General features: G+C 37.7%; 1 protein-coding gene across 1 annotated transcript; it reads right to left on the bottom strand.

Annotated features, from left to right (window-relative positions):
* Positions 1 to 37884: 37884 nt before the first annotated feature.
* LOC111259726 (uncharacterized) lies at positions 37885 to 93470 on the bottom strand. The gene is made up of 4 exons (XM_022831926.1): positions 92165 to 93470; positions 72969 to 73148; positions 66156 to 66373; positions 37885 to 40467 (listed from the first exon to the last, which is right to left on the bottom strand). Exons 1-4 carry the CDS (start codon positions 92520 to 92522, stop codon positions 39991 to 39993), a joined length of 1233 nt encoding a protein of 410 aa, XP_022687661.1. The 5' UTR covers positions 92523 to 93470; the 3' UTR covers positions 37885 to 39990.
* Positions 93471 to 136801: the final 43331 nt, after the last annotated feature.

Genomic DNA, 136801 nt, shown 5'->3' with positions numbered 1-136801 from the left:
TATATATATATATATATACACTCTTGAAATTGTGTAGAAGAACACGAAGCAAGTAGAACAACGAAACATTCTACCATATGGTTTGTAAAGTTCACTAAATTAACTGGCAGATACGATATATAGCCACAGTTTGAAAAGTCTGGAAGGCTTTTTCAGGTGGTACATTAAGAGTAGTTTGATAAATACGTTAATATCTGCAATGCTTCCAACTACGCTCTTTTGTAAGGTCGGTCTTTATGTGAGTGTTGTTGACTTTAAGCTTATGTTCCGCCAAAAGCACCTTTTATTACTGTGATATTTCGTCTCGATGCCTTTCTTCGCTGCGCCATTATTTTGTTGTAACATCTATCAGATCATTACGTTAGCTTTACGTTGTACCTCGACGGGGCTTTCAAGTGATTCAATTTGCAAGTAAGGATTAACACTTAGTTAATCCTGACTTGCAATACGTTAGCCTTTGAAACAAGCTAATTTTACACCTCAGTCACCGTAAGCTTTCTGAGAAGGGTGCCAGATAAATGGACAGGCTTTTGCTGTCTTTGTTTATTGCGTCTCTCTTAGAATTTTTTAGTTGCTTATAACCCCAAAGGTTATGTAGCATAAGATTTCTCTAAACAACAAAGCTAACATTGGTTGTTGTCCTGGAATAGATGTACTCGTTTTCAGAATGCGAAGATTTTAACAACGTATTAAATAAAAACTAAACTCCGGTAATTTAAGCTTTACTAGATCAAATACTCGCTTATGTGTAGCTTGAAGGTACTTTAAAATCGCATAACATTAAATGCATTTGCTGGTCATTAATTGCAGCATCACTATTCGCTACAATGGCCAAGCCGCTCTCCACGCATAAACGTCATTCATATGAGCGAGCAACTTCAAGTTCGACCACTGCGTATATTACTATTGCTAGAGACTGGGCATTGATTTACCCTTATGTTCCTATTACGTAAATTATTATGAATTCGTATCCTAATACTAGCAATTGGCAGTCTCGAGAAGCAAATGTACGGGCATCAACATAACAGAACCCATATCTCTCACTGGTTATAATTATATGTTTTGCTTTCTGTCAAGTGTTATACCCAAGAGGTGTATGTGTATGAGAATAAGAGGGCTGGCTATTACAAAGTATAACCCAGAAATCCGCCTATCTGTAAATAAATTAGGTGTTGTTTTGATAATCCAGTAGTGTGCAAAGCCTATCTCGTCAGATAACATTTAAATCTTAAATATAGTGAGCTGCGATTCAGTTAACACAATCGTGCCTTTATTTAGTTGCGCTCATAACATTTCGTAAGCAGGTCGATTGAAAATCGCGCAAATTCTTTGTCGTCAATAATGCTCTAAGTAATATACAGCTTCAAATAATCGGCATGAAATTTTTTTTAATGAGTCAATTTCATGCCGATTATATGCAAGCAAGCCTTCAGGGAACATATCTTTGAGACTAGATCCTTGAAATCCCTTTGATAGATAATCACCCACTCAACTCAGCTACGACTTCATCCTAATATTAAGCCGCTGCTCAGTCAAATAGTTACCCAGCCAGGCAATGTCTCGATATTATCAACTCGTAGATAGCACAAATTTTATATTGGCCGCAGAGGGCGAAATTTAAATACATCCAATCGAGATGGTTTTGTTTGCGATTATTGTGTATTGTGCGGTCGTATATCGTACTAACTCAGCAAAAGTGAATTGATCCTTAGCAAAGCCACGGAGTTTACTATACAAAAATTCTTCCAAAATGAAATTAGCCTGTCGTTCACCTTAGGCCTATGGGGCCTATAGTTCACAGCCTGACGCTAACAACTATATTTATAATTCTTCTTCTGTAAGAGTATGAATAATGGTAAGCAAAAAACAGTGAGGCGCTGCCGCAAAGGATAATGCAAGAGGGCCTAATCAAGGCGGAAACAAGCTTTTCGTAAAACGTTAAGAACATACCGACAGAGTGGGATAAAATTTCAGAAATAATCTGACGTGTATTAAGCTCAGCAGTTATTTCAGTCGATGTTTTTCTGATATAAATTTAGAACTTGTTGTTAAAAATAGGTTTTAATTCAGTTTTTTATTACTTTTTTCTATTTTCGATCAGTTTCGGTTTGCTGTCTTAAATTGCCACGGTTACGTTTATCTAAAACACGGTTTTTATATTATCAGTGGACCAAAATCATTTACTCACCTTCGTCAGGTAGCATTCCAACCACTTGAATCACATATTTAATCCACTATGGAGCCTTCATTGGGTGTATAAATCTCATAGTAATATGTGATATAGATTTATCATTTATCGTTTCCGGGCGAGGTGGTGATTGTAATCGAGCGACGGCTGCAAATCTTTGAGTAGGCTAGACAAATCGAAGGTTACAGGGCGTCGATGAGACGACGTGAACGTACTCCACCATCAGTCGACTTTGACATTCAAAGAATTTTGTGAGCCCGCTCCAGGAGTTTTTCCGAGTGCACTTTGTGCAGTAAAAATATGTTTATCTGAACGAGCAGAGGTCCTAAGAAAACCTTGAGGTTTAATCCGAGAGGTATATGTGATTGAAGCTGTTCCCCTCCGCAAAATTAATGATTTTCTTCAATGTATTAGATTTTATTTCTACCGGTCATTCGCTGCAAAGATATCTGGCAAAGCTTCCTGCAGAATCGACAAACGTTGGTACTAAGACTGACTATGCAGCAATAGTGCTGCATTGATTTATCTTGAAGGGCTGAAATTCGGCTTGAGGTAAACTGGTCCAGGTGCGCATTAAAGTCTCCTACCACGATGATGAGAATGCTGGAAGTAGAGCCCGCTGCGACCTGTAATCCACCGACAAACTTCTTCGCAGGGCCGCAGTATGCTCCTCGTCGTTTAGTTGCACATAGGCCGCCCCAAGCCGCATTCTAGAGCCCCACAGGGCCATAACGTTGTCGTTCTCATGACACGGTATGAAACCTTTACCTCTAAGATTGTAGAACACTACAGCTATGCACTACACTATGCGAAAAAGTGGACGGGGTAAATTTTAGTAAATCAAATGGGGGTCCTCGTGAGTCAAAGGATATTGACTGAATCTCAAATTTCCGGTGTTTTTTTTATAATATAAACATAAAAAATGTCATATTTTAATAAAAATTATTGATTTCAGCGCTCAAATTTAAGATAAAATTCTGCGGTTGAGATGAGCGATGAGTAGTGTGGAGAGAAAAAAAAAAGTGGTCAAATAAAATGTTTAACAAGAGAAACAATAAACAACAGCTTATGTGTTGACCTAATAGTTATGTTCAGCAGATTATTTACTTAGCTTAATTCTCTCATAGCTCTTACGTCTTTTCAATAAGTTCGTAACGCTTGAATATTTTAAATTCGGCGAAAAAAATTTACATAAAAAATAAAATGAATAAATAAAATAAAAGAGTCAAATATTTATCATATACGAAAACAACTTTTTAACATGAGACCAATTTGACCGGCTTCTAGGCACTGTTTTTACAAAGCGCTCGTCTACAGCTAGGACTCTACTCGGAACAAACTTTCTGTGAAAACCTAACTTCGCTAAACACGAGCATGAACGTTTATTTTTTTATTATATACGTTTGGTATTTAATAAAAATGAGAGTTTATAACCTTCGTTAGGCGACGCTTGTTGATTGCAGAGGATGGCCGAAGCACCTCGATACGTGCATTTCCAATGCATTGAAGGACTACTTTCGTGTGCACCATACAGGTGGATCCCTTAGAGAACCGAAAACGCAAATAAGTAGCTGGCTAAGCCATTGTTTTTATTTTGTTAAGTGCTTCCAAATTTGATCTATCCAAAAAATCTTTATCCGAGGTTCATTTCAGCTCACACATTTCAGTTGGGTTATTTTTGGAATATCACTAAGACACCGTTAATACGATGAAAAACTTCTCGACGCCAATCGAACCTCACGTTCCGCGCATGCAGTAATTCTACAATTTAATTAAAGCTGAGAATTTAAATTGATTACTTGTCCTGTCATTCTCAAGAAGTAACATTCCTTACTTTTCCAACTTAAAGCATATATCCTCTCATAAGCGCTACATGTAATTACCAACAAAGTCGATTAAAACAACCTGAATGAAAACCCCAAAAACAGTTTTGTGGCTCAAATAATTAACTAGGTTATTTAAACTACTGCTTGGAAATGTTACCACAGCTGTTGTTAAAACGGTATAGGGCCCTTAATAAATACATATATCTGAATTTTGCCACGATCCATCGGTAATTAAATATAATTTATCTCGAAGCTCTTAAATTGCGTTTGACATTGTGATGAATAAATGTCGATCGAATTTTGCAGGCATAATTCTAGAGCTGTATTGAACTTATCCATAAGGCCATTCAAAAACTACAAAATATTTTTATCTTATTATTGATGGCTATTAGGATATACCCTCGTAAAGCATAACGCTAGAACTTGAAATATCTAAGTATTGTTCGCTAGGAAGTGGCACATCTCTGATATTTCGCCATGTTCGTACATTGGGCATAAGACATATGTCGCAATTGCAACACTTTATTGAACTTGAACTGAATTACTGGATAGCTCCACATAATTGCCTCCGTCCATACAGTTCCCGGGAACCTGTTAGGACATTTTTTGTGATATTTCTCAGCGAATCCTACCATCACAAATTTACCTTACTTAACCCTTTCTAGAGACGCAGACAAATGCGTAAATTATGCTGATCATTATTAAAACTGTTGCGAGTGTCAAAACTACCTTTTTCTTTTATCACTAAGCGTAATTCTTCTTTGTTCAGTAGTCTACATCAATTTGTAGTTTATAAAGTAAGTTTCCACGAACCCTTCCGCCTTTGCAGCCACGTATCTTCTCTAGAGGATACGATACATAAAACTCCGCAGAAGCCTTAGTAACAGCACCAGCAGCAGATTAATAGCACCCAAAACAAAAAAGAAGCTAGAAACCAACCATAACATGCGTCTCTTATAGTGTCGAAATCCAGGACGACCAGAATGCTGTATTTTGTTATGTAAATTTTTGTATGGTACCAACAGCTTAAGGTCTAGGATGCCTTTTTTTTCAAAGTGCTTCTTCTTTGTTTAATCACATGGGTTATTCCAAGGTAGATCGACAGACTGGATGCAAAACTTGCAGATGTCTTTTTATTGCCTTATTGTAAAGATCTCGTCACCTTACATCTGGCAAGGCCTTCTTTGCCATAGTTTCATCTGATATATCAATTCGCAGTTGAATGATAGAATATCCGCTTCTCATGTGAATCACCACTAGGTGTGAAAATGGTTTTTATACCAAAAATGGATGACTAGACGCCGTAAAGCCATGTCCGTTGGAATATACTATTGAAAAGCACTCCACGAAAGAGTTCATACAATGCATCCTATTAAACTGACCTTAGAAAAAAAAGGATCTCCGCATCGTTACACAAAGACAATGTTGAAACCTTTTATATTACCCGCAATTTCTCCCTGCGCTCCAAAACGTTTCCGCGGCCATTTGTGTAATCGGCGTGTGTTTACTAATCACCCGTCAATTCATAGAAATCATTGACCAACTCACCTGAGTCTGAAACATTAATCTGCAGTTATAGCAATTCTATAGTGATATATAACTCCTATGTCTTTACAAAATCGCCCAGACAAAAATGCTTTCGGTTAATCTAGTGGTTCAGTTTTTTCAGAGAAATTCACTTACGGGGCCTTCATTGTTTTAATATCATTGTTTCGTTAGAGCGTATAGCAATTCTAGAGTAGTGTATTAGGTTGAAATGCCTAGGAATTTATGTTATTGAAATGTTACCTGGAACATTAAAAAAATCAGAGAAACAAGCTACTAATGTTATTAAATCAATCTATGATAATATAGATATGTTTAATAGCTCTTGTGGCGTTTTTACGTGGTAGTATTGTCTAGTTTCCAGCTTTTCCTTTTGGAAAGAGTATAACAAAAAGTAATTAAGATATTTTTGACATTTGAGATCCAATTGAGTAGCTTTGAAATCGCATCTTACTGTAAGGATCACTTACAGTTGTGCTTGTATGCAGTAGTTTTTTGGATAAAGTGACTAGAATAAAGCCCTTCTAAGATTTCTTACATCGTCCTACAGCTGAGTGGTTGCAGATTTATTTGCGGCCAACTTGTTTAATGGTTTTTACGATTATAGAAGACTACTGGTAGAGAAGTAGTAAATACTTACCAGCCATACAAATACCTGAAAACCGTTTATAGGGCAACATATCAGGAAATTATCACGTATGTTAAGTAAACAAACTTCAAAAGAATGCAGAATTATAATGTGATTTATTCATTCTTATTGTTTAGCAAATGATTTATTTAGTTATCTTGAGATGTTCACTTACTCGTTCAAAAGGAGACTTTTTTTAGATTTTTTTTGTTTGAGATCGCTAAGCTTTTACAAAACAATAGTACTCGTCAAGAACTTTGTCAAGAAGTTACATTTACAAAAATGGCTTATGCAGAGCGTCCATATCACGAACGATACTTTTATAAAGCCCATTTGCACTAGAATGGCTAGATCAAAAACATAATTGTAACGTTTGGGGCTTGAGGATTCGAAGGTCACCCTAGAAAGCCCATCCACATGGAAAGTAATAATTTGGTATGTTAGGTTTCGCATACCAGGTTCATGAATAGACAAAGTAATCGGCCAAACTGAGATGCTAAAATCCGTTATAGAGCGACTGAGTGCAGAAGGAGTTCTTCTGCCATCGATACTACCGCTGCTTAATTCAACGGTTGCAAAAGATGCATACGTCAATAGGCGTAGTTCCAGAAATGCAAGGATGTATATACAAGACGAGCTGTGAAGACCAGTTAACTCCCATAGGTTTTTTTGGTCCCACATACCAGACGAATAGTAAGAGTTGGTTTGAATGTTGCAGTAGTCTATAGTTTCTTAAAAATAGTTTTGAAAAAAACGCAGGGACCAAAAAAAGGCCTTTACAATTTCGCACAAAACCAACCTTCAAGGCTGGTGTCGAGAGCTGTATAACCCTATTAAAAAAATATTAAGTCTTGTTTTACTACATAATTGCGAACTCTACTTGCTTCTTTCGATTTTCTACATACATCGAAAATTTAGCACCGCTCAGTTAGTCGTGATGGCAATTTTACAAGAACGCTTTACATTATAAGACGTGTACGTTGTTTTTTCTTACCTATTCAGTGATCTGTAAGGCTAATAGCTATATCTAATAATTTCTCTGACCACCAGCCTTTCGTTTCGTAGTACAAAAACTCGAAAAGCCTTATTGTGTCGCCACTTCATACAAATGTTCGTTTTCTAAGATTGGTGAATGATTAACCACATAGTCCGGTGTCTTCCGTCTTCACTACGTGCAACAATTCACCCTGGTAATATGGCTTCAATATTAGGTTTTATCAGTTTGCTTTTGAGTCTCTTTCTACTATTTGAGTTTCATAAAGACATTTATCTAACAAATGAAATGCAAATTAAACAAGAGCTGGTCTACGTGATTTCGACCTCTGTATGTATGTATTATAGTCAATAGGTTCCACGGCATCTTCTTTAACGGATAAACACATTACGAATGCTTTAGAAGCACTATTTTTTTTTGCTGTTTCTTTTATTCGTTCAATTTTTTTTTGCTAGCGCCTTATAGTGTTATGATTGCTTATTTTAAAAATATTTTTCTATTAATAATAAATCACTTTGAACTTTACTATTGAGTTGAATCTATCATTAACATGACAGAGCGGTCAAATACTTTTGGAAGATGAAAAATTGCATATACTTTGTATATGAATGTGATATTCCAAGAGTTACTAACATTATTATGTATACGCATTCTTGTGTGCTATTAGTTGTTTGCACACATCTGCGATTCCAGCGTATTTTCTGACTTCCGCATATATTGCTTGATAATACATACTGATAACAGAAGTAAAGAGTGGAAAAAATTACAATTTGTATTTGCAGAGAACATATCGCCAATAACAACCTGTTCTAGCATCAATGAAACATCAAATTGGACTCAGATGCGTACATTTTCCTGCCACTTATTAGTCATAGGTTTATCTGGGAATGATGGAAATTATTATTAAATGCTTTTTTGAGAAAAACGTGAAAATGTTGTTATTTGCCTGCTGTAAAGTTGTTCATTGATGGCTGAAACAATCCACGCGCGTGCACCATGCAGTGTCTCCGGAATAAGATTTCAGTTTCAAAAACATTTGTTTTTTTTGCATTTACTAGGATTACCATAAGACCTCTACAAAACATTAATGCTGGTGGCAGATTACGGTTTCGGTATTTCAACAATAATAGAAATTCGTTTTTGTCGTGCTATCAAAACAATATTTTCTAAATTGAAAACGAATTAAAAGATATTACCATTATGAAACCCATGGTAAAAACAATTAACGGATGTAAATAAAAAAAAAAACGACCCATTAATATTTCAGGGCATTCAGGAATTCTAAAGAGGAACTATCATGGAAAGAAAGTTTTCCTATGGATGAACATTTATGTTACATATATGTCTATATAAACATCATTACCATTTAATAGAACATTAGGGATAGACATTAACTATAGGCGGACAATTGAAGTAACATCTATCTACTGTTACCGATGTTATACGGAAACAGCTTCTCTATTCTAAGTGAAACACGCAGCGTTTAGGCTCTGTACATTGATGAGCTTATTTTACACATATATGTGTCTGTTCATGCGCATGTACGCACGTAACGCATACATTAATATTTCTACCATTGCTTTAGTTATCGCTTCAACTTGGAGTTTGGAGTGCTTACAAGCCATTTTCAATTATTCCTTCTGTAAATTTACGAATATCCTTTTAAGAGTAACCGAAAGTGAAATATATTCATACGTGTATGCTTATTGAAGCTTTCCTGATACACGCCAAATACAAGACGGCCCAGCCGATATAACTTTAGTCTTAAAAATCTAGAACATTCAAGGTTCCAGAAAGCGTATAAACATGCAAAAAGAAGCTAAAAAATAATACGGATTACTTTTTTTTATCGAAAATAGATGCTAAATTCGGCATCTAAGTTCCTAAATCATCAGAATGGCATTTTTTCCCATTTTGATAAGTTTTCGAATTTTTCAGTTTAATCTTTGTTGCTATTTATTTCCATTTTCCACTTTGTTTTATAAAAACCTTTAGATTCTTCAGTAATCACATAGTATGTGGAAACAGTATAATCGAGGGATTTCGAAAATCCAAAAAACGTTTACAATCTCGGTTGAAATTTATTTGCATTACATCGACATCTCTTTATAAGCTTTCCATGGCTGTTATATATGTATATATATGTAAGCCATGGATTGCAAAACAGGTAACAACGTGACTATTTATCTGGTTCGAGTTGTTCCGCTTTTTCTCATCGCTCCATCGTTTCCATGTTAAAAATTCCCCATCTATTTGATCGAACATCTGCTTTGACCAACATATTTCCAGACGACCCAAGTCGTACGTTCTTGTACAAGTTCCGTAATCATGAACTGAATCGCAGGATGCTCCTTTGTTCTGACTTTATAGGTATTCTGGGTTTCTCGGGCAAGGAGACGTATTTTCAAATTAGGATCTGTGCTGACTTTTTCAATTCACATATTGAGAATAATGAATCAGACAATAACTGTAGAATTTTGACAAGATGCTGCGTGTAATATTTCGTGTTAATAGCACGAGATACCAGGGTGACTCCTTGTACTCACTTCAGAGTGCCTTATTATGCAAGCATCGTGACAGGGCTTGGCTGCAGACGACCCGGAAACGTTCCATCAGCACTAACAGACCTGTAGCAATAGATGTGTGCGGTAGTGTGTATCTACTTTCCTCCAACAACTAGAATCTAGCTCGGAAAGTGTTCGTAGCAAAACGCGATAACATTATTTTTAAATAAGTTCACAAGAAGTCACTGTGTTTTATTTTTTTTTTTACGAAATATACAACCCCATTATCCTTTTGAGTTAGACAATTCACAGCGCAGAGGCCGGGTAGATCGAGCGGACTAGTGCTTCGGGTCTATCACAGCATTAGAACGTCGAAGTCAGCTCAAAAAGTCGGAAAAACTTTAGTATTGGAATTCCATTGGGGAATTCCTTCGCATCTTGCTGAGCTTTGTCATTATTGAAGCAAGGCTGCGACGAATCCCGGGCGTGAGCAATATAGCACCGGCGAGGTGTACCATGTCCTAAGAGTATCGCTTGGGCAGACATCGCTGTAAGCACTTCTAAAATCCTCGGTCGTCCGATTCATGGAACACAACGGCAGATGCTCGCGGCATGACAGGCAAGACGATTTTTCGATACTGCCCGAGATTGCTGCTGATCTGCCTTTACGAAGCTAACCTCATTGTTATCGTACCTAGTTATCGATGGTCAACCGTGTTACCAGAAATCGCATCTCGGTGTTTATCAAGCTGCCATCGACTCTGCCATTAACTTGCTACTCTTCTGGGTTCTTGGTGTTTCTAATTTTGGCCGCTTTCCTCGTAAGAATATCGGTCGTAGTCGAGTCCTTGTAGCCCTCATGTGGTAATAAATAATACAGAGACCATAGATCTCGGTCCCAAGCGGACAACTTTCCTACCTAGATTTTTGATTATCGAGGTGTTGATGTCAGAGTTCACACATTTATGGTATCTCGGTTGCACGAATATTGTTACCGCGCCCTTACAGTATATTAACCAAGAGACGGCCATTCCACTTTTAATTTTTGTCTTTCGTGCTGCGTAAACAGCTAAGGACGCCATCTTAGAATATTCAAGAAGGTAGTTACTTGTCCTCCATAAAACTGGATTTTTGTTCCAGTGATGACTGAAGCAGTAATAAAGCTAAAATTACAGTCACTTGTCTTTAATTTACTTTTTCAAATTTAAAAATCTGCACAAAGCATTTTTACAGCGACAACAAAGATTTTTTTAGAGCATGAAGAGAATGGGCTTGAACGACACGTATGTAAGCTGTGTGGTTACGGGGTAGAGTGCTCGTACCTTATAAATATATAAGTATAGAAGTAAATTAAGAAAAAACTAAAGGGTTCTAAAGAACGAGCAAATTAAATAGAGGTCAGAGTAGAATAAATTAGGAATAACAAAGCTAGCACTTGTATGGTGGACCACGAGGAATGGAATTTATTCCTGCTATAGTGGTCCTTATGGCACTGTAAAGAAGTTTGCCTAGTTAATAGGAAACCTAGGTGAGTCAGCAAGGTATTCAAGCGAACAACTACTTACAGCTTTTGGGAATCTAATAGTACAATTAGAATTTACAGATTATATCCATGCCTACATATGTTGTTTTTTTTCGAAGAAACGCGTAGGTCTGGTGAACAAAAAGTTAGTGCTCACTCCACTGATGCTGGGTATAATAACGCTAGACCCTGGCGTTAGTCAGCACAACCACGTAAAACAATTTGCTACCTTACTTTCTCACATTTTCGAAATGAATAAAGCGAGCCGATGAAGAAGTTGAACGAAGTTGTTTTCCTACAGTTTGCTGGCATTTCCCTATGTGAGAAACCTCTTTTCTCGCCTATTATTGTAGTCCAATTATTTTGTATGCAATCAGCAGGTCTATGGATTTATCATAATTTAGCACAATTCATTAATCGTTGATATCCGATTGGAATGTCAGGACAACGAAAGTGTATCTCATTATCTAAAAGTTAATATATTACGCTCTTTGAAACGTTAGGAGCACTCGTTCTTAAGGTACTGTTGTACCGCTAATCCATATTTACATTACTAAGCCTATTTCAATCCCAGTCGTTTCGAAGCTTGTTTAGCTATTAAGTGATTGCGCAGGTACTTGCTTTGAATTTGTACCAAATATGACAATTCAATACAAAAATGAAAAAGGCTGCAGATGTGTAATTATAGATGCTCTGAAAGGCCGCGGGTTATAACGGAAATAATTGTCAAGTTCGGTACCATATATTTATGCGCTTCATCGACTTGTTTTAATTTTGTTACCGTCAATCAGGCCAACTACGCGTAGTTGGATGTGTACTTTGATGGTTAAAACATTTCAGTTAAAAGAACCTAATAACTCGATAAGTCGACAGGCTTGTTGTGAAAAAAAACGTCACCTTTGTTTTAAGCAATGATTCATATAAAGTAACTAAAAAGGGCTAATCAAATATAGAATCACTTGGACTTTTTTTTACAAATCTAAAATGAAATACAAACACCTTTTGCAAACACCATTTACCTAATGTTTTCCATTTGCTTGGACCGATATAGCTTTGTAACAAGTCTATTTGCAATAAGTTTTTTTCAGGTAACACTATGTTTACAAAAACTGATTCCTTTACACAAAAAAAAAACAAAACAAAATAGAGCGCAGTGTATTTTAAAACTAATAGCAGTTTGTTAAAATTACAAAAGAGATCCCCTAAAACTTGCCTGGTTTTAAATATGGCTCTGAGTGAGGGCAGGCGTAAATTACAATTAGTGTATTTACAACAAGTTTTAACCAGAAAATATACAAAATGCCAAAAAAATACTCTAAACTTAGTTTTTCGACAATATATTTTTATTACTAGTTCCTGAAAACAGATTAGTCAGCCTACGAACATAAGTAAACTAGAAATAAATGAGAAAAGTGTTCTACATATTAAACGAATGACAAAGTTGTTCCCTTTTAGCTAAGAAGAACCTGACGAAAATTTTGTCCATATTCGAATATAATCTCTCAGTGATAGTAGCTGTTCCTTTACTTCCAAAATTGATTTAGCTGTATAGCATTTTTTGAGCACTGCTTTAACAAATAACATCCTATGGGGGGAAACAGTTTTAGCCTACATCCTTATAAGTCGCCTGATTGACGGTGAGTGCATACTCTTTTCCGTACACAATCTATCACTGGGAGCGCACTGACAAGCATATTTTAACATCGTTTTTAAAATAATGATACTTCTAATAAGTAAGGTAGCGAAATACTTTTCTTATTTTTCTTTAGCGATGATGGTCATAAATGCGTTGTGCATAGAATAGAGTCGCGTTAGAGCTGTCAAAATAATAATGGGGTAGTGAAAAGGTTCGATTTTTTTGACGAGTTTTTTACTCATCTCAAACGCTGCTTCTTCTCAAAGTAAATTAGTCTTCCAGTGTGCCATTAAATTATTTTACTTTTGATGGTCTTTCACCACCTGCAAGGCAGCAGATAGACGTCGACTATAAGGGCGATTCACTTATCAACTAAGTCTAAAACTCTCCTTTAATTAAAAAGAAATTGACCTTCCAGCTCCTACTGCATGTATATGGTAAATCGACGGGGCAACTACTAAACACAGATTGAATTAATGGTTTCAATCGAGTCCACTTTCACGATTGTACTGCATTTCAGTAACTTTCAAGATCTCAAGACAAAGTTAACTCCAGCTTTAAAGCTCTACTTACGTAAAATCTATCTTCCTGTCTTCTTAGCGAAGAATCTTCCTTGGCGTTGCAAACAATTCACTACTATGATGCAGTGAATATCCAGCTATTCGGGAAGCTCTTAATCTGTTCGAAAAATATGGGCACTATAGGGCGTGTGGCTGGCGTCATCCGCGTTTACTTAGCGTCTTATTTCAAACATAGCTTTAATATGGTGAAATCGGTTTCGGCAAGCTTTCTTAGTTTTTCGTGGTCTCTACTCTACTTCGCCTAGCGCAGATCTGAGAATGAAAGCAGTGTCGGATATGCAATTTTTGTCCTGTTTATTTTCATCATATAGAATACCATTACTAACGAAATCAGTCACAGTGAATACAATGCATTTTAGTAAGGATGGCCTTGATACCTATCTCTGCGTAAATCATATGCTCTTCTCTTTTGCACGTCAGATCTGTCACATCGATGACACATTGATGATGAGCTTAACTACTCAATTTTTTACAAGCTAATCTACTGTAACTATTCTGGAATGATGTGTCCGTATGCGCGCGGGGCTAGACGTGACATTCCATTCTTTCAAATACAAAGCCATTAATTTTAAAAATACTGCTGTCAAAGTTTGAGCCTTCTTGAGACCGTATGAATCAGAACTTCGAAGCAATTTGGATTACTATATTTTTTCTACCGATATTTTGACTGAAGGACCTATTTTGGGCCCTTTTTACACGCTATTGAACGATTGTCGAACTCTAAAGCAAGATAACCATTTGCTGTTGCTGCATTATTGCTGTTGTAGAGTTGCGTTCCTGAACCGACTAAGAGCAAATTGTCTTTTATAAAAGTTAAATATCAGCTTAAGTAACTCGATCACCCTGGGGGCTTACGGGCTAAGATGAGGAAGAACTATTTAAACTATAGTATTTTCAACAAGAATAATTTGGTACAAGATGCCATCGATTGCTAATTCGAGAGAGATCGAAATAATTACTTCCCTCAGAATGTAACTCAGCCTACTAGGTATATATTGTATATTTATGTATTCATGTCAACCTACTTGCCGTATCATATGCCTTTGCTGACAACCACATACCACTTGTGATTGTTTTTGAAGGAAATTGTAACGATCGCATAGCGCGTTGTGACCAAAACAATATCGTCAATACAGGTAAGCAAAATTCTGATCACGATTAGCCATGGATGGTTTTGAATACCAGAACCATGAATAACCAAGACTGTTCAGTGCGGTCTAACTTTTTCTCACCTCTCGAACAAGATCATGCATTCGAAATCTGATTTAGGATCACGCAGCAAAACTTCATGAGTACCTACAGTAGATGAATTATGATCTTTGACGTGCTTCGATTGGCCTAACTTTTTGATATTTAAAGGCACCATATCATTATCGAGTTTCACCTCCTTCAACTAAAATCACAGATTTTCTCAGACATTTTGGAGGCATTTTCCCCCTTCCCTTTGTTGAACAACTGACTCACTTGTACCAGATCATCACTAATTCATATAATCCTAATTTAAATCCATATCATAATTCTTTGTTATGCCATACGTGTCAAGGACATAGATGTTTTCAAATGATATATTCCAAAAAGTTAATTAATCCTTATGAGCTTTTTCTAGGCTACGAGATAAAGCATTTTTGGCGGACACACTCAAGAATAGTCGTTGTCAACGATCATGTTCAGTAAAACTCAGCCTATACAGCTCCACCTTTTTTATTTAGCTCAATTTTTTTCAGATGTCACACAATTTTATCTTTTTATTCAAATTATTACTTATTAGTATTTAAAAAAATGTCCTTCAAGACGATGTATCATTAAATTACCTTTTACTACTTACATTTTATTTAATAAATATCAACAGAAAAGGATACTCTTTTCTACGGGACCTCAATTTCAAACAAGTGAAAATAATATTTAACTTATTTTTTCAGTTATTTAATAAAAATCCTCTACGACTTGCTATGGTAGGTGGCGAAAGCCTCTATTTTAGGGGCAACAAAATATACGTAGACTGGAATTTGTAACACTGACGGATCACTGGGCCGAACCAAATTGTAAAAGAATTCTACGACAGCAATTGGTCATACGCTCAAGTATTATGGAAGCTTGGTATTATGGCGCCTTTACCAGAATGTACTCAATAGTTTCCAGCCAGATAAAGCCACGAGTTACATTGCTTGCGACAACATATTCCTACTCCGCACCCGATTTAGAAGAAAACAGACCTCTCGATCGCTTCTTTTTAGGGTCGTACAAAAGATAAGGTTTCGATAAGCAAGATGGCATTGATTCAACAATTGAAAGCCAATGTTCAAGCAGTGATCGAGCCGATCGATCATGACATGTTATTCAATCTGTGATTGTCAATGTTGAACAAACGAATATTCAACGTGTTCTTCAACCCGCTTGTTCTCCCGATCTTAGTCTGTGTAATTACGAGGATATCCATGCCCTAAAAAGGGCAACCGGTGGGCGAGCATATCCGCTTATCGATCTACATCGAGAAGCCATAGATAGTAAAATTAAAAGGAGAAGTTCGAGTGGTATGTACATAGTTCCCTAAAAGCTGCCAGAGCACTGGATTCGTCCGAAACAACGTAATATTTTTCATATTACCTAACGTTGCAGATAAAATATAGAGGTATAAAACTACTCCAGCTGGAGGTTTACGTGGAACGTTAAGCTTGCCTATCACGTCGAAAACAATTGTATAGCTCACTAAACTGGAAGACACGAAATAACTTGGCTCTTCAATTGCTTTTCTCTCTGAAAGTCAAATGCTACAGCCCATTTAATGTTTAATACCGTTCAGAGGCGCTTCCTCTAATATTCAGGTAAGGTTTTCCGGTCAACCGAAATTCATCTCGAGCTCAAAATGTATATATATGTAAATATAGAAAATATGCTAGGGGCTGCTCAATATTGAGCTGCTAAGTTTAAAGAGAGCACATCTTGGCCAGATGGACATTTTAAGAAAAGTGATTACCAAGAAAGCTAATAAGATTAAATTAAAGACGATAAAAAAAGTATTCACTTTAACGACAAAGCCATTCAAGTGGATGGCTAACACCGCACCGCCTTATATTAAATATATATAAAAAGATAAAAACATATTAGAGATTTTACGTTACACACGGCGTTTCCATTATTCGTTCACGTCATAAATGTATTTCCTACAGTACGAGGTGGATAAAAAAATATTGTATCTTCTAGTGAAATGTTTGAGTTAGTTCAAGCCAAGAATATTGTAAAACCATAATGTTTTGGCACTATCTCCTCATCGCCATTCTACAATGGCCATACTAAATTTTAGACCGAAGCAATTAATGTCTGGGATTATCATCGGCTAAACCCCACTAAGGCAATTCTCGCTGAATGGGAAGTAATAAGTGAAACCAAACAGCGAAAGCATGAAATCAAATGATCACGTATTTCGCCTCCAGATAATGTTACCTAAAAACGTACAAGATCAAGTTGACATGGACTACCTTTTATAGGTGAGCCTAAATTAGGTTTCTATTTACCCATTTGTATGCTATAATATATGGCTGTCTTCTTATAACAGCAAACATAGAGCCCCGTCGCCTATTTTGTCATGAGCATAGTAATTATTATTTCTACATCGATAATCATCACTCTTTAACACTCAGGCAATCTTTTAAATGATCTTGCAAGCAATCCCTGGGTTCTAATTGTATTTCCTTAAATTTCAGAGTTAGGCTAAATTACCCGCCTCATTTACTCCTCTAATATATAGTTCTGAAAAATTCACACGTAAGCAACCGGCAGCGGTAACGGAATCTTCTTGACATATACACATACTTATGGCTAAGAAACATAAAGTAGTACCTAGTATAAATATGCCGTCGTCAAAAGATCCAATACAGTAAAAGCAATTATTTAAGTTGAAAAAGATTATCATTTTATTGATGTCAGTGGTTAGTCCTATTTCCGCACTTTGGCTCCCAGCATTTTCCGGTAATTGTACTCATGAGTTATGGTGATTCGAAGCTTTTCTCAAATGGTTTACATAACCGTTTAATATGTACGTTTGTGCATTAAAAGTTGGAAAAACTTTGGCGGGCCGTTTGTCGTAACGGGCATATGTGCCGTCGCAACGAGCATGCGTTCCGTAGCTACTGCCGGCACAAGGTAAAAGCTAGCCTTCTTAAAACAAAACAAGTAGTAAGCAATAGCAAACTACTGTACAGAACTTGTCTTTGGAATTGGGAAGAAAATCAGTTATTGTCTAACCTTTTCTCACTGATGAAATCTAAACATAATTAAGAAGTTTTTTTGGTCTACGTTACTGCTAGTTTTCATGCGGCTTTTATAAAATCCTAAGAAAACTTTTACGAAGCGAACCGGAAGATTTCAAACAGGGTCTTGACTTAGAGGACTCAAAATTCTAAATGATCCAAAAACCATTTTTGATACATCTAAGTTCTAAACGTAAAATTAAAAACCGTTTTATTTTTTGCACCTTCTAAAATATTAGTTATACCCTTAGCCACGTTTACCTATTCCCACTAATATTTTGCCGTTTGTTTGCTACAAGTACGCTCTTTATTAATTAAAAGTCGCTTCTCTGTATCTATTGAGTCCATGGCTTGTCGATAGAAACACATTGATATTTTATAAATTAAACAAAAAAAATTTTTCCGGTAAAAAGAAATTTATGCCAGGTTGAGATAAATAGTGAAAATAAATTACGTAAAAAAAAGACTGAAAATGGACGACCAAAAACCGGCGAAAATGACAATTTTCAAAAATTATTTAAAGCATACAAGTTAAAAAATGATCAAATTATCACAAAATTTGTTTTAATCCATTTGTGTGTTTACTTTATTTATTTTTATGATTTTCTTTTGGCGCGCCTAGTTCTTGAAACTGAATAAGCAGATTAGCGATCACTCCATGCATTAGAAATATTCTAAATTATGAACACGCATAGCGTTATTTCTTAGTTCTAACAAAACATTTTGCTTTCATTCAAATCGTTGTAGGAAACATTTCCACGAAAGCTCATGATGTCCCCATTAAACAATTTCTAGGATACTATCAGAATGCGTTATAAATAGCCTAAATGTAGAAAACTGCGATCTCTAAGAAAATTCTCTCGAATGATTATAAAGATAAATCTGAGGAAAGTTGTTAACTTTATTAGTAGGGTTGTCTATATGACTTTTAAGGAGACAGCACTCATGATAAAAGTTCGTTGCATTAAGCCACTTACAGTTAATAGCTACTAGTTTCGTAAAGTAGCGTACAATTGGAGACAATGATCACCAAAGATAAAGAAATAATTTAAATAACGGTAAGCATTCACCTGCTTGTATTCAGAGACCACTGTATTCAGAGATAAGGTTCCGCAACACACTTACTTTAGTATGCCAAATGACAGACTTATTCCTTATAGAAGGGCTTAGACTTCAAAATACTTATTGGTATGGTATATGCCCTTCTCACCAGATGTTAAAGCAACCAGCTCCAACAAAAAACGTAAGATGGCCACCTTTAGTTGTCGTCTCTATATCCAAATCGTTCTCAGTTGAAAATATCGACAAGGCCCCTGGGCCGGTTCCGTCTAGTGTCTTTAATAACCTGACGCCAGAGCACCCTAAATGACCATTTCAGGGTTGTTTCTGGGTGCTCTGGCGTCATTTCAGGTTATTATCTTATTCCAGAAAGCTCAAGCTAAACTCAACTGCTCACTTTAACGGCCATTGTACATTATAATTGATTCGTTCCACAATATTGCCTTATATTGAAAAGCTAATACTTGCGGTTCCAAACATTTTAATACAAAACAAATTATTCGATTTAAAACGTAAACAATAGTTTACGAATGACCACTCTTTTTTAAGGTACAGATATCAACACTTCGGTATATATCATTAATACGGATTGGATTTCGAAGGGACACAGTATTTCGTATTTCTTGCGCTGCTAGTAAGTAAAAAAGCAATTATACTCGAAGACTATACCTGCATTATATAACCTACTGTAATAGGATGTATTTGTTGCTGGATGAGGGGGCGCATAATCATATAGCATATTAAGTTTAAGTTTCCAAGATAGTATGTTGTTTAAACTACACGTCAAAAAATCAATTGTGCTTCGCAGTCTTATCCACAATGGAGTTTTAAGTTATCTGTGTAAATTTTATACTTAACGACGATATTAGATAAAGTATCCATTTGAATGAATCCGAGCTAAATACAGCGTATAACAAAATATCTTGACACCCCTCCTGTGAAACACTTACAGACAGCTGATGCAGAAATGGACTGAAAAACCGTAGATGCAATGAATTTTCTATTTGTCATTTCATGCTAATTTGTATTCAAAAGGCCTCGAATAAAAACAGAGCATATACGTTTAGGCAAGAGAACGGTACTTTTCAGGACATGACCGTAAGTTTTTTTGTATGCCAGGTTGTTCATTGATCGACTTCTTTACAGAGACGTATCTAACTAACGAGTTGAGATCTCAGCCAGTAATTTAGCCAAGCACATTTGTAAAGTCTTTCAAAATTATTGAAGGAACTGCATATAGTCAAAGTAGCAAAGACTTATTATATTATTAATTATGTTCAAAAAATTCATTTGAAAAGACGAAAGTGATATTCAAACAGCCTACTCATCCAATCCTTTTGGAATTCCTGGTGTAAGTCCAGCTTTCGTGATCAGTATACTTAGTATATTACTTAGTATGGGAAGAGCCCATTCGCCGTATTCTACTGGATAGATATAGTCGTTAAAATGGATCTGTTGTATGCAACTCGAACATTTATTTAACCGTCGTATCGTTGCTTAAAAACTTTTTATTCAAATACCACGTGATTGATAACTATATCTTGACATAATCTAAGACCGCGCTGAGAGTCTACTCGAAACTTCATACGAAACTATAATGATGGCTTACTTACTGCGTGCCCTTGCCACATGTATACTGTAGAAACTGTATCAATTAGGACTAGCTAATTTTTCTAAGTGCTTGTGTTGAACTTGGATTTAACCAAATTTCGTAAACTTGCCCGTGTCTATCATCGTAAACTACTCTCATTGTCGTATTCCTTTGATAGTCGATTTACTGCAGGATTGTATAATTTTCTGGTAAAATTTGCAATCATTTATGGAGCTGGGGTCTAAATAACGGTAGGCATGCTTGCTAAGGTTGATTTCTCTTTTTTAACTTCTGAACATGGACAGCGTAATTGTGGTAATGGGCACTGTTTTTCTGTATCGACTTTATACATCGAAGGTTTCCCTTGGTGTACTATTTCCACTAACTCGTCTGAGTTGGTAGATCAATTAAGAAATCACACTAGAAGTCCATTCAGCAGATGAATGTCCACGGGTTGTGCGGTTAAGGCTTTATTTATAAAAACCACGCATCGAATTTCTGGCGGCCTTTATCGATTTGTGGGGCTAAAACCTGTTTTCTCAGATATACGTAATAGCTTACATAATTTTACGACTATAAACAGCCATTAACCTTTTTTTAAGATTCTTCGTGTCTACACCTGGCCATCGCATCGCAGTAGCCTCACTTTTCCCCAATGTTGTATCACTTTGACTCTAAAAGTGCATTGGTTCTCTGAGTGCCAAAACTTCGTAGTGTATTTCATCCAAACTTGTTTGACTGTGCTACTTTACGCTAGTTGACGCGCATCAAACTTATTATATTTTAGCAGCTGCCATCGATAGAAATTCACCTGTCTGGCATAGTAGTATACGCTTTTTTTGCGTATCTGATGCTGTCTCTTATAATAGGCGTCGGTACAGCACTGTAGCATTGCTTTAAAGACCAATTAATGGCTTGATCAAATTCGAGAAACCGAGCAGAAATAAGGATTACTTCATTAATAATCCCTTTAATTACTGCACTGATTCTTACTAGAGCATCGAAGGCCTTCATGCTTGGATTATAACTTATATCTTTCCGGCAAACATAATCTCACTGTATCATCATTAATGCCAGGATCCGAGCCATTAGGAACTGCAGGTCACAAATTATTTATTATTTCCTTATATTTCTGGATATTGTTTTGGCCGCCGGCATTTCTTGTTGATTTTAATTTAAGCTCTGAGTAAGATGTTTTCAACATGAACTAAGAAGGCGCTTGTGTCAGCATCAGTTTGATAAGGGTAGGCTCGAAGTCCATAATGGTATAATAGGGTGCCGACGGTTACTATTACTGTCTGTCGTCCTTTTTTTACTAACGTATGCTCGAACGAACATCAGTCACACTTCAAGTATCTCAACAAGGTAGAAACGAGGTATAGAAACGATATCGAAGCTCAATTAGATATTGTCAGTAAACTATCGAATAAAAATTGCCGGATGCATGTTTCATGTTTTTACGTATTTGGTAGCAAACCAACTATTCGCATAGCTTCTTTGCACACCTGAAATAACAGTGAATACATTTATTAAAACAGCAATACAATAAAGCGAACTATAGCATTTAGTTACAATCAGGGCAAGTATGATCCTGATGTATAGGCAGGAAAAAAGTAAAACACAGGTGTACTGTGCACCGACCTAGGTGCTGCGTATTTGCAATGGCTGAAAATCAATAAAATAAGTTAAAACTAAAATAGCTGGAAGTAAGATGTCGCAGTTCTTTCCCCCGGTGATTTCGGCCCAAATTTTAGGTAATGGCTTATGCAGCGATGTTGTTAAACGTGTCGTATAGCACGTAAATCGCTGTCTTAATCTACTAACAAACCAACCGATGCACACGCGACAACTGCTTTGTAAAACCTCGTGATCTCTTAAAAAAACTAGAATAATGTTCTGGATATGGCATATCTATTTTTGACAAAAAGTCATAATCTTACACTAACGATTACATTGTCAGTATTTTATAAGGATTCTTGGCGGAGCACCATAAGGCAAATAAGTGATCCCAATAACTTGCTTCCGTTAGCCTGCATAGTTTTTCCAATTAAGAGATAAGAAAAGAAATTTAGACGAGAATAAAAAGAAAATGTATTGCGTATCTCTTTTCTTTCTCGAAATTTCGGTTCTGTAGATGCTGTGGAAGCACCTTTGAAACTTAATTTTCGGAAATGCGAAAATGTGAGAAAACACAGAAAAAAAAAGAGAAAAAAAGAGAGATAAAAGAGAAACACAGAAAATAAACAAGCGAGAGAATAATCAAAATAAATATATATGCCACTTCGAAAAAAAAAAGTAAACACATCTACGTGTTTTTATGTTTAATTCATGCATTGTATTGTAAACAACTGAAATAATCCGATGACAGTAATAATTGGAAAATATTCTTTTAGGCTTAAAATCCTGCGATTCTCGGAGCCCGCGTACGGCATTTCGTCATAACTGTCGAACGGAACATTCGTCGATAGCATTTATCAGGGGGTAATTATGAAGAGCTACGAAGAGAAGCCGAGAACAAGATGAACAGTTAATAACTCGTTAAATGTGTAAAGAATTTCGTAGTCCGTCCAAAAAAACGGTTTACATCTTCGTGCCTTTCTACGTAAGAAAGTCATACCTATATTACCATGAACAACAATTATACTATGACAATTACATCGTTTTATTACCGCGACCTTTGGCTTAGTTTCAGAACAATCAATTCTTCTTCTGTGTTTCTATGCTAAATACTCATTTTTGCTTGGCTAAAGCAATGTTGCACTAGCCCGTTTGGTGATTTTTTGATTAAGTATGGAAGCAATTAATAATTTCGGCAGTATTCGAACATATATTTAGTTGTTTTTTATGTTTCACGTTCTGAAATAAAGTTCTTAGCACTATTTAGGATGACTGGCTTCCAACTCGGAACGAAGTACGGCTACACACGCATTCAAACTTAGATCATCACACATCCCTAAATTTTATATGCAAACATGTTAATCATTGCGCTATCATAGAAACTGAACATATTTTAAATAGAAATGCAAGTAATGTTCATTTTTTTTGTTTTCTTCCTACTTACCTTTTCACTGTTTGTTTGTGTTTTTATTCCATTAAAATGTACTTTTTTATGTAGGTCCATTATAATTTCATTTTACAGTGAGCATAACCTTATGCCTGATTCATGTTCTAGAGACGAACATAATTTACATAAGAAAATACAATCTTAAAACTTACTGTATTTTACTTCTTGTTCTCTTCCAGCTAGAGAAGCAATGTGGGATATTTGCGCCATGCAAGGTGAGAACTCTATAACTGAGAGCACAAAACAAATTTGTGAAGTTCAAAAATGGCATTTTAGTAAAGGGTGCATCCTTTACCTGTTATCTGAAATCGACTGAAGACATTTCTGAAGGAAGACGGCAAGAAGCAGTTCACGATTTGAACGTGAAAACTAGCTGAAGTCATATAACTATCAACAGGCATCCTACTCAGGATTTCATATGCCCCATGGACCGAGTAAACATCGCAAAGAAACACGATTTCTCATTTACTCTTGAGATTTACTCGAATTTTTTTATTATTTTAATCAACACACACCGAGTAACACGATAATCAGAATGACAAATTTCCACATAAAAATACCACCCGTAACAAGAAATGGTGTTTTCGTCGAAAACACATCGATGTAAAGCAGAGAAAAAAAATGGGTAGCTCCAGATTGGCCCAAGCCGGGAATTAGGCTAAGTCTCCATACTAAAAAGGTAATGATTTGCCGATCACATATAGAAGTCCATGAAGAGCGACGGTGAATACGTAATCAATTCATTTGTTATTAGAATTCTGGTGAAAAAGCTGTATCTTTTGTTAACTGCAAAAACCGAAACGACTCACGTTCTAACTTAATAAGTCGCTTAGTTTTGTCGAATTGTGGACATCTGAATTTGAATCGTACTTGTACGTCAGGATCAGTAGTCAAACCCATAAGGACGGATTTTGCCTTAAAGCTAATTTATAGAACAACCCCATAACTCAAAGGGATAAAAAGGACAACAGAAAAAGGAGAACCAAAGCATTTTATCAATACCATAACGATTACGGCAATATGAGTACGATGAAGCATTTTATACGTTAAATGTACCAGTCAAATACGACGTAAGTTTTTACTGGAATTGATCTCAAAACAACTCGCAATCGAGAAACATTTTGCTTAAAATTTCGGCAGAAACGTTTTTGACGAACTATTTTATTAAATGTAATTACCGATGGCGTCTATGGTTTTTCAGCTCGTACACATACACTCACATACCACATATACGTATTTTTTAAAAAATACCTGCTCTCAACCTGCAAAAAGGCTCTTAATAGCGCTCATAAGTAAAGCAATATTCATGCTTCTACACGTGTCAGCGTACCCCGTAAAGATTTTACGAACAAAACCTGAATTGTAAGCAAATCAAGAATCCGAAATGTTCTAAGTCCTTAACAGGCGAACCTCCTACAATATCCGAAACGCTCAAAAGCGAGCAGTGGCCGAGGCCGATGTGGACGACTCAACAGGCGGTAGATCAGTCCGTTTTCATACCAGTTAATCATTTTTGTAGCAGAATTCTAAAGCATTCAGAAATTATTTTGGTCTCTCTTGATTATTTTATAGGTCTCTCAATCTACTTGCTGTGGTAGACCTTCCCTCCTGGCTCATGGAAGCCTTCTTCGGGTTTTCTGGGACCAGCGTAACAATTGGCAACGGCGCAAATTGCTCATTTCGGGTAACCAAGAGGGTGCGGATGGTGTGGACACCTTGTACAGTAGTTGCTTCAGCGCTGCTGTCTAAAGCAATACCTAGGTGCCGTATCCGGCGCAAAACTCGAAACATTTAGCTATCTGCATTTTTAACGGACCACTTCTCTGTTAATGTGTGAAAATGGACAAAAAATGCAAAAAACAACCTCACTTGGGTCCATATGTTTAAGTACAAAAGAAAAATATTCGACAAAACCTTTACTAGGTACTGAAAAGCAGTGCACGGGGTAAAGTGTATGCACAGCGAAGGAAACTTGACCTGATCATGAATATAGCAGATACAGTAAGTGTCATGGGACCTCAGATGGGTAGCTGTAGCGCTTCTCAGCGGAAGGAAAATCTATGTTATCATTAATATTTGACTCTAATGTGAAGGTTTATTGCTTTCACCGCTTGTGCACAATAAGCTTAACAGACGTCGGAAAGATTCTCATTATAAATCCTATCAGCTTCATAACAATATAATATAATAATTTCATAATAGTTATAATACACTTTGACAGACGACGCGTGAATACGCAGGCAACTATAGTCAGCCAAAAATAATGTTTCGGACTTGGCCAACGATGTTGAGGAAGCAGAAGTAAAGTTTTCTTACTCTTTGAAAAGTTTACAACTTACTAAGCCACTTAGTTTACGCGAAGGGTTCATAAAAATTCCGTAAGTCAATCTCATGTCAATATTCGACAAGTCAGGTATAAACGTGTGATGCTGCCATTAGTGAACCTGATTATCTGGGTGAACAAAAGTGTCTCCGGGACATTTCTCTATCTCGATGTCGTGAAAGTGCAATCTGCTTGAGATGCATACTGCACCAATCCTGCCTGAGACTGTTTGGGATGAAGATGGTAAGTAGGTCGATGCCACAACGCTCTAGGTTCAAAATATTTAAATAATGGAACCCTACGTATAAGGCTAAAAGGTAGAAAGGAACGAAATTACTCCTCTTCAAGTTTAAAAAAAAGCTTCATCAATAACTGGATGATTAGTAAAATAAGGACCGGAAATAGAGTTATGCAAAACAAAACCCATTAGACTCTATCGAGAAAAAAGTCACTCTCTACATCAAATCATAAAAAAATTTGGCGCTTTGTTGCAAGAAGATTAGAACTGGACTGGCACAATTGGAGATTTTGCAGTACGTATCCCAAAACCTATTGAGAAGCATAAAGTAGTTCTTACAACCAAATGCCAACAGGCGATTGTGGCCTGTCGCTAACTAATGAAGCAGCACGTATTACTATAGTAGGTCTTTGCTTAAGTGGGAATCAAAAGAAAAGAACAGACTAACAGCCTAGTCAGAAGAAGAGTTCCAAAGGACTCAGGTGGATAATAACTATTGGCCTACTTAACCACGATTAAGTGAACTGAAAAGATCTATAGTCATATGTAAACAAAGACAAACCAGTGCGTTTAAATCCAAAGAAGCCCCGACTGGAGTAGATGTTTGTAAACAAGGCACCATTCACCATACGATTCCCTTATAAGTATCGTAACCGCTCGCAGGTTACGATGTATAAGCTACTAAGGAGTACTATTTCAAATAAAAACTGGAGCCAGCAGCTTATGCAACGTACATGTATCAAATAAACGTAAGAAATATGGCAGGCAAGGAATACCAGGGGACAGACTTTAAAATTCGCTGTTAATTTTATTATCCGATGCAACCTTGTTTCCTTATGCGGCATCATATCTGTTACGAGAAACGGTAAAAAGATGGATATACAAATAAGCATACATGGTGTAGTATGTCGATATATTGATGTAGAGTAAATTTGGCATGCATCGATTTTTGTGCTCCTTTTAAAATCTCGTCGTATAAAAAACAGTGTTTAGTAAACAAAAATAGAAACAATAATGATTAAAGCTGCACTTCTGGTAGGGTTACTAAATGAGAGTTCAATCTAGAAATTTGATTCGGTCTCAGATTTAGGCAGCAATATTAGATTTCGGTGCACGTCTCATCTTCTGAGAGAAGGGATTTAGACAAGCAAGGAACGAAAACAGAAAAGGTATCAGAAAACAAAAAGTATACGTACAGAAAAGAAGTTTTGTCGAAGGAGTTTTGATCGACAAACAATTATTTAAAGCGACATGTATGCCGACTAACTTCAAACCATCATCTTTACAAAGCTGTATAGATTTATTTGCAGTTTACTGTCTTTTTTATTTAGTAAAATTTAAGAAGCGGCTTCAGAAAGTGAATTTACGTATTTTTAAGCAACGGTATGTCAGTTATTTTTCTATCACGTCTTATGGCGGGGTTGCGGGTAATAGTGTCGTAAGGAAACCTCCATGTGTCGTTAGTGATTTCGCCAAATTAGCCAGTCGATTGTGAATTAAACTCTCGAGCGCAGATCCAGTATAAGGGAGGTCCTAGACAGAATTCAAACTGCTCTTTACGTTAAGTTAAAGGAAAAACTATGATATCTCGAATTATATCAAGGCAATGACGATAACTTCAGTTTGTTTGATTATAAGATTGTCAAGTATTATTTCTGAACATCTAGCAATTGAGCAGAGATACAGGAATATCAACTGAAGACATCTTACAGAACAGCATATAGGCGGTAGTTTTAGTATGTTTAAGCAGCAGAACTTGTTCCTTGACTGTCATTTGGACGGTGTGTGTAACTTAAGTTAGCCCTCTAACAATTTGAATATAAATGAATGCGATTGCCTTTTTGGAGGCCCATTTTGCCTCTGGTAATGCTGAGAGTTATAAGATGGAGACGAAGGCTCAAATGATTACATCTTTGAAAAAATCGATTTTGCTGCCAAAGCTGCCATTTTAAGTCAGGATCATAATGCAGAAACGAGCGGGACCGATGACAGCAATACTCAAAAAGTCGATTCGATTTATGCACTGACTGCCACCACGACAGTGGCATGGTAGTCAAGGGGTGACTAAGGAGGGTGCAAGCACTTTCCAACTGTTGGAAGTTACGCTTTCAGTACCAGGGACAGTATATGTGTAAAGGCCAAAGCTCACTCTGATTGTAGCGTGTGTTCAATAACAATTGTTGCGGACGCACCGCCTTTTCTTTCAAAATTAGGGTAATCTTGTTGAATTTTGAACAATCTGCCGCTACGGACGTCGCATTTGTTGCCTACAAATCTAGACCCGGTTAGCAGCTTGAACTATGCTATTTGCAATAGAGGACAGCGACGACGTCGTCCGTTATAGACGGAACTCTTTTTATCGTCGTTGTTGCTTTAAGCCTTATTATCTTTAGCTATTCAGCCCAGTCCTAAAACGGCTGAGTGTCTGTTGTCAGGTCAGTTTGCTTTAGTCTCTCGCCGATCCGTTGGCAGAACCGGCACTTCTTCATTGTATATTCGACCGAATACGATAGCTATGGTGTGTCTAAAGGAAAATAGCGAACGCAACAAGCACGCGACTAGCCAATAACGGTTGACTAGTAGTAAACAAAATAGTTGCTATGTATCCGCGTAGAATTCAGTGACATATAAGGCAGTATGCTATATCGTTCAGATGCCGAAATAGTGTGGGCGGTAACTCATACTCACCTCACTATGCGCAAGAATATTGAGGACTAAAAGCCTCTTGTACGTTTACCAGACACACTGTGCCGCTTTTCGTGAAGTTGATAGACTTACACAGCGTCATTTAGAAAAATGGTTATATAATACAAAGTCAAATGTTAGGGCACATCTACAAAATGTGTTTGCTTAGCAGGTCCGATCAATGAATAGTTTGCGCTCTTTGAGATTCATATAATAGTTAGAAAACGAATTTTATATCTTATTTTAATAGCTATTTCCGTTTTGCTTTGGAAAGCTTGTAGCAGGTGCAATTATTAGTACACGGGTCGGAGTGACTAGGGACTCATTTTAGCGACACATTCAAGCAAGTGAATAAACATTTTAATAAAATAAACATTACTGTTATTTCGCACAGACATACATTCTTTATCGTATGCCATGATAGAATTCTTAGATGTATGGTGGGCTCTTATATTCTGCCAACCAAGTCGAAGGATCAGGATACTTAACAATACAAGATTTTGATTTAACCATACACATGTGTTTTTAGCGTGCGGAATAGCAAATCATTCAATTAAGCAATTATTTTTAAAACGTGTTTCGTATGTCGTCACCAAAGATATCCAGCAATATTTTCACAAACAACTCTTTATAGGACACTTAGTTCCTTTGTTTTCTACCTCAGTAGCCTTAGAACTTTCCACGGCGTTATGATTTAAGCTTAGATACTAAGAACGGTTTGCGCTAATATTTGGTGATTACAGCAATATTTATTATATATCTATTAAATCTCTAGCAGATTTGTTGAAAATTACATTTTCCGACATGTGTAAAGGATATTTTTTGTAAAAAACTTTCAAACTATTTTTGCTAAGATCGGCAAAGTCGATCCTCGTTCAACCCTCTCAAGAATAAATACTAGCGCTGATTTGTTTCGCTGAAACCAAATTTCGCTGACATATTTTGTTAGATTAATGAAAGCTTTAATGACTGTATGAAGATAGAAGAATTGAATTTGAAAGGACGCTGCAATTCAGCACGCAGAACTCTTCAGCATTTCATCATATTAACTCAACACGCAAGCCTATACTAGTGTCCATTGAATCCTGATTCTTAACATCTTTAACTTCATAAAATTATATCTGAGCTACCATAAGCGCGCTACTCATATAGGATTTAAATACTAATTAGAAGTAATTGTCTCTCGGGGCGCCAGTACTTATAGTGAGCGCTGCTTTTTGCTTTTTATGCTAATTTTATTGCTACTGTCTTTTATTGCAACTTTCATTGACAATTAGCACTGGTTCTTTAACTGTTATCAAATTTACGCTTGTCTAAAAAGGTATTTTGATACCTTATGATATATTGATAAAAGAAGATGTTAATGCTATGACTGTTGGAGTTAAAAAAAAATCGCCAAAATTCGTAGGTGAATGCCGGCTTCATCAGTTGTACTTTATTTAGAAATAAGCAGTTTTGTGAAAACTGCACTAGTCTATATTCAACAGTGAGGAGTTATGTAGTTATTTTCAAATTGCCAATTTTTATTGATTCATTTTTTTAAATATACCTTCGTCAACTCAAAGCGCTTTATATATCAATTACTGTCATGACTGACGTTCTATGTTATATGATCACGACTGAATGTCAAAAAGTTTATGATGTATTGAAACGTGTGTTAATGCCTTCTTAAACCTATTTATTGCAAAATCATAGTCCATGAACATTTTTTGCAACACATAAATTGATCTTAATTTCTGTTAGCTCAGACACACAATCGTTTTTGAGCTTCATTTTCTTACATTTATGCATTCGTCTAAACAATTTACGCCTTAATATAAGGAACTAGACCGACGCCCACCTTTATCGTAATTATTATTAATCGTTTCGTATCACTAGATTTACAGTAAATGGATCTACAGTCGCCCAAAAATCGTATCGTTTCATTGAGTTAAAGGCTCTTCTACTCTTTGATTCAAATATCGGTTAACGGTAAAACAAGTTTGATTAAATTTGTCAATACCAAACTTCTCCTGCTTCGCTATCGCAAGAACACTCCTTTATAGACTTTACAATAAGAGAAAATACGCCAATATAATCATCTTCGATCGCGATTTGTGCAGCGTATTTAAAGAGCTTCAATAGCAGTGAAATGTAACTAAGTATTTTGGATTAAGGGCTTTCGTTAGTTTTGTATGTATTATGCAATTTTTCTATCTCAGATAACATGAGTATTATGTATAAAATGCGAAAAACGTTAATCTCATATTTTGAAATGGTGTTATTTTATAATCGTACGATATTTTGTAATACATTATTTGCTTTTGGAATGCACTCGAGGCAAACTGCGGTAGGTCAGGGAAAGCACACAATTCAAGCGAAAACCATTTAAGAACTAAATTTGGTAAAGGATCTGCTACTCCAAGCATGGCACGTTGTCGTTCTAAAACAATTCAATGCAAATTTTGAACTCGAAAATGTTTTTCATGGAAAGCCCTGTATGAAGCGTATAGATCTGTGCTAAAACTTGGCCCATGTAAAAGTTAGCATTTGTGCTTAGTGTATGTAACAACACCATTGTTCACCTCAGACAAAGAAAAACTTGGATAAATTGGTACTACATAATTTGAGTGGGGATCAAATACGAAGAAGAAACCCTTTGCTTTCATGCCTTTCACGTGCATTCATTGACAAAAAATGATCTTTTATGATAATCGCACATAGTCACATTTGTGAGCAAATGTTCAACTGAACTAGCTTAGTGAAGATATTATTTGTTACTGTGTTATCCTCGCTCGTCCATTATGGTACAACTGTACTCTCAGCAATTAGAGGAGACGATGAGTAAACTATTTACCAAACAGTTCAGAATAGAACTGAAGAACTCCTATCGCACGACAACGCTCGATAGCAACCCGCAGGAACCATGGTCACAAAAATGCAACAGTTCTAATTTAAGACTCTTTGCCATCTACCATACATTACATCTACTGACTACCATTTTTTCATTATCTCGACAGCCTTTTAATAGGGCAGTTGTTCAACTCTCAACATAATGTCGAAATAGCTTTCGTGGTTTCTCGTACCTAGCATATAAACAGATAATCTATAATAATAATTTAGGCAGATAATCACAGGTAGTCATAGTGCATGTTTCAATTAAAATCAAATAATTATGCTTCTCAAAAAGTTCAAAAAGGTAAAGTTTTCTAATTCATATTTCATAATGATACTAGACAGTTTTCAAAATACGAACATTTAATTTTTTATAAAAACATCATTATTTTAGATCAAGTTTGGTGTGTTAGCGTATTCTATCCTGTGCTTTACACAAATATAAGGCCGACCCGATATATATACATCTTTCTCGTACATTTTTGTAAGACGACATACTTAACTTATATCTTTATACAACTCAATTTCTATAAAACGCGGAGGTGTTATTTTGAACGAGAAGCACGATTGTGCTACCTACGGATATGTATGTGCGCTTCTAACAAAACCTTGTTACGTTTGCTTATTACCTCTCACGCAGTTAACAGAATTCACGAAGTATACGCGCAAGTTTTATATGGCTCCTTTAATGATGCGCGTACCAGCGTCCATTGCTAATAAATTCATTTCAGCGACCCAGTCGATTATTGTGTCTTTTAACGTATGCTAGCTTTTTGTCAAAATCATTTAATCAGCAAAACAACTTTCGTATACGTGCCACCCTGCGCTTTCAAAAATCTATAATTCTGCTAATTTTTTCCTTATTTAGTTTCAATTCAAATATAACAGATTAGGATCTTGATGGACGATTATATAAATAAGGTATGATAATAATGTTAACACTTGTTGTTATTGCTAACTTACGACAATAGCGTTTGTTTAAAAAAAAAATCATTATTTTTTTTTCAAAAACGTCTTATATTTTTCAGATCTACTTTTTTCGTGCGAAGTTAACGAGTAGTGAGGGAAGAATATGTATTTGATAATTTCGAATCTCATTCTCTTTATTTCCATTTTTATTATCAATCATTATTTCATTCTATTTTTTTCAACATTATCTCATTCTCGCCAATTACGCAACACAAACTAACTTGGTTTGCCTATAATTTTATCATATAATACACTATTTTCAAGCTATTGTAAACTCAACAGTCAAGTAACCATGTACCTATAAGCACCGTCATTAGCGAAATTTTTCCTCTTCCAAGTGACTTTACCGGATTTAACTCAATCGCTAGTGCCGTATGGTATTTGTCCACAGTGACGGCCAGCATTCGGAATGCTTCAGAGTAAGGGATATGAATACTAATTCTGTGACTGCGATTTTACTTTTTGTTCACTCTATCAATGTGTTTCATCTGGAACTTTACTTCTCTATGGAGTACGCAATGGCATCTTTCTAGTGTATTTGTGTGCATTATACCGCCGTGCTCGCCTCGTTACATAAAAGCAAATTTCGCCATACCCATGACAACGGATCGTTTTGGGATATGTCAATAGTCATGTCTCGTGGAACCTTTAGCTTTCTTTTGTTCGCAACCTCCTTTCGTCCAACCTCTTCTCACACTGAATCCGGCCAGGATTATTCACAGAAATGTATTTAGAAGTTGAACAACAGGCCAATACTCATTATTAAGGATGAGGATCACTAAAATAACATATGCGTTTAAGCATCCAAGGTGTGACATCCGCTTTGGTACGCAGATTGACTGAAACGTTTTTGATTGATGTAATGACAATATTACAGGCAACTTTCAACATACGGAGTGGACCTCCATCTAAAAGAGCTACTAATACGCCCGCCACAAGCCTGCTGGCTAGCCTATTAAACAGATAATAGGATAAATTAACGTCTTGGCTCTCAAACACCCAAGAGAGCTTGAAACTGAAACATTTTCTGTCCTTCTTCCTTCACATGACACGTATAAGCATCCCTTTTCCTCACTCTAATAAAAAAAACTTTGCTGACTCGTAACTGGCAGCGGAACTCGAACTTTTTTGTTATCTGAGGAGTGGCTACTTACACCATACATTCGATAACAGCCAAACGTACCTTCAAGCGGCGTGTTTATTGGTACCAAACGCTCTTTTGTTCAGGTTCGAAAATAAAAAGCATTTTTTGGTAATAAGTTTCCTTCTTGCTTCTTTTTTTTAAAAACAGAAATTTTCAATAATAGCGCAGAATCAAGCGAACCCGTCGATATCGTGCAGTCCGTATAGTATTTACATATAAGATATCTTCGTTTAAACTAATCAGAAACACAACATCTTGCCCGAACTATAACAAGAAATCAATTCTCATTACGTATTTCTCTTCACTCTCTACGATCTCTCCACCTCTCAACAATTTTTTCATTTCGTACTATTAGAAATCGCAAGTGTAGAATCGAAGGATTTGTCAGACGTGTTTTGAAGAGTCGTTGAGATTGACTGGCACGTGTTTAGTAGTCACTGATTAGAAAAAATAGTGATATGTTGGCGCGAGGTCTGGAAAATATTGTGGGTGCAAAAAAGCCTCCCACTGAAGCTCTTTCAGAATGGTTTTAATTATCTTTAAAATGTGCTGCCTGGCATCATCATAAGGAAATATGCATTGGTCTTATCTGTCAGATCTTTTATATACTGTAGTCTCGTTTAATATGTGCAAGTAAGCCATATATAGATCCTTATGGGTGGCCGTGTTTTTCCAAGCATTCCCTGATGTATGAAACCGTTTCAACCCTACGAAACACAGGTCATGTTTTTTGAACTTCGAGCTTAGGTGTATTTACTGGAGCCAGCCATTCTTTTCACTATTTCATATTAACGTCAAGATATCATCCCCTGTTACCCGTAATAATTCTGTACACAGAGATAATCGTTGCGGCTGCATATTGCCCGGGGCCAAACAAAGTGTTAGTCGAGTCTTCGTAGCCCATTTGTTCAGTCAATGCACGAGTTGTTTGAGGACCATCTTTATCCAAAGATATTTTCAGTCGGGCTTCATCAACCTCGGGTGAGGAGTCTGTCCTCCACGTCCAAAACTATTGTTGGATTGAGCGAAATTTAGACAGGTCGTCTCAATTTTGAAGTCCTCACCGTTCACAGCACAAATATCTCACGCCGCTTTAGAAGCTTTTTGATCCTGGCAAACAAAAAAAAGTGTCAAAAATGCACTTTTCCACTTGGACGAGCGTGTTTAAATAGAATATGAAGGTAATTAAGCAGTAAAGAGGAAAAAATGTTTTTCCTATAGTGAACTAAATCGAATAAAGGATTGCTAGAGTGGACTTATTTAAATACCTAAGATATGATCATAACGTATGGTTAAAATGCTGGTTACCGGAAGACTAGAAAAAAATATCGTTAAAATAAGGAAATATTACTCCCTACTGGGTACACGTATGGTTAAAAAGATATGGTTATACTGGTGCACACTAGACATCAACATAAAAGTAGTGCTGTAATACAAAGTAGGTGGCTGTAGAAAAAGACAACTCCCCAGTAAACTAGTTTTAAGAGTTTTGTCTCACCGTTATTTCTTTTGAAGTAACTGTTTTAGATATTATGGTGTGCCTATCTTGAAATTGTTAAGGCGGTGATAGATTTAGAAAGCTCGATTAGAAGCTCGAACGCTTCTGCATTAACTATATCGTTGCCATAATGGGTGAAGGCAAGGCATTCTTGACCTGAAAAATGTCTGAAAAACATTTTTTAATAGCTACAATATTAACTTCCTTTACCCAGCTCGAACGTATAAATATTATCCAGTTCGATTTTATTTAAAAACCCTGTGAATACATTAATTTCCAAAAAATTATCAGGAGGTGCTTACTGGGCACAAAGCCTGTAACTATTATATGGATGACAACCTGGCTTAGTACAATAATTATGAAAGATAATTTCGCAAGCCTTGAAAAGAATAGAGATAAGGGTATATCAGAAAGCACTTTTACAGACGAAAGCCGCTCTTCTAGGCAGTGTCATTGACGGCCACGAGAAAACCGCAAAGGGTAACTTGTTAAAGAGGTCAAGGAAACAGGTTAATTGAACGTCCTACTAATTAAAAAGCATTAAGAAAAATAAAGATAAAATTTTAATGTGAAATTTGATAAATTTCAAAGCTAATATAATATATCTACGCTTCTAAATGTAGAATTCTATCAATTTTTCAAGGCCCTTTGGTTAGAGATAGTTTTAATATCAAAAACTTATAAGCATAATGGGTTTAAGTGAAGAGCTTGTTTGACTTAAAAAAAAAAAAAGGCTTTTTAGGAACCAGCACGAAGGAGTATGTAAAGTGTCTTTCTACGACGCTTCATTTTTCACTCTCTTTCGTCCTCGCGACAGAAAAGCGAGATACTCAAACATAAAATCGAAACGATTAGATTATATTCGATAGTAAGAATCTGCTGCTCGCGAAATATTTAGCGAATTTAGCAATAGATTCTAGGTTCACGTTATAGTCTAGATCCGAATCCCGGCATAGACACACCTTGTTTCATGTTGAGAAACAGCCAGCCGCCTAATGGAATGTCTAACGGCGATGCCAAACGTAAAACTTGAAACACGAAAAATTTAACAATGGAAATTTGGTAGGTATATTTTAGTGTTGCTTTTCACCTTTTTCCGAGGAACATCATAAAAAATGAAAAAAATATGTATTTCTTGTTGCCGCTGGCAGGTGGTTGCCGAGACAATTGAACCTACAAAGTAACGAAATCCGCGCAAACAGGCACACAGAATGCAGTCCTAAGCGTGGGCGAATCGTGGCGGGCAGTTTGTCACGACAGTTATAAGGTTATCTGACGGCCAATTTTTTCTTCTGAATTAAAAACTTATCGAATCGATGGTACTGTTATTAATCATGACACGGCTTTGGAAGAATCTGAAAAACATTTTTATGCGCCAAAGCAGAGTATCCATAGAAGGTCAAGATTCAATTTAATCTGCAATTCGTCCAAAATGTAAATCCGTTATATTTTTTTTTTGTATTACAACAAAATTTCAGTAACGATATTTATATTAAGCTTTACTAACTGTTACAACGAAAAATTATACGTTACTTTGAAGAAGGATTCTCTAAAAATGACTTACGAGTGATCTCAGTTCTGAATTGAATAATCGCAGCAAATGCTATAAATAACCACACGCGTTTCTCTGGGAATGTCCGTGCCAATACATACGAAACACTTTATCTAACTATTTGCTTTTTTTTTGGTTAGGTCGGTTAAAAAGTAATTTTCGATTTCCTAAAATAATACCTTATTTGCGTCTATATACATTCAAGAGCGTCTTCTCTTTTTCATACACTTGTCGAATTTCGGTTTACTAAGACTCTAAAGACGAATGTTCCTGGTGAAAAAATTTACTCATTTTATTATACTTTGTGCCGAAGTCAAAAAGCTAGCGAAGCAACGAAGTCATGTATGGTGCACAATTCGTGTCTGAAAAGCGTGTTTGCTAAGTTCAAGGTTGGCATTTTGGGCCTAAAACATACGCTTTGCATACAAATTAAGTGTAAACGGTATTGAACTGGCCTAACTGCGTAGTTAACACCCTAAATAGTTTCTGGCGACAAAGAGTAAACGAAGTAATGTTTTCAAATTTACAGACAATCTATTCTTGGAAGTTTAAAGTTTAGTTTAAGTCAGTGAAAAAGATTGCACGTAATTGGGAGCGGACTTACACCTCTCTAAAGCGAGACCAGATAATGATGACCGTGTGAAGGTGACCGAAAGTATCGTTTGTTCTTAAACCACTCATAACGTATTTTTCATAATCTTGTTTCCAGATATCGCGTCTAACATCGAATATGAATTTTTGTAATTTACACCGACGATGATGTGACTTGAACGGCCAAGCTGGTAAAAAAAGAGGGGTTGGTGCTTCAAGTCCCGCCCACGACAATATTTTATGTGAATAAGAAAAATTCACTTTTTTATAAACCAATATACAATATCTGCACAAAGTATTTATAATACATCCTGACTGCTACATTTACGTTAATGGACCAACTTTTCGTACTTTATTCGTTATTTTGTATCATACTATATTACAGATACATTTGCCAAAAATTAGGAAAGTTTCAGAAAAGTGCGGCTTAAGCAAGAACGTTCTATTGAGTGTTCAATGGTTTGAACGAACCTTTATATCAATCCACAAGTTCCTCGTTTTAAAACATTTCCCTGTGCTAGACGAAAATTATTGCCCTATCATAGCAAACGCGCGGGGTGTGCATTTGCATTTTCTAACAATGTTGGAGTTTTCTAGTTTCTTCATGAACTATGGAAAACATATATTTAATTGCTAATGACACTATATGCTTTTATTACCAAGTTATTTATATATACAGGATATTTACATAAATCTGCTTGTCCTTCGCTTCCCGTTGGTTCTCCGGTGTCTCACCTCTTATTTATTAATCATTATACTTCTGTTATTAAGCTTACTTAATTCTCCACTACCCAAAACGTTGTTTCTGCTATCAATGTAATTTCATTACTATTTTTGTAAAGAAAATCACCCGTAGAAATAGTGCATACTTCCCAGTGGGCCCATCGCATATGCAAGTATCTACTGTTTTCCGCTTCATTAGTTGTTGTTCATCGTATTGGTACACAATACGTCTATAATTGAAAATGACATCTATAGCGTTAAGATTTTACGCTTTGTACTAATGAGCCTACGTCATCCGTGAATCTCTATGGGAATACCGCATTCGGCTTCGTTTACGCTTTAATTATAGTTTTTCTTTATGTAGATGTATTTCACAATGGCAATATACTATTAACATGTGCAGTCGCAATGCTGATCTCATGCTATATTCATTGTTCCTATACATAATTGACTTTAGAAAGTCGAATTCCCTAGTACAACCTGGCGTCACATTTTGAGAAAACTATTTGCAGAGCTGACACGATTGTTTAGTTGCTGCCACACCGGAATCTTATTCACTTTAGATCAAATTCCCTCATCTTGTATTTCACTCTCAATTCCCATCTCCTTGCTATTATCGTACTTAGTTCCTGAGCATCTTGTGTGATTACGAGACTGATTACACTATTGTTGTTGTTTGACTCTTGCTGTTATTAATTTTCTGCTGGGGCTTGTTATTAGTACATTGACTGACCTCCTTTAAATGACGCATGACGGCGCTGAGGTCAATGGGTATCACAGATATAAACAACGTTACATTTAGGTAGACTTCGGGTAACACGAGCGGTGCACACATAACACGTTTTGGAAATCATGTCTGAACTTCGCTTACCATCGAACTGAATATTCAGCGTTTATACGTAGTCGTCAATTGCCTATATAGTTGCTCTCTAACCCAACCATTTACCAAATCAACACAAATTGAGCTTTATTTCAGAACTCTATTGCTCAAGTCTTCTATTTGATAGATCTCACACAGGCATTCCCATAACCTCTGCGCTCTTTATCGAAAAAATATTTGTCTTTTTTCTGCTTACCCACTCGTATAGAAGGGAACTCAAGTGAATATTCTCACCGATTGCACCTAACGCTATCCTGGCCAGGTTCGTTTCATGGTTGCACCTTCTACACAAGTACTCTTACCAAAGCTCACCAGCTTTGAGCAGTTGTGATGATGTTGTATTTTTTAGGAGTCACCTTGACGGGTTTCGCATTTACTTAAATTACATTAGATTACATGACTTTTAGGGACGTGGCAGAGAGCTGTGTAATTACTATATCGAGTAAAATTAAAAACCTCGCGCACTAAATAATAACATCTTCTAGCAGATAAATTTACAGAGATGATCTGCTTAGTGTATAAGCTAATAATTTATTATAGCAATTGTTCGTGATTGTGTTGTCTGTACTGTGCAGTATTTCTGCTACCTTCCGTTGCCTTTACGTCTCTCCATTTAACTTTACAGGGTAATATACATAAAATCCTGCTAGGGGCATTTGCTGTTTTTGAGTCTTAGGATAGATGCCGCCTAGGATGAATTATTTAGGGATTACATTAATTCTGCCCCCTCAGCACATTCCAGAATACTTTATTCCTTTGATAATCCAAGGTCTGTCGTTGTCGATTGCTTTAAATTCTACCTAATTAGGTTTCACGGGCCGGCTTCACGGGTTCGCGCGTCGGCGTTCGCGACGACTACAAATAAATAACATTAACTTTTTTCAGTCAACTCATAAGGAGCACATCAGCCTGTCCTAATATCCTCTTTTCGTATATTTTCATAAAACGTTTCCCGCTAACGGTTTAGTTTTTACTAAATTTGAATGCTGTTTCAGAAATTCTGCTAAACTACCTCAAATGAGGCTGTACCAAGATTCAATAGACTGAAGAACATCATTGCGATAGGTTGGGGGCCTGTAACTTGTAGGCTGAGCTGTCGTCTGAAGAGCATGAGGTCGAGGAGGACTCCTAGGTGAGGACCTGTTGGTTCGGATCACCTGCCGGGTGTCCATGGTACCACCCCGGGTACTGCGACATATAGCCAGGCATCATAGTAGGAGCTTTATTACTCATTGGGGTAGGCATATCCCATGAGTTAGGCGGGGGTGTCAACGAGTGTGCCGGTGTATGGCCATCGCTGCTCCCTAGCCCGTGGTGGCTTCCAAGACCTCCTAAAGCGCTTCCAAGGGGTCCACCGAGAGAAGCCCCAAGAGGCCCATTCGGGTGATATGGGGTCGGAGGTGTTTGGGGTGATGGGGATGCATCGCTTGGAGGCGTGCCACTCGGAGGCATAGCACTTGTAGGAGTACCAGGTGTAGCAGGCGCACCGTTAGGGGTCACCGGCTGCGATAGGCCGAGAGCCGCTGCCGCTGCCTGAGGATTGTTTGCAGATGCTTTAAGCATTTTTTTACATTTCGACCTTCGGTTCTGAAACCAAATCTTTACCTGAAATTGGCAAAAGCGTTCCACAGTTAGAACAATCATAACCAACGTTTATAAAGGTAGTTCCTGACTTCTTATTGAGGAAACTTTTATCAGTTAGATTTTATAGCACCCAGAAACATCGTATCCATAAACGATGTCACTTGGTAGATGTATCCAAAAATCATGAAAAGCTATCCAGTAAAGCATGTGAACACGCAGTTAAATTTAGCAACTCTGAACGTTTCATACTAAGAATTGTATCTATCATAAATAATACATAATATATTCTAAACCTGTAACATTGAATACCTTTACAAACCATTTGCTTTGTACGGAATAACTTATATAATAAATAAAACAAAAGTATCATAGTTGACTCATTAAACAAGGATGTGTGCAGACTACCTTTTCAAACTTGAATAATGTGCGAGGTGGGTTTGCTTGGTAGTATTTTCCTGTTGAACCTATTGTGCAGTGTCGAAGTGCACGTGAGAAGGATGCAAGGCGAGCGTGTGCACCCTCATCGTCACTTCTGCAGCCGTGCCCATTCGAGTGTGCCTATCTGCACAGTTGCTATTGCGTGATAAAATTGTGATGCCCCCCAATGTATGAGTTTGCCGGTATAATTTTTCGATTAGCATACAAAGTACACATACATGTACACGTTTGGACTTCATGGACAGTGTATGGGTTAGCAGCTAGCCGATATTACTATTCAGATCAGAAAGAGCAGAACGACAATGTTTAGTTCCTAGTCTTAGGCTGGCTATCAGGCTACCACCAAACCTCGGCCGATTTAAGCTCGGTATTACATAGCTACCTAAGGACCTCATTTTACCGTTTCGAGGGCAGTTGTTTATGTATCTCAATGGGAGCTGCGGACCATTCACTATCAAATTCTCATTCTACGTCTGTGATGATGTCCGACTGCCTATTGTAAGGGCCAACAATACCAACAAAAAAGAACACGATTCCTATATTTGGCGAACATCATTCGAACGATTGAATCTGCTTCATCGAGAAGCTTTTACTGAGCTTACCTCCGGAATGTGTCACGTTTCAAATGTTCCTCTACGCGTATTTGATTAGTTCACAGTTCACTCTGCTGTGGGAAACCAATAAATTGATTCCCCAGATTAATCAACCTTTGTGGACACGATGTGGCAACAACACAAGATTTTGTGCAGTAACATCCACTGACATTATTCGAACACTTGTTTTATCGGCTACAGTGTATATTTTAACTCACTATTAAATTTAGTTGTATTAGTGATCAACTATTATTCCGATAGTGTAAGGACAACGTGGTCAACTATAAAGGATGTTGAAAACGAGATGTTTTCAAAATCATTTTTTGTGAAATGTTTTGGTTGCCTTTTACTGCGAATGGAAACAAAACATTTTGAAACAAATAAATAGCGAGGAAAAGTTAAGAAAAAGGACTCTTTAAAACAAAGCAAATCTTCGTTGAAATTCTGCAACCTGCTCATTAAGGAATGGAATAACGTTAACGAGTTAACGCCATCTGACACTATTTTTTACAGGTTTATAAAAAAAAATAGAGCGACTTCTTATCGTTTACGCTTGATAAATAAAGCATGGACATTTATGTCATCTTCTGAATGATTTATCCCTTTTTAGCTAAAAAAAGATAGAGCTCTATTTAAATATAAAACTCCATAATCTGAATCTACAGAAAACGAAAGAAAAAATACCCACGAAAAGTGAGCGCGTCCGAAAACGCCAAACCTTATTTAATTTCGCAGAGAACTGCAACATCTCATGAACGCCTTTTTTTTTGCAGTTTTGGAATGGGAGTTACTAGTGTTTAAGGAAAACATCTTCATTAGCACACAACACTCTCAGCGCACCAGCGTGAGAACGATTTCGTTTACAAGATAAATAGTTTGCTTAACACATTTTAGGTCAGGTCAATCAAGAGGTATCTATCAAATATCAATAGTTGGAAGATAATTACTCGTTACGAAGTATATTTAAACAATCTGCACGAAATTTCTACTCGATTTTGTTCCATAGTTGAACAAGTCAACGTTAAAGTTTATATAGTAGGCTATTATTCTATCTGTTTAGACACTTCCCAAACGTGAACAGAGCTAGAATTAAATATATTTTAAAAAGGATATATCATTTCGAGTTACTTAAACACTTAAACAGATCACAAAATTCCATATATATATTTATATGTTTTCAAATATTCATTATCAGTGAACTTTTTTTTATTTCGCAGAATGGCTATATCTCCCGTAGCGGGGCTTGAACCAGCAATCCTTGGTCTCTTCAGCCCTTCGCCTGCTTAATATGTTTCATGTTAAAACAAGCTAACGAAAGCAACCGTTGGGTCAAGATGACGTTTGCATGCACATCTGCTGTGTGCTATATCAGTTCTCATGACCACGCTTGTTGCTGTTTCATTATATTATCTAAGGTATGAAGGATCCTAACGTCAATTTTGGGACCGGTTTTTATGTTGGGTCGCCTACTATCACCGTCAGCAAGTAGATGGGATACGATTCGTCGCTAGACGGAAAATGTAGCACATCGTCCATCTGGTTCTACAATGCCAACGACCAGGGACGCAGTACAGATATAAATATCTATGTGTCGTACTCCACCTCAGTTTTAAACTGGTAATCTTAGAGAGTTATTGTGCACAGCGAATGAGCCAGCGGAGCACCTGCTTACTACACGTTCGTCTGGAGGCAGTGTTTCAGTATTTTGATCAAGTGCCTCAAGAAGACGACAAAAGAGCAAATCAACACACGTACTTTCTAGACGCACTGCCGGCTCTGTGTGGTAGACAAATTAGCATCATAAGAATAACATCATAAAGAAAAGTTTGCAGGAAAAATAGCAGTACAGTAAATTTCGTAATCGATTTCAGCTCCTATAACCACAATAAGACTAAATTCAGTCTCGAATCACCGTATTTAACGTTTCCAGACTTCAAGGTGAACCATAACATAGGGGAAAAACGTTAAAAAAAACTCTGAATCGCCTGAGATTTGGGCTGCTGTTCGGAAAAAGCTAAAAACACTTATTCCAATACGACTGATCGACTTTAGTACTACTTCTATAGACAAAATTGTATCAATTGTTCGTTAGGCTTGCATTTGCGCTGGTTGTGACCGTTCTTTTCCATCGTACTAGGCTACTGATTAGGCAAGACCCCAATGCGTAATCTTTTAAAGAGCATAGGCTTCAAAGACACACTATTTATTAGGGTTATTCTTGTAGTAGAAAATGTTTTTGATTTGGCATATTCTAATCAGAGTAGGGCAACGTGATATTGCTCCGTATATAACGTAAATAGCGACGTCCATAAGACCTGCAATCCCGTTTTAGAGAATTGTGTCCAGGCGATTGGAATATTTCTGTTACACGAAAATATTTCAGATCAAACAATTTAGAAACTAACGTACATTTGTTGTCAGAGCTTTGTGCAAACTCTTATTACCGACTATATAGAAGTTGCTGTAAAGTTGCTGTTTTAATGTCAGTTACTTTGCCTTAGTGGAGATCAATACTTACTCGAAAACTTTATTCAAGCTTATCGAGTTCCAGAGGTCATGACCAGATTGCCGGTATAGTTCTGTGTTCGATTAAGTGTCCACCTTGTTTTAACTGGTCTCGGTTGTTCATATCAAAGACACTATAATCAACCTTTTGCGTTCAGAACATAAAAACGTTCTTCAATAATTTTCCTAATGTATGATTTTCGAGTTGATTTCATGAGTGAAAAACCGAAAAATAGACCTCTGGATCCTCGGAATAGAAGACCGACACGTGTTCTGCTTGTTTCAGTTCTTCGTATTAATTACGACCACGATACAAGCCGACTGGCCATTTTGCATGGTATATGGGCGACGGTTGATTTTTTTTACGTGATTCTTTAGATTCATCATCGAAGCACTTGGCAATTGAAACCACAATAAACCTTTTGTCGTAGCTTACTTTTCCCCCGGTTTGTGAAAACATTCGTCTTTTTAAGCGGGCAAATTAGTCAGCTCATTATCGAATGAGTTCACTTTTCACTCTTGAACGTTTTGCCTTGTACTAATATTCTTATTGGCCTACTAAGGACGTAATAAATTATACATTAGTATTTATATTTACATTTTCTTGAAGATACATTGGTCTACCATTGTTTTGAGCGACATTTTAGGTCACATTATCTATTACGAAACATCAAATCGCCCCAAGGCACCTATTGATGAATTAAGATCACTGTATCTGGTGATACAGCTATTCTACAGCTGCTTTAAAGGTTTCCCGCAATGAAGTACGGGTGGTAATACCTTTACGACTTCGGTGTGGTTTGTCGACCCTAAGCGTGAGTTCAACTAGCGCTTCGTTTTATGTTGGCTGGAGTTAATTGCCCACAATCGGCTGCTAAACGGCCTCTTAGGATGGGTAGTAGTCTATTAATGATGCTATCATTGCTGCCAATTCTTTGCTATGGTATGTCAATCTGGTTAAATGAACGCTTATATGCTGAACAATCGAGCTGTTGACGAAAAATAAAATGGGATCCACCCCCTGCCACTCAAGCCTCAGGCGAACATCGCGCGATACAATGAGAGCATACGGAGGCCATACAACAGAAGATATCACGACAACACAGCCTATCGAACCATCATCCTATTATTTATAGCTACCCACATGGAAAACACATAACCCGTTCAGTTTTTGTAAAGTATTGTATGTGTAAGAATAGAAGAGAAACGTATACTAGCGATATTACTTTCACAATATATGCAATGTGAGATGTATATCTTTATATTACCATTCTACCGTTGAATTGCAATATCATGCTGTTTTTTGTTGTAAAAAGGTTTTGTGTTGCACGTTTTATGTTCGTATATAATTAACTTATACATGATTTTTCAATCAAGTCAGTTTCAGGCAAGCAGAAGGTCCATAGTCGGATTTTTCGGTTCACTACACAAAAGTTATTCTTATAATACCGATCAGCAACCCGAACAATATCATTTGAGTGAATCAATTAGAAACAATCCTCTAGTAGGCGTTGAGAGGTTTTAATTCTCAAAACAGCGGCCCGTTTCTTAAAACGACTAACTGCTATGAACAATAATTCCAAAATATCACACAGTTTTAACAGTGCCCATTTAAGAGTACAAACAGGACAACCAAGTAGAAGCGGTCAATATGAGTTGAATTTATCCGCCAGAAGAAAGGTCACTTAGGTTATTGAGGCAAAAAACCTGTACAAATTTAATTAACCTTATTTAAACTAGAAGAAGTAAGCTATAATGATTGAATCTTATTTTTGCAGTTAAGAAGCTTCAACATTCGCGTAAACTGTGATGTGTATGCTCGTTGTGAATAGTTGTATAGTATACTGGGCCTCAAGCTCATACTGTATTTTTCAGACATTAGGTATACAAGATGTCTCCTTTTAACTCTAGTATATTATTTGGTGATGACACTTTAAATGAAGGAATGAGGAATGAAGGAAAAAGCAAATGCCCAGCTTGGTTACTTTGTGTAGTTTTCAGATAATTGGATCAGAGGCTTTGGTAAAAAATACTATTATGTCTTTGTTTTTTTTCTTATAGAGGACCGATCGCTTAGTTGTAGTATTAATCCTAAACTGATGATAAAGGATCCTTATCAGAAGTCATCGGATGAATTTACAAAAGACACTAGATGTGAAGAGTCTTATTATATTCCCACTGAAAGTATGAAAGGCGCGTTACAATTATACGCATTGAAGTGCGATATTGTTTCTTCACTTGTGATCTACATTTTAAAATAATACTTTCTTGTTTTACGCGTAAAACGTATAAAAAGTTCGTTTGGACTAGCATTTTCTATTTTGTCGTATTTTCTTTAATTGTGAAGCTTGTTTTTAGCTTAATGAACAGATTCAGTTAGTTCTCTTTGAGGAAAGAAAAACTATACGCTGTATCGACATCTAATTTTTAGCGGAAAAAGGTATTAAGAAACTTTACCATTGCGCTTTTTCTCAGCGTATTTATTATTGGGTTATCAAAATGAGTGGTTTTCACTATTATTAGGAGGTTACTGGACAGAAATTACTGAATCTCTATGTTTGGCTTGCTATTCCCCTCAAAACATTCTTAGTATACGGCTGCAATTGAACGCTTACAAATATGCATCCTCTTGTTATCGATTGCACTTAATAAAAAAAGTTGCACGCATATTTGTATCGAGTTTAAATAATCCGGTCAACGATGGGCAGCATACTACGTTTATGCTACAATGGTTCATGCAATATCAAATTTGTGACCATGTAGTCTTATAGTTAATTGAGGTACCTTAACCGAAAATTCCATAATGCTTTAAATATACAACTGAATATTTTGTTGTATGTCACCTATTTTCGAGCAGGCCTGTGTGCTCGAGCTCATAGATGAGAACACGAAAGGTCTTTGAAGAGTTTCATTGTTAGGAGTACTTCAGCCTAAGAGTTTAGTCTCTGCAAAACCAGTTAAGCCCTCGTTCTGCGAAACTTCCGTTTGGTCAGCCAAGGCAGAGGATTGTTGAGGCTTTTACGCATGTTAAGATGAGGGGGTGCGAAAGAGGAGTCAAGGCGAGAGGATATAAGGAACGGAGGAGGGCAAACGACGGGTCTCATCGGGTAGACTCGAGGACTTCCTTTGTGAAAAGAGTAGGGGACAAGACAGTAGGGAAGGGGTAAGAGGCAACGCAGGAAACGATGATGGGATAATTATGGCCTTTGTTCACATAGCGCTACGCGCCTACCTCGCCGGATAGGCACAGCATACACTCATGGTTCCTGCTTGGCCCAACCCTAAGGCAGACTTTAACCAGTAAGGGAGCGAGAATTCTGGGTAGTTAGAGCCGTTACATGAAAACGACGAATCATCATACGGGGGGGAGGGAGGGGTACATCGGTCAGATGTGATATTGAGTGGTGTAAAAGATGTGAGGAGAGTGCTCACTCAAAAAGTACTCTTGACAATGATTTGCCTATGGTCTTTGGGAAACGCGGTAATAGAGAATTGTAAAATGCCGAACACACAGATCGCACACTCATTCTGTGTGGGAGCCTTTAGAGCACTACAAAGTGCGGATAAGAACATTTTTTTTTTATCTTCTTTATATAGAGCTGGCTGACCAAGATTGGACACGTAAGCCACGTTTCTTTCAGTACGTATGTTATAAGTTTAAGGTTTAAATAAGCTTCATTCAAGCAAGAAGGCCTACGGCCTCATCAGTTTGAAAAGATAAAACTTAACGAAGAATCTTATGTAAGTAAGATAACTAGCATATCACAATAGCAATATGCGTTGACATAAAATTATTGCAGGTAATGCTTAGTACATCTTAGTAAAATATTTTTTGGTTTTCGATGCAATGAATATAAGTTGCTAAGGGGTTCTAAATGAATCTGTGTTGATAACTCGAGGAACTGACTACCTAGTTTCTACGATCAGTTGAGTGAGCTAGCAACGTCCTATGGTCAATCCTTATAAAATATCTATAATAAGAGGCTGAAGGCGATGCAGGCCAGATGTAGTTTGGTTTGTGACAGATGCATACATCGATTTGTGCATCAGGCAACCGATTCGGAGCTTACATATACCTGTGAAACGGTAAAAATGCTATGCTTATTCAAAAGGTTTGATGTCGGACGATAATCCGTATGGCATCATGCTGGACGGTGGATGCCGTGTTTAAATGCTGAGTATGCTTGATTTTAAACCACACGATCGTACGCAATTATTAATTGAAAAGGGATCTATGAAAACATAGAAGTACATTTTAAAGGAGACTCTTCATAACATCGATTTACTAGGTACCATATACATAATATGATAATAGCGAGATAGTTATAGTTCTTAGTATTCGATTTGTTATTACAAAAACAATAAACAAATCTAGAAATTAGGTTAATTGAGTTGATAGTATCTAGTAGTATTCGTCAACTCTCCTAATATGTTACCAAGCTTTGTTACCTCGTCAAAACACAGATTCATTTAGAACCCCTTAGCAATTTATATTCATGGCATCAGAAACACCCGTAGCATAGCAACAAAAAATGCTAACATGACATAACAAAAAAGGCATGAGATAAGGCGGCCTTGATGTTCAAATGTTGAATTATTAGACTGTAAACCGGATGGCAAATGCTTGCATGTAGTATCTATGTAGCTGACCATTTGTATGTGACGTTTTTCTAGCGGTTCTAATATACGTTGAAAGATGGTCAATTTTTTTTTAAATTTTCTGAGCGAACAAGCGGTAAGTGTCGACGGCATCAATAAGACACTACTACAAATGAAAACAACGGATTTTAGCAGGTCTACTCAGTTCCACCGCCGGTAACGATGACGACAGCGAAGATGCTAAAGTCTAAAGACAACCTATTTTTCGCTTCATCAAGACAAAGGAAAAATCACGTGAGATCACCTTCGGCGAAGTCAAAGGCACCTGAACCTGACACAGGGTAGCCGCCCTTTTCGCTCAGCTACTCACTGCATCCCGTGCCCTACCCAATCGTCGTCAAGCCGCGACAGACATGCGTAAGGCTCTATGAAGACAGTCATCGCTCTCCCCGATGTGATCAAACCACGAATATAGCTGGTCAGTGAGCCGCTCATACTTCTTTTCTTTTTACTTTCAGAGATCCGCCCCGTCGCCGTGCTGTCGTTGAGGGAGATCCTACATGGTGCTTAGTAGGATCGTTTCTTAGTTATAGACTTCGCCAGCATACTCATACCGAAAGTCGAAAAAAAGGAAGGCGTTCTCTAACAAAATGAAAGAGCCATCTTAAATTTAATGTGGTGAACCTGACCGAATTAGAAAATCGTTTTCGTAACCTCTCCTTACTGATGATATAAACGCGCTTTCAGTTAGACTGTACCGACGATCATGTATCATATCGATTACCGTTTTTCGATATGCAACAGCATTAACTTGTAGCACTTTTAAAGCTTTTCGAAATCGTAAAACCATTTTTTAGTATTAAGGTATAATAGCTGGCTCTTCACTAATCAAGCAAGCACTCTCAGGATCATTTCTAATATACCGTATGATATCTATCTGCGAAATTTTGATGCACCATTGAGTAGTAAGCAAATAATTAGGCAGAACCAAAGCGCATATCTGTTAAGGCACGTAATCAGTCAATATATGGCAGACCTTTCTTAACGCATAACTGTTGATTTCACGAACATTTCTTGTAGTTTGACTTAAACTTCGCGTACGCTAGAATTTGCAATTCAGAGCCTATGCACGGAGAAAGGATTCGAGACACTACTGACTGGAGTACACCAGGTAAAGCTGAGACATTTCTCTGACAGGCTCTCATTTTTTCTCTTTTTTGGCTCATTTATTATCTCGACGATTTTGCACAAGTTTTGCCAACACTTTTATTCACTGGGGCCCTTCGCGGATTTCTTGTAATCAATGTCTCCCAGTGGAATTGTTGTTGTGGTTGTTGCTTCTGATGTTGTGGCCCGTGTTCTGGTACTTGTCATCAAACGGCCGCTGGTTGTTGTCGCTGATATGTTGTCGTTGTCGTTACTACCACCGCTCTGGCTGGATGTTGTCTCTCTTGAATGTGAATGTAGATTGCAGCGGTCGGTCGTAACGCACTGTCCGCGCCGCCTGTCTAGCTCTCGTGGGCGACCCTCATCTCAAATTATCACGAACACGCGATGTGGCCATCATTACTATGACCGTCGGAACGAAAGACGGAGATGAACCACGAGTAGTGGATATATAGGACTAACACAACTCGAAAGGGCTTTGAAACAGTGAAGGTTTGAAAGGCCGATTCATGAAAAGGGAATGCATCTTAAATAAAGAAGGCTGTAGAGCGCCAGAACAACAGAGTTCGCTTTAAAAACCACATTTTCTATAGATCAACTAATCAAAATAACGTTTCGGTATTAGCCCCGTATTAGTTCCTACTATAAATGAAAATAATATATTCTTAGCAACACGGATTAGGTAAAACAGCAGAAATGAGTAAATAATGTAAAAAGATGTATGCATAACTAAACATTAAGACTCACACATAAACATTTTGTATCAATAAAAGAAAATATAAGCAACGGGAATTTTTGGATAACGGTTATCTTTAAAACACAGTGGAACAAAATAAAGTACAGTTATCTACTTCGGCGCATAGTGCTCTTATACGGGCAGAGAATAGACAGAAAATGGGGTTGAAAAGTCAATCTATCATCAAATAATTGACCTAATGAAAGACACCTAAAATTGTACGTCAATATTAAGTATTATCAACGGTGAATAACTTCAACCATGATGATGACCACTTTGTGTAATAGTCACTATACACAATCTCCCTGCTATAAAATGTCAACACTATAACTCTTTGAAATAACGAGCAAAATTTCACAAAAGAGAAAAAGAGTTTCGTCAGAGAGAGAGAAATTTGTGAAATAATCCGCTCTTTTCGAAAAATGAGAATTTAGTATTCTTCGTAACTTGAAAACTTTGTAGAAAATAAATAGTAGAAACTCAAACATAACCTGCATATGCAAGTATGTGATACTTAGTTTGAGCCGTCGACCCAACTATTAGTCAAACATTCACATTGTGCGATCAAAATGCTCTACCGTACCGTCAAAAATGATCATGAGTTCAGTTTTTTAAAAGAAGACATAACCGCACTAATGACAGTCTTGCCACCGCGCTAGATCTCTTTCACAGTTAATAGGATGTATATAGTATTCCACGTACAGCAACTGATAGTATTATATGTACCTGAGCAGGCAGTACGGTCCCAGAGTCATGTATTAAAACAGATGTGCCTTAATTGGAAAGGACGCTTGAAAGTCAGGTGAGTCGAAAAAATTTGCTATGCTAGTACCTAGAGGAGCCTTAATCCTAAAAAAACTAGTATTTGGAAGATTTTAAATCATTCTCTATGTATGTGAACAAACAAATAAAAGGGAAAGATGGTATTGCTACGGCAAATAAATAAGTGGTATGAGATTGCAAAAAGCATTTCTGTTTGTTTAGTCTAACAGATGCTGCCCTTTGTATTGAACCTTCGCTAACAGAGTCAACCTATCTTTATCTCGTTATACTAGAGAACATGTTACAAACAAAATGTTAAAAAATGTTACGCAAGTAAAGCCGCCTCTCTAATAGTCTTTATAAAAAAAGCAGATATTGCAGAGTCCACCCGACCAATTCTTCCACGCTTGTATAGAAGGCATTCTTTTTCAGCACTTTCGCACGCTAGTAATCACTTTTATGGGTTAAAAACGGATCTAAGACAAATAATACAGTCCCATATATCTTCACTCGTATATATATATTATTCGAAAAGTTCTTGGTTGATCACGCACATTTCTTTCTCCACGACGCGCTGCAGTTCAACATCAGCATGGCTTTGTGGAAGAAAGTCTGTCTAATTTAGATGTTCTAAAACTTCCAGTCGGGGTAGTCAACCATTTATGAAAAGAAAAATACGATCTTTCAATATTGACTAAATATTAATTGCACAGATTGGTAGCTTAGTATGTAATGAGCTATTGCGAGTAAAAGTTGATGATACGTACCTTCAGCACAAGCGTTACTAGCACATCCGTGCAGACATCTTGCCTAAAACTGATAATTTTCGGTGTATTTATATTGTATTGCTGGAAATGCGTCACATAAACTGCGTGCGAACAGTTTGAATACGCAGTGACCTGGAGAACGCTATCAATGGTCCTCTAAAAACTGTTATTGATGGAATACCGCAATAATGTATGGAACATGCCGTATTGACCACGACCTCTAAATGCACCGTTTTACTGCTAGATGAGAAAGTAATTACTACGCTAACGTCTACAAAGGGATATCGGCATTACATCAATAACAAATTAAAATTTTCACGTCCAAGTAGAAAAAATGATCCAGTTCACGAGCCTGCTATGCAACATCTTATTGCATAAAACGATGAAATTTAACGTAAGTCTTTGCAACAGGTTAGTCGTTTCGGAATACTCTGCTTTAAAGCCCAGCACATTTCCCTGATGGTATTCTCTAAAATGTATTACTTACAGGGAAATACGTCGACTCATATCGACACCTGAAGCATAGATAGCGGCTGATACTTCTATCTAAAGTAATATTGGCTTTTTTTCAGTTATTTCTACACTGAATGATCGCATTTAGCTTGGTGTATTCGTACGAATAAAACTATCTTAATTAGCAATTAGGGTTGAAATGCAAAAAAAAGTGGCACAAGGGCAACTCCGATTATGTAGCTCACAGAAGTAAGTGAAGCATACTGTAGCTATTTAATACTTGAGACCGACTGCTAAATGTTAGCGGTACCTATAAATCTACAATAGCTTTTTAACAATCATAAATTATTCATATATTGTGCTCAAACACTACTATTAGTTATTTTTGCCACTGTTATTTTTTCTATACGGCTTCGAGTACAAATAGGTCGATTATATATGATATACTTTGGTACGAATTTTATGTAAGTGTTTTGATCACAAACGTTGAATGCCGATGTACAAATTTCAAGCATACAAAAAACTTTGCTATCGCAAATATTATCATTATTCACACCTTTCCAGGTAAAATTTTAGAAATAATAAGTAACAAAAAAAATATCAACATTATGTAGCATCACATCTAACTTGCAAGTTTCACCTTCCGTATTTTTGGAAGTGTTCAGCTTTGAAATTGAAATAAAAATGAAGTCAGGCATCATAAGGATTAAAATTAGTGATCCGACAACGATGAATATGAGCTATGGCACCGGCGGCTTCGTTCGTTGTATTTTCATTGGCGCGACTGAAGTGATTAGAGAAAATATGGTGAGAAGACAAAGTGGTGAAGTGGGGAATTATTTTGATGGATTGGGTTTAAATTTAACGAAACCCGAGAAGCCCCACTGTTTTCTTCCTTTTCATCTAGGTGGCTCATAGTGCCTCTTCCACCTCCTTTTACTCTATTTCATCCTCTCTCTATGCGGATGAGACACTAGTGTAACGAGAGCTGCGAACTATCAGAATGTTTCGAAATAGCAACCCAAATCCGTACCCTGGATACCGTGGGCCTCAACTCCCACCACCTCTAACTCGACATGTGGATATTTTCCCAATACCTTTTGTCAGGTCGAAAAGGAGGAGGCTGCTTCGAACACAAACGTCTCCTCTTGATGCATTCGCGTTGACTGGTGCCTTTTAAATATTAATACAATATCAAATAAATTCGGTGTAATTTATTTTAGAGAAGTTTATTCTAAAGATAGTACTTTAGTAAGATGCGTTTTTAACAATATGAGTGTTTCCTTTTTAGGAGCTAAGTGCACAACTAATTTGAACTGCTTAAATTCCAGAAGGGCAAACAGCGTTGGAGCGGAGCAGCCAATTCAATCATATTAGGCGATATTGAGAAACGGCATTCGTTTTTGTGAATTTTTGGATTCTTTCGTCGTTTACTTAAGGATAAAAATTTACGAGTATTAAAGCAGGGGTGTTTATCTTCGAAAGCTATGACTTCCTCGTGCTTCTCTGGTGGGAGTTATATATTTCAACTAAAGAACGATTTGCTTTTTTTGTTAATCCATTGAATAGCCAATCGTTTCTCGATTGGTTCGAAGTGTGGGAGGTATGTGTACAACGTATTACATTGGTCACAACTGACACATAATCGGTTATGGCCAAATCCAGAAAGTATGATGATAACGGGGTAGATTTTTAGTCGAACAGTTTGGCTATTAAATTTTTAACGATATTAGGTTATTGGAAAAGGGGACCATTGCAAAAGTGGGTTGAAATAATTTTTCAGGTAATGTAGCTTAATTGATACATCAGATTATCAAACGAATGCATGGCTTTTAGCAGTTCAGAAACTAGTGTACGACATTTTCTAGCCGGCATAGTTTGGTACAATATTTGTTAGTCAATACCACAATAACCTCCTTTCAAGAGGTGAAATTATTCTTTTGTGTGGAAAATATTCTCAGCAGCTATTTGAAAGCAGTAGATGAGCTCCGCCTATGTTTTCTTTATCTTAATATCTATAGAATTCCAAGTACACTTTATTCAAGTCTATTTATACGTATATAATTTATCTATCGTGCAAAAACTAGAAAATCAAAAAGTACTGCCCTTTAATATATTATTAACTTTCAACACAGCTACTCAACTGAAGCAATATATGAGCTTACAATATTTGCTTTTAAATGCTGTGCAAGAAAATAAGTACTGAAAATGTTTGACATTTTTTTAAAAATGCTTAATTTCAAACCTACGTTACAAAAAAGGTTAGGGGTTGCATTCTCGCTGCTATAAATGATAACCCCCTTCTTGATACAACTCAAAGAAAAAGTAAGCGTCGAAGCTTTGCAAAGCTGAACGAAAAGCCGTTATATGAATTAGCAGCGTGTATACATATATAATCTTAAATACAGGGTAGAGCAAAAGCCACTTGACAAATGTGTGCTGCATACATATATTATACAGATGTGAAATAAAGACCTTCAAATTGATAAATGACTTTTTATATGGCAAGAGACCTTTGCTGTACCCAAATTACCTTATGTGTATATATATATATGTGTGTGAAGTAATCCGAGATATCTAAGGTATAAAAGCAGCAGAATTTGTTTCTCTTATACCCTTCTAGGCGGACCACATATGACATGAGTTTCTTGCTAGAGGAATTGTGTTTGGGTGTGCGGTGTGCCAAGCGAGCACATTCAGTAAATATGTTTAAGGCAACGGTAGACATACTCTAGTGCCTTCAAACATCAAACTGGTAACGCGGTTCAGCCTACATCTTAACCGGCAAGTTCAAGCTCAAGTCTCTTCTTTACACACCGGTCTTTTGTTCCTCTTTTTTCGGTACATGTGTGAATCAGTATAGCTGCTTCAGGAAAAAAGGCGAGAAGGAAAATTTATCTGTGCCAAACACGCTATGTAATTTGAATAAGTTTAGAAAGAGATGGTAACAATGGCAGCAACCAGACAAGGCGTATGTCTGTCCTAGATGAGCTTACCACAAACGAAATTCGAGGTGGCCACGGCAGCGCGTGCCTTTATGCGCTAACGTTAGGGTCTGAAACTGCAACCTTTTAGCCACAAACTCCAAGAGAATAATCCAGAGGTAGTAAGACATCCACTGGTGTCAACTTATATCTTAAAAGAAGAGAATAGGCGCAGAACACTAAGACCGCAATCAAAGCAAACTACGTTCTTGAAACAAACTAATTACTGATCGTTCGTTAGCAGACCATAATTAGCGTGTTGCAGCCATTCATTTTGGCCTGCCAACTTAATTTAAAAGGCTTAGTTCGAGAAATTAGATATTTGAGCTTGCATCCATTTCGATACATCGACTGACACACAGTACCGTACTCAACAAAGCTGCAAAAATCAGAAAGCATGAGGACTACTGTTACCACATCATAGTCAATGTTTCTATTAATGATTTGGTGCCTCCTAAGGTGAACTCACCAAAATAGATGGACAAACATAGACAAGCATGACAGATTCTCAGATGCATCGAGATTTGCTCGTTCGTCCATTAGTCAATAGTGCGTTTTGTCAAAAAAGCTGGTCAGCAGCATAGCGTTAATGTTTCAGTGCCCACAGCGAGATTTTGAAGAGACGTGCGAGGCCTTAGGCTGGTGTACCCTTTTGTGGATAGAGGTGCATGATCATGGGATATATCTGCTGAATAGCATACGCAAAGAGCACAACATGCTAGAAGATAGCGTGCGATGAGTAGCGATGAAGTATTATTTGAGACCACCAGGTTTGTCCTGTTTAACTTGTCCCTGACTAACATTTCATAATAGAGCACAAATAAACGACCATATTCAAGGCCACTGGAGTTACTTGCAGTTACAACGTCATTACACGTTCATTTTTGTATCCTGTCTATGTTGTTTGTTCATGAATTGATTCCACTTATATGTAAATTCTCAATAACAAATTCGTAAAGGTAGCTCGTAAAGTTATACAATTCATATAACTGTTAGTTGTACAGTGGGTGTTAAAACATCTAAGATGACTTCAATCAAAAATCTTGCCTAAGGTCTGATTTCTTCGAGCGCTAGACGTTCTTCTTAGAATAAGATATCTGTGTCTTCTGTGACTCTTTACTGGCTTGAAGATGAGTTCTTGTGTTTACGCTTCGCGGAAGGTGTATCTGGAAGGTGGGCAGGTAACTTCACGAACCTACTTAAAGTGGGAAAGACCTAATATAAAGGAACGGAAGGGTTGGACTCTAGGCGCCTGTACATGTCTACGCCACTTCCTTTCTCGTGCTTGATGCTGAGCCCGCAGTGTGAGGTTTCACCCGCTCAGCTCATCTCATATGTTTGAAGTCCGCATGGCCAAATGGTTTCTTACATGACCTCTCTCAATTTTATCATTAGAAGCTGTGAATCAATGTGCGAAAAGGACCTTGTCATCTATCTTCACGCTGCCTATAATATGTATGACTGCCGAAGATTCATCCTAGTGTTAAATATCGGATACTTCAACTCCCAAATCAATTAATACAACTCAACAAGTCAGTAAATACTTCAGCTCTTACGAGTTAAAAGGTGTAATCCGAAGTAGCCATCCTTTAGGACGAACTAGAAGTAAAAATTGAACACTAATCTCATCAATGCGAAAAAAAATTGGTAATTAGCTACTGAGGACCCAATATTACATATAATTTTTTCCTTATAAAAAAAGGCTAAGGTTCTACGAGATTTATTGGACTGTAACTTAATCTGTTGTTTTAGCAGACGCCTAAAAATCGTTGTCATTTCATTAAGCAAATAAAGCTAACGGTACCATCAGTGGGCACTACATGGTATTTCTGAGTCACATTCGATTGTTTGAAAACTTATCGATAGACGAAAAAAAGTGGAACATAACCGTGTGTGAAATTTGGTTCCTATAAGGATACAACCCCTGCAACGAGAATAACAAACGATGAAGAGCAACTTCTATAAAACAAATGTTTTCTCGTTGGCTACAATCTTCAGATGTTTCAACTTTTTCTGTACTCATCATGGGGGTTACGGCTCGTTATCAACAAGACCATAATCATCATCGTCTCCAACAATAACAACAGCAACAATAAAGCTAAAACATCAGTAGTAGCAGGAGCAACAACAACAACAGTAAAAACAATAAAGAACATTAAGAAGACAATCGAAAAATAATCTATGTATCAGCGACCATAACGAAACCACAATGATGCCAGTGGTCGTCGTTGATCTTCAACAAAATAAGGTGGGTAACAGAGGAGTCAGGAAAGCCGCTCACAGGCTGTTGCTTGCAGTATCACGCATATATATATATATATATATATATGTATACGGCGCGTCTTATCCTAATGTTTGTGGGTTTAGTGCGAGTTCAAACTTGTTGAATATACCATTTTTTAGATTACAACAATTTTTTAGACATTTTTTTTCTGCAAAAAAAAGCACAACTAAAAACTGGCTCAACAGAAACGAGCGATATTACTAAAAACAAAAAAGAGAAATGACTAGAAGGCTTATCCAAAGCTCCAAAAAGCTGATTCTGCTTTCAAAAAAATGTTTAGTCCTTCAGCCAGCTGTACACTGATGCATTTACATCAACTATCCATAGTAGCCATTAGCTGTGAGGAGCAAACGGCTACGTCGAGAAGAAAAATATGGTACCGCGACAACAAAGCGAACCTTAGATTATGTAAGTTAACAGCATATACACTACTAAGATAAGAACCACCAGTACTTTTCAAAACCGAATAATATTCGTTTTTTTTTCTAAGCTGGAATAAGTACTAACGGAATAACATGTTAACGGTTATTTACTAAATAGAATAAAAGATCAGAAAAACACTTGCAATGTAAAATTTATAAGTCGAATAAAGTTAATAATACTAATATTGTATACTGCTGAGACTAATGAGCAAGTGTAGTGGCCATTAGTCGAACAATCAACGCTGCCCGGATTCGTACGATGTGATAAACCTTATTAAAGAGACTATTTTCTTATTTGTTAAACCATAATGCTAGAAATTTACCTTACGAGATTGAAACTCGGAAACCTATTGGCATTAAACTGCTCACAGTTCGTTAATCTACCCATATCGTATGGCTGTTGCATTAGATATTTCTAAATATATAGCTGGGCTTTGAAACATTCTAAAAAATTCAAAACTGTGCACTACTACTGTTGTGTGTGTTAAAGATCAAACTTGGTGGACCACTTTATTGCTATAAACAACAAGGTACCTGCACAGTTAGCGGGCTAAGTAAATTGGTGAACAATAGTGATATAGTAGAGCGACACAAGGCGGCGAAATAGACCCGAAGGTGGCGAGCTCTCAATCCGTAAGCAACCACGCGTGAACTCACTGCTGGATCTTACGAGTCCTCTCCCAGATATTTTAATTTTTATGTTATATTTAACGTAAGATTACCCTAGCTCCCGTCTTTTCTTTTCTTTTGTTGGATCTTCAGGTAGTAGTTGAGCGTTGCAATAAAAATTATATATCCTAAACTGTAGTAGACGTCTGATTAGTGTTGCTTATTGCCAGTTAGTCTATGATTCATCAGGCCTCTGAGAAACATTTAATGAATAAAAACTGTATTTTTTCACGAGTATCAAGCTAAATTTGCTGTTCTTTTAGCATCATTTTGTGGCTATTTCGCCTTATATATGTTGAGATTTCGGTAAGCTACTCAAGAGTTAAATACCGGAAAATGCATACACACCAATACAAATACATTTCCGCAAAGAACTGCGTAACCAAGGGGAAGTGCAAGGTCTGCTATAAGTGGTTCTACATCTAATTACTATTAAACATAGTTAGGTGGTGATATACAGGCTGTATGCCTGCTGTTAATAATAGAATTTTGTTTCGTTTACCTTAGAGGATATTTAATCTAACATGCGATTGCTTTTAACACATTGTTCAATATTTTTTTTAACAATTTCAATTACTGTCTGTCAGATCAATCCGATTGACTTCACTGTGTTTTCAGCGAGTACGTTTCTTGATTCACCGTGAATTTTTTATCTCTTCTTAGTAGTTATCGCAGCACGTGATCATGTTCTCCAGCGAGGAGTAGAATTTATCGGGGCAGACTGAAGTATTTACAATGTGAGCTAGTGAGGGTTTGATCAGCTGTTGAGTTGGAGAGCAACAATTGGTTACAGACAAAATCAAATGGCCGTCCCTTAATAGTATTTACACAAAAGCAGTACAATATTAAAAAGCAGATTAGGATGAGCAGATCTATTAGACATTTCGAGCGCCCATAACGACTACAAGAACAACAGTTCTATTGCTTGTACCGTGCACCTCGACCGTATAGTAACACCACATTAATATCTATTACTTTTTAACCGCTTTTAAATACTCGGTAATGTCATTACTGCTGAAACGTCCTCAATTCGCCTAATGGCCAAGTGTATACTCTACACAATTTGTGAAGCTATTTCGCTCCTTCTATCATCGTTTTATTCAGATCACAAATCGGGCTTCGCAGTCGGCATACCATTCTTCAGAGCGCGACATTTCTTAACGTCTCCGAGGGTGAAAATCATATTAGGATAAAAAAAACCATGACCATATTAGGTAACAGACCGACAAGTAAAAGCTGGAAAAGAAACTAATTAAAAACTGATAAGAAACGACTTGAAAACCTAAAAAAATTCAAAACTTTTGAATTGGTAACGAACACGCGATGAAATAATATAAAACCGACAAAGACAAAAAGAAAAACTCGTATTTGTTACGTCCTAGCTATGTTTGAAAGTTTTTTTTTAATACGTCCCGCTGTTTTTTTGTGAAACCGGTTCCCTTACGTTTATTAGTGAATTTTTGTAATCGGTCTCTATTTGTTAGCCAGTCTTGGTAAGGTTTTTTTACTTCTAATTCAAATTTTATTTTATTGAATGATCGCATATTGAAAAGTGATATCCAAAGTCCAAAATATTAAAAAGGGTGTAAGCGGAATAAAACAATAGCAGCTTATGGTATGGAAAGGACTTCAAAACGGTACACAACGCTTAGCATCTCGTAAGTAGCAAACTGAGGATAAGTATTAACAAACAAAAATGGGAAAACAACTTTTCGTTAATCTAATTTAACATTATTACGCTACCATTTAATATCATATTCTTGTTTGTTTTACCCAATATGAGTACCGCAAAAAGATGAAGCCCGTACATACCTAATATTTAGCGGGATCCCTTTAACTTTGCTCCCATATAACATCCAAATATTTCCGCAAGCAACTTTTCTCTCATTACGGTGTTTTCTCAGAATACGGCTTAATCTATCATCAACAATGAAAATAGCATAGTAGTTTGGGGGGATTTGCTCTCGAAAGATTGGCTGATGGGCGATACAGCCCCGCTTAGTTGACAGTTTCATCAACTTTGATTGAATTTTCGATGATACTGATTGGTGAGCTTGATGTGACAACTTTTCCATCACGGCAGATGCAAAAGATTGATCATACCGACAGAGCAGGTCCTTTTACAGTTCACGGCGCAATTTCGGGAAAGAACTCACACAACTGTTCATTGGACATGAGTGAGATTGTCAAGACTCAGGCTGTCTATCGAAAATATGACAGAGTACCGTTATCTGTTTACGTTAATGTTTATTTACAGCTAGCTTCGAAATAGATAAATGCAACGTTAACGCGCTACGGCGAAGCAAGAATAACGGATGTGGAATCAATACACTTCATACAACTCTGAATAATATATGTAGACCTGTTCCGAACGCATGCCCTAGATAGGAAATCTGTGCCAGGTAGGGCTATAATTGTAGCGATGGTTATGGTAGCAGGTACATCAATAGTTGCCAATCAGTGATAACACTTTTTTGCATAACTCAACACCGGGCTTTCGAAATAGATTATTATACTGTCGTTCATTTTGCCTAAATAAATCGAGCTCGCTTTTTATGCTCCTGACAAGTGTCGCTGGTGGTGTAGTGATATTTAGTTCCTGGTACTCTAAATTTTTAAGACATACGATTATTTAAGTGTGAAGTAATGGAAACTACAGTCAAAAGCTGCTGACTCGAAGGGTAGCATAAAAATAACAGCAGCGATTATAACCTATCGCCGTTTGGGTTGCATGGTTATCTTGGACGCCCATCATACGTCAGTCATAATCGCTGACCACTACTATTAGAAACGTGGGCGCATACAGTTTGATAAAACGGCTGAAGTGTTATTTCACAATGTAAGATGTACTTAATAAACAGTGCGGAAATACAGCAGCACCTATACTATGTCACTAATGTAGAATTCTATTCTAATGTCCATATTTTTATATGTGACTAAATATGGACACACGCTATTAGATATTAATAGTTTCTGTAATTGAGGGAGACGAATAATCTCCGGTGGAATTCCTGCTGAATCTACTTCATTTTCTATCACTTACTAAAATATAGTTACGTTCTGGGAAAAAGTTTTTCAATTAATCTTTCAATTAAAAGTTAAATGTACCAGTATTATTTCAACCGGATAAACCAATTTATAAGATTATACGATTTTCGACTATGGAAGTCTGCCCGGGTAAGGCATAGCCCCTTTGTTTTGCATTTCGGCGGCTTTTTTCCCTTTAAATATTTAGCAGAATCTCTGAACGCGATCCTTCATATGACAATGAAGTAACATATATAGTAGAGATTGATATATATACATATATAGTTTATTTTGAATGGATCGAGTGGAGATACTCCCGAACTTGTAGGTTCCATAACAAAACTTGTTATTTACGAAATATAGGCATGCTAATGGATGCGTAGGTGGATTTAGTTATAAATCACGTTCCTTTTTTATTTCATACATCATATGTATCGGTATAATCTGAAAAAAACGTGTCAAATAATACATTTTTGCGTACTCGTTCGTAATTATTTTGTCAATGTATTTATTATGAATTATAGAATCGAACATTTTTTTTAGTACTTCACAAACGTATCTTTACAAACTACCTTTCTAATTACACAGACTGGAGTTTAATTACTCGTACACTATGTTACAGTGACGGTGATTCAAAACTGCCCACAAACTGTTTAGTTGACTCCTGCCTATTTTGCTATGGTTTACGTACCTATTACTTCTGTACAACCCAAAATTGCCGCAGCAGGTAAGGGAAGACACATGACATAGAAAAAAGCATTGCAGTGGTAGAGTGAGGAGTGTCTAGGATCATAAGGTTGCCTGTGTCGGGGGCTGAGTCAAGGCGACTGTACGGTGTTCGTTTGTCACTCTCAGGTAGCAGATCACTCGGAGAAGGGGAGGACGTGTAGCATGGAGTAAGACCAAACGAAAATGAGAGGACCACAGGGAAGAGGCACAATGAAACAGAGCGTTGAGAGACCGTTGGAGCCTTAAGATCCCTTTACACAGGAAAATGACTGGTAAGGGGATGAGTGCGATGTTTGACAGGGAAATCAGTGAACGAAAATAGCAAAAATGTTTAGCTCTGGGGTCTAGGACTGCTGATGGGAGAAAAAAGGAAAACTAGAGAAAAACAAACCGCCCTATGATTTCAAGAACAAGCATTCCGGAAAGGAAGGAGAGCAGAAGGTAGGTATAGTTGAAGGTTTTTTTGCCCCAAAAATAGGGTGCACGAGATGAGCACCGCCATTGGCTGCAACGGCGGGCATACATGAATCATACCAGACAGGGCAACCTGAAACTTGGTTTCGCTGGGTATAGTTCCTGCTTCATCGCAAAGAGAAAAAGTAGACAGATACAGATAGCTCGTTAACTAGTAAAGGAAGGTAAATGGGTGCAGGAGGGACCCTACGAGAGGGGCATCCTCAAATACGTCAACTCGGACTCAGATGCGGTCAGTAATTGACTTCGCAGTTACAATTGAGGGGAAGTAGTTTTACTTTTTTATTGGAATCACATGTTTGTACGTTATCTATTTCACCCTTGTAACCATGTGGCTATTGCTGTTCAATGTGCTATTTAGAAATATGCTTTCTAAAAAGATTTATTTTTAGCGTCATCATTATAGCCTTTTACCAAAAGAAAAGAGTTAAAAATGATGACCTTCTTATTGCTTTAGGGTATATTTTATACCTAGCAGGGTTAAATTTTGCAAATTCGTTGAATATGTCCAGCTCAAAAAAGTCTTCAAACAAATGGATATTTCGCTACGCGGTCACTTGGTCCAGCTACCGTGTGGTAACCAGCCACACCATATATTGCAACATATGTGAAAATGCTAGTTCTTTATGACACGAATATGAGATGCTCTTAGTTATCATAATTATTTATGTCAACTATTCTGGGCCGTTACCTATACGGCTTTGCTGCAGAGTTGCTTTTTCCTGCGTGTGAACTGACAAATATGTCAATTAGGATTACTTTACCTAAGTTTGCCCCCGTTGGGACTGCCTTGCACCACTTTAGTTTCCATTGTAACAATAAAAACCGTTGCAATACAAATACTTTATGTTGTAATCAAATTGAGCAGATAAACTATGCAGTTATATATTAATGCTAAAAAACTTAACAACTTTTTATCCCCAAACTTGATAGAAAAAGCAAACATTTGTGAGCCTACAAAGTATTCTTTAAAGCTATACAATTTTTTTGATAAAATATTTAGACTCATCCAAGCAAATAAAACGATGTGTATCATTGAATTTGAATCGGAGAAATTGAGCACCTACAGCCAACCATACTGATACCATATTCTGTAATTGTTTAAACCACTTGTTGATTAGGTAATTCAATCTCTAGAAAAAAAATACATGTGTTAAATATGGGTTTTTTACTAGTGTGGTGCGAAGTTGGACGAAATGGGGACAAAATTGCATCACTTTTCTCGACAATAAAAAAAAGTGTCCTAAATAGATATGACAAATTATATATACTCAAAATGTGTTTCCTTTCATGCGATAAATAGCAAAATTAATTGTGATAATATTCTCCATGAGAATGAACCCATATCGGACGTTAGACGGGGAAAAATTATGCAATCTTGGGAGAGTTGATAGTGATTTATAATATTTGTTTTAAATGCTATTCGACCGATTAGGTTTTTCGTTCCATTCTATCGTTCTTTAAACTTAGTACGATATTTTTTTCACCACACTGATATTTTATGTGGCTCAATATCATGCTTGTAACAAAACAGCAACCGGCTTTGAAAGAGCTCAACTCAACTCTGCTGCGCAGGGAACAATATGGATGCGAAGCCCAGGGAATTGTTGGTTCCAGTCTGCCATATATGTAGCATATTATGCCAATTAAGTAAGGTTGTTTATAAACTATAATACCTGGAAGCACAATAAAGCTTTTACAGATCGCTTTGGTGCTATAAAAAGGGAATATATTCACGTTAGCGTTATCATGTTTATATTAGAATGAAGTTCCTTTTACCATGTATTTTGTAAACGTTTGCCTGTCATAGAGCCATTATAGATAAGGATAACTGCACACGCTGTGTAAATTCTTCATGAATATTTGCAGTAATATCACGGCCACATGATGACATGAATGCGCACTGCAGCACTAGTGGCGAGATAAAGCCGTCAAAATAGCCCAGCATACAAACGATATGGGCAAATATATATATATATACGGTGCTGGTCACGCTGTCTACATATTTGTCATTGAGTCAATGAGCTAATACCGTAACGGGAAAGACAGACAGACAAAGAACTGGATCAGATCACCAAGAATCGGATACAGCATCTAAATGCTTATATATACATGGATGTGTATCTACGGCACTAATTGCTGCTCAGAGCTGCTAGCGAAGCGTGAAGGACGATGCACAGTCCCAGCTGCTGTGTTGGTGAACGTGTATGATCTTCAGTGTGATAGGCTATACCTCTATATATGCGCAGGGTGGGGCAAAAGTCATTCAACAGATACATGTTATATATATTGCACCGATGAAAAATTGAAATGCTGTTAATATCAGACCATTTTTATTTCATATTCTTTGTATACATATAAAAGTGCAAAAAGTGTCATATATATATATATATATATATATATATGAAGCCTATTCAAGAGTTCTTAACTTGATTAAAAAAAACTTGACGACATAATTGCAAGGAAGTCTACCTTTGGGAATTAATAGTCTACCCACATTATATTGGCAATTGCGCCGCATCTGGGCGGAGTAAACAGGTGCGTCCATAACGTAATGGATGCTGTTGCACAGCTTGCTATACTACATATTATATGACAAAGGATCCGTGTTTTTTCTTAACGCACGCAGGTAACTGTACTGTCCTCTTTTGGTATTGCTGCTAGTTGTCGTTTTAAAGCGTATGCCATCGTACGATACGGTTAATGAGTCAAGTAAGCAAAATTTAGACGTTTTTTCCAAACTCTACGCTCTATATAGCATTGATAATTATTTCAAGCAGGTATAGTATTTATATCAATTATCGATCGTACTATTTTTTTCGTGGGTTACGCCCTTCTGTGTTAGCGATTTTGTCTCCAAAGTTTGAATGTTTTATTTAAAAAACGGAAACCCTTCCTTTTCTTAAACACTACAGATTGCTCAAAGTATTATTTTTTTCAAATTGCGGCAATTTTGATGTCTATTTTAATTTCATGGTAAACATCTATACAGCTAGGGATGAATATGAACATCAAATGTTAGGGATATATATATGTGTGTCACCTAAATTTACTATAGGATACAGACAATTCAACCTTAGGATCGCATTTGAACTCTTACTTGGGTCTGGGTGAGTCCTAAAGACGCTGCAAGTTCAGCCCTCTCAGGGAGGGCGAGATACTGCGTCCTTTGGAATCTCCTATTTAATTGCTGTAGTTGCAAACTGGAGTATATTGTTCGTGGTTTACGCATTTTCTTTCCTTTGGGGCCCGGGGTATTGCCTTGTGGCGTTTGGGCCCCGCCAGCAGATCCTCGAAGCGCGTCGTCCATTGACTTATCTGAAATAATATTGGATAGTGAGTACGTGATTGCAGAGAAGCGATACAGTAACTGAAACTTTACTTAACAAGGTCAGCCATCAAGATATACAGCACAATGTTTTTTCTATTTTAGAATCTGAGCTGCAGGCTTGGTCATAACGTCGATTTCAAGTCGAATTTCCCATCAGTCGCTTTTGAACCAACAACAAATATTTTATATATGGCCCTATATACAACTAGATTTACCGAACATAACAAGCTCACCAAAGAAAGCCTTGGAACCATGCTTGATTCACCCGATGCATATTATCTGCATACACAGAAACTGTGCGTTGTTATTCTACTAATGAGTTCGTGTATGTTTTGTAATTAATATTCGTTTCGATTTATTAGATAAATTTTACTAAGCAATTTCTAGCAATGGGGATAGCTGATTTCACTTCTGGTTGACAGAGAACTAATTTAATTTTAATCCGTTTTGGCAGTGATGTATTCTCAATTATGTAGTTGTGTGGCTTGTCTTTTACAGTAGCGCCCCATTATTCTTACTATTCCCATTATTGGCGTTAAGCCCCGCTGCACTTTTCTCCCTATTGGCTGTTGTCTGCACAGGGACTGCCCAGACTTCTAGTGGGCTAAAAGTTGCTGTGCAGTCAGAGAGTGGATCATCGTTAGGTCTCTTACGGACGTAGGGGGTGGTTTAAGCCGCTCCCCAACAGTGCAAACAAACAACAAATTGAATTTTACATGCTTTGGTGAATTTCAATTTTTGCGTTTACGGTTGTTGGCCTGTCGGATTGATAGATCCGTCGACTCTAAACGAAGCTGACAAAATAGGTAAGCGACGGAAGGCACGCAATGGTCTTGACCAACTCTACCATCGTCAATGACGCCCGCAATAGTAGTCTCGACAAGGATAAGATCATTGGAAAAATAACACTTACAGCCACCGGTGCCTACAACGATGCCATATAGTATGTAAGACTCAATGCAGGCTTTCTCCAACGCGGGTGGGATTACAGAGCCAAGCGCTCAGACTATATGCGACTGTACTCGGTCGACTGATTTTTTACTTCGCTCCGCGGATCACTGAGCGTCTTCTTTTGAACGTCGCGTTCGCGTTATTTGTAAGGATTGGACATGGAAACCTATGTCCACTAGCTTAAGAGACACTTTTTTAACTAGGCAGCAAGATAATTTTCTGCATTGTACTTTATAAAATGGCCAGCACAACTATATCTTACATGATAAATAGTAGAGAAAAAATCTAAATTTTCGAGCGAATCCAAGAAAAAACAAATAACATAGCGCCCTTGATATATAGATACTAAGAGTTCAAATAGGCGCCATTACAGTAGCTAAAAGAACGATCTACGGATACCAAGAACAGGTCTGCACGTGAACTCACAATTAAGTAAAAAGTAAGTTATAGTTTGTGGAGCGTCAATTTTAATTGTAAATTTACCTCCGTCCCTAACGTTTTCGGTAACGGTAAACTCGCTTTTTACGCAAATTTGCTTTCCCGACCGACGTTCCTGTTCTGGGCACAATTCTATTATTCCATAAATATTTGATATACTGCAGCTTTAATTTTTTTACCATAAATATTTGATATACTGCAGCTTTAATTTTTTTAAGAGCCACTTGCTGCAAGATGTACCCTTTCTATTACTCTTATCTTTTCCACAGTATATTTCTCTTATGTTTCCTGCTTCATTGAGTAAATCTAAAGAACGGTTATTCTAAAATAAGGACTGGTGACCTGTCGTGAACCTAACAATCGAGTGTAAGATAAAGCAAATAGAGATGTCACTGATATATCAAAATTGTAATTGTAAAATGGGTAGGATTTTTTACTAAATGCATTAGAGATTTGTCTTGGGAAGATATGCGCGAAAGATGAAGCTGATTGGCCGGATAATTGAGGGAAAGGTTCGCTTTTATCCAATAAATCGTACCTGTTACTTTGATCGACAACAATTTTTTCCTCTTTTTCCATGTTTAAAAACCACGCCGTACTAGCGCTTACAAACACCAAGACGGTCATCAGCATTGTCGGCCATCTCTGTGATAGCGCAATGAGTAATGTGGTTGTATGCTGAACTTAAGGACACGTGGTGGTCTAGATTCGAATCCAAACGAAGATGCACTTCGTTTCGTGCTAAGGAGCAGTCATCTGATGCAATTCCTAACCGTTTAAGTACTAGACGTAAAACCAGACACGAAAGAAATGTGATATATCACCAGTGTAAATATTGTGTTGCGTGAACAAGTACTCTCAATTTGTGTTTCTTGAATAAAGTGTGTTTAACGTATATTTCATGGAAAACTGTGTAAAGTATAGTGTAAATCATAGCTATTATAATCATGGCTGGTCGTTATTTAACGTTACCACTGTTATGACTATTATTCGCTTTTTACCTTTAAACTGGCAAAATGTGTTAATGGCAAAACAAACGCGGGGCGAAGGCCGCAGGTGGTGCTCTAGTACTAGACTAAAAACATTTAACTCTATTATAGCGGAGGAGAAAGCACTTCGGCTCAACTTTAGTCGAATGCATGCGCGAAGCCACCATCTGGCGAACAGCAACCAGCAGTCAGGTACGCTTTGCAGAGTTCGCACATGTCCTGCCATACCTCAGTTCGAATGCTTCCTAATGCACATCGAATATGCACATGAAACGGCACCCATGTCTATAGCGCCGTAACATAAATGAGCCGCAAAATCCTTAGAAAGGTTTATATCTTTAATTCTATTTTGAGACAACAAAATAGTATCCTATTGAATGTTGATCTTAGCTAGTGTTTGTCTTACTTTATGGTATTTAAATATCTTTTCACACATCTGCACCGTTATGTAGTGTGTTCATATTTAACGCTGCAGCTACAATTTTTTGTATCATTTGTACAGAGCAAGTGATAACAGATTCGGCAGAGAAACCGAGAAAATGGGTAATTCTTGATGGATCATGGCTTTCCTAATGAGAGCATGCTGAAACCGGTTCATAGTACAATTTCATTGCAGTAAGAGAACTCTACTTCAGTGTTTATCTATTAGTTAAACCAGGTTTACTGATACACAAGCAACGAACGAAGAAGGTAAATAGCTGGAAATTTAAGCCACTATGCAGTGCATCCCTGTAGGCTTCATAAGCTCTATGTGCACCACTAATCTCACCTGTCAATCCAGGTAGAACATATTTATCATATATCCGGCAGCAAACGGTCTCCTTTCTCTTATTTTATAAAAACATTCAGCAAGACTAATAAGCGTGCCGGGAACAGAAATTCAAACCCGGTTGGTAACCGCAGAAAATGACAGGCATTCAACAACGTGCACAGCCAGAAAGCCATACTGTCATATGGATAATAGATATCAGATTAGCGTCATTACAACGAGGAATCCCGAAAACGTAATCACTAAATGGAAACATTAAACGACGATAATACCGCTAATAACGGCGTATGAAAGACAGGACTCACATAAACATACAACTCTAGCTAGCCGAATCGACTTCGTATTTCACTTACTCCAATTACGTTTATTAGACTAATCTATGTACATTTATGAAACGCAAAGCATAAAAATAGGTTGCACATCGTCTACGCGAAAACAGGCATGTCGCCGCCGCCGAACTGTTATAATTATGTTCGTAAATATCAAATTCCTGGTAGTCATTGAACTGCGTATAACATTTTAAAGTACTTGATGCTACGTTGATTATATACTGTACTCAACAGTATTTTTTGTTGTCCAGAGCTGTCCATGCCTGCCTTTGACAGTGTCCTTAATGAATGTAAATAAAATTGTGATAAACGTATTACAATGCACATGTATTGTCTGTCGAAAAGTATCGTACCCCAAACAAGTTATGGAGATTTCGAAACCGTACTTTCGAAATATTCCTGGTAACTCAGGATTCGTTATTAAAGCAACAATCATATGTAAACAATGCACGAAAAGTAGGAGCCTTCGTTTGATAGCGTCAGCACCGCGAAGCATAGAAAATTTCCTCAGCTCAAGATTTAACCCGACCCCATGCGACAGCCACTAAATTTATAGAAGTTACTAGACGACACGCGGTGAACGGCCCGTAACATAGCAGCGGTCCTAACAAGAAGCCATAGCCAGTTAAATGGCCATGACACCGGCGTTGTTGGCCTGTACTGCACGGAACACAGGCAAGTAGTAGCGAACTGCCCACTGGATGCTGGACAACCGCACTGGCAAACAAATCTCAGGTCACAGAAGCGCAGAAAAGAGCAGACGGTTGATGCTCGGCTTCGCATCGCTACCGTCACACAGCGCTGAAGCCGCTCTAGTGAGCGAAGCGTCACTGGTGCCAAAAGAGGCAGGCGTATGGACCACAGGGCCGACAGGGATCACTGTGCCAACTCAAGCATTCTACCCGGTTTTGTTGCTTTCATAAGTTCTCCCGCTGTTAGCAAAAATAGCAAACGTTGACGGGTCAACAGCAGCGGCAGTATACAACAATCAACAACAAACTCTATGCCCACGGCCACCCATATGCCAGTCAGTCACTGTTCTATTAGTGCTGCTGACAACACCACATTGTATTATTAACACATTTCCCTAGATTGTCATCGATGCAAAAAACCGTCGTCGAATAAAACCATAACACAGTAATACTACAATACGGTTATTAGGTGGAAAGCAGACGGTGTGTTTACTGTAATACGCCTAACCAACTAATATTTAATCTACTCCACGCCAAGTTAAAGCAGTAATCTGACTTTTTACTAATATATTATGTGTGAAAATGTACATAAGGTGAAAGCAGAGTGCTTCTCACTCTATAGAGCAAGTGAGACGTTACATATGCTACAGGTAGCAATTTATAATTCAGTTCCGGTTTTAACCAGAACTCGAATTTGTAGTAATCTTTTTTCTTGTTCTACTAAGGCTGCTGTGTAGCATATACTGTTATAATTATAGCGTGTGCCAATTACGATCACTTTGTCCGCTAACTGCTTTTTAATCAAAAAAAAAGCATGTTTATGTGACGAAATTTCTTTTTCATTTAAAATTGTGAGGAAAGTGCAAAAAACACCTTTTGTTGATTTTCTGAGATTTAAGAGTTGAGGGACAGCGTAATGCATTAAATCTTGCTTTAAGAGTCAAATATAGTGTGTACAAAATGCGTGACATGTTATCAACAGAAGATCAAACGATAAGGAAGAGTAGAGCATGTTGTTTTGTATCATACGGTCTATCTCAATATAGCTGAGAAGATGTCAGAGCTGTCCTTTCCACTTAGGGGCGCCTTTTACTCTTTGTCCTACGGTTCTACTATCGCGAAAGAGTATTATATACGAGCAGTTTATCTTAGTGAAACTTAATCCAAAGAACGAAGAAATAAGTTGAATGATAAAATTCATGTTTCTTGTTCGTTCCTTCAAAAGAGATGAGTGCAACTTAGCGAACCCTGCTGTAAGCACGGTAGATGTTTAAAGGTCCGATGGAATTTCAAGTTTTAAGTAGCCTCTACTACTAGGCTGTGCTAAGCGAACATGCTAGTTTCGAAAATCAACGCTCAGTAGTTAAGTTTTTGTTCCTCGTATGCCATAGCGCTGCGGAAATTTATAAAAAATTGGCGAAGACATTAGGCAAGAAAGCCTTAAAGGAACGCACAGCACGTAACTAATGCAAATGTTTTCAGAACGATGATTAGAGTATTGGAGACTAGCGAAGGGGTAATCAGGTGCCGGAACCTGAACGATAAACACGCATTGCCACGATCGAGAAAGCTCTTACGAAAGCAGAGCTTGGGGCATTTCACATGTGACTTGTTAGAGAACTATAACCCAAGCACTGAATATGCGAAATTTAAGTGAAAAATGAGTTGCTTATGAATTAGCCCTAGGCCAATTAAGAATACGTGTTGTGCACTCTGTGTGCAATTTGCGAAACTTTAATTAACGAAAAAGTAGCCTGGAACATACGGCGCGCTTCAATCTCTCTCGCTGCCGAACCGGGACCAAGCGAGAGAATGATTTCGCTCTGCGGAGATATTGGGCTCAGTAACAATGTAGGGTAAATTCGGATGTAAGATGATGGTAGTGCTTTTAGTAGACATCGGGAGCATCTGCCACTCTGAGATACTTGCCGAAAATAAACCAATAAAGACAGCCTTTAAGAAACTTTAAGAAACTCATGCACTATTAGCACGGTAATTGACAGTACGCAATCTGATTACATAATAACGACACCGGACCTCTCATGCTCTATGCCTCATTTGCTCTTTGGATTGAGCAGACGAATGAATGTCCAACACTGACTTCAATCTGCGTGTTCTCCAGATATAAGTTTGTGTGTTAACGGGGCTTTCCATGCCCTAAAAAGGTCATCTGATGAGTAAGTATATCCCACTATCGATTTACTTCGAGAAACCATAGATAAAGGAATTCCTTACTAGAATGCGAATGTTATGTGTTTGGCTGTCCAGAAGCTGCCAGAGAGCTGGGACGAGTGTGCAAGTTATTAAGTTATTTTTGAAAGCACTGGATGCTGCTAATACATTACATTTAATGGTTGAACATGTGAATTATAAAGATGGACGGGTGTAACTCTAGTTTAAAATAGTATCATTACCGTTAGCCGCGTAGTCACTATGGATAATGTGATTGCTCATGGTCCTACCCAGGTGATCCTCCTTGGCCTCGCTCTTGATAGCGAAACCGAGCCCTCCGGTTGGAGAATCGGCTTGATGCGGATACCCACCCACGCAGCGACTAGATCCAAAGCTCCCAACGCGCTTATCATTTTCCGAACCTACGGAGATATGAAAAATCGTAAAGTTTAATTTAATTTGGGCGCTGTAAATAAATATTATCGTGAGATTATCATTGTACTGAAGGACTAGTTAAAACAATTACATACGCTGCACACTTCCAGCCCGTATTTCTAACATATTTCGCAGTTACTGTTCTCCAATAACTATGATTTGAACCCATTATTCGAATTATGATGACAACAAAGGATGGTGGCTTATAAACCGAATAGGCTATTATTTTCTAACTTTTTCAGATATCACAGTATTATACTTAAGGCGCATCTGAAATAATGTAAAAAACACTTCATCATAGCGAAGTAAATTTTTTTCATACCATGTGTATTTTCAATATGAGTTAGCGGAATAGTTCGATCTTACTAGAGAACATTACGACCGTGTCTTATGTTTTTGAAATCCGTTTTTGAGGAGCAACCTTTCCTTAAACGATGTATACGAACTAACAGTGTACCCAATAAGAAAAATTTTGTAGTCTGATAAGGATACTTTCACTTATTTTTTTTTGCTTGCAACAAAATCATGTATGTACCGATGAAAAAATGTGGATTCAGACAACAAAGCATGTTTATGTTATTCACTTGTTACTCAGTCCATAAACGAAATAAAGTTTATTCTATTTACTTACTTGACTATCTATTTTCACCAATGTGCGCCCATTTTATTCAACATATACTTAATGACAAGTACAATTTGCATGATTAGTCAATAATGGCTAGTACAAAGTAGTCGTTGTTGAAAACACTCTATTGTTATCGTTGATACGCTTGTGAGATTTCGTTTTATGTAGATGCATAGGCGAGGCGTAACTATTTACGGACTTTTCAAGCGCAAGAGACTGTCCTACGTTCGACGATATTGCTTGTTTTTTTTAAAGCGTCAGGAAATTGTGTTAACATTGTTCAGCACATTAATCGAGGGCGGATCCAATAGCCGGTAGGCTTCTGCAATGAGGTGAGTCTCATAATCTACAATAGCTCAGACATCATTCAGTCACCTATGGCATTTGCGATCAAAGTAAGCATCGTTTCTATTGTCTGTGACTTTTTATCCACCCACTGCGGGTTGTTAAGTTTGATCGAAAACTCACCAAGACCCAGATTTATTGCTAGGAAAAAAAAACAAGGCTTTAAAAATCAGATTTTTAGAATTTTCTGTAAGCAACCGTCAAGCTTACGAAAAACTCCGTCAAACTAGTGACAGATGGTCATGATTTACAAGACTCATCCGAAGCAATAAAGCTTCTAAACACATATATCACCTAGCACCTTTGAGTAAAAACAATAAACATGGATTACTTCATCACTGATAACGTGACTTCACGCAAAAAATGCATGGTAGGAACACAGAAAAGAAAAAACAGCTAAATACTTCAATTTAAAAAAAAAAAGTGTCTAAATCGATCGTTTACACCTTTTTATTCTGTCTCAGGTATAGGCGTATGCTTTCGAGCGTTCGGCTGACGGCAGTCGAAACGCACCGAACCAAATAACTTATAACTAATGCAATGCTTGAAAGCCGACGGAAATAATCAGGATCACTTGAGACTTAAGAAGCTCGTGACTTCTTGACAAAATGGGTTTTAATAGGGGGTTTCTCAAGAATAAAATTTATACCCATATACGTTGTCCAAATTTTGCTTGTTTAAGTGTGCAGCTATGCATCGACCTATTAGGTTTCAAATAATTATAAAACGCAAATACGTACACTGAGATCAGAGTTATTCCTATGCAAATCTAGCTTAATTTTTAAAGATATTAAAAATATTTTTTCCTTCAAATAATATTCCTTGGTGTAGTAAGTCTCTGGTTCGAGCCCGCCGTGCGCTTATATGTACCACACGTAAGTGAATAAAGCTGATTTTTTTCCGCTTGTGTTTTAGCTTTGAATCAATCTTTAATCAATTGTGTTTTCTGAACGAGCAGTTCACAGCTTAAACCCACAATAAAGTCAGTATGGCATAAAAAAATTAGATCAATTGTTAAATCCGTGCAAGTGCATATATTGTACATAGAGTACGTATCATTAATATTAATGTGCATATTACGTGTTCTGCTCGTGCCTATCTGCGATCATGAACATCGTATATTTGAATATTTTGTGATGAATGCTCGGGGGTAAGTTCTAAACAGACTTCTTTGTATATAGAGAAATAGGCCTCACACCCGGTATCGGATTTGATGATCTACTCCTGTTCGAACCAAGCGAGGAGAGCAGCCGAACATATCCATAAATTAGTGATTTCCTATGGAAAGACGGCAGCGAGCGGACAACGAAGGGATGACCATAGAGAATCAACATAAATAGCAATCGCAACATGAGCGGTGTTAATGCTGATGCTGGTGAAAGTAGGGAGCATCAACGACAAAAGATACATACGAGCATATTTTTGTTAACAACGATATGAGGCAGCTTCTGAGGTTGGGTAGAGATCCTATGCAATATGGAGGAACACAAGTGACGTAAACAGGAGATAGGAAAAGAGCAATGTAAACTTGACGCATTTACATTAGTTGTCACTTTGCTTCGCTAAAAGATCATGGCAAACTGATAACATTGTATAATAGCGAGAAGCATTAGCTACGAGTAAGCACTTGTTATGCAACTAAGTGGGCGTTCAGCAGCTCTATTGTGTCCATTCTCATACACTGTGAGCCGCCTTCCTCCTGGCTGTGTGCTGCGTGGCCCTCGAAATATACTCAAGCATAGATATGTCGAGCTCGGCTTAAGCCAGCAAGCTCTGAGTTGTCCTTTAAGGCTGCTAATAAAATAGAGTCCTGCTTCTGTCTTGATCAAGAAAAGCTTTATAGTACAGCAACTCTCAGGTCATTGCTATCGTACACTGTAAATTGTAAAATATTGGCATGCATCACTAACTCGCAATGTAATGTAGCTGCTACTGAGGTGCGTTTATAAAGCGATGTCATGAATAACCTGAGCAGTAAAAACACTATAGCAGTAGATTAGAAAATGTAAACTCTTGCTTCTTGCAGCTTTCTGTGCTCTTAGCGTGCCGCGTTATTTGAATCGATAATAGTATTATCATTTCCCATGCTTTCAAACTACGTACGATGTATGTAATGACGTGTGTTTGCTGCCAAAGTAAATAAAAGCAATTACACATTAAAAAAGCTTGTACATCAACTAAATATTTCTAACGTAGTTCAGGACAAAGCTTACTTTAGAGCTAAATAACTTGATTTAAGGCATGTGTAATTTAATAATCATTTTGTAGATTTATGTTCACTAATGGTAATAGATGTTGTCTTTACTATAGCTACTCAGGATGGATCCCGCTTTAGGTTCTAGGTAATAAAATTTCCAGTTTTAGAAATTCATTCTTAATAAATACATTTCCTACTTAAGGGCTAGAGGCAAGCTAGTACACCTGTAGAAAATTTAACATGGGCCTAGGTGTGGTTGATTTGCAATATCGTACATTGCAGCGTGTTGATAGGATATCTTCAGGGCTTGCGCACCGGAAATACGAGTACTTAACTTCGTCACTAGCATTATTTGTTCCATTAAATTCAGATACGTCTATTATTTATCGTTATACGCAACGGTAAAGTCGTGACTACACAAAGTCATATCTTTTTTGATTCAAATCACGTGCGGAAACACTGCAGCATATAATGCCAGCATTAGAGGAATGGAAGAAGACTCTCCGAAGCAGACCCTCAAGTTTTGTGTCTGTCATAAATTGCCGTAAGCAAACTCTAATTTAACTTTGAAGACTCTCCGTAAGCAATCGGCTTCCAAAGCTCAGCGGAAGCTTTGCGATAAGGCTCAGACCACCTACACAAGTACATGATTTACTTCAACGGTGTATTCGAGTCTAAATCAACTTGACTGAACATTCTGGACAAACAATGTAAAATTAAAAGCTTAATCTGGTATTTATTTACTCAATATTCTTTATGTATACGTGGACCCTTATAATAATCAGTTCTCATACAAACGCGTCCCAGTTAAAAAGTAAAAACTTTATTATAATTGTCAGACGCCTTGTATAATGATGCTGCAGAACGTTTTGCTGCAATCATTGCGTCGTAAATGTGAAGCATTTTGCAACAAAAAAAATTGCTGACTCATTGAATTGCACTGGTAGCGCCAGCAAAAAGACAGGTTCGTTGGTGCGGTATCAGAAAAGACGAAGGGGAAAAGAAAATGCCGTTGTTAGTGGATGAGTCAGTATGTTAGGTGTAGCGTGTGGGTTCGTTTTGGCGGATAGGAGCATCACAATACCCAGGACAGAGCCCTTTTTAAGTTCTTTATCGCTTGCTTGCTTTACTTCAGCATGGACCGATGTTACGTTGATGCTGTAAGGTGCCTATTTAGTTTTTTGCTACTCGTGTTGCTTCCATCGCCTTTGTTAATTTCCCGTTGGCCTAATAAAGAAAGGAATTGGGATACCAGAATAGAAGTAGAAAGACTTTGCTGCGAGAGCCAGATTAACGGATTTTTAATTACGACTCCTGTTGTAGTGTTTTTAGAGAACTCGGCCAGTAGACATGGCTACCGCAATCCATGTTTTGTTTCTCGACCAACCAATCAGACTGAAAGCTAGCTGGCTGGCCGGCCGGCCGGCTGACTGAAGCTAAAGGGAAACAAACTATATGATCCCGCGCAGAATAAAATCGTAGAGAAGGAATAAGCACGAGACAGCACATGGGTGTTTGTCTAGGGCCAAATCATTGCTTACTCAGTAACTTTAGCACCACTACGGCTACACGAAGATACAAGCTGGCTGGGGAAACTATAACACCAACTCCGTTATTAGCTAAGTTGTTTCAGGAAAACACTAGAACAACAATATTTGAAGTGGGGCAATATCCAAATCACTAACAGCAAACTATAGATTGTCTTACCACTTTCCCTAATTGTACGACATTGACTTTCGACATATTACACATAGTAGAAGTCCATTCTGCATGTAAGTGTTCAATATACCCATGCTTTAACATTTTAGTGCTTCTGCTATGTACTATATTCTTTACGAGCCCTATGGTATAAATGATCATGTGATATAATGACACAAATACGTACGCTATAACGTTTTGATGCCGAGCGTGTGTGAAAAGTACGTGGCAGTGGTTCCTGTACTTACAAATATATATTATTGGTATTCACCTGAGCCTGATATAAGGTGTTTTTCAAGCTGCTTTTCATTTTTCAATCATTCCTTGCCAATTTGCTAGCGAGTATGACGAATATTTTTCTAACTCATTCTAATAAACAGCGGAAGCTGCCTTTTGTCGGTTCCTCTACGAGACTCTAAACGAGTAGTTGACTAGCTATTCCCCTCAAAACAAAAGAAATAATAGAGACAGCTTTCCAGTCCTGCCATTAAAAGGTAATTGCGGCCTATATAATTGTATAATTAAATGCAGACTTTGCACTACGAAGTTATATGTCGAATGTTCACATACCTGCAAATCTGTTCCATTGATAGAAGGTTTTGAATAACTGACTGACGTTCAGATGCTATGGCGCATATCATCACTGGCACAAATACTGGCTCTAAAATAGTGACAATGGCTACGATAGCTTAATGAACAACTTATTATTACACATTATGTAACCTATTCAGATTTTGACTAATACTTACGCTCATCTCAAATCGATTATTTATTAACACGGTGGCATAATTCCCATATGTAATTACTGTCCACTGCTGTTATAGTTGATTCCCATTAAACAACGTGATCCTACAACCCGTCTGATACAAAACCAACAATAGCAACTAGTCGATACGTAGACACATTTTAGAATTTACTGTAAATATTTTAAGGGGAAGAAGACATTTCTTCGCTAAAACCATGAGCTTCGACTATATGACTTGGCGTTAAATGTCGATAATTGTGTAAAGGTGACATGCCCTTTCCTATCATATACATACCATATATACATACCAAGTATGTTATTGGGGCAGGAACACTGCTAGATTCAGCAAACGAAGACAAGGCAGGATCAACATTAGATAATGAAAAAAAAATTGAAGACATTTTTTTAATATGGTTGATTTTTTTGCTCTAAAACTGAAATATTAAGAAGCACTCTGTTGTAACAGACTTATAAAGGTCCGCATAAAGCTAAGATTCTTCATTAGATAATTATGGACAGAACAAAACATCTAGAGCCTGTTAGTTAGTAGTCGCCATCGCTGAGCATATCGAGATTCTTTTCTTCTTGTAAGAACGCGCGCAAGCTGTTGTCTTTGAAACTCTATTGAACACTTCTGAGAAGCTGGTTGCGAGGATCCCTTCACCTAATATATACATATATATTGACCTAGGCCTCCTATGAGGTAATAAGGAACTACTAGGTTGTGACAAGCGGTTTTAGCGAACTTTAAAATTAAATGACTTTTGAACTACACGCCGCTAGCAAACCAGATCTGGCTAGTAAATACTCTATGTTCTAGAAATTTGCTAGTGAACATCAGTTCAATTTCTTCCACGAGAAATTAGTTTAAAAGGAAAGGCATCTTTTTGTCTTGAAGTTCAACGCTTAATGGTCAAGTTCTTACTGTTCGAAAGCCGCAGCACTGCGAAAATGTATCAAAAAGGCGGCATTAAGCGAAATCACCTTAATTGAATGTTGCAAAGATCACAAAAATAGAGACAGGAATCTTGCAGACCAGCGAGAAGGAAGGCATCAGATATCGGGTCCCGAATGACAAGAACGCATTGCCGCAATCGAGCAGGCTCAAAATCTAAGGGCTCTGTCGGTCAAAACTAGCATTTCAGATGTAGCGTGTTACATAATTGTATCTCAAATATGGAAAAAGCGGAAATTGACTCCAGGGACCCAGAAGATGTTTATGGTGTATTCCATATGTAATACGTGGAACTTCAATCAACAAAAAGTCCGCCTGGAACATACGGTCGCTATACACAAGGCATGATTAAATTTCTATTGCCAGGCAGAGATGGACCAGGCGAAAAGATGGCGTAACTCTTAAAAGGAAGTCAAGTTTGGTAGCAGTGTCAACTAGGTACGGACATCAGGTGACGGTAATCCTTGGAACGGACATCAGGAGCATCTGCTACTATGAAATACTCACCGAAAATTACACAATCAATGCAGCCTACTACCTCAATTTTCTCAAGAAACTCACGGACCATTGGCATGGCAACTGAAAGCGCATCTGGTGACTTATATTGGCACATATTGTTTAGCTTGTGATTAACTATTTTTTAAAAACTGATTTATGGTGCAAACAAAAGGTGCAGAGCTGCCCTAGCCGCGTCAATCGAAGCAATGAACTTAATAGCATATAAAATATGCTCAGCGATAGCTTCCTTTAAATACGTCTGCGAAAAAGGATGTTTTTTTGTGCATAATCCCGATATACGTCAATAAGGTATGCCTCCATATCGTGTAAAAAAAAAATTGCTTCACTAACTGAGCTTTACTAGCCTTCAAAGTGAATGTTACAAACATTCATCACTTTGAATAGGTGAGAAGATACGTAGGGTAGACTTAGGATGAAATTTGCTTATTTTATGTCCCCAGCTATTATTTAAATACGCCACGCGTGACATATATGATAGTCTATTTGTGGCTTTCTTATTGTTGTGTCGGCCTTCGCCTGCCATTCCCATTTTCAGTGATTTGTTTCGACTTTTAAAAAACACTTTGCACTTTGACAGTAAGGGAGGGAGGGAGGGAGGGAATAATGAAAGATAATGAAAACATACCATAGGCAATAGCAGGCGCATGAGAAGTCGATTCGTTCTGTGTCGGTATCGCTGATTGCTGGCGCAAGCTATCATTCGATACAGCGATGGCTGCTACTGCATTGGCCATAAATCTCCTTGCTTCTATTTCTCATAGGCTTGCGGTAATCTGCTCACACCGCATCTACATCGTTACAATAGCTTATACACCGCTCTATCCAATAACAGCCTGTTATGTCCGATCGCCTTCTCTCATTACCGGCATAATGTTTGATATTTCTTTCTTACGACAAGACGATCAGCTACAGAAACTATATCGTCAAAAGCTAAGCTCGGGTTCCTGTTGTCTTCGTCATTTGGTGGTGAAGTTGGTTTGATCAAAATGTATTTCATATTAGATAAACGAACCGATAAGGATACACACAGTACCTCAACAAGTAGGATATTCAGTCTGGGCGGAAGATGAGTTTTTCGTTACCTGGGACCAGAAATGCTCGATTAATTCGTTGTTAAAAGAATTGGTATTTTGACGCTGGACATGGCCGTCCACTAAGCGGCAGAAGGTGAGCCGAAAGATGAAAGTACAAAGAACATTGCTCCGCACTATTCAACGACCCACCAGTTACAGAAACCGCGAGAGTCGACAGTATCACGAGTCCACCATGTTGGCTGCCAGGGACACTGGCTAACGTGCAAAAGTAAAGATCATCATAATCATAAAACTTTGATGAAGACATAAAGGAGGCGTTCAGTCCTTATATGTTTTAATCGAACATGGCGGGCTGTAGACGGATATTATATAAGGATCGAATATACAGATTAATGTTTGTAATGTTCGTGCCTGCACCCACCCAAATCAACATGCGCTGTAAGACCGTTAAATGTTTCAACACATTATAAGTCATTTTGGTACGCAGTGAACATACTAACACCTAAGTAGTCACGCCGTCGGTAAATCTAGTCTCCTCAGGACTACATCTTTTTTATGAAAAACTCTGTCGATTAACAAGTTTTTGAAATACGCTGCAAAAATCTTAATCGATACTACAACGACGGCACACATCGCTGAGAACATTCGTTTATTAAAATTAATAACGAATGTTTTTAATAACGCCTCTTCGTTATACAGTCTACATATACTTAGAAAGTAGCTGCAAAAAGTAACATACCGCTTTTAGAATGATTTTATATTCTAATAAACTACACAGATTCCGCAAACCCTAAGTGTAAATGTTTATTAATGCAAAGCTTTGTGAGGGTTAGCCCTTTTACTTCTAGATATTTTCTTCTAGGTCATATTCGTAATTTTTAAAAAAGTGTCAAAATTGACGTACAGTCTCTGCACTATAGTTGCGTTACCTACTACGGCTTAGTAATAAGGCTGATCTTTTGAAAAAGAAATCGATAGGACACATTCCTTAATTTACAATATTTCCATAATTGTCGGAACGTGATTTGTTATAGAACTGTGCTAGCATAAGAAGTGTTGAATTTTACTAGTTCTCACCTTGTGCAATCATGAAGACTGTTTTGTCTATAGTGTATTGAAACAATAAACCTGATATGGTCTACGTCCGCGTCTGAACAAACTTTAAATCGGGCTGACAGTCTTGTTCCAGCAAGAACACCAATCCAAGGGAATGATATTCAACATACTTTACTGTAACTGAGTATTATTCAGAACAGAGCAGGAAGTTAAGGGGGTTCGCGGCGCAACCATTTTTTTTTTAGATGAAGATGTTTTGCACATAGTACCAACAAGTATGTTGACGTTAGTTCTACTGAAGTCGCTAAGCCAATTGGCTTGAATAAGCGCCCAGTACTGAAGCAAAGCGTCTGACCTTGTGAAAAGATCCAAGGTTTTAACAGGGCACAGCTGTATAAAGGTACCGATATCACTACGGCCAGAACATTGTACAACGGCAGCCACCATTAGGAAGGGTAGCAGAATTACTATGGAATACAGTTGATTGGAGAAAACAAACTCACGACTCAGTGTACTCAACCACCAGTCAAATTAACTAATAACTATAGTCTGATATGGTATATGAGAACCAATTACGTCGTTGTTACTCTACGATAGAAAGGTATTTTAATAGTGTCAGTTTTGCGCTAAATCACTTCCTGCTCTGGTAATCAAGAAATGAGCTGCGATGTGCGATTAGTACTTGCTACTAATAATTCTTTGTACTCGGTTGCAAAATGATCATTATAAAATTCAAAGTGTTTTATGAAGACAGGTTTCATGAAGAAATAAAGAATGACTTTCTGACATATACATCAATCAATGCAAGAGCATCTTTGCTTTGCTGGCAATTAGAAATAACATCTACTAATGTTCTTCTAGTATGTTCTGCGACGATAGGTTGGACTGCCGTACTCTAGTCACACGTGTTTCTGTACCAAAGAATTTTCAATAACAACTCTTTTTCAAGAGGTGTAATTATTACTATAGGCAGAGTAGCTTTTCACTCACTGAGATTCAACTGATACTTTGTTTGATCGTACTCAAGGGTACGCTGCGGATCCGATTCAGAAAGTGCATCGTTGGGAATGCTGGCCGACAAACAGATCCGTTGTCGTTTTAACATGCACTCAAAAAAGAAGGGTGAAATCCAGTTTTGAAACAGTATTGAAAAAAATATGCTCAGGAAAAGGTAAGGATGCAATTGAAAGGTATGCGTATAAATCAGTTAAGAATGTTGTGACATCTCCGTTCTAATTTCCAGTTGAACATTTGCTCCAAATTTAAATGAAATAGTGCAGTACAGAAATAACGCAGAATTTTATACGTAGGACATCCAGCTTTATTTCGCTGCTGTATTTCTTTTAAATTTTAGTTTACTCCCCCAAATTAATAGCCGCTTACATATTTTCCACAAATGTTAAAAAGATCAAAGATTCCGATGTATCCAGCCACATTTGGCGCAGAATATCAGCATTGAGTTCAGCATAATGTTATCGTACCGAAGCTGTTGTAGCTCATCATACAATCATTGTTGCTTTTACTGCTACTATTGCCAGGTGTGTATGAATTGAATACAAATCCAAGACAGATCGAAGAACAGAGAGGCTCCTATCGAGAATCGAAAATCGCCTCCATTATTTTGCCATTTCTTTACAGTCCTTCTCTGTGGACTAGAGTTTCCAACCTCCTTTAAAGAATCGGCTGTCCCTCATTTTGCTACGGCACACAGTTCACACTGGTATTGGTAAAGTTGCTCAAAGAACAAATGAAGGACATATTGGAGTGCGCGCCTATCCATACAGGCCACAATAACAATGCAACTTCAACAAGAGCAACATGGCCAGCACAGGCGTAGCAATGGATCGAAGCATCCGCGGAAATTTAATAAAAAGAAAATCGCGTGCAGCAACTTCAACCGATAGAAGCAGGTGTGTCAGCCCCTATCAGAGTTGGTCAGACAACAGAAAGAACTGGAGGACAGGAAAACACGATAGCGTAGCTGGGTAGTGTAGTAGTCTTCAATCCATGCACGCCGTCTGTCTTCTTACCTATCTGCCTGTCCGTTCAGTAAACCTACCATCTCGAAACTAGGCTCAATGGCTGAATATATATTCTAGTTGCAGACTACAGGTGTTTTATGCCTATTGCGCCTTTTTTATTCCTGGGCTTCTGTCGTAGAGTGAATTCACGTGCATAGGTCGCATGAACATGGGCAACCTGCCGTCATAACAAAGAAACGATTACATCAATTGCAATGATCCTTCCCTAACTCTTTCTAGTATATTTATCATATTTTCTATGATATTCGTACTCCACAGACGAGTATTCTCGCAGTTTACTACTATATTGCCTTTTATACACACCCCATTTTTCAGTGGCAAAATGCAGACTTTGAAGAAAGGCGGGAATGAGAAAGATGAACGTAAATTTAAGATACACACAGATATAAAATGATCCCCTTAGTTATCCTTTACTTTGTGGGCGGATAGTTCCATTCACTCAAAGCTTTTTGCGCCTGACTGCTTGCACTCACTTCGACATATTCTGTTTTAGACTTTTGTATAAGACTTTCATTCCCCTCACAAGCATGCGTTAAGCAACCAGCAGTGGGTAATGTTCCGAGTCTGTATGGTGCAAGAGCAGAGCAGGCGTTTGGAGAGTACGAGTCTCCGCTAGACAGCAGGTCCCGCCCCTTTCTTTGTCGAGAGCAACTTTTCGCTGCCTCACTCGCTCTCTTCTGCTCGTAGAGGTTCGAACCACATACTATCCTAGTCCTCCAACACACTTTCTCGACCCCGCGTTTACTACTTGCTTCACTCTCACAGGCGCTTCTCGCTTTAACTCTTGGCTCTCTTATATTCGACCGCTAGAGGGCGCACTCGGTCCAAACATTTGCCTTCGACACGAGGCGCTGTTTCCTCGCGAGGAAAAAGGAGATAACATGCGGTTTATCTAGGCCCCATAGTGTAGGGCATTGTGTCCCCTTGCACGCCAGCACATAGAAGAAATAATAATCTATTAAGAATTGCTGGCCAGAGAACAGATTTAGGAAAACTAGCAGCACACTGGGACAAGGGCAACGCAGGAAAGGAGGTAAGCGAAACAAGAGCAGAGCGGCAAAATGTAGACAACGATGGTCTTTAGGGGGATACGATAGCTGTTGAGAGGAACACAGGCTTGTGTGGTAGAAAACCACGATCGGCAGCTGCAACGTAGTCGACAACAGCATAACAAAAAGTGAAGCCGTGTAGATTGGGGCCTTTATAAGACAATGCTGAGAAAAATGGAGGGTTTGGTCAAACGGATAAGCCTACACCAACTAAACCTTTTGGCCTGGGGCTGCAGAGGCCAGTAATCAACTGGAACGGCCGGGAACAAGTTTGTGAGCAAATTAGGCAAAAAAAGACGAACATAGCTTGTTCTTAAGTAGCCTGGGTCCTCACTCCAGTAGATGGACTGAATTCTTCTACGTAGAGATAAGGAATTGGTTTTTTGCGCATTAAATTGCTGTAATAAAGTTACACAATATTTGATGACAGTTTCAGGAGTAACTGTAAATACAGCATTCTAAAAATATCGATGTTCCTATCGATATTACGTTACGAAGTAACGTTACATAAATGATACAGGTAACGTGCAATAAGCGTCTATTTTACTAAAGTTTGAGAACTAGTCAACGCTCGTTTAGTTGTTTGCTGGCAGAGTACACTTTTTATTGCATGAAATATTGTGAATTATCCCCATATTTCTAGAGAAAACTCTTGTTAACTTATTTTGAGCGATACTTGTTAGCATTGCAACAGTCCAAAACATGCATCTGATTTCTATTCTTGTAATGTTTTATGTGATTTACATAAATGTTGTCCTGTTTAAAGGAACTGTTGTCTAGGTAGGTTTCGTCCATATACGAGATAATGACGATAACTTTGTTGTCTATTTTCTACTACTGCTAGCAGGATAGCTTCTAGTGCAGATAATGCATACATAGGAAGATACTAAAAGTCAGTTTGATTCCAAAGATCACATCTTATTAGTTATTTAGATACCATCTGTTGTCTGTTATACTCGTTTTTCTTCAACACTAATGTAAGAAACAGCAGTACGCAATTCACTATAGTTGTTTCAATTTAAGAGAATACAAATATACAAAGTCAAAAAATAATCATATATATAAATATATAATAATAAATAAATATATAAATATAATGTTTATAATCCGAAAGGTACAGTTCTTGTCTGAGAAAATAAAATCAATAGAAAGGACTCACTATGAGAAACAACCACGATTGGTACCCCATGACACTCAGTTCTACTGTGGTTACTTGACAACACGTGCAGAAATGAGATAGGGACAATTTTTGTCGTCGGGCTGTGTTTGCTAAAGAAAGAACAACAGTCGCGAGAAGCGATTGTATATGTTTGGGTGAACTACATTACTGTTCGTCAACTAAGATACATAACTTTAATAATTTCAAACAAATAAATAATAATAAAAAATTTCAAACCAATAACGAACCTCTGTGAGATCTGATTTTTTTCTACGTAAAGTACTCTATAAAGTGCCGCATCACTGCGGGTCCTCAATAACTGGACAAAAAGAAATTGCTCATGTTCAATAATTCTCTTAACGTATTTTAGTCTTTCGGTTTTTACATCTATTTGCACCCTGTAACATTTGACGAGCATCGACAGGCGTTCGACGTATTTTAAGTAAGTATTTTAAAAGAATAACTGCAGTATTGAACAAAGAAGAGAATATCTGTTGCTTTTCCTTTATTTCGACCTTTCTTGCGTATAAAACATATAGGGGAATACAGAACTCGGACAAATACTTTATCTGTTTGTCTGGAATCAAGCGTATTTTTGGCTGCCTGTATGATGAACAGCGCATTTTAGATTCGTGTGCTTTTCCGTGATTGGGTAAATTCCCGTTAAAATTTAACTAATCGAAGTTCTGAGTAAATTTTAAATCTAAAAAAGGGCGACTGAAGTTTTCTCTTGAATCGCCGATCGCGCCTATATGACGAATTATATGTTCCAAAACATTATCCGCGGCATATCTTGTTTTTGTGAGAAAGAATATTAAACACACTCAAAAGTTAATATGAACATACGGTTCCGCGTGAAATAATGTTCAAACAGGTATGAGAACGCTAGCCATTTAAACCCCTTAGACAACGGTAAGAACTGAACGAATTTACTGCTGAACACAGAAAGGAGTAATGTACAAAGGAAGTATTCCGCTTTATACAGCCACCCATAAGCGGTACGTTAAGTTGCTAGGACAACCCTCAGGAGAGTGGAGTGATGTACTTGAAAGCGGATAAATCTTCGATCGCTTTTAAAATAATATATTCATGTCGAGCCGCGAATGGAACAATAGCCGAAGATATAATTCAGAAAATCAATCTATTCTTTCGTGTAGTTAAAACAAAAATTTCGGATGAGGTTCGTCAATTGCCGAAAGAGTGTAGAGATCGCGGCCACAATTTAAACATGAACTTGAAAGTTTCGGACGCTTATTCAGAATCAAATTCATAGGGAGTTGTGCCAGGATAGCCTCGTCTAGGAGGGCCAAAAGCATCTATAGTTGCACAAAATACACTTAGAACTAGTAAATAGTCTTTGCAGACAAGCGAGTGGGTCTTGACGAAGGTGAAGTGGGTACCTTGTTTGTTTGTTAAACTTGAAAGACACGTGGTGGTCTGGGTTCATGTTCTAACGTGGCTACACTTCGTTTCATGCTGGGAGCCAGTTGTCTTATGGATTGCCTAATGGCGGTACCGAACGTAAAACTCGAGATATAAACACAGGCGAACGGGCAGTCATATGGCTCACGTTCTAGCCGCCGTCAGTGACAAATTACTTGGATCAGTCGCCGACATTTAAATATGAATAAGCCTACCACAAAATGAAGCTTGGTCAATTTAAAACACACAGCTGATCCGCGGTCGATGTTCAGGACGAAATTTGAGCGGTGGTTCAGAAATATCCAAGCAATTATTTGCATATACTCATTATGTATGCAAGTCGGATGTATCAGTGCACACCTTCATTTAAAAGGGAGATTTACGTTCTAAGTACAAACAACAAAGCCAAACAACTGCGATAAAAAGAAAACAGTTGATTCACACGCCGGTAGCCACAATTCTCTAAAATATTTGAGACGCAATATTGGCTGACTAAATTATTATTAGTTGAGAAATAATAGGCAACTTCTATTGTAACCTATTTTGACTCAAATCTACGCCGTCTTAGACAAGCCTCGCTATTAATACGCAAACCTTATATCAGCATAATAGCAAAACTGCGTTTACATATCCTTATATTTACTAACTTCATCTCAAGTATCCCAAATAACATTCCTTTCTAGAAACGGCCTCAGTTTATATAATATTAACTGTAGACTTTTACTTTAAAAGCTAACAAGTGCTTTTGCGTATTTGCTGTTTTTTTGCCAGGAAATCTTTAACAAAGTGTAATGTATGCATTCTCGTCACTCCTTTTTAACCTCTTTAGTAATTCAAAAAAATAATCAGACAAAATGTACTTGCGGTAAGTTGTTAATCATATGTACTAATTCTTATTTGTAATATATAGTAACTGTCATATATTTTTATCTGTAGTAATAATACTTGTAATCCGGTAACGAATGTCAAAACATCCCTTCAATAATAGGACTGAGACGTCTTGCGACTCCCTGTAAGATACGGTATGCGACTTTATGGAGCCTAACGCAAATAGAAAACGAACCGTTAATCTTTTGTAGTCAATGGGTAAATCTATTGTGTACTATGTAAATCTAGTCTGTTTCATACGGGCGCTGGACCTTAAATGTGCACAGGTTTACTAATACTTCGATATTCTGGAGAGACCTGAGTCTAAATCTTGCTCACCGAAAGTAGCTATCAACGGAAGTTTAAAATGAAAGAACGGTTTAGCAAACACTTGATAATTTTTCGCATTTTATGAGGACGCTACCATAGGTGTGAATAGGTACCTAAGTTTATGTGAAGCACATTGGTAAATTTGGTTATACTTTGCACATTTTCAATCATAAGATAAAGCTCCCTTAAAGCGCAGTGCATTAATTTCTTAATAAAATAAATCCTAGACCTAATGCAAATGGTATTAGCGGTACCGTTGTAATAAGCACGAACAATTTGGTAATATTCCTTCGATGCATCTTACAGAGCCTAATGACATAATCATACGCTTTTAATAACAATCAAAATTATCGTATAGACATAAAACAATACAGAGCAATAGACAGGAAGCTAAAGCACATCTGAAAGAAAAAAACTATTTTCATTATCTTGTAATTTACGTTGTTTTATTTCTTATAAATGCTATATGAATATTCATCAAAGTAATTTGTAAATAATGCTTTTAATAGCACTTGAACCCCAATAGGACAAACTTGGTGTCGGTATATATTAGGCTAAAACTAACTGCAATTGATATATCAACTGGAAACTTTTTTCTGATTTCTATTTTTCTCCTTTGTCTTAAGTAATTTTAATCGAAAAAGCTTCCAAGAAAAGGAACCTTTTTACTTCATAGCATTATAATTACAATAATAATTATTGAAACACGCGGAGATCTGATCTGTATTATGCATTGTTTAGCCCTCACTATACTGTCACATACGCATATTTTATCGCATTTCGGGTACACTACAGCAGACTTTTCTTTGTCTCTAGGTGCTTTGAAAACATGCTTCAGATATGCTTGCTCGCGCATGATTGAGCCCATCCAGGTTGTGCTACATGATACACGGCTAATATTGATTCACCAGGTTATTAAAAAGTACCGATCTAGGAACTAGATTTAGCAACACGTACTATAATACTAAATTAAAAGCTGCTCCGCCATTATGTGCGCAAAGTAAGGCACTCAATATGCTTGCTTGTAAACAGTGGTGCGAACAGTAGTCAAACGTATGTAACAAATCGCAGTCTAGGGCTCATCGTTGCTCGGATAATAACTTGTACACAAGATAGAGAATAATGTAAACTGAAAGTCTAGAAATATTTTTGGGTAGCAGAAATGGACTTAATGATGTTAGTTCTATGGTACTATTTTAATGAGTATGACCTAATACTTTTCAATCACAAGGCAAACGAATATTGGACGCGTACATTATGAACGGAGTATTAGCTGAAAATATGCAATTGCACAAAAATTTAATTCGTAATAGAGAGTTGCCTTAAGCTCTGACCATGGGCTAGATCATTATTTAAAAAGACCCACGTGGATTAACATCTTGCAGTGCAGCCCTGAGGATGCAGGAATGCTCTATGATCACAATATTTACTGAAGCATCTTATTATTGTTTATAGAAAAAAGTGGTATACCTACCTACATGAAGAAACTGCTATTCCCGTTAAAATATGCTGTTCATCACTATTTTCTCCCCACTACTAGGTCTGGCACTGACCCCTAGAAATACTTAGCTTTGACTGCTGCTTCATGGACAAAGTTGATGGCTGTGCGAGTTTGATCTACATATATATGGGCTCCTCGACTCTATTGTTAACATTTTCCTAACATAACCCATCAGCTTATACCAATTCCCCCAATTTAATACCAGCAATTAGGGGCATACATTCAAAGGAAGGGAAAATTGACTTTGCAAGTCCAATCAAGAATTAGTCGAGTGTAAAAAAAAGTAGTTTTTAAGCAAAACATGGACTCCCATGATTACGGAACCCGCCCTTGCACTGTTTGAGATGTGTAGTTTTAGTGTTTGGGTGCTATTGATATTTCGTAATAACAGTATGTTTATATTGCCGTTGACGTCCTTATTTTCACGAATTTTGCTAGACTACATAAATATTGATATCTGGCTCTCTAGGGTTAATTTTGACACAGGTATGACAAGAAATGGCCAAAAAAAAGTAGTTTATATGAATTGTGAAAGCACAAACGCAGTGCGTGACATAGCTCTGGTTTGATATCGTTGTTTCGAGCTGTCGACTTCGATTGCTATGCATTGGTGAGGATCAAGCTATCAACTAATACTCATCGGTTCTACTACTTTAACTTGAACTCTTCGAGCCATTTTGGTACACTACTAATTGGCCTCGGCTCTTACATAATTTTATGAGTATACCAATAATAATAAGTGTATCAATAATAAATAAGGTGTTTTTAGCGGTAAGGTTATATGAGGGCCTAACAGGATATGTAAGTGTCCAAAAAGACGTATATGTAAGAGCCCATTATAGATAAAACAAAGAGGAGTTGTACCAGTAGTAGATACGTTGGTAACGTGTTCTTATCCATATCCATGCTGTCGGATTTCTTTCTGTCAGTCCGTTGCAACATATTTGACACCTGTCGAGTGAAGGCCATAATTTTGTAAGTCAGGTCGGCCATCTTCGAAGTGAAATAGGCCAGAGGCCAATTTGCCAATGAGAGACTATTCAAAAAAAGCAAACACCTGAGCACTGCTTTTTAGAGTTGAAACTTCTGAACATGAATAGCCCTGTAAGTGACAATTTCGAATTCAGGTATAAATTTTACGTGGAATAATACCAGTCCCGTCAAACTGCGTTCTTATAAGTGTGCGCTATGCTAATTTTAGAAAGAAAATCGTTTAAAAAATTACCGAACCTCAGCTGGGGATAGAACCCACAGCTTTTATTCGTTTGAGTTACCAATAGTTTTCCGTTGGGAAAAGCGCAACTGCATTTCCATCTATAATAGATTAAATACCTAGCAACGCGCCACGTTAATTTGACTTGATCTGTATAAATTAATTAATGATTGGCTATGTTATATTATCAGGATATATTGTTGACACAGATAACCAAATATCGCGTTCATACCACCGTATACTTACCATCGCTGTTCTGAGAGGTTTGCTGGGCCTGTGGGTTACTGTTGCTCTGTCCGGGGGGTCTCTGTACGTTCGGAGGTGAATGCGCAGGTGGACAGTGGGTAGGTGGATGATATCCGCCAAAATAATGGGCGGCGTGGCCGGGCGGCCCTCCGTACGGTGATTGCAGGTGGCCGTTACCGACACCAGAAAAGGGGTAACCAGCCATGCGCTGTTGAAAATCTTGCTGCGGTCCGGGATATCCTCCTAGAGGGCCCATTGGTTGACCGCGCAGGTAAGGATTAAGGTGACCTGCAATATCCATGAAGGGCTGCTTGGCCTCGTCATGCATTGAGCCACCCTCGTTAGGCGTATGGGACATCGTGTCCTTTGGACTTGTTTCGAAGTCCCCTTGGTGCTGCTGATGTCGGTAGTCTTCAAAAAGGTGCTGCTGTTGAGCCTGGGCTACTTGATGTGGCCGTATACCTAGGCTTTGCTCCTCGCCTTCGCCGGCTGACTGTGTACCCACGGCCTCGGAGCAGGGCGACTTACGCTGACTGCCAAGCTCCGTGTCCAGTTTGACAAAGAAATTCAGTCGGTTTGGGCCAGTACTATCGCACAGCTAAACCAGTTCACCTGTTGCGTAGATACTTGCCAATATTTCCTGCCGGGTCTCCAGCTTGTATGCAGCTTCGCGTGAATTATTTACCTCCGATCATAACAGCCGTCACGCCTCGCTGCCTTTAGCGTATATGACGATGTCACACGGCAATGATGGTTGCAGCGCGCTGGCAGCGGCTTAAGAAGCGACCTTTTTACCACCTTGATAACACAAAGATTATTCTTGTCACTTCCACTCCCCGATTCCGTTACATATTGTGAGAGCACGGTTCTTATCGAAGACACTGGAGCACATGGTAATAATAATCCGATAGTCGAAGTGTTACACAACGATTTCACGACTTTGCAGTATCACCATTAAGTCTGGATTCAGCCGAACACAAACTTCCCTTATATTTTAGTGTCGCAACAGAGCATATTAGAAATCCATTCACTGGCTTTTGTCCAATTTCTTAAAAGTGTTTGGCATAGTTTTTTGACACCAACTGGAAACTTTCGGCAACCTAAGTGATTCGTAATGGAATACCAATGCTAAGCAAGATACAGGGAGAACCGAGTTGCAAGTAAAGGAATTTGTGTGTCCTGGCGAACGGCTTCCTGAACCAAACATCGCATTCAACATGAGGAGCGAGAAAAATGCATATTGACTAGTGTTACAGCTACACCAATAAGGCCGGTAGCATTTGCAACAGCAGAAGCACCTCACTCACTTTACAGGCAGAGCAAGCAATCTGACTGTTTCGCAGCTTCACTGGCTGAATCGGCCGCAGCTTTCGGCAAACCCGGTGCGGCCCACGGCTGTCACGGGAGAGGGGCTCTCTGTGCAGCGGCTGCTAAGGCGGAGCATTAGGCTCCGCCCACTGTTGCTTATTGGCTGGATTCAGCCGACGACACCCAAACATACTGCGAGCGCTTTATAATGATTTTTAGAGAAATATTGAATAATATCACATATATACGTGTACGGCGAGCTACCCCACCAACGACCGCTTGGTTGTCGACTCGTGGCGGAGGCGTCTAAGAAGCCAGTAGCTTTGGCGTCCTGTGTCGTCATTGAGATGATGTTGATTACTGATGGCAGCACCCTACTTCTGTAAGAAAAAACTTCGTCGACACGATCCGCTGCTGACTGTACTGTTGTTGCCACTACAGCAACGGCAGCATTTCAACGAGGTGGGCTCACCAATGCGCAAGGCACGCGATCTCGGAGAAGTCGGCTTCATAAACAAAAATAACGTAAAGAACTTAGGTACATTTCAGCGTACATACCTAAGAAACGTCAAGCGACGATCGGCCATAGAATAATAACAAAAAAGAATGAAACAAACGGTCAGTGATTCCAAACACAGTCAGGCACGGAAAATGCAGCACAACAATAGCCTACACTCTTAAAGTTCCTCACAGTTTTGCAACAACGTCAGTAACTTATACTGTAACTAGTGAAAGTGTATGCTCCCCGCTATTGCTACTGCTGTTTTCAAGCATTGTCCTCGCCGTAACACAAACAAACTATAGAGCACCCAATTCATGAAGTATTTTCCTTCTGAGCGAGTTGTACTTTAATGACCCCGTTTTGCTTGTGATACTTGGACCAATAGGAACAAAGACATCAACTTCTGGTATTGCTATACATAATCTTTGCCGCATGTTCTTCACACAGGTTTCAACGAAATTAATAGCAACTAAGTAGAAGTTATTTTTACAACACAGCTTTGCATCGATGTCGATATCAAGTATGTGGTATTGCATAATACACTGGTACCTAGCGATTTACCCTAATGCATGTGACGATACTCTCTATATCGTACTGTCCATACAATACACATTTATCTCAAGTTGCTTATGATGATGATAGATTAGTCTCAGGATAAACCCGTCAAACCCAAAGTTCCCTTCAAAGACGATTGTCCCCGTCTTGGTCAAAGTTAATATAGGCCGGGACAGATACTGAGGGCGATCCTCTTGCACAGAGTTACAACATTATTTAGGTTAAAAAAGGAAACGTGGCATTACATTGTTTCCTATGAAAAACTAGAAAATTTATCTATCATATTATTGGAGGTATTTATTTAATAAAGAAATACTTCGGGTACATTCTAAAAAGGTAAATAATTTATATAAACCATTAGCCACTATATTTCATTAGTGTACAATTTTCTTTAGACTACAGAGCCACAGCTAACATATGTCTGCTAAAATTGTACATAATATGAATACATTACAATATGAGTACATACACATTATGTATGTATACGATGTGAATACATAGCCAATAGTCATATAATATAATAATGAAAAGTCAATTTCAGCAGTTCGCTGAGTTCAAAGTGCAGAGATTGAATATCATCACTCTATATTTTAACGTAATAGTATAAAACCCACTGGACAATCTCACCGGAAGAGCTCACATTTTACTGGTACGACTAGAAACCCCGTTAAAGGAACAGTTTTTTCGGCAGATCACACGCCGTTTATTTCCAAATTATTTTTCAAAAGTTGGAAAAGATAAGAAATGGACAGTCGTAAATGATTGACCACCTTATCTTGGTTCGAGGCTGGTGGGTGTTCCACCTGCAGACTTCTTGTAATTACGTATAAGTTAAGCTTTAAGGGAATTGTTCTATGTCATTTAGAGAAGAACCACAATTGCGCCGGAATTTTTAAAGAATTAAAAGTATACTTAAGAATCTTATCAGATTTACAAACTCCCGTTTTTCTTATTTGAAAATGGTGGTAGTTTATGAAATTAGCAGATGTCTTGACTAAATAGAATTGGCCTTTGCTCTGTGATTCCTTTAACATATCCCGTGCACTTCAGGAGGACAGACGAGAGACGTATTTGCAGAAAATTTTAGTCCCGATTCTAGATTGCTTAACTGTATTTTAATGTCTTCAAAATTGCAATTTTAACTAAAATTAATAAGTCTCCAATGAGACGACATGCATCTTTGAAGCGTTATCGAAATCCCGTCTACGACAATGTATGTAGATTTGGCGTAGCCATGGCGCAGATTATCGAATCAACTGTACGCCGATTATCCATAGTCTCATAGTAAATATAATGTGTGCTTACACAGTGTATTTATTGGTGTCGAAAGATCGTCAAGACTGTTGTAGCGTTTCCATGAAGATTTTAGCGTGATACCTGACAGTTAGATGTAATGTAAAGCTTTTATGCTGATACCTCCAGTAAGGCTTTTGACTGCATAAAATCGCCCTCAAAACATTCTGATAAAAGGTTAGAGAGGTACATCAGGTTGTTCAAGATATAGCAAACAGGGTACATTAATATGATTTGTAAATTGTTTTTAGTTACAACAATAATTTAAAGATAAAACTCAATTCCCATTGTATTCAATGGCACGGATCGTGTTTTCCTTTTTCATGCCTCCGCCATGCCTACACCTTTGACAAGACCAGATAAATATTTAAAAACTGTTCCACTTCGCCCCAAGTGGTGAGGTAAAATGAAACTCTTCCAAGATAGAGTTTAAAGAACGGAAAAAGTAAACGGTTTTATAAGTAAAACCATATTGTGTACTTCGTAGAACACTCTTCTATCGCTGTAAACTAAATACGCCGTATTCTTGTTTCTTTTGTCATATGTCAATCCGTAATTTAAGTGATTGTTTCAACGATATTGTTGAATCGTCTTTGTCAGCTTTTGACTTTTTACGGGGCCTTGTTTGCGTCATTTTTGATATTTTATCGCGTTTTTCTAATGCCCTTCCACGTCCTTCTTAAATATAGGAATAGTAAATAAATTATACAGAAGGTGGGGCAATCCTGTCGACAATAGATCTGCAACCAAAAGTTTTGCGAAAAGACAACAACGTTTAGTCGATAAGCTGCTTTACTTTTTAGGTTTCATACCCTGGGAATCAATTGTACACAATCGCTGTGATAAAATTGGCCCATACATGCTTCTAAGCGTACTTACCTGGCAGAGGCATACATTCAGCTTTCTTTGTTAGAATGGCCTTATAATTACATTATACTATATAATATATTACGATATATGCTGGACCTGTTTCCGCTTCAAGTTTTAGGCGTATTTATCGTTAATTCTTGTTACTGCAAATCGTGCGAAACGCGCTATCATGTAAGTATTAAAATAGTTGCGATTATTGTCATATATACATATGACATATATGTATATATATAGATATGCAAAGGACAAAAGAGGGTTCTCAGATAAATTTAATACATCATGAAGAATAATACATGAAGAGAAGAACCGAAGAGACGATTTATGTGGCTGCTTAAACGGCAGAATGACCGCAAGTAGTAGACATATCTAATAGTAACATAATTTCTAGACCAAACATTTTAAGGCGCTGAAACTGCGTTGAAATGATAAATTATAGGGTTAACGTAATGCACATGTTTTCGACGAAAAAACACTTTGCGGTCTTAACACGCTTAAAAATCTGCGCGTGAAACACGTGATGTTGCAATAGTACGTGCCAAGAAATTATTTTGTGGCAATTGAAGAATCTCAAAATGGTACATACTTGGATCAAAGGCTATCTCATTCACAATAATTAGTCACTTTCTTAAAAAGAATTTCGGCTGTTATTTTGAACATCATCTAGTTGAGGAGCTAACTGCACTACATCGGAGGTATACGTGCGTTTTCACACGGCATTCTGCGACTGGTTCCATTTGACGACCGTGAATGGGAAAACATGGGGAAGTTTAACGAAAATGATTTTAACCGCTTTCCCTGGAGGAAAATCGCCTGATAGAATGTTTTCTAGCATTAAAATATTCGAAAAGTTTGTGCAGATCTATAGGGCACTGCTCGATGAACTGGAAGTTAAGCTTGCAGTAGTTTAGAAAAAAAAATCTGAACCCTTGTCTAACGTGTTACAGCAGTACGGCTGAAATCAGATGTGGATCTGATAAATGTAGTTCGAGACTACGTGCCAAAGAGTACGCTTTCGTAGATTGGAAAGCATGTGTGACGGAAACTGACAGTCTGCTATTGGTACAAGGAAAGGGCGCACCTTAAAGCTTAATGCCTGGTTCTTACCTGCTAGCTACAAAGCTCGAATCCGTTCATTTAGAATATAAATGGCAAGAGGTATTATAATATTAATAAATTTGATCACATCCGGCTATCTGTTAAATAAAATAGGTAAAATAGATAAATAAATAAAATAAATAAGGCCTTTTTTTGTCTCAGTTCATTATCTTAAACTCGTCCCGACTGCTTGAGATATTTTTACTATTTTAATTTAGCTTTAATATTTGTTAGCGCTACTAGCCAAAGAGGTTAGTATCGCGGTAAATATTGATACAGTATGGAAGTTCGTCAGTAGTGGGGTCGGGAATATGATGATTTGGACGACCGGAAGGTCGGAAGAGGAGCAGTTTAGTGTTAAAGACTGGCTTGCGAAGACTGGAGGCCAGAGAACGTAGAGAAGGTGCCTGGGGAGACCACAGGCAACATTCAGAGATGTGGACAGGAAAACTTAAAAATTGCCGAAGATGAACACAATAAGAATTTTAAAGGGCAGGCCCAGTAGTCCGCAAAACGGTGCCGTAAAAGGAATGAGAAGTTGCCTCGATTAGGGTCGTCGGCGACACCATACTGAAAGCAGCAGCCAATCGAGTATTCGACTATATGTGGTAAGTAAAGTGCTGAACAGCGGGGGTTAATGAGGAGGTTACTCACTATTCAGTTAACGGCATCGCTAAAGTGACGGACAAGCTTTCTTTTTTTAATTCAGTGCTGACTTATTAGGGCAAATTGGCCGTGGACGCACGGTCAAGAATACAAAGAACTGCCGGCGTAAGGATGCAGCTGGATTGGTGACTACGGCAGATGTAGCGTCCGTGTTACTTCCGCGGATTCGACGGTCTATTTGTAAGCGGAGTTTTTCTGATTTGGCTGTCTTGTAGGGTCAGCGATATCCTTGGTTCCTATTTAAAAACACTTAGGCATTTAACCGACAACACGACGTTTATTAAAAAAAAAGATTATCGGTAAAAGCTACGCGTAGGTGTCTTCGTCAGCAATCGAGAAAAACGACTCCGTGTTTATTCGTCTTCAGCACAAGAAAAAGAAATTGTTTTTAAAAATGATCCCGCATTTCAGTGACGGCTGGACCGTTCGCCCGTAGGTTCGTTAAATAAATAAATATGCCAGATAAATTGTCTGTCATCCAAAAGAATCACATTCCCATTGATAGAACAGAAAAAATCGCAACAAGTAAAAAAACGTGTTGTAAAAATCAAATCAATTGCTTGAAAACAACGCTGTGCACGAAAAGCTAACGTAATTATATTAAAAGGAAATTAAATTCTAAAGATAAAACAAAAATAGAATAATATCACTACATTTGTTCTGTATCGAAGGGATATATATTTTAATTGATTACAGATGTGTGAATATTGATTGGATAACAAGATTTCTAACAAGTATATCTAATACGATCTATCTGATATAAGCGACGTTCCCTTAAAGTATATATATATACTTTATTGTCCTTGCGAAATCCCACACTTCGTCGTCTATTATTTCTTAGAATCGACACTTTGCTTACTGGCTAGGAGGTATCAATGTTGCAATGGAAGTTGTAGGACAGCTGAGATCAAATGGCCTCGGTAGATATGATTAAGATGCCCTCAAAGAACCAGCCGTGAAGCCGAGCATTCTGTCCCTATATCAGGTATTGACAGTTAACCAGCTTTTATCTGTTCGCTTACTATGCATATCCTACTAATCGTATACAAAAAGAAAATAAAGGATAGCTTTAGTGTTTGCCTAATAAATCATGCTAATGCTTATCGTTTTCATAACCAACGCGTCAATATGCGCCTTACCTGGCAAAACATATAATTTGCAAATGTCATTTTATAGTAAAGTTGGGGGTAAGGTTTCACTTGGGAAAAAATAAGCTTTCAACTAAAAAACATAATTATAGTCAAAATAAACGCTGCTTGAACTTTACCTAGGTCTTCCTGCAGAAGTACATATCGCTTTATATGCATGATATTGAAGCGTATGCGCTTAACAAAAATGGGTATGATCATAAGAAGATATGCAACTCATACCTAATTCTATACATAAATGTATTTCTCGAAAGATCTATTATGATATTACACAATATTTGGCCTGTTCTTGATTGGAATGTTCCTGCCGAATTCGAAATCTAAAACTGATAAGTGGTCCTTTCAGAGGATAAGAATTTTGTTGTCTGCGAAATCCATGTGGTGCTCTTGGTTTGTTTAAATACCCGTAGACTTACTATATTAATTTTTATAGTCAAACTAAATTTATGACACGCGTAACGTTCATTTGACGAATATTGGATCTTTTCGAAAGCAACTCCTTCAAAGACTGAATTCGTACCGATATGTATGTATTCCAAAATGAAAAAGTAAATGTTAAAGTTCGTTTATCTTAAACAAGACGCTACCAATAACGTTTGCCAGAGAAAAGAAATAATATATCGTAACGGTACAGCCGTTGGTATTTCGCTACCTTTTATCGTGAAGGGAAATGCCAAGATCATAGAGTTTATCGAAATCTGCGAAAACTCTTATGTTCCTATATAAGCTTGCCGAAGTTACTGAGGTCATACCGCGCTTCGTGTCTTGGTGGTGTGGGACTTGTCCACCCACTATAGACATCGTACACCCTTAATGTCCGGATAGGCAGCATGCTGCACAGAGTTGGAAGGGGAGGCCACCTTAGTCGTTAGGAAAATACCGTTTCTTTCCTTTGAGCTCGGCCTTTCTCGGTGATGTAAGTATCAATTTTGGGGCCGGTTAGACACACGCGACTCCCTCTTGACAGCGGGAACCCTCATCTACTTTCATCCATTGTCATCTCGCTTCCCCTCTGCGAATCTATCCTTCCTCATGGGGTTCTAACGAGGGCAGGAATATAGTATCTCCTAGTACTCAAGAATAAATTCACTACAGCAACGAGCCCTCCGAAATTTATCAGCTTAGAGAAATTTTGGAGGTGTCTGTAGAACGAAGTGTATACAGGACGCAAAATAAAATTTCTGAAGTCTTTGTTGAATATGAACGAAACTTACTTGTTATATTAAATTCTTCATACCGAGTACATGTGATACCATTTTATCTGAGCAAGAACTAAATATCCACAACGAACTATTTGCATATCGAAATCTAAGCGCCGTATGTTCAAAATTTCAAGATTTCATTTCATCTATATGCATGGAACAACAAAAGCCTAATCACCGTTAGTTGGTCACGGAATTTGGATTCCGTTAAATGAAATACTATGTAGAATTGAAAAATTTAAAGAGTCGCGTCAGTTAACCACACGTTTTTTCTGGTGAATCGAAAGTCATTTCCAGGCGCATTAATGTTTAGAATGAGCCGCTTCAGAAACTAAACTAGCGACCAATTAAAATTGGTTAGTCCCTGGTTATACTTTAAATACAATTACAACCGAAACTATTTGTCAGGTGTTCCCGTATCCGACATTATAGCATGCGAAGCACGAGCAGAGTTCAAGAGAGGTAACCTATATTATTTAGCTAAAGCTTCACCCTCTAGAACACGAAAGACGGGTGCTGAGGCAGGCGCTAAACATAAGTTAAGCACGTGACTCTGTCTATCTGGTGTGGCTTTACTCAAGAAAGAAAACGGGCAAGCAACGATCGAGCGGTCACCTGAAATGAAATCATGGGCGTGTTTAAAAATGTTCACCAATGTAGAAAGTCAGCACGGGGAATATATGTAGAGGTGCTGACATTGTGAAGTGTGCCTGAGATGATCAATGTGAACGACAAGGCACGAGACAGAGAGCACAAGGCATAGAGTTCATGAAAGACCTAAAAAAAAAACGAATCACCATTACTACACAGAACAAGATGATAGATATATAGGGCAAGGGTAACAATGCAGAATAGCGGGGATACCGTAGCAGCTCAGCGTGAGACATAAATCTGTCTTCAAATGGAGCCATTACGTAGACTGCTTTCTACAAAGTGCTCAGAGCTACTGCGACCGTGGTTTGGATAGCACTACTCACATTATAGGCTTTTCGAAAGCTTTGACCAAAGCTCAACGAATCCCGTGCGAGCCTCACGCATGGTTGCACAAGTCTATCTTCCGCATTGCACCCTAATACGACGGTTTTCACCCGAGACTGTATCTACGCGTTGGATATGAGTCTTTCTGTAGAATCCAAAGGATTACACCTAACACTAACTGCTAAAACTGCATTTGCGAACTTGAGTCTTTCTCTACTGGCCCCCTGAAGCAGGCGGTTTTCCATAGCCACGCTTCAGCCAAAAGTGGATTTTTAGATAGTACTTCAGTTGAAGCATTTGACAACTAGCTGGTTAATTTTGCGATGATAATATTTTTTATGCTAGGTATATTAAGTAGGAATATCATGCCAATGTGTGTTGAGTGCTACGCGCACAGATCACATGTTTTTGCACTTATTCATAGTACACACCTGGTATAACCAAATATTTAATGTCTCATCTGCTTATTCTATTTCTCAGTCGTGACGGAGTAAGATTTTGCTGTATTTTTTTTTGCTGCTATCGGTAATCGTAGACGAGGAGAAAGCAGGTTCACTTTGTCTCTTTAGTGGACGAGCAAATTCAATATTTGTCAAGATCCAACAAAAGGTGCTACAATTGCTAATTTGTCTTGCTAAGCTGAATGCAGAAATCGAGACAGTCGGGAGCCAGGAGTGCCAATCTTATAGCAGGTAAGAAAAGAAGTAGACGATTACCCTTATTTGTTTCTTTCTACACCAAGATTATAAACCTGATTTTCAATCTATTGTTATACCTCTAAGATTATATTCAGGCAATTTCAATTGGCGAAAACAAATTTCAGTTTTTCAGTAGTACAAATCACTCCTGCAGTGGGACAGAGTTTTCAACCAGATCACGTGACAACGCTGTCCAACATTGAAAGAAGACATAGCAAAAAGCCTCTCAGCGCATGACAGTTTCTCTAACGTGGCAACATTTGGGGGCGGATCTCTTCCTAGATAGAGAATTCAAGCAAGTTGGATAGTTGTGAGTGAATACACGGACAAATACATTGCTACCCAATGTAACACACGTGAGAGGGATGACAGGAGTACAAATGACGGGAATGGGCGGGCGAGGTCCCGACGCGATGCAACCATTCGAGTTAGGCAAAATGTCGAGTGTTAGAATGGGCATGAGCTCAGAATGATATAGGCTATGTTTCGAAAAGGGATTAGCGTATGGGTTACATCCTCCATGATCTCAGTCGACAAGTCAGAGCATAAAATATGATCCTCCCAAGTAAGGATTGGTATAGCAAATGGCTGCCTCATCAAAAGGGTCAATGAAGACATTATTAGCTGGGAAAAGAATTTGGGAAAGCTGTTGTTTTTATATCGGCTATATAGTAATGATATGGCTTAATCTAGGTTTATATACGTTTAAAACAGAAGGCATATTTGCAACATATACTGCAGTTCGTGGTAATACGTTTATAGATCAGTTATATTGTCTATCAAATATCGTATCTGAGCGCAGAATATATTTACTACATTAAACTAGGGCTTTTTGCTAAGGCATCGATATTTGGATCTCTCGACATTTCATCTAAGGAAGCAACAGATATTACCTGGAGCACATATAATAAAACAAAGATAGCTTCTTTGGCGTTGGAAGTCATGTCAAACCCCATGGGTTTGTATTTGAGTAATGAAGCATTGGAGCTGGCCTAAATGTGGAATTTCGAGTGACGGTGTCTAATGAAAGTGCTTAACATACCAGTTTCTTGCAACGTTGTAAATACTGACGCAAGAGGTACATATTTAAGAGTCGATAATACCGGCAGAGCTCAATAAATTTGAGTGTATTCTAGATGTTTATAATCCAGTGGTAGTAGTGGTTAAGAGAGCAAGGTCGTTCATTACCAACTACAGTTAGCTCATCATGATACGGCCTCGACGATACATAATACGGTGAATTCAAGGTACCTCACAGAGCGGCAGCAATTTTATTGCTATGGGAAAGACAATTGAAAATAAAGTAGAGAGAAATCGGCTCAAATTGTGTATGCGTAGCCTCATGAGGCTGTTGCAACGGCCGCAGTAACTGCTATCCCCGCCTTCCGCTACTATGGCACTATCCGTACTATGGCAGTACGACGTGAGCTACGCTATGTCTATGTGGACAAGATTCGAGACTGAATCAGAGAGTCTTGGGCCGAAATGGACCACAATTACGTGTGGTGTGCGTGGTAAACGGTCGTATTTTGTACAGCGAACGTAAAAAACTTGTAACCCTATTGTCAAATTTTCTTTCTTTTATGTGACCTCGGTGCAACCATTATAACCACAAGTTTTAATATAATCGTGCATTTAATATGTGGAATTGTAGGGTGGAGATAATGTTTTGAAGTTACACTTAACGAAATAAGTGATGTGGGGTAATGGATTAATTGCGATACAAGAATAGGCTGACTGTAAATAGGTAAGAAGGAGGTTGCTCGAACAATACGGGAAAGACATCACTGCGAGGGGGTGACTGAATCAATACAATGGTATTTCTGCCTAACACGCAGCGAAATAACTGAAGTTAAGAAGGTCTTTAGTCGATCTTTAGTTCGAGCTAGGTAGCGTACGGAGAGCAATAGGATAAGTTCAAATAACGGACCAACGGGACACGGTCATAAATTGATTGCAGTTTTACAATTAGTGGCACAAGCAGAGCTATCAGCTACAGCTAGGAAATAGAATCAGTTAAACTCAGAAAAACTGTAATAATTATAACCCGACTCGAGCGTAATTCTAAGACGAAGGAAACTAATCGAAGCCACGTGATGAGATATAATAGTTGCTGTAAGATAACAGAATTATTGGAAAATTCCAATATGACAACGAGGTAATTGCTATATATAGGTTAGTTAAGTCTAACTTACGTTAAGAACAACTTAGCAATGCAAGGACGAAGTGGCTGCTAAACCAGATCTAGTATAGCATTGAAATCTTTTTTTCTATTTGTTTGCTTTTCCGTCATGACTTATATGAGTTAATTATGCTTTTTATTCGTAGACTCATCGCACTGCATCTTGATCTGCTTCTGGTAAATGGAGCAAAAGCTGTTGAAAGATATTTGTTCTCAAACAGAAAGATTATTTGCTAGCACACATATCTGGAAAGAGCAATAATAGATAACAAGTATGAATTCCAGAGAGACCTCTGTACTCCAGTTCTACCGCAACCATTGTCTCTTTCATACTGTTGCATGTTAACATAATGCAGCCGACAGAATAAAAGGAAACTTCGGAAATTTTAACAAGGCACGTGAAGATATCAAAGCAACGTAAGATAACGGTTAGGAGCAAGCAAAGGAAGTGCAGTAAAAGGGGGCATGATTCCAGAATCGATGATCGACGAGGGCGGCCAATTTTCTTAGAGGTATGAATCGACTACGCCCTGCTAAACAACATATTCGGTCCTCATTCATGGCTGGCACGCTTCAGACCCGCGTTTGGAGATGCAAACCTACCCTTTCCGAACAGCCTTGACATAACTCTGATAGACCGGATAAGCCCAAGGAAGAAACATGCACATCTTTTAAAACTCTCAATATTGAGACTTTATCGCAGCGGTATAAGTGCAATCGAAATATATTTTTTCACAGGTCTTGTTCCAGTCAGCTAATTAGAGTGGTCCTGGAACCACAAAAGAATTTGGAGAACGAATAAACCAACAGATAACGAAATGTGTCCATGAGAAACATGAAATTACCATGGTCAAAGACAACTGATGTAAGGCACATGTTTCAATATGGCCAGGGTGTTTCTCTTCAGAAAAGTTGACCGCCAAAATTAAACCGTTCGAGTCATCTTGCGGATTCTGGAGACATATAAACGCATGGAAGGAGTATTTCAGCTGGTCGAAAGAGATTAATTTGATACCAGGAAGGAAAACACTCGAGCTGAACGAGTCACGGCCGTGCGCATGACGGGAACGCGACACAGGACAAGATAACGTGCAAATTCTACGACGAAAAACGATTAAATAATTTCATAGCTGTACATGCCTTAAGGGAGTATCCGATTCGGGGCCAAACGGGCAACACACACAACAAGAGAAATCACTTTAGCCGCATGTGCAGGTCGGAGCAAAAAGAAGCGCTTCACATTAGGGTTGTACCGAAATGCCAGTTGGAACAGTACCGAGGGTTTAGTTATGACTCGAAACACAATTTCTGCCAGACATAGACGATAGGCGGTTTACCCATACGGAAACTATACGTCAACGTGCATATCGAAAACTGGGGCAGGAGGCTGCGAGCCCTTTTCGACACAGAAGCAACGTGTGATGTCATGGTCCTAAAGATATGTAAAAGGTTGAGTAGCCGCATAAAATAATTGCAAATCGAATACAAAAATACAACTTGTAAGCGAGAGCTGTGGGTTGACAACATTGAAGATCGAAACTTTCAAGGCAAAGGAAGTTGCTAAATTCTAAATATTCGTCAGGTATGCAGGGATGTTACTATCTGTAAACATTTACCTTGAGCTAGAGCTAATAAGAGCATTGAGTGTGGTAGAAAGCGTAACCAGAGTGGTGGAACGATGCAAATGTCGACTGAACGTATTCATTGATGAAGACGAAAAAATATTTGAAGGCCTAGGCGAGTTACCTCAACTAGTAAAAAATCCACGCCAAGGACGGTGTAAGGCCTGTGCAGTAGCATTTACGAAGGCTACAGTGAGTGTCGTCAAATAACCGGCGCGTCAAGGAGTCATTTAAAAAAATAGATCATCCGACAAAATGGGTCTCATATATCATAGCCGTGTGTCAACGTGACGTAAGTCGAAAATAGTTTTAGATGTGCTTGCATCTCATAAAGTTATTCAAAGACTTAAATATCCAATGGTCACTTCCAGTTATACCCTGCATCATCTCAGCAAGACAAAAATGTTTGAAGTTTTTGATGCCAGGGACGGACTCTGTTAAATGGTTTTAAATTCGGAACGCATGAACGATATAACGTTCACTCCCCTAGGGTAATATCAATACTGTAAGGTCCCTCAAGAAGTAGGTTCAGTCCAAGGGGAATATCAGAGACGTCAGGTTAATGATGGGCTGAAAAATGTTGCGGTGATTACGGATGATACGATTGCATGGGGAGAAGAAAACGTTAAAGAGGAGGCCGGCAAGGATCAGTCGTGTAATACAGGCTCTGTTCGAAAGGACATGTCAAGTAGGATTCCCATTCAACAAAACCATACTTCTCTAGGAATATCAAAAGTTAAGTTCATGGGTTATATCATTAGGAGAAAGGAAATAAATGCAGATTTGGATTATAGTTATTTAAGATAAAGGCTATATCAGCGATGCCATCGCCAAGCTTCCTATGGTGTGTAAACTATATGTTTGCATTTATTCTTAACCTCTCTCAAATCACAGAACCATTGCGTAGGCTAATACAACATTAGTATCAGTTCGCCTGACAAAGTCAGCGACAGAGGCTTTTACGCAAATCAAGAATAACTTCGCAGATATATCAATTTTGAGCCAGACAAATGATTGTCTGGAGACCCTCAATGAAGCAAATCGAACATCACAACTACGACCGGGTGTCCAATTCATTAACAAATCTAGTTAAAGGAGGGACAAAACACTGTAAAATTTTAATGCACTTTGTTAGAACAATTCAGAAAGGTTAGCCCGTTAAAAAAGTATGTTAAGGTAGATATTGTCCCATACTGGACATTCGATACGAATACGAATAATATTCGATGTGATACATTGTAGTAGATAATGGGCTTGTAAACTGAGAAGCACTAATAATTTTACCTAACCTTTAAATTTAGTTCATGAACCGGGCGCATAATTCACATTTAGTCTATGATGATGCGTATTGCTGCATCACAAATACGATATATTGGCCTAGAGTCAAATATGATTTGAGAATTTCAATGGAAAAGTACAGTGTGCGTCGGACGGAAAAAGCATGACAATGCTCGAAACCATTACAGAACAAAACAATTTCCGAGAGGCCATAGTAAGTGATTCCTCTGTATACAATTACAGTGGCTTTTTTAAATTAGATGAACTAAACCGAAACACGACTACAGTTGAGGCTCTAACAAAGACCAGCACACATTTCAGTAGACAAGGAAGACCCAGTAAATTACAAGCGGATGTGGGTCCCAGGTATATGTTTTGAGGATTTAAACAATCTTGCAATACCTGGCAAGTTAAGCTTGTAATCAGCACGTTATACCACCCTCAATTGAATGAAGGGCAGAAAATAGCCGAGGCATGGTTAAGAAGGCAGATTTGAACAAAGAAGGCATCAAAAGAGCATTATTGAAAGGCCGAGCAACAAAACAGTCAGATAGTCTGTCAGCAGCTGAGAAATTTTTCGACCATACACCTGCCATCGTACTACCGATCACTGAAGATAGGCTCAGCACAAAAAATTATTGTTAAAGTACCGAAATTATTTCGAGGTGGCAAGAAAAAGCGAAACGGACCTAACCTACGATAGAGGCACAAGGCAGTTCGCACCCATTAAGCTGGGTCAACAAGTACAAATACGGCCTACAAATTTTTTACACAAATGGCTACTAGGACGCTACGCAAAAGAGGCGAGACTATAAACGTATAAGGTGCGCGTTGAGAATGGGGCAGAATTTACGAAAAATAGATAACACATGATAGACTGACACATCTGCTGGAAACAACAACGGTTCGGTAATCGGTGCAGGATAATAACAATACAGGAGCGCACTTTGACACAGTGCCTTGTTGCAAAGCGAATATGGAGTCACCCCGCACCAACTCGCACCGTTATGCCGCAAAATTGACGAAGGTTAAGAAAGGAAACATAACGCAAGCATGCAAATTCTGCGAATTAATACATGCAAGCGAGCGCAGAGTTACAATTGAAAAATTTAGACGAAGGTTTAGTAAGCACAACTCAGACCCGACACTTACTACGTCGATTTCAATCCATAAAAAGCAATCATCACGTTTCAGCATGGGCACGTTAACACTTAAGGATGTCAGTCAACTAAAACTGGTTGATAACCGACCAAAATGAGGCGGAAAAGCGATAAGGGACAAGGAGATATCCATAGACTAAAAAAAAAAGACTTCCGCAAAAGGAAAAGCAATCCAGACAAAGTTACTTGCGCAAATAAAACTATATCAACACTAATGTACTGATAGAGTATCTGAAAATTATGCTTGAATAAGCACAGAATCAGTAGTGCCAAGTGTCACTTAAAAAGTAACCGTTAGTACCAAAAATTGAAGTGTAATTATAATTGTGAATTAATATGAACAAATTATAAGAATATAATCATTCAGCCTAGAGTGAGGGGAAGGGTTGCAAAAAAACAACTAATTTAGTATCAATAGAGATTACATTAGTTTATTTGATATTTTCATAATGTAATATTATATCTCTAGCTTACTTACATAGCTAATAATTACATGCTGTAAATTTTAATTTTGATAGCAAAATAATAAGTTAATTTCAGCTTACAGATAATATGTATTCTCGATAGTTAAGTTTGTGACAGCAGTACCAGAAAGGAGATATTAGGAAATGATTAGGTACAGTAGACTGCAATCAAATTTCGGACCACGTGACACAAGTAAGTAAATTGCAAAAAATAACCACGAAGAAAAATACATAGACAATGTAACTTGCCTTAATCGCGCGTGAGGTGAAAAAAAATCCTCTTCGAAGTAGCACCAAAACGCGTACCGATCCAAAGTCAGGAACAATGGAATCGGCATTCAATAAGAACTAATGTTATAAAACACTGGGAAGGCTTTACGCTACCTTGACAATTTTTGAAAAACGAACCGAATGATATACCTAAGAATTGTATTTTCATACAAACTGCTTGAAGACAGAAGTATCGAGGGTGGTACCTTCCGCCTATAACAGAAAAAATAGGACAAGTTTTGCCAGTACACATTATGATGCAATCTACTAGCGGAATTGGGCTTATTAAGCAGCAGGAGATCCATAGGAACTGGTAAACGCTAAAAGCCAACTATAAGAATTACGACTGGACTAGAACCCTACCTTTTCTTTTACTTTTAGAAAGAGAGCGGAGAAAGTGAATAGCCTTTATATTTCCGGTATCACCGTTAGGCATTTCATCAGATGAGTGGCTCCTAGGACGAAACGAAGTGTGTCTATGCCTGGTGGTTCGAGATTAAACCAGAACATGTCCCTAAAAGTAGCAGGCAGATACGTTATCCACTAAACTATCACGAAAATAGAGCAAGTAGCCTGGTAATAAACTAAAAGGCAAGTCTATTTGATTTTAGTATATCTTCGAACGTATTGTCTAACCCTAAAACCCCGATGATCCGAAATGTTGTAGCATGGTTTCTATCATATTAATACCTGTGAGATGGAAACGTATACTCATTTTTGCACCTAGACTCTTCGAGAATACGACAGGTCACTGTCCAACGCGCAGAGGAAGGCTGTGGTTTAATCATCAATACCTTAACCATGCAGTACAGCAGTGTATGTGATATAATCAATGACCGGTCAGACTGGTGGCCAGTCTACATTCGGCTGTAAGACCATGGCGACTGCCTTCTGAACGACCCGTAAAAAAACTTGCCAACAAGAGTAGAAAAAAAACCATGAAGAACAAAAAGGTTTACTAATCTAAGGTGGATACATAATATATTCGATTGTTAGTATTACTAATCGACCATTTTTCAAACATGTTCGCATTGTGGTGCATAATTCTTACCGGCGCCGAATGAAGAAAAATAGGATTGCGCGATTTGAAAAGTCACTTGTAATAACTGTTAACCGTGTAAACTGACAATACGTAGGGCAAATTGTTTGCTGAAGAAAAACGCGATTTGGCTCAGCCCTTGCCGTGGAAGAGAAGTATGAAGGTGAGGCGACAATTAGAGTATATAAGGTTTTTCTTAACTTTTTGTTAGCTTTTGACGCAGAGTCCCGTAATACCAACCTACCCATTTTGACGTAAGTTGGAACGTTTGTCGGCGGCAAAGCAGAAGAATAAAATTGTAATCGATGATAAGTGATCACAGTTTCGAACAACCGGCCTAACACGAGCAAGTAATCTTTCAAACCTTAAAAAACTTTTCATTTTGTGACAGACTTGTCGGACACGATCAGCGGAACCAAAAGAATTAATTAAATTATTTATAAAGAGAGCTGCATTCATGTACAGCAGGTCATTAACGTGTTTAATTCAGTGATTTCCGCAATGGTGCAGTGGTAACGTGTCTATCTCGTGAGGTAATCTAGGCTTGAAACGAAGCGTGCCCGCACCTCGTTGCGTGAATGTAGGGCACATGCGAAGAAATATGCCTAAAATACCACCTATTAAACCGTGTGCGATCTGCAAATGAACCAACCATATTCGTTACAACTATTTTATATATTTTTGTGTCCAATTGACTTGTAGTTGTTGCTAATTTTTCTATTTATGTGACCGCTTGTTGTTGTCTCAAGTGAAATATGTGAATCTAGGTAAACAAAGTGATTGTTTTCTACATCTGTGGCTCTATCTTTTCCTCGAGAGAGATTCTTTAAAATAGCCTGCGAAGGCTTACCATCTTTTAAATTTTCATCGATAATATTTCTAAATTATGTTTAATCAAAATATGGCTCTGAATATTCAACAGTACTTAGTCTTCTTCCCCAACTCTACATTGAATATAGCTCTTGCATATCATCTCGCATTTGTTTCTTTTCAGTAAAATGTGAAGATATCGGGTAGCTACAAGCATTTAAGGAAACGTAATGGAAGCATAAGGAACTTGAATCCTTACCTTATTCGGTATAATATATTTTTCATAGTCACTGCTATATGTGCCACGATTACCCTTTCGTATTGCATAGATGAATATATATTAATTGATATTGGCTTTCGCATTATTGCAACGAGGGGCTTGTTCTGATAAATTAGCATGTTCTTTGGTCTTTCTGCAAGCCGTTAAGCTAATATTTCTTTAACATTGCCCCGCTTCGGACCGCGACATCATTGATTGTGTCGTGTTGTCTGTACATCAAGCCAGCTAAACTGCCAGGATCTCATTTATGATATGTGCAGCACGAAGAAACCTATTCAACAACAACAACACGAAAGGAGTCGTTTGTGTGCTAATATGGGAGGTATTTAAACACGCACCACACACTCAGATCGACCGACGCTCTGCCCCACTAACATCTCTGTCGAAATGTCAGCTCACCTGACGGTTTTCGTAGGCAGTCTGACTTTTCGCTGCCCGTTTTATTTAGTTAATCGATCAATCGGTAGATCAGCCAGATGGCGCTTATTGTGAAGCTGAATTGTCTTCAAATAGCATACGTCCGCTTGTGCAATATTGTCACCTGTGTTAGGGTAACCATAAACAAAAATCAAGAAAGGCTGCTAGGACGATACTTGTGATCGTTTCGTGTCCATGTCGCTCTGACACAACGGTAAATTTGTTTCTACCAATATATACAACAAGTCTAATGACGAACCCTACATGTTTTGAGGAACACGCCGTATTCTATTGTCAAGATTGAGCCCCTCTGAAACAGGAGAACTATACGCATGGGATTTTCTAATCTACCATTAGGTGCTGGTGCAACAAATGCTCATCCTAAGGTGGTTCAATTGCTGGCTGATGAAATAATGAAATTTCCTGGATTAACAAGCTTCTATCGACGAATCATAAGATGTTATATCACGATTGCAACATTATTGAGGAAATTTTAAGGCTCGTAAGCTAGTGCAGTTGGTTTAGGAGCAACATTGAAAAGCTATCAGTGGCATGTCCAGAAGCAACTCGCGGTGGTTTTGACGCAAAGCGTGGGCAGTAATAAATGCGGACACCCTGAACCGAGCCTAGCGTAGGCCCTTGACCTACACCTTTTTTCGGCAATAGAAACCTCGAAACGCCAAAAGGAGACAATAAAGGGCTGTATTTGCTGACATTCAAGTGGCCGTGCCAGGAGCAGGAGAACTAAGGCTGAAATATCACGGAAACGAACGGGAGAACAGAACCTTTCAAAGCGCTGCATAATTCAAGGATTGTGTAACCTGGGAATGCAACCTTTAGTAAATATGAAGTAGTAAAGCAGCTCAAAAATGATCAGTTTGTGATGTTTGAAAGCGTAAATGTGTTGTGATACCTTACGACAGATTTAGCTACTTCGATCTTTTTCATAAATTTTGGCTCATAAGGACAGTGCGCTTTTGAGAAGTGAGCAGCAGTCAGCTGCTCCCTAGACTTTCTTACTATATCCGTAGAAATGACGACTTTGTCGCCATTTCAAGTTATCTCTGGCAAACTGCACTGCAACGCATGACTGAAGTAAATACAATATAAAGATAGATTAGATGCTATTAGCTTAATGGAGCACATTATGCATTCAGTTCACTAATGTAATTATGTATGTAGGTTTTTAACTTATCATACATACGCTCTGGCGAAAAGTGTTCGTTGTAGTATAAAATCTATTATTTATCTGAGATTAATATCTAACAAGACCCCGAATTTGCCTGAAGGATATGACTTTGTCAATAACGTATAGATATTTCTTGAAATCAAACAACCGAACAGCATAACATCAAGTATACAAATCAATTTCCCGTCTAACCCTTAGCGGTTCCAATACTTGCACTGTGAGAAAGGTACTGCTTCAAAATTCGGCTCGCTTATCATGGCTATTCTGAATCAGAACAGCTATTTGTGTCCTTTATCAGATACACATCCAAGTATTCCACTTGAGGCAACATGTTATTCGCGTTTCCAATGCAAAATTAGTACTATTTACAAGAAAAGAACGTTTATTGAACTCTCGTGATAGATCTGTGACTTGTTAAATTTCATGAAGGAAATTTTTCCGTAGATGTTTACTCATGGTCAGGGTGTTTTGTGCTGATATGGGATGAAGAACTTCAGGCATTTCTGGACAAATATTCTCCTGGAGTTTAGCAGGAACTTGCTGATCAGCTGACGTGACTCACCAAGTATTTTCAAATTTTCTGTGCACTATGGAAAAAGGTACAGTTTGAACAAATGTATATGATACCACAGCGAACACGCCTGATTAAGCCACTAAAAATGTTTGTTCTATCAACTTATTACTAGCGATAAGAAGTGAATCTTTACAGTGATTAAAAGCGCCACACAACGCAAGTTAACCCCGGGAAAAACTCGACTTTTGAAAACGGCAATATACTTGCGGGAGTGGCGTGACTGAAGTGGTTAATGGGCGTTTTTTACACTGTACTGCCGCCGTAACCATGAACATGCAGCCACTGCTGGTTCAAATGACAAATAATTGCTATGGCATATTATGACCCTGCCATCTTCTAAGTCTGTTGGAAAGATATATTAGAAAAGCCCAGCAAGACCCGTCTGGAATAATGCTTAACGGCTTAAATGCAACATTTAAGAAATATATTTACGGAAGGCAAGTTCTTCTGTAAGTATGGTGGAATATATATCCTTATAGATAGTGCCCTCATGCATTGGAAATGATTATAGATCATAACGTCACTTATCTTGATAACATTGAGCTTGTAGCTCTTTTTTAGACCATAAGCTTTAATATTAATAAAAAAAAGAAAAATATTAAGAAGAAACGTGTACATCTAAAAGCTCGACTTGATTAAATAAACAACGCGGACATTCAAATGGACACTTAAGCGCTAAGCGTCGGAACTCGATATCTTCGCCAGGCCTCGCTTTGAGTTACATTCAATACTTCTTCCTTTTTTGCGAGAAACAGCGCTAGAAATGTCAGAAGCAAGCACAGGCCAAAAAGTAAAATAAATAGCGCTTTGCATTGTTCTTTTGTCTCTTTGTGTATTTAAAGCATGTCGTTACATACCCGGTATATGCACTATTCAGTTCATATTCTTTGCTTGGTTCCGCAAATAACAACATATACCATGCTTACACGAGCTGGGCATGCAGTCAGAAGCGGCTGATATTTAAGTAAACATGAAGAAGCGCGTATGGTTAGCTTAATCGGTATTGCACCTACATCTGAACCGTCATCATTGTTGCTCTCTTTAATACAACTATTTAACACCTGACGGCAAAATTGTACAAAAGCGTTTTCGCCGAAAGTGAACGCAGTTTCAGCGGTCATGCGTCGAGAAAATATTTATCAGGCGCTACGTTCAATGACACATGGAACCTCATCTACTTTGCAATGAATCTTTAATCTTTCTTAAAAAGGTATAAACTACGAAGCCACAAAATGCAACAATTTACCTTGTTACGTCATATATTACACGTTCCTTCTTCCTTATTTCATACTCTTATCCTTTTCTCGGAATATACAAATGAAATATTATTAGAGTTCTTGATCTTTGAGATAGCATTCGTTAAGCTTTGGTTTCGCCCTAAAGTATTGTTTTGTTATTGTTAGTATTCTTTTAAAGACGCAACTTTAGAAATTCTCCGGATAGTGCTCTTAAAATCATTTTTAGGCAGTTTTCTATTGTACGGTTTACCTTATTTATAACAGGCGCTGCTTAATATCAAAGCTGAGACTCTAGAGCAATGGTTCTTCCATCGAACTTTTATTGCGCAAAACACGACTAGCGAACATCATGCAAAATAGTACACGTTTGTTTTTCTCTGTTAGGGGCAATAACGGGTTCAGTGTAATAGTTCGAAAACTATTCAAGTGGAAGCGTTTAGAACAGCCCATATTTTATACTTCCTCTAGAAGCCACAACTAGTAATTAGAAATACGTTCAATAAGTCCATACATTGAAAAAAATATTTTTTACGGCATATTTGCGAACCTGTATTTTAATATGATATTAGAGCGGTCAATCAAACCGTATAAAAGCTGCTATAACAAATTTAAGTCTTGTGTAAGCCGAAGTACTTAACAATGTTAGGTTTGTTAGTTTCGTGTGCAGTTGCTTTCTTAAATGGTTTCCTTTATGTTTATTGATTGGTACACACATAGTAACAATTAAAAGAACTTAGAAGCGATTGTTCTAGTTTGAATAAAAAACTGACCCGCGGTCGTGTGAATTATAACGAAAAAAAACGAAGGAATTCAATCCATGGTGTAAAACTCGACCAATTGTAAACAAAAATATTAAGCATTCCAACGGTCGTGGGAAGAGTCATGCAAGAGGTGAAATATGTCCCAAGTTATTTGACTCCGTAAGCGAGTCCGTGGTGTTGAAAAAATAGCATTAAAAAATAATTTGCGAGTCTCGAGAAGTCCAGTAGTTGTCACCGCTGGGTAGAACTACATTACTATATATATATATATATCTCAGTGTATGTACATAAACGCACTTGACTTTAGTTCGGGAACCGTTTTCCGTTAAAGCTATCCTGTTTGATGATGTGTATATATCCACCCCGTTAAGTCACAAACAATACTCTTAAATGCTTGGAAGAGGCAAAAACGCTTCGTTCTATTTCCCATTTAGATCATGCTGGATCGCGCAGTTCAACTGATGCACTTGAGAAAATCTATTTCGGTAAACGGACAGGACGTAGTTCTACTCGAAATTCTTATAAGGAGAAACAATTGGACACGGCCGTTATCGCGAGGGTACGTTAGGTACTTCTCTGCAAAGAGCTGTTTTCTATAGCAGGCTATAGCAAGACTAAATTCAACTCCGCCTAAATATCAACATAGTAAAAATGGAAATGATCAAGTTTAAACGTAGCGGTCGAACGGCGGAGAATCACCAATCATTCTTGCAGGTTTGCTTACAAAATGGATATTCTGTGAGCCAGTTCCAGTACCTTGCAGTGATTGTATCCGCATTCCTTCACTCTGTTCGTAAAAAAGAAAGGCAGGAGAACCCTCGCAGTAAAATACCACATTTACTGTCGGCGAAGACGATGCTAGAACTGTACGACAATAAAACTATTCCGATAACAGTCTACGGAAGCAGATTAATCTAGGAAGATCTCTCTATATGAAGATACATGAAAATTTTAACTGAATCAAGGCATTTGTCCTAACGCGTGTTAGACGTTAAGATACCTTGAGTTGGTATACGTTAAACAGGAAACTCGGATCGTTCAGTGTGCCTCCGGTTCAAATATAATCAATGCTTTCAACCAATGTAGCGGAAAGTGATTCATAGGTGATTGAAGTCGGATTTTTTCAGTGCGGGAGCTTCTAATACGCCTTCGTGCATTAAGCAAGTTGTAACAAGTTTTATTGTTTACAGCTTTCACCATGCTCTTTGTCACCAATCGAGGTTGCGTGTGGCGTGTTGCAATTTCAGCACAATTAGTATCCAAGTGACCCGTGACTTTTGTTGAAGCCTCTGTTTGTCCCATCATGTGTAACTTCACGGATCTGTTGTTTCGGTGGTTTTAAAATCAAGTATATCTACTCCTAGCCTTACTTTTAAAAACTTATTCTGCTTTAGCTGCTGGTAGCGCTAAGATCCGTCGAGCATGTGACTCTATAGTATGCGAACCGTTTATCAACGTCCTGAGCAAAGATTCTATCAAATTATATGACGTTGGAAAGAGGCTTTCCGCGCTTAAAAAAAACGTCAAATGTATTTCATCAAAGCCAAAATGCTGTTGAATTAAGCTGGGTCCTTTGCTTTGTGTACAACGGCAATTCTATTGCTATAAAACTGCTCAAGATTGGTTTTTCAATTTTGAAAACAGTCTTACCTAGAGTAAACCTTCCGCTTTGGCTTGAGTTCGGTGATGACTATCCGAGGCCATTTTTGAGACCAAACGGCCGACAGGCAACTGATCCTAAAATATGGGCTGCAGCAACACGACCTTAAGTTCCTTGGCTTTACAAAGAATGCTGAAGCTTGGGTATTTCATGAACTCTCTGAATCTAATGAAAAGACAGAGCTTAACGCAGAGTCTCACTATTTCGCCCAGTACCGAACTTTACACGGTCGGGAAGTAATTTCTATTTGATAACACAGACCAGAGATCATAATGAGTGGCCCCTAAAGAAAAGCCAAGGTTAAGGATCCAACCAGATCTTCAGGCAAAAAAAGGTTATGCTTAACATTTGATGGGACCGTAAGGATCTGATTGAGAGGGAACTGATTCCTACAAACCAGACAATTGTACCGAATCAATCACACTATTCAAAATAAAGACTAATGGCGTCGGTATCATCCTGCTCCAAGACACGGATCGGGAACTCAAACGTAGTTGCCGAACTCTATGGTTGGCCAAAACTTATTGGCCAGACGGCATATACCATGTGATTGAAAGATGGGAAAGTCGTGAACATTAATGGAAATCTATAACATAATAATCACAGGAATAAAGAAGTGGATGATCTCTACTAAGAAACAAGAAGTGCAGGGACTTCCTTTTTATTTTTTTTGTGTGGCTTTTTATGTGACATTTTAATGTGGTACTTAATGCTGCCCAATCTTTCGGAACTTGGCAGGTTGAAGCACTGAGGTATATTTTGAAATACTAAGGATCACATCCAAAAGATAGCTGGCTGTATATGCTTCCATTTCCCATCCACTTTATAGCAAATTCATAATGCTCATTTTCTTCCCAACAACCCGCATTCCGTTTGCTTCACATCACATAGACACTGTTTCCACGCATAATTGCAATTTGTCTATGTCGCTCGAGGCCATGCACAAAGCCCATACATGAAGCAGCGTGCCTAATGGCTCTGCCCTTGCTGAAAAAATAATTTATATAAAATATAACTCATAAGCCCTACTAAACAGGCAAAACAAATAGTCATTTTGAAAACTTTCGCTGCTTTGCTTTATAGGCTGTCCTATCGTTACTAGTACTAACACTGACAAAATTTTCTTTTGGACCATTTTCAATAATATATGTCATCATAGACTAAAAAGGAGAAAAGGGAGAATTTTATTATATTTGCATAACCGAAGGCCTTTTTCATATAACAAATACAGCTGATATAAAGCTCTTCTTATTGCCGATTAGATATTGTAGTTTTTAAAGCATATCGTGTAATAATTTTGGGTTTTGTGCGGTATTGTCCACACTTTATAGCTAATCAATAGTTCATCAGGATAGAAATGTTTCACTGTGTCTGACCATCTTTCGTTAAAAATAGTTGTTCTCGTTATATAGGTGTTATCTTAACTTCATATATTGAAGGTACCTCACTTTTATAAAGAGCTTACCACAGAGGAGAGCCTAACTGATTAATATTGCGATCGGGAGCCACATGACCAATATTAAAGGCAATAAACATCACAACACCAGAGGCACACAACAATAAGGCATCAAAATAGTAATAATTTATTCTTTATAACACAATCCTATGGTAGTCTAAAATATCCTCGAAACGAATGCGTCACTTCGAATTACCCTTTGGGTGCAAAGATTATTATTACATCTTCAAGCTGATTAATTAATATATTAAGCTTATCATATAGTTCGATCGTTTAGTTTAAAAATGAATGTAAAATAAAAAATTTTGACTAAGAGTTCTGCATCTGCAGAAGATTCTCACATTGTATTGTATCGTATCGTTCAAACGCCAACGAGGCAATCAAAACACTGACCCGAGTTTTAATTGGCGAGACAACGTATAATTTTTTCGACAAGATGGATCACCTTGTGAGAAGACAAACAGCAGTCAAATTTGCTAGGCTATTTGATCTAATCACGATCGCCGTGCTCGAAATAGCGTTACTTTATCACTACACACATTTAATACCTAAAAAAGAGCTGCGAGAAGAACCGCATCGCCCAAATATCGTTAGTTTTATTTTTGTGGTTCGTGTTAAAACCCGAGGTAATCGGTAGCCACAAGATATTTTGATTCCATTTAATTTTTGGCTTCGTCAAGACCAACGAACATGTCTAAGGAAGAAAAGGGTTGAGCAGCGCCAGGGATAGCTCTTCTTTCAGGTTTCTTAACCGCGCATCGAACCGTACTATGTGTCACAGTATATTAAATTTAACAGAGTGTGAAGACATTAATTTTCTGCGTGACCGCCTACTTCGATATAATCATGATTTTAGAGACCTATAATATTAGTGGTAAAAAGCTTTTCATCGTTTCAGGCGCGAGCAACGGAACCATCAGAAGTGCAAGTAATGACGTCAGTGCATGCACTTCAAAAATAGAAGGGCTCGGGGCGCGTAGGCTTATGTCACTTTCGTATAGCAGACAACGGTTCTGCTCGGTGCTGGAAAAGGATGGTTGCAGGGCCAGGGTAGTATAGGCGAATCGACCTGCAAGGGTCATTCAATAAGCGACATCAGCGCTGCGTACTGCGGCAACGTACGAAGGTGAGGGCAGTGAGTATGAAATGGTGAATCAGTACGGTATATAGATATGGGATCTGCACCTAGAGGATACGTACTCCAACTTACTTGCCGGATCACATGTATAGAAGGCATAAATGCAAACCTTTACACTAAAAATGTCTTTTTTTACGATTTATTCCTCATACCATAATTATATCTCTTTTTACTTCTTCCCTGTGCTAATTTTTAAGGAACTTCTTGTAATAATTGTGGTCTACCTAGGAAGTCACTTCTCAGAAGTTTTCAAACATTGGCCAATAGAATATTATCAATAGATTTGGTCGCTTAACAGTCGTAAGTAATTTCGCTACAACAATGTCCTCTGTTTATCTCGAAGCTTACAGCAGTGTGTACATCCTTAAATATTTCCACCTGATACGAGAAGCATGCGAGTCTCTTCGGGCTGGTCAATCGATAACTTAATAACTTCATTATGTATCGTCATAGGAGACCTCAGCATGGCTTCATAGATGCATTTTATTTACCTACTCTTTTGAAGTATGCAAGTTGAACCCTTGTCTGATAGTGCTTCAATTATTTACCGGTTAAAGACTGCTGCCTATTTATTTTTTTTTTTTTCTAGCTGGAATCCTTTATTATCGTCGGTTTCTCGCATTACCGCTTTCGAGCATTCCATTTCCAAGCAAAGCGTGCATTCCAAAGCCAGTTGAACCCTTCAGTGTATTCTCTACGTTCACTTCCATCTTGCACCACAGTAAGATCTTCGTTTCATTCCCTGTTGCAAAAATAGTGATGTTGTCACCTTTAAAGTTGGCAGTATTTAAAGCCAAAAAAGCCACTTGGATCGTGAATCTCATCTCTTAAACATAGTTTACAAAAAACTATATTAAAGGCACACAGAGACGAAGGAGGGGTAACATGGTATGTTTTTCGACAAAATGGTTATATATATTTACCTATATGACCGACTCAAAAGAAAATCAAATTATAGAACAAAGTACGTAGAAAGTCAAACATTCTTGGTAGGTTCCCATTGAACTGGAAATCCATATGGAAGATATGGATGTTCTTAGGTTCCAGCAACTACCTCCTCCCGACTAGCAAAATGATCCTCGACTGTTCATCTAAAAAGTTACTGGTCAGCCCTCAGAGATACCTTTATGATACAAACGAAGTGGCGTTGTAGTGAACTGTAATTCAATGGTACTTGTAAAATCGTGAAGCACAGATATTTCCGAAGTGAAAATACAGATTAGGTTATCTTTTTTTTTATCCTTCTAGACAGGTTTAATGTTTGTCTATAGAAATGGCTAGATCATAAAAGAATAGCGGAAAGCTTTGGTACACAAAACACCAAAATGTAAAAGTTATCCCCGAAAACACACCAGTTTGAGCTGTATCGCAAAGAAGAGTTCCGACTATAAAATTTTTATCTCTGCTTCTTACGTACTTATCATAACATATTAGGAGTTCACTTTCTGCAAAGAACTTATACAATTTAATCATAAAGCAGTCAAGCATGTTAACCTCGTTTCCTATTTAAGGATGCCATTTATTTCCGCAAGTTGATTCTTTCCAAAACTTAGAGAACTAATCACACGAAAGGCGCTGGTAGCAGAATCGAAAAGCCTGTGAAACTCTTGTCACAAATACCGTTCTGTCTTTGACTGTTTTACATTGTTTATTTATATATGAAAAACATCATGCATCCTATGATGAAACATAATAGTTTTTAATTTACGTTATTACAGAATCTATCTTCAAGAACGACTGAACCGTTTTGAAAGCTCGCAATGAGTAATACAACGGTATATCATAATCATCTTTGGTCGCATCACTCGTCATTATGCTCACAAGCCTTTTTATCTTTTGTGTTCAAATATGTAAAGCATCTATCGATGTGAAAAAACGCTTTAAGGAGCGTCTAAGGTCGGGGATGTTTACGATTGTGGACCGCTATGGCGATGAGTTGCAAAATCATCATCTATCTTTAGTTATGCTGTCAATACAGTAGGAAAAATCGAGAACGACTAGCCTGCACAATTTATCAGTTTTCAAAAAAAAAGTGCCTCACCAGATCACCAAATGAACTAGCAAATGCCAAAAGGAATCTAAGAATGCCGAAAATTTTCTTGAGTTGTAAGTAAAGCGGTATCGATTGCTCGGACTTCTTAGGGTACGTACACAACTATTTCTGACGTGCTTTATGTTGTTAAGAATATCGAAGTTTTTGTTTCTTTAGCGAAGAGAACATGTTTGGCCATTCTCTGTTTTCAAACGGTCAGAAACTTGCTCAATAGTTAGCCGAAATAGCAGTGAGCCAGACAAACTGGGTCGAAGGATATGCTAGATCCTGTTTTAGGAACCTAACCCGCAAAAGGTAGTAGTACCCTAGCTACGGACAAACTTGGGATTGGGGACGAAAACTATACAGCCTCTTTTGTTGATAGGTGCTTACAAGCAAGCACCTTTAGGTTGAAAAAGAAGTTAGAAATAGTGAAGATCTCAGAAGAGATGATGAGGATAAGTAAGTAGACAATGTGGATATCGTATCTCACGAAGGCGCTGCTTTATTATCAAAGCCTCAATCGTATCGACAAGTCAGAGGCAGGATATGTAGACTAGAGATGAATATTAACGGGGTTACGCCGAGGGAGGAGGTTTCAACCAGTCAACTGCTGCTGATCTGTAATTACGGCGGTAGGAGGTGACTAGAACGCAACATAAAAAGAACCACAGGAAGTGGGTTGCAACCCTTAGAGAAAGAAAATATGGCGAAAGGTTTCTTTGACTTAAAATGAAGGCGCAGGAGTTCTAAGTGTACGGAAAATATAGACCAATATAAGTCCAGTTAACTTTGTAAATTTATGAATATAGATTAATCGACGCGTACTCATGGTACTTAAAATTGATTGACGATCGCATTGTGAAGCGCACAACAAATGATTTGACCATAAATTATGAGCTGGGGTGCATTGAAAAAGAGAGCATACCGTACAATGAAGTTTTCCTTACGACGTACTTATATGATAAGGTGAAGCAGCTGTTCTGCATATCGTATAGATAAGTTTAAGAAATTTATAGGTCCAATCCACTTTTGCAATATTTAGCCTTACCTCAAACGTCTGAAATATCAGCACTACGATCATTATAATAGGTTGGCGAAGATATTGGTAGAAGTTAGTGCTAAGCTCTCACAGTTTATTTGATCCTGTATATTACACTATAATAATTAAAAAAAAGTAAGCTAACTGAAAATTACAGAGTGATTTCAGAATTCGTTGAATAAAATTAATAAAATGGCAAAGTTTTTGGCTATGATATATGAACATCGATGCCTACTAGGTCAAGCCGATATGCCAGACATGGTTTTTTTGTAACCGTTTTCGAAATATCGATAATACCTTAAGGTTTTCCAATAGAAAGAAGTACAAAAATCTCATAAAAATAATTCTCCATATTTTTACTTTTCCGAGTTTGTTTCGTTTTAATGGGGTCATGTTGGACTATAAATACTTTGAAGTGTCACTGATAAGAGGCTCCGCTACAGTTGCATTTCTTAACTCTTCATAAGAATAATAAAAAGCCATAACATTCATCAGTTCAACATGCCTAGTTAACTTTTTGTGTTCCCTTAACCATATACACGCATATATAGTTTCATCATAGTCTCGAGAAAATCCTTGAAAAGTTTCTTGACTTATTGAAATGAATGCTTGCAATAATTAAAACTGGTAAATATTTAGATATTGCTTGAGATGTTTAGTTGAGTACAGAACAGGCTATCAATAGTAGTGAAGATTTTACAATAAACAAACTGATATGATAATAAAACAAACACAAGAAGTACCGAAATCTCAAATACCCTTAAGTATAATCATGTAATAGAAAGTAGTTTCTTAAAATTTCAAATTACTGCAATGAGACTGCATGAACAGTATATAACATTGCCACGTCACCTTGAATCATACAACATTTTGCATAGGTATAACTTTGACTTTGTTGGCGTTACATGGAGGTACGTGCTGCTTTTTCAAACCTCGATTGTTAGAAAGATCAAAGATGTTCATCGCGTATTCGTAACAGCGACTTTTCCTTCGATTGTCACAAGAAATTCCTGGGCGAATTAGAACTCTAATTCAAGTATGAGCTATAAAATTTTAAAAAATCAATTTTTTACGCTGCAGAATTCGCTCTCTCTCCATTTTTTTTACAGAATCGATTCCTTCGGTACGGGCTGCTATGCTATTTATTGTGAGTCGTTCACACTGCGCATTATATATATGTGACTGCGTGTCATACTTGCCATTTACCCATAAATGTATGTATTGGTGCTATCTAGAGTTGAGATTTATTAGCACCAGTGTGTCAATTCGGACATTATTTACACAAAACGGTTTAAAACTGTAGAAACCCTTTTGGTTCAAACTCAAACCTTTTTTTATTTCTATCTTCATTTTTTTTGGTAATATAGCTGAGCTCTGTAAGGCGTTTGTTTCTGAATAGAAGCGAATTCTCAAACCTTGTTTTATTTATGCGCTCTTAACAGGAAGCAAGATATAATGTCGCAACTATCGATTCCCGTTCTCCAGATGATAGGAAAGTGAAATGGGCTGTGTGAAGTAGCCAGCATAACTATTTGTTATACTTTATACTTTCGTAATCTTCTTACTAAATTTTATCAGCACTGAGTATTATATTTAAAATTGGCGAATAAGGTAAGAAACATTAATCTTAATTTGAAAATAGCGCTATTTTATAGCGGAGCGATTGCTCGTGATTTTTTACTCTTTTACAAATCTTATAAAGCTCTCTAGTGCGTTATTAATTAGAAAAATCCAGGAAAGAATTCAAGACATTCACTCTGAACTCGAGAATAGGTCCTGTAGAAGTTCTCTGCAAAAATTAATAACGAAGTGATGAAAGCTGTAGGAAAAAACAACCTAACGTGACGAGTGCTAGCACTTAGGTTTAGTATATGCAAAAATACAGCAGTTGCTCACTTTATACAAACAAATCAAACAAAAAACTAGGCCTTATTTAAGCAAAGATCAAAAACGAAAACGCAGTTTACCACTTTTTGCTTATACAGTAACCTATTTTTGCATTTCAGTGATACTCGCACTAAAAAGTCTACCTTTTATAATAATTACAGATTGCAATTATCCACTACAGTTTCTTGAATCTTGGTTTGTCGATTACAGACGAAGTACACCACCAAGAGCAGAAAACGATAAACAAATTTTGAATTAAGCAGCTAGGATTAATGAACAGAGTCGAACCATTTCTATCGCACGACAATGCTCGATCCTACAGCGCAAAAATCATAGTGGTAGAGGTGTAAAAACTACAGTTGGAGGTAGATGACGATTTAAAAAAAGAAACTATGCTCGAGAAGAGAAAGGGCTTTTTTTATTTGAGAAAATATGAAAATTTTAGAGATTTGGCTGTTGTGTGTTGTCCTACTCAAGGGACAAAGTCAGTACTTGTGGTCGCGATACGCCCTCTTCAGATTCCCGTGCTTTTACTTATTAGGGACATCTATGTACTGTCAGTTCTTATTAAGAGCTGAACGACGTTTCTTTTTATTAGTACACACAAAACCCGATTCACGCTCAAAGATGGTCTACGTAAGAAATCCAATGTAAAACGTCTTAAAAGATTAGAGGCTGTAGATTAATTATACGATATGTAGAAATTAACGACTTAATTGGCGATAGATACTTTGCTGCCAATTCTTATATAAAGAATGAGGATTATCTTGTTAGGAACAGCTTTTTAGGTCATTTTGATAAAATCTTGAGCCGATTAAGGATATTCCGTATCGCTACATGGACACCATCCTTGGATGTTCCAGATCGTAGATTTAGGGTAAAAAGAAAGTCTTCAATTGTTGTGGGGTTCGTCCAATGTACAAAGATTCAATAATAATAGCAGCTCCTCGTTCAAATTCCAGTGGTGACGCACTGTTTTTCGTCATGGCTAAAAGCTTGTTCACATCATTCTTAGAGAAAACTTTCCTCTAGTAGCACTACCATCAGATAAATGCATTCGTGAAATCGCTGATGATCAATCGGCAAAAAAAAACGGATATAAGTCTAGAACATTGTATGTTCGTTACTCACATTTCCTATTCAATCTTATTTTTTACATAAATGACGAAGAAAACAATTTATTTCCTACATGCTGTTAGATACCACTGCATCCTCTCCTACAATATTTTTGTACTATATGTTTATACGATACTATATTGGGTATTTAAGCTAATAAAACACCGTTATAATATCAGTTTTCCTTCATCTCTGTGGGTGATTTCTACCTAACAATAGTTAAACCATTTAGGAGTGCAAGCATTTAAAATGTTTTAAATTGTACATCTCAGATCAAGTTTACAAATATTAGCTGTATACATATATGTATAATATATTTTTCACATTACAAAATACTACGTAAGTTATTGTCCCATTTCTTTCATCTTCCTTCCACTAGTCACTCTAACATCCAACCTACAGTCAAAGAATTAGCGCCCTCCGTTAGTACACGTATATATTCTACAGCGTACATTATACAACGGCTTTGCCGACAATTTAGCTTTATTTTTTCATGCCTTACCACAGCGACGAGTTTTATAGGGTAGAGATGAGCTTATGAAAACTTCACAGAGTTCATGGGACCTTCACTTTTCGGCACAACATCCATCACAGCATTTTAAAAAGATAACCTTCAAAACGTCCCTTTCTTTCCATATTTTTGAATTTATATGTATATCGAGACTCGCTGTATTGGAAAGAACCTCCGATGCTATAAAAAAATACGTGTAACAAATAACGTACAACTAAGTCATACCATGGGAGATTTTGTCCAATATAGAGAGTCGTTTTATACATACAATTAAAAAAAATGCGGAAATTTTTTGTATAATGTATATTTCGGGGTCGTGTTTGTTGGCCCACCCATTTGAGTAATGGCCTCATCTTTTTTGGATGTATTTTTAGAGATCGCCATAAAGAATGCGGTTTTTGTTTTTAAAAGTAGACGAGGAAAATAAAAACAGAATTTGGTGCAGAAAATGTCGCAGATCATTTAGTGTTCTTCCTACAATGGCAAATTACTGCATGATTTAGTCTCAAAGGTGGATCTCACACGTGTATCAAATTAGCAGTAAAGTTAAATTAACTACCCATTTTTAACTATTTCTCTGAAGTGCACCCAAGACGAAAGTATCAGCTATCCCTTACATGCTTATGCTTCCGCTTTTATAATGCAAGCATTGGTCCACTTACAATTATATTATTGTAATTTCATGGGGTGATGGCCATATGTCTGTCAAAGATGAACAGGCACCACCGAATTCGGCGTTCAACGACCATACGAAGCTTCAAAGGCGCACAATCCTACAAAAAATAATTTCATCGGATTCTGTTATGTGTAACTTTAAAAAACGAAACATATGAAATGTATTTTGTGTATACTGTTACCCATGGCTTCACATCAACATCTGTGTGTTTGAAACTTAGAATCGCATAAATAGGTGCTTGCGATTTTTGCACGTCACCGGACACAGGTTAGTCCAACGCACCCTAGATCCGCGACTGACCCCAAATCGATATAAAACTCTTAGTTTAGGAAAGCCCATTGCCATATCTGTTTTTCGCAGAGATTTACTGACTTCGTCCGCGGTTTTGGTGCCGCTAGAGGTGACTACTGTCAGATTGGCGACAAGATCTAGAGATGTTGAGGATGGCGATCTTTATATTGGTGAAGTTATATATATATATATATATATATATATCATATATACATTAGTTTGGAAGAAGCGCTGCTGAATATAAATGAAGGTACCAATAGTACAATACGAGAAAAGCTGTGTTATTAAGTTAATCTTTGATTCATAAAAAGATAGTTTAAATTTTAATGCTATTGAAGATCGCGCGATAGGCGTCTCACAAGCCAACTGGAATAACTCTTAGTCCTAATTAGCGCTATTAAGCATCTTACTAACTGGTTTTTGGTCCATGGCGGTATGTATACTAATAAATGACAAACTAGTTTTCTAGTTCCACAGCTTACGATGTTTAGTCGTACGCTTGATTTGACCAATTAATGGTGCAGTGCGACTGCTTACAAATCTTACGGACACATGAGGTTCAAAAGCATGCGTAGCCGTTTTTCGTTTTGTACTTAGAACACGCCGTCTAAGGTAATGATTATCGACAGTTTATTTAATGACCACGTTTACAACGTATACTTTGTTTATTTAATGCACAAAAGATTGAAAGCAGTAGCTTTGAATTTCGAGACGTTTAGTCAGTAAACATGGAAGGTCTTCTACAATGTTAATAACACTTTGAATTTACACATATGACTTTTAGTGCTTACTGGACCGTCTAACCTAAAGGAGATTAACCCCCCAAACGTAGTTGCTCCAGTCACCCTTAACCAACATATATCTTTCCACGAAGCGTGGATGAGGCCCGTCATATTATATCCGCATATTATTGTACGCACAGCCTGAACGCAATCAGTCGAAGCAATACATTTCGGCGCATTTGTTGCTGCTGTTTTACTATACAAACTAGAACCGTATAACGAAGTCTGGCAAAAAGAATATGCTGAAATTAGTTGCTGCGAAAAAAATTATTTCCTCAACTTAAAATCAAAGCCTTAATTCTTACGAATTTATAATAATGATTAGCTAAGTTTGCTCTTTCGCCGCTTTTTCCTTGAAAATATGATTAATAATAACAATAACTTGTTTTTTGTGCATAGAAGTGTCCGATGAATCATATTCAACCTCAAAAGTTAAATTTTCCACATTAGATTTCAAGATACATGCTGCTCTCCATATTCAACATCGACTTTGAGAATTGAATGTAAGAGGAGTAGAACAATACAAGATAACTCGCCTGTTGCGTAAGTGATAAAAAGCGACTAATGTTGACGCAGCGGTTTACATTCTCTATTATAGAAAATTGAACGACGAGGTACTTCTTTCATGAACATTGTGTTGTGAAAAAACAAGAGCTGCACGGTTCCTAGTAGAATAGCGAAAGCCTCCGAATCTTTTAGGTAATAAATTGGTTGATAAAACTAGTTAGCATGAAGACGTAACTAGTGAGAATATATCAACTTTGCGTATAGGTTGAATATAGATTTGCTGATATACGCCAGAGATAAAGTTCCGAAGTGACGCCAAGACTCAGTGACTTTAATCCCTCGATTTTTGTTGGAAGTTGGTGAATCACCCTTAAAAAAAGGTTATAAAAAGAACCTTAAAGGCCAAAATACCGAATCTGCAGTAATCGTACAAACTGACCTTGCCGCTCCAGAGATCAAAGAAATGCACTTGTCAATACCTGGTAATGGGAAAGCTCTCGGTTAGGATAATCTGGCATGAATTAACTCTAAAAAAAGCATTCATTATGCAAAACTGATACCATTATCAAGCCCATATTTTATACGGCTATATATACTAGCATACTAAGGATGAGATAAAATCCGCAAGAAACGTATACAGAGTTACTCGAATTACATTTGAGATACGGTTTGCTTGCGTATTGTGCCTTTTCTTCCACAAGATGGCACATTATTACGTTGGCAAAACCCAGATATACACTAGTGAAACTATACGCTAGAGCGGAAACACTGCTGTTAAAAAATATATATCTGCAAATATTCTATACAGACGTTTGTATTCAGCAAAACAACCTGACAATGAGACTGCGAAGACAACACATGTAAATAATTAGTAGAGTATTAGATCTGCCATAGTACTATAGTACCACCATAGTACTAGATTCGCCAAATTAGACCGCTTTGAAATACGCTTGAAGAAAACTAAAACCCTATGTACTTATCTGCTGATGTAGATTTCGTTTTTTAGGCAAGTTAAAGAAAAATTAGAATAGACCACCGCATTTCACAAATGGACAACTCAAGAATCCCTAGCAGTGTTTTACACTGATCCGCTGAATAGAGCACTACTGAAACGTAACACACCATAGCTCAATCAAAATCGAACTACTCATATCCATTGTGCTAACCAGAGCAAATAGGCTATCCCATACAAAGATTTCAGATGATGATAAAAAACATTACGCATGGATAATTCAGATACCTTTTAATGTCGACAATGACTCTACCACTGCGCATAAGAGAAAGCTGTCATTGAGTGCTCAACAGAGACAAATGCTTATTGTTTTAGAAAAGGCACCATAGTGTGCTATATAATACCGAGCAGGCAAAGTAGTGCGCGCCCTTTAGTGCACGCATGGCTTTACCGAGTTACGGGACAAAAACATAGCCAGTCTAAATATACTGTTATTACTATATAGATATTTCAATAACTAAAGGTTCGTTGTGTTTACTTGCCGATACTGTAATGAGAAAGAGACAAAAAAAAGCCTTTTTATGCTCTTTTACTTTACTGAGGCGTAGCAATGATCTTAATGAACACCGACTGTGTTCAGTAAAGATCTGATTTCAAGTAAAAAAGGTTTTATAATTTTAGCTTCCTGGATTTTACAGAAATCGCCCTTGCATATTCAAAAGATTCGTCATTTGATGCATAAAAAAATGCATAAAAATATAGCTTTATGTCTAGCCAAACTTCTGTATACGCGGGTACGGCAAAGGTAGAAGTTAGAAGCACTCGCCATAACTAGCTGAACACTTGACGCACAATCTAGGATGCTATCATTAGCAAAGGCTCAACGACTTTTAAGAGTTTTTCGAATTCCTTATTTTGGCCAATTACCCTTTACCGGCGTTAATCTAATTGCTAGCAATGTCGACACTCTTCTCCTCCGTCGCATAAGTATTACTACCAATTGTAGGATTATCGGAGCTAAAGAATTTCATTCTTTGCAAAAAACGGTCCGCTGTATATTACAAACTTGAACTGAATGCAATATTTTAGGAAACACTACTTATCTAGTCAACTTTTTCTGCTGGAGACTTCTTTAAATTTCGTTCCACACAAAAACGATCAATATGTATACAACTTCTAGAAATGATGTTCACGAAATCCTTTTGTATTTAAGAGATTTATGTATTTTACGACTGTCTTTTTTTAAGGATATCTTCGACACAAACGATAACGACTTGTTGCTAACAACAACAGCTCCGTTTGCAACATCTTGAACACTCAAGGAATGATAGGGAAGCAAGGGTTTGTTCGTGATCTCTTGTTAATGAATCGATAAGGATGCATTCAACAAACGGCGTAACAATTCAAATTGCAGCACTGCTGATGACCTTGATAATGCTTAATGATGAATACTGCCACATAAAATGCGTTAGAAATATAAGTAACAAATTGGTTTGTATCTCTATTACTTGCGGAACAAATTTGTTTTATAAAAAATGGGAAAACCAATTAAGTAATGCAGACTAAAAATTAGAAACCGATGATTTATCCCCGATATTACAATAGATATTTGATCGTTGAAAATACTATGCTAATACAAAATTATTATAAAAATCTTGGATTATGTTTCAGCATTTTTGGTCTGCATGGGGTTCAGACTTCACCGTCACCATATCTTTATGAAAGGCAATAAGCACGGATAATGAATTCGTGGCGTGCTATACTTGTTTCAATTAATTTAGATGTAGTATTTTAAATATAAAGCACGATCGTCGTATATTTAAAAGTGCTTTAGAAATTTAGATTTGTTCAAGTCTACCGATAGCGAACAATATAATCTACAATACCCAATGCGTTTTTTTCAAATAAGACAAGAACAATAAGACTGCCTTAAAATGTAGCGCATATCCTAAGACTTTCTAGCGACTTCTTCACCCTCAAGCTGATGTCACCTTCTGCCACTGACTTTTGGAAATAGAGAAAAATGTTCCATGGTTTCAAGAGAAAATCAGCTTCAATTTAGCGTCAGTGAAGCATCACGCAGCCAACGAAAACTTCCCCTGTTAGATGTGGCCCTAAATAACTCGTGCGTAGCTTACATACCGGCATACTCTTCAAAAAATGCTGTCCTCACCGCACCTAGAGCACCTAGTACCCACCAAAGCCATCTAGCCACCATAGTAATATGTAATATTTATGTAAGGACTATACTTTTCCACTAGCAAACATTTCAACAGCGTTAAAATATATATATTCCATCATCATCGCAACCATTGTCCGCGATTTTGTTCGTGATATTTGACTCACCATTGTTGCCAGAAACGTGGCTTGTGGATCGTCAATAAACAGTGGAGACGCATCTCAGCTTGTAGTAAGCTGCTGAGAAAGATATTCTTGGTACCTATCACTTACTCCGACTATGCTCTAGCATTATTTGGTCAAAATATCGATCCCTGATTGGCTCTGAGGAGCGGAAAAAACGGAAAATATTATCACGTACCTGTCGAGCTGACTCAGAAACTAAAGCAGTGGGGTCTCCCATATAATAGTTAGCCCCATGGACAAGCCGCTGCGCAACCTATAATTTGTCTGGATAAGGAACTAGAAATTGACGCGCTTGCTAGCACGGATTGAGTCCGATCTAGATTAACTGACAATACAGAGGTTGCTGACTTTGCTTGGTGTCTGATCTGCGTACAAGATGACAGAAGTGATAATTGTCACTGTCTCTTGAAAATTCGACTAAATTCTGGGTTTCAGTAGCTTCAGTAATAGTAACTAGTAAACGGTAAAATTGTCCGTGCTGTCAATGATTACTTGACCAAATAACTGACCAGTGCACCCGTCGTTTTCGGAACGCGATAAGCCATGATTCCAATGGTTTCAAACTTCCCATATTTGCTCCACAAACCTACCTGGAGCTTTGTTTGTTTCAGATAGGCAGATGCGCGGTTAGATGGCCCAGCAGCCTAAATACTGGTAGACGAGGTAACAATGGTGTCGATCTTCAAACGTCTTGACGATCAAAATTGAGCTCGCCTACATCCAGGTGCAAACGCCGATTTCTTCTTAAATTGTGGAAGCAAACACAAAAACACGATGGTAGGCATTAAAATGGGCCAAAATTACCCAAAACAAGGTTCAAGATTAAAATAATTATTCAAAAATAATAATTTAAAGTGCCTACTACGCTTATTAAATGTTGCACTAATGTATTGACTTGCTCGGGGATAGCTGTAGTATAAAATACTACCGTCGCAATAAAATATAATAACGCAAGCTTTCTATATTTCATATAAACTGAGTGTGAGTTTTGGGCCCTGCGAAAATGGAGGGGCTCAACACTTGATTTCTTACTTGTATAGCCAAAGACTACTTCGCTCATGTTTGCGCTAACGGTTTAGTCTGTATGTGTAATGTATTTTACTATAGAGCAGTAGTTAATAATTCATTATCCACAAACTACTTTTACCAAAATATTAGGTGCAAATGTATGTTTATGTTGATTCACTTCCACATTTATTATATTATATATAGATACGAATAAGAAATGGCTCAGGTTACGTAGAGTGAGTCCAGGGTAAAAAGGAATTGAATTTCAGAGCGATGCCTTTCTCAAAGCTCTAATAGTAAAACAGGCAACGCTTAGACCGTGGATTCTCTTATACTTTTAACAAAAATAAACTAGAAATGAAAAATATTTTAAAAGCAAAGTAGACATAAACATTAAAAAAATCATGACTTAGTCTTGGATTTGCTGAGTATTGGAAGGGTCTATTGTAAAAATTAAGATGTATCATACGCATCATGAGTTCTACCAAGTTTGTAACGTCTTCGCATTTTCGTTCACTCGATAATACTTCTGGCGGATCACACATTATTTACGCATGGGAATGCCTGTACCAAATCGATCAAAAACTGCTTGTTAACCTCTTTACGAAAAATTTGTTTTCTTGTTTGGGTTTCGATTCTTATTTATATTATATTATATAAAGAACTGTATTTTTGCGTCTGTTATGTGCTCCGAAACATAGGACATCCATTGAGATTTGATTAAAGTTTTATATTTTCGACTCGGAATTTTTAAGTTGCATCGTCACCCAAAGCATGCTAAGTACCGTAGAAAAGCTGAAGCCTTGGATCCTTCCAATGTTCTTTGGGAACACTGGCGCTTTATATCCGATAAAGCAATTAATTCTGTACTTTTTAACTAGAGTATGTATTTTCTTCTTTTTGAAGTTTCGATTTTAAGCTTTTCCTGAGAATTGAAACTAAGGACGCTGGTCTGTCCTGCCCACAAAACTTCTGACGGTGCGCCTTTCGCATTAGGTTAGCATATTATCACATGTTCAAATCATATAAACTTCACCACTCTTCCCTCCGTGTCTTTGTATATGTTTTACATCCGGTACTTATGCCGTTGGGCTATTCAAATGGCTGGCTTCCAGCACGAAATCAAGTGCTTTTAAGTTCAGATTCGAACCTAGATCAGCACATGTCTCTGGATTTAGCAGGAAAATACGTTGCGCTATCACAGGAGTCTTGTTATACGTGTCATATTACTTCAAAAGCATGTGTGCAACTGATCAGTTTACGAGCAGAAGCTCTAATCTTTTACTTGCCTTATCCATTGTATTCTCTTCTACCTGGCTTCTTCTTACTCTCTCCAGGTCTCCTTTCAACCTCATAATTTTGGTCATCACAGGAAATGCGGAGTGTGCTGTTGTCCACCACTGTGTACCACTAATAGTGGTACGGGAGTAGCTATCGGACACTTTCTACTTAACCCATATAAGACTGCCTTCCGTGTAGCTAAACGAAAGCATATGAGATTATACGAAAGATATCATTTTCCGTTAACACTCCGTCTAAGGAGGGTCGTGTCGTTATGTCCAGGAGACGTTTTAGGCGGAAATAAACCTTCCGTCTATGGCGGGCTCAAAATTCATTCTGGCCTTAGGTGAGGAGATAGAACTCACTAGGCCTCTGGACATAATGATAAAGGCTACTTAGCAAACCTTCGTTAAGTGCATCGTCATTCGCATTCCTAAATCTCTCACATGGCCTAGCTTGTACGTTTGGCATCAAGCCCGGTCTCTCTGTGTTTATGAAAAGAATATCAATGAAGAAGACCATCGATTAAGCTATCAAAGACAAAAGGGCGCCGACTAAGGTGACACGAGTATAAGAAGCGCCAGGAATTGCCTGCGAGAAAGCAAGCCAAAGAAAAGAAAGCCTCTCTCATTTAAATTTCGGTTGTGAAATTGCACAAGCTCAGGGAGAATGCCAAAGTGTACCGAATCACAATAAAAAACAGGCCGTTCTCAATTTTAATGAACGCAATGCGCTTTTGAAGCAAGGAGAGACACTAAACATAATTTTTGAATGAAGCAGAAGGAAATCCATTGGCCCTATCTATGAACTGATCGAAGAATGCCTGAAGATTAGGGAAAAATTATAAATTACATAGGAACAAAAAGGAAGAGTAATACAGAACCTTTTTCTAACTCACCCCGGGTTCGACAGAACCGAATCTTCGTACGAGCGGTAAATGCTGAAAACACTCTCGGCGTAGCTGAAGTCCGAATAATCAGCAAACGAATGATAATTGCAAAACTATCTGGTTTGGACGGCATTCCTGTGGCAGCCACAAAACTATTATTCAAGGAGATAGTGGCGAAAGTAATCACGAGATGCCTGAAACTATCATTTAAAAAAAAGACAGAAACGGCCGCCAGCTGACGCCTGTTCTTGACGATTTGCTTGTACTCTCGGAAAGCATTCCAGAAACCTTCGTGGAAAACTGTGCGCGATGACTAAATAAAGGAAACTCTCCGTTGAATTTGTTACAAGTAGTTGCGGAGCATCTAAAGTCCATCAATTCAAAGCGGCCAAGAGACATTTCAAAATAACGGTGGAAGTTGCGCTTGGACCACTATTATAGAACATTGTCTATGATAAGATCTTACATCTGAGGAATTTGCTCGGGGACGTTAAAACGATAGCGCACATTAACGACAGCACGCGCGACGGTACGCGCGAGCATACATGATGAAATTAAACGGTGTTCTGAGCGATATTTTGGTATGGATTGAGGATAACAATATTCATTTGGCTAATAAAAGGAGAGCAGCAAGACGGCTATTTATGAGGAATTGTTAGAAAGTTTTTGAAAATAATACACCTAAACTTAGGTTATCTACGCCGTAGCGAATCGGATTACGTTTTGGGCAGCAAAATCTAAGGTTTAACTATTACCTTGGAGGAAAAGTTAAAATATCAGGTTTTGTATGAAAGATCTATTAGGGGTTCCGGAGCCATTTTGTTGGTCGAAAATTTTGAATAACTTTTTAAGTATGCACCATTATCAGGTGAAATGCGGTACATATTTATAACATTGGCTACCTATGACGACAGGGCGAATAAGGCATATGCAGCAAATCAAGTTATTAATTAAATAGACCAAATTATTATTTTTTTTTAAACACAGTAACCATATTTAATTTCTACGTCGACACGATATCAAATTCTAATCATTTTGGAAACGAAAAACTAATATTCTACTCGTAAACTGAATTGTAAAAATATAAAAAATCAAAGATTTTCCTTAAAATCGAGGTTTGTACCTGTTTTAGGTAGCTTAAAAGAACAAGTTTTTAATACAGACTTTCGAATTACTGGGATATCGAGTTAATCGCCAAAAATGGGCTAACTCAGCCGAATAAGCAATATGCTTTACAAAGGAAAAAATGTCTCTCGTAAAAGTATTCAGCCTATCTTAAAAATGTCAGCTTATCCCGGTGTGAAACTTTACCGGTCCAAATGAAGTTAGTTTAGGACAACGACTCTAGCGTCAGATAAGCAGCCAAAAAGAGACTCTATTTTAGTAACATATACCAAAGTGGATTGAGATTAAAACTAGGGCGAGTGGCTACCAGGAGTTTATATA

The sequence above is a fragment of the Varroa jacobsoni genome, unplaced genomic scaffold (genome assembly GCF_002532875.2).
Source record: "Varroa jacobsoni isolate VJ856 unplaced genomic scaffold, vjacob_1.0 scaffold_358, whole genome shotgun sequence".
Taxonomy (NCBI): Eukaryota; Metazoa; Arthropoda; class Arachnida; order Mesostigmata; family Varroidae; genus Varroa; species Varroa jacobsoni.
Note: the sequence above shows the minus strand (reverse complement) of the source record. Positions and strands in the feature narration are given on the sequence as shown.

Coding starts and splice junctions, on each gene's coding strand:
- LOC111259726 (XM_022831926.1), bottom strand. CDS start 92,522: ATGTCCCATACGCCTAACGAGGGTGGCTCAATGCATGACGAGGCCAAG. Junction 66,374..72,968: donor TAGTGACTACGCGGCTAACG/GTAATGATACTA, acceptor ATATTATTTCAG/ATAAGTCAATGGACGACGCG. Junction 40,468..66,155: donor TAGGACTCACCCAGACCCAA/GTAAGAGTTCAA, acceptor TGCCAATTTCAG/GTAAAGATTTGGTTTCAGAA.